This window comes from Eleginops maclovinus, chromosome 13, assembly GCF_036324505.1.
Source record: "Eleginops maclovinus isolate JMC-PN-2008 ecotype Puerto Natales chromosome 13, JC_Emac_rtc_rv5, whole genome shotgun sequence".
Taxonomy (NCBI): Eukaryota; Metazoa; Chordata; class Actinopteri; order Perciformes; family Eleginopidae; genus Eleginops; species Eleginops maclovinus.
This window is the reverse complement of record NC_086361.1, coordinates 10,780,655-10,884,393: the sequence shown is the minus strand read 5'-3', so window position 1 is coordinate 10,884,393 and position 103,739 is coordinate 10,780,655. Positions and strand designations below refer to the sequence as shown.

General features: G+C 41.0%; 9 protein-coding genes and 1 non-coding gene across 17 annotated transcripts; 8 read left to right on the top strand and 2 right to left on the bottom strand.

Annotated features, from left to right (window-relative positions):
* Window positions 1-2,953: 2,953 nt before the first annotated feature.
* mrps21 (mitochondrial ribosomal protein S21) lies at window positions 2,954-4,286 on the bottom strand. The gene is made up of 2 exons (XM_063898466.1): window positions 4,135-4,286; window positions 2,954-3,496 (listed from the first exon to the last, which is right to left on the bottom strand). The coding sequence occupies exons 1-2, from the start codon at window positions 4,215-4,217 to the stop codon at window positions 3,316-3,318; spliced, it is 264 nt and encodes an 87-aa protein (XP_063754536.1). The 5' UTR covers window positions 4,218-4,286; the 3' UTR covers window positions 2,954-3,315.
* Window positions 4,287-6,993: 2,707 nt separating this feature from the next.
* crabp2b (cellular retinoic acid binding protein 2, b) lies at window positions 6,994-11,611 on the top strand. Its single transcript, XM_063898488.1, has 4 exons — window positions 6,994-7,195; window positions 10,329-10,507; window positions 10,798-10,914; window positions 11,257-11,611. The coding sequence occupies exons 1-4, from the start codon at window positions 7,153-7,155 to the stop codon at window positions 11,305-11,307; spliced, it is 390 nt and encodes a 129-aa protein (XP_063754558.1). The 5' UTR covers window positions 6,994-7,152; the 3' UTR covers window positions 11,308-11,611.
* A 3,789-nt stretch (window positions 11,612-15,400) lies between these two features.
* scamp3 (secretory carrier membrane protein 3) lies at window positions 15,401-22,620 on the top strand. Of its 2 annotated transcripts, none has more exons than XM_063899592.1 (9): window positions 15,401-15,780; window positions 16,092-16,172; window positions 17,816-17,929; window positions 18,337-18,457; window positions 18,572-18,700; window positions 20,189-20,348; window positions 20,758-20,859; window positions 20,983-21,100; window positions 21,747-22,620. In XM_063899592.1, exons 1-9 carry the CDS (start codon window positions 15,727-15,729, stop codon window positions 21,894-21,896), a joined length of 1,029 nt encoding a protein of 342 aa, XP_063755662.1. In that variant the 5' UTR covers window positions 15,401-15,726; the 3' UTR covers window positions 21,897-22,620. The 2 variants fall into 2 exon arrangements, with proteins under 2 accessions (XP_063755662.1, XP_063755663.1); XM_063899593.1 differs by lacking the exon at window positions 15,401-15,780 and adding an exon at window positions 15,893-16,000.
* Window positions 22,621-23,193: 573 nt separating this feature from the next.
* On the top strand, window positions 23,194-27,707 carry rnf115b (ring finger protein 115b). 3 transcript variants are annotated; one of them, XM_063898542.1, is made up of 10 exons: window positions 23,194-23,312; window positions 23,427-23,607; window positions 24,490-24,548; window positions 24,726-24,783; window positions 24,876-25,087; window positions 25,590-25,658; window positions 25,776-25,854; window positions 26,069-26,162; window positions 27,153-27,268; window positions 27,445-27,707. In XM_063898542.1, the coding sequence occupies exons 2-10, from the start codon at window positions 23,530-23,532 to the stop codon at window positions 27,565-27,567; spliced, it is 888 nt and encodes a 295-aa protein (XP_063754612.1). In that variant the 5' UTR covers window positions 23,194-23,312; window positions 23,427-23,529; the 3' UTR covers window positions 27,568-27,707. The 3 variants fall into 3 exon arrangements, with proteins under 3 accessions (XP_063754612.1, XP_063754613.1, XP_063754614.1); XM_063898543.1 differs by lacking the exon at window positions 25,590-25,658; XM_063898544.1 differs by lacking the exons at window positions 27,153-27,268; window positions 27,445-27,707 and adding an exon at window positions 26,566-27,146.
* Window positions 27,708-29,548: 1,841 nt separating this feature from the next.
* ash1l (ash1 (absent, small, or homeotic)-like (Drosophila)) lies at window positions 29,549-59,970 on the top strand. 3 transcript variants are annotated; one of them, XM_063899074.1, is made up of 27 exons: window positions 29,549-29,681; window positions 30,691-30,786; window positions 33,607-34,405; window positions 35,576-39,938; window positions 41,962-42,625; window positions 42,756-42,929; window positions 43,037-43,131; window positions 44,181-44,254; window positions 44,392-44,437; window positions 44,630-44,738; window positions 44,864-45,070; window positions 45,174-45,320; window positions 47,942-48,050; window positions 48,157-48,306; window positions 48,810-48,877; window positions 49,299-49,465; window positions 49,655-49,807; window positions 50,213-50,267; window positions 50,703-50,835; window positions 52,689-52,943; window positions 53,372-53,458; window positions 53,564-53,654; window positions 54,426-54,564; window positions 54,712-54,884; window positions 55,578-55,744; window positions 56,283-56,772; window positions 57,544-59,970. In XM_063899074.1, exons 3-27 carry the CDS (start codon window positions 33,797-33,799, stop codon window positions 57,633-57,635), a joined length of 8,817 nt encoding a protein of 2,938 aa, XP_063755144.1. In that variant the 5' UTR covers window positions 29,549-29,681; window positions 30,691-30,786; window positions 33,607-33,796; the 3' UTR covers window positions 57,636-59,970. The 3 variants fall into 3 exon arrangements, with proteins under 3 accessions (XP_063755144.1, XP_063755145.1, XP_063755143.1); XM_063899075.1 differs by having other exon boundaries at window positions 29,557-29,777; window positions 56,283-56,745; XM_063899073.1 differs by having other exon boundaries at window positions 29,557-29,777.
* Window positions 59,971-60,690: 720 nt separating this feature from the next.
* On the top strand, window positions 60,691-69,711 carry lrrc71 (leucine rich repeat containing 71). 3 transcript variants are annotated; one of them, XM_063899262.1, is made up of 17 exons: window positions 60,691-60,866; window positions 61,121-61,159; window positions 61,265-61,399; window positions 64,327-64,434; window positions 64,687-64,762; window positions 64,863-64,937; window positions 65,090-65,158; window positions 65,753-65,912; window positions 65,997-66,080; window positions 66,185-66,259; window positions 66,441-66,545; window positions 66,653-66,716; window positions 66,805-66,878; window positions 66,976-67,002; window positions 67,079-67,190; window positions 68,285-68,376; window positions 68,881-69,711. In XM_063899262.1, the coding sequence occupies exons 1-17, from the start codon at window positions 60,797-60,799 to the stop codon at window positions 68,947-68,949; spliced, it is 1,434 nt and encodes a 477-aa protein (XP_063755332.1). In that variant the 5' UTR covers window positions 60,691-60,796; the 3' UTR covers window positions 68,950-69,711. The 3 variants fall into 3 exon arrangements, with proteins under 3 accessions (XP_063755332.1, XP_063755331.1, XP_063755333.1); XM_063899261.1 differs by having other exon boundaries at window positions 67,076-67,190; XM_063899263.1 differs by having other exon boundaries at window positions 60,695-60,866; window positions 61,333-61,399; window positions 67,076-67,190.
* A 279-nt stretch (window positions 69,712-69,990) lies between these two features.
* On the top strand, window positions 69,991-72,542 carry rps27.1 (ribosomal protein S27, isoform 1). Its single transcript, XM_063899264.1, has 4 exons — window positions 69,991-70,119; window positions 70,743-70,851; window positions 70,964-71,074; window positions 72,313-72,542. The coding sequence occupies exons 1-4, from the start codon at window positions 70,114-70,116 to the stop codon at window positions 72,339-72,341; spliced, it is 255 nt and encodes an 84-aa protein (XP_063755334.1). The 5' UTR covers window positions 69,991-70,113; the 3' UTR covers window positions 72,342-72,542.
* LOC134875583 (small nucleolar RNA SNORA35) lies at window positions 71,713-71,842 on the top strand. The gene has a single exon (XR_010167247.1). It is a non-coding gene; the product is annotated as a small nucleolar RNA SNORA35 (small nucleolar RNA).
* Window positions 72,543-72,929: 387 nt separating the features above from the next.
* On the bottom strand, window positions 72,930-80,999 carry LOC134874956 (small conductance calcium-activated potassium channel protein 1-like). The gene is given in 11 exon segments (XM_063899260.1): window positions 72,930-73,612; window positions 73,759-73,828; window positions 74,767-74,894; window positions 75,350-75,460; window positions 75,539-75,680; window positions 76,833-76,954; window positions 77,547-77,846; window positions 78,781-78,876; window positions 79,335-79,970; window positions 79,972-80,212; window positions 80,479-80,999. Coding segments are annotated over 10 exon segments (2,040 nt in total). The 5' UTR covers window positions 80,179-80,212; window positions 80,479-80,999; the 3' UTR covers window positions 72,930-73,384.
* A 4,928-nt stretch (window positions 81,000-85,927) lies between these two features.
* On the top strand, window positions 85,928-101,020 carry chrna11 (cholinergic receptor, nicotinic, alpha 11). The gene is made up of 10 exons (XM_063899455.1): window positions 85,928-86,111; window positions 88,077-88,216; window positions 88,604-88,648; window positions 89,272-89,381; window positions 89,473-89,552; window positions 91,734-91,901; window positions 91,996-92,190; window positions 94,288-94,374; window positions 95,690-95,799; window positions 97,668-101,020. Exons 1-10 carry the CDS (start codon window positions 86,060-86,062, stop codon window positions 98,394-98,396), a joined length of 1,716 nt encoding a protein of 571 aa, XP_063755525.1. The 5' UTR covers window positions 85,928-86,059; the 3' UTR covers window positions 98,397-101,020.
* Window positions 101,021-103,739: the final 2,719 nt, after the last annotated feature.

The window sequence follows — 103,739 nt, the reverse complement described above, 5'->3', positions numbered from 1 at the left end:
AGGCAGTTAACTTACAGTACTTATATTATAAATAACTGCATGATGACAGGTCTTTGTGCTGCTTTTAAAAAATATTATTATTATTCAAATTGATTGAATTTGTATTAGTACCCTATGTAGCTGTAGTCTTGCTGTTACTCTTTTCACTGTTGGGCTATTTGTCTGGATGTATTTTGAGAGCAACTGCACATTAAAATGTATTATGAGTATGATTGTGTCTACCTTCATGTAGATGGTTGTCTTATATTTCTCTTAAAAAAGACCAACTGATTGTAAGACAAGTTAGATATGTGAACACAGTATATATATATATATATATATATATACACAGTATACAATAATTCATGCTTAAAAAATTAAAGTTGACAAAACGGTTTTAGTCACAGAATGTTTAAATAGTTTAAACGACTGAATTTCCCCACGGGGATTAATAAAGGTACATCTTATCTTAGTCGTCAAAAGTATTACACATAGTATCTGCACAATTCAACAAGACTTCTATGGGAAGCAAGCCCTTTAAAATCCAGCTAGTCCACATTCTCCCAAATGATCATAAAGCCATTCAGAAATTCGAGCAGAAAATCAAGGCATATAGTTGTTTTAAACTAATTTATGAGTGGTGTCATGCACAGCTTCAGCAAATTGATACAAATGGGACGTCAGAGACGTGCAGCTTCTCCTGCACATAAGACACACAAGGTCATGAGACGATGCATCATAAACCTATTAGAGGAAACAAAGCTTGGGATACAGTCTTAAATACTTACATATAACCATTGCAATATGCCAAAGAGTAAACCTTTTTGATGGACGAATAAAATAAGATGCCGTTACCTGCAGATACTTAAACCAAACCAAAAGGCATATGGTCATGAGGATCATAATGAAAAATAATAGTTAGTTTTATTAGATCATGGAACAAGTTACAGGTACTGGCAAGGCAAGGCAGTCAAACAACTGACAAGACTAGAATGAGATACATTTATAGTTTAAACCAGGGGTGTCCAAATTAAGGCCCGGGGGCCAAATGCAACCTGTGGGCCACTGTGAACCCACACTTGCTGGTATTACATTGTAATTGTTAAATATATACAGTAAGTGCAAATATATGACACAGTATCCATGTAAACCCACAAGTTGAAAACATTTTCTAACAAATCTTAGTTGAAAACAATAACTTATGCATAACAAGTTTGAAATATACCATTCCTATTCCCTCTTAATAAAATCAATCTGAGGCTTTTGTTTTAAGGGATGAACTGCCAACAAAATAAATGAAACCCTATGGACAGCTTCGATGTAGGCTGTTTGTTTTCTTGAAGCATTTTCAAGTATCAAGAATATTTTACCTACATTTGATTGATTTTTCTAACTTATAACTTAACTTATGAGGCAATATACCTCACTTCTAGTGTAAACTCCTCATATATATTTCTGTATGTGGTCGAGTTTGGACACCCCTGGTTTGAACGATAGTGTTGAATTGTAACTGCTATAACACAAATGACTTAATAAAGGTTGCCCAGAGCTTCCGAGACCAATCAGTTTCCAAGCATTCTCACCAGGTGACTGATTAAAGTACAGTATACAGATCAGAGATGTGTTCTTTTTTTATCAGGAGAAAAGAAAACTATGAAAACAGGCATGATTCATGTTCCTAAATTTTGCTTTAGGACATTGTGTTCTGAGATTTTTCGATTACCAAACAGATATGATGATGATGGTATAGATATGATCAGAACAAACAGCTATCGGGTGAAAGAGGAAGTACAAACAATAGTGGCAAATACTAACATGTCTTTATGCTGCAAAAAAGTACATGCAAGTTTGGTTTTATGATAAATGATTAAGAATAAGAAAATCATTCTGAATCATTATCAAGCCCCTTTACTTGTTGCATTGGTGGAGATAATAAGGATTTTCATTTATGAGTGGTCATGGATTTTGGCCATCTCTAATAACCGAGTCTCATCTTAATTAGACATTCGTAACTAACTAGACAATATTAAAGTGTCCAACTGATGTGTGATCAGGTGAGTTGAGAGGTGGCTTACAATAAAGGTATTTAAGGCAGGGGTGTGTTTTTCTTCTGCCCACATGTTGGTTGTTCTTTTTCAGTGATAGGGAAGTGTCAGTGTTTTTGAATGTGAATCTTGGGAAAGGGCCAAAAAGTTTCACAATCACAATACTGCCCAACCTATGTTTTTAAAGACAGTAGAGGTAAAACAGACCAAAAACCTTGCGTGCACCCCTTGGCTGATAAAAATGCATGTCCAGATTTATATTTACGGACAGCATGAAACATAAAAATACCTGTTTCTATCTAAAAATGTTCAGTTCAGTGCACTGCTCCCTTCAGTCCTCACAATGACACCCATTGACTAAAGCAACAGGACATCAACATGACCCGGTAACCTCTGAAACAAATGAACATTCTGCAAATGTTTAACTTCCCCTGTGTTAAGAGAACTAGAGCAAACATTACAGCCCCCTGTGGTGAAAGCTCGGGGCCTGACAGATTCGCGTGACCAATATGTCTCACTGAAGTTTATGGGAGGTGGTCGACTTCATCTGTGGGTGTTAACACCATACTGCGCAGTCGTGACCTTGAATTAATTAACAGCTTGCAACACTGCTGAGCAGACTCATACAAAAAATACCACACATTGGTTGAGTGCATCCAACCTTTTGCAAGGTATATATAGAGCTGCATCAACAAGTAAATCAGCTATAAATGATATAGCCAACTATTTTGCTAACATTTGTTAATTATAATTGTTCATGCAGAAATGTCAGAAAAGGCTTCTTTTACATGAGGATTTCCTGCCTTTCTCTTTTTTCACATTAACTAAATATCTTGGGATTTGGGTACTTATAAATAACATTTTAATTAACAAATTAATTAAATTTTTTAAATTGAAGTTTAGCTGAGAAATGATTTTACAACAAAAGGTTTTATGGTAAATGTCCCATGTTTATTAACTTTTTTAATAGCAAGGTTGTGTGGGAAGATTCAAGATACAAAATGTCTTCAAACAAATTGTCATTAATCTGCTCATCGAAACCATGCGATGCAATTTTTAATGCCACATTTTTTGTGGATACAATGAAAAACAAAAATCCAAAGTTGACTTGACAATAAATGCACATATACATGTATTTTTCCTTTTACTGTTAAACAATGAAACACACTGTTCTCTGTATTTTCAAGTCCATTTTGAAGTGAGTGACATGGTGTTGATTGTTTTTTCCACTTTGCTGGCCCCATCTCAACAGGTCCATAGACAATGTCATGTTTTATCATACTCCATTTCACTAGCAACCAAGCCAGGGATCCTCTCTGTTTTTCCTGGATATGAAGGACATTTTCCTGCCCATTTCTGTTGAGTAGATTCGCCTGCAGGTCTCAAAGCTCCTCCGCTGACGTTCTTGGCAGGGCTTCTCACAGTACCGCTTTCGCTTCACTGTTTCAATAATGCCATCCCGAGTCAGGACCCTGGGGTATGTAGAGAAAACAAGTGAAGGGTTGACACTTGGGGTTGCATTCAAGACAATTTCCAACAGGTAAATGGTAATAGCTAATATTAAGGACTCGGGCAGCCCCTGAAATGTAAAAGTAGTGTAAAGAAAACATTCAATGGATTTATAATTTTCTCATAGCTAATGTTTACACATCATTTTTTATAGAACATAATACTCAAAGCTGGGTCAGCATCGAGACTGCTTTTTTTTGTATTTTGACTTATCAGATGGGATTATTTAACAACTCGTGGAGAAATTGGATATTTTAAACTCCCGTTTCAATGTGAGATTGCCGTTATGCTCAGTCGAATTTCTTGGCCATGATGTTACGACAACATGTTATACAATTGCTAGTAATGGTGATTAACATGCTCTAGACGTTAAATACGTTAAATCAGGTGTTAACGTTATCCTCATTACCTCTTTATCTAACTCACAAATTCCCTAAAAACATCTAAACGAGTGTTTAACAAATATGCTCTCCTTGAAACCACTGCGCAGGCGCAGCTCTGTGACATTGAGCGGAAGGTTCACTTAGCTAACATTAGCCTCTCTTCCCATAGATAACAGCAATCTTTAAAAAAAAATTCATATTAACAACTTGTGCCTGACCTGGTTAAAGTCTTGTACGCCTGTTCAACGTTGAGGTCGTGGACCATCACTGTCCGCGAAATGAAACGAAGGTGCCTCGACATGATGAAACCAGTGCTTGCTTAACTCTAAACCGACTGGAAACATGCACGTACAAAGGTTCCGGATCCAAGAAAACCCAAGGTAAACAGTCTTTGCCCTAAATCAACGCTAGGTGACGCTTCACCCATCTTTGTGAATTACTTTTGCCATTTGTTGGAGTTACCACAGGAGTTTACCTTGGTTGTTATCTTTTTGCCGACCACTCCAGATGTATTTGCCCAAATATAAATATACAAAAGAAACTTATAAACGTTGACCCATGAATATATGACAAACGGCAGTTTGGAGTTTACATATGAGTTTACCCTACGTATGTATGTATGTATGTATGTATGTATGTATGTATGTATGTATGTATGTATGTATGTATGTATGTATGTATGTATGTATGTATGTATGTATGTATGTATGTATGTATGTATGTATGTATGTATGTATGTATGTATGTATGTATGTATGTATGTATGTATGTATGTATGTATGTATGTATGTTTATATGTAAGACTGCTGTATATGCACATCAGTTCAATTATTCAGTGTATTTATACTAAACTTCATCATTTCCTAAATGCCATAATATTACACTGTGTTGGTAGTTTCTATACAATGAAATATGATGTCATATTGTTGTTTTAAAGATCGGGGTCAATGCAGTCCCCATGTATGAAGGCTGAGGCCTTTGCAGTGTTCCCTCTCCAAAGCACAGGGAACCACAGCAGCTATCATAGTTTTTATAAAGGGAGTTTGCTTTCAGGGGAATCACAGATTATGAAACTGCATCCATTGTCATAGCAACAGGGACAGCGGTGTCCAGTGTTATCCTCTCACCAGGGCCATTCTCCTCTTCTTCTTCCCATCCCTGAGCTGCTGTTGTCCTCTGTGTGCGGCCATTCTGAGGTCAGCCAGCGGTTAATGCTGTCCTATATGCTGGTATTACTAATTAGCATTCAAAAGTGCTTTTAGATTTCCCCTCAAAATACCTGTTGAAGTTAATCCCATGTTGCTGTAATTGTATATGGGAGAGTTTCTGGATGGTGCCACAGGGAGGAATGTTTGAGACAATTCTGTGCTGATAACATCATGCCTCCTTTTGTTGGATGAATGCCCTGCATCATGTTTCCAGAGGTATCTCTTCTGATCCACACCTGATGAAATATTCTTGGCAGTGTGTGAGCGCATGCGTGAGAGAAAGAAAGATCACAGAGAGAGAGTGAATAACATAAGGAAAATTAGGCTTGCACAGAAAGGCTCTGACAATTAGTCTTGTAAAACTTGGTTTGCTAATTTGTTTCTGTTTTGTCAGTGTGCATTGCCAAGTTATTTATTCCAGGCACCACCTATACTTAACATCTTTGTCCTTGGTTCAGAAACGTTATCAAGTGATGTTCACAACAGCAGCTTTGAAAGGGAATATTATAGGTACATAGAAATGATCAAAAGCATTGATATACTGTGGACTACATGCTTTAGGTAAAATAAAAATAAAAAGCTGGTCTGTTATGCTGGCTTCTGTATCAGTATATACATTATGTGTTTATTACATTTATAATTATGTTCAGGACCTTACTATTTCTCTCTTAGGCCATCCCCCGGCCTTCGTATTACTAACCGTATGTCTATTTTTTCAGATGTTTTTAAATAGGCAACACCTTTGGATTGCCGTTGTTGTACTATTATCTGTGCGACTCCACTTCTTACAGCTCTCCTTGACTGTTTACGGTATTATTTTAAGTCCTAACTAAGCTAGCATTGTAATAGCTGCCTGAAGCTAATGTGTTGCTGGCATAACATTATAACCTATAGGTGACAGTTGCTGTTGGACTAACAGTTATGTATTTGTACTTTTGTGGGTGTACAGTATATTGACTAATTACTGTGCTGTATTTGGAAGAAAAACTTTTTTTGGTTTATCAACATCTAATTTAACAAAATTTCTCTTGTTTTGAAATCATAATGAACTTTTATTTGTTTTTTAAAATAATTTTATCATACATCATCAATGCCTGGATGTCCTGAAAATACCAATTAAGATTTGAATGTGAATTGTAATTTGAGAGCAATAGAGGAAGGATCAGTTTCACCTCAATGAGAATGTAAACAGTGTCTTAAGTCTTTGTTTGTGTACAAACTTAACATTTAGCCCTGAGATGTAATTAAATGCAGGTTAAGACAGCAATGTTGGGTAAAGAGTGTATACTCTACAATTAGCCAATGATGAATAAACTAGACTGATGTGTCTATCTTATTTTTTTAGAAAAGACAAGATATACTTTGATCCCAAATTGGGATTTATTTTTAGAAAGATGCAGATGGCACCTTCCTGGATAGATGACCAGCTATAGTTCTTATCTTTTTGCTCTTTCATTACCAGCTTTGAGACCCCCCCCACAAATAAACCCTGATATCTGATTTCACATTTCAGATATGACAGCTTAACACAAGTCTTTAGATGACAGTGAAAAGTTTCATGCTTTTTTATTTAATTGCTAAGTTATTTAGGTTGTCTATTACCTTTTATTTCTCAAATCACTGGGACAATTAACTTCGCATCAACCTGAGAAAAAAAAATCATTAATACTAAATATCTGAGCCTGGCTGCTCATCAACATCAAAGGACTTACTGGAAGTGCATTTTCCAGCTGGTATCCAAATATTTCACCATGCTGACAGGGGTGGAGGGTAGAGTCAGGACTAGGGGGAAAGTCCCTCCCTGTCCCAGGCATCTGTAATGGCCGGACCAGCGTCAGGTCCAGGAGAGCTGTCAGCCAATCAGAGCAGCGCAGATGCAGGCAGCAGAGACTGCTTTACTACCCGGTTAGCGGAGGGGACTAACAGACAGACAGAGAACCGGAGTGAGTCTGCAGACACTATCGGAGTCCAATCTGCAAACATAATGGAAACGAGAAGAAAACCACAGATTTCTCAGGAAAATGGAAAATGAAGTCTTCCCAACATTTTGAGGAACTTCTGAAAGCTCTGGGTAAGAAATGCATTTAAAGCATGTGATGCAGCCTACACGCAGATTATTTATTTTATTTGCTTAAAAAATGCCCAATAATATTATTTCTCTGTAGAGGTCTAGCCTACACAAGTACTATTTTACTTAAGTAAAAGTGTTAATTCCACGGTGGAAAAATACAATTAAAAGTCTTCCAGTCAACATTGTTTAGTAAAAGTAAAACAAATATTCAAAAATACTATAAAGGCCCGTTTTAGAAATAAATATGTTATTAATGTATTACGATTATTAATGCATTAATGAGTTCATCACTTTAATGTTGCAGCCGGTAAAGCATTGGTATATGTTTGCCTATAAACTGCAGATTAGCTTGTGAATTTCCCAGAGGGATCAAGAAAATGTATCTTAACCTATAACAAAACATAATACTTGAGAATTTGACAATTGATTGAAGGATAGCCCCTTGAGACCTAGCATCTCATTTTCGAGGGGGGGTCCTAAAAAAATGATAATGATACATTATTTGTTCCTTGTATTTTGGATAATTAAACTGAAATTGTCAAACAAAATATGCAGTCAAGTAGAACATACAATGTTGACTCTGATTTGTAGTCAATAAATAAGTGTGAGGTAACCAGATCTTGAAATAATCAATTTGAAAAAAAGTAACTCAACATGTAGGTACAGTATTTGAGTAAATGTACTTCTAGTCACTGTTCACCACAGGGTTGCATCCCCCTTGTTTTCCACCTTTTGTTGAAAGTGCTTTGCAGGCAAAATTCAAATTTGATGCCAGTTTAGAGTCAGGCATCATATTGTTATCCGGTTTATCATCAACCATTCTACTCCATTGTTAAAATGCAAAAGGGAAAGGGAAGAATCTCCTGCACAAAGACCTGTCAAGCTTGTTGTCAGTGGCATTATCTACTGGAAATCCACTTTGCTAACAGGAGGTCAACTGGAGAACCAAAGTGGTCTGAAGTGGCTCTCTGTAGTTAAACTGGTTTGCTCCAGCCCTCCTTACATGTATTGGAATATTGGTCTTATAAAGCTATATGAGACTGTATGGATGGCAGTTATAAGAGAGCACAGGAGAGAGAGGTCAGGCCAGGGCCAACCAGTGGCATCCATTAAAAATTTGAAGACAAATAGCCTGTGGAGGAATGCTAGATTAGACTCATCTGAAGCAGGGTCCTCCTCATGCGGTTGTAATTAGAGCCAGTGTAAACGGAACTAAGCCTCGACATGGGCCCCAGCAGCTAGCCGGATCTGAGACTGACTTTCCTTCTCTGCCCCAGGCCTCGCTGACCCAATCTAGGGCTCTACGTATGTGTTGAGTGTGTGTGTGTGTGTGTGTGTGTGTGTGTGTGTGTGTGTGTGTGTGTGTGTGTGTGTGTGTGTGTGTGTGTGTGTGTGTGTGTGTGTGTGTGTGTGTGTGTGTGTGTGTGTGTGTGTGTATCGCCGCCTTTAGTACCACCCCATGAGCAAATATGGTCTTTACTAAATCAGATTTGTGGGGTAGCCTTGACCTATGTGGCATTCCAGTTCATATGAATACTGTCAAAAACCTAACCATCAACGGACATTTTAATTTTTTTCATTCCTAAAATATCGCATCTCTTCCAACCCAGCACCAACACATGGACAAATTAGAGAATGGCCCCACCAGGCTCAAGATCCCAAGGGGTTAAGGCACCAGGGCCAGAGCAGTTCTTTGAATCGACTGGTAGGGGGGCCCTTGCTGCTCACATTACCAATGCTATGTCCTTACTGCAGCGGCCCATGTTCGAAAATCTTCAGCTATACAATGAATAAGGGCCCCTAGAAAAATAAATCTAAAAAGACATTTCCTATTGCAAAAGGCAACAACTAGAGAGAAAAAATAAAATAAAAATGACGTGTCGGACTACAAAGAGACACAAAATGACTACCAAATATCCCACTACATGAAGATCATTTCACTATAAACAGACACCAAATAAAGAGATATGGGAAACAATACAAATAGACACAAAAAGTACAACAGATACAAAGCAGGACGAAAACACACAAATTAGCTAAAACATTAAAACTATGAAATACACAGAAAACTAAGGGATGCAAAAGCTCCAAAAAAGAGCCACATTTGCATCACTTTCAGTTTGTGATAAGGGTCAACAATCCAGCTTCAGTTGAGTTTTTAATTGAATTGGTGATGGCCAAATGTAATATTGTGTTGAAGTTTTTAACAATGTCACAGTAATAAGTGGTTACAAGACCATACAAGGGATTTTGCATGCTGCAACCGATTAAAAACAACTCATGTATGCTTTCCTGGCAACCATTTTTTAAATACCACAAAAACGTAGCTTAATTTCCTTGGTTTTAGTTCATTTAGTAGAGCAAATAAAAGTCAGCGTGCAGAGACTTGAAGCTAGGAAACATATCACAATCAACATTTCACTGCTGTATTTTCTTTCATCAGAATTATATTATCATTGTGGTGTAATGCATGTGACAGACTGCTGTGAAAACTTTGGGCTGCCAAAAAGCCTTGTTTTCATGACCTTTATTGGGGAAAAGCAAACTGAGAATAATAAGCAAACACAGATGTTATGGGTACAATAAAATGAATTTGGTTATTGCTTGTGTTGAAAAGGCTGTTGTGAGGCTTTCAAATATCAGATGTCCTTGTTTCAAGGTCCGCCAAGTAAGGAAAATGCCCTGCTTGCAGCAGCATTACCTTAGAGAAATAATCTAAAAAGGTGTTGAAAGATTTGTTTTGATCATTTAAGTATTGCTTTCAAATATTCAAAGGCTTTATTGTCATATGCACAGTAGCTCCAGCGTAGATATGGCAATGAAAATCTTAAGTCCAAGGCTCTGCGAACAATGCAACATAAATATATATATAAGACATAAAACAATTAAACAAATAATAAAATAGTGCAAGAAGAAACAGAGTAGAATAAAATAGTACAAGATAATCTTGTGCACCCTTTACCTAAGTTAAGAAATCAGTGTAATAACGTCAAATATTTCCTGGATGCAGTTTTGTTATTTGGGTACCTACAAAACCAATCATATGCACTTTATATTCTTTGCACACAAACATAGGTGATGTTTTTTTTCGCAGGCTAACAGTTAGCTTTCTTTCCATTTGGTGTGTGAGCAGGTGTGAATATGCTTCTGAGGAAGATTGCAGTGACAGCGGCCTCCAGCCCGGCAGTGGAAATCACCCAGCAGGATGACAGTCTGTCCATCAAGACATCCACCAGCGTCCGCACCACCCACGTCTCATTCACCGTGGGTCAGTCCTTCAATGAGACCACAGTGGATGGACGTCCCTGCACGGTACACATTCCTGAATAATATCAATACGTGCATACCACCATTTGGCAAGCTCTGCGCTGAAGAAACACATGGAAATAATTTTGGTGCAACTCTAGAGTCAGCCCTCTTGATAGTACATGGATCTGTTCTTAATCAAACTTTTTCCGAGTGATTGGTGAAGGAAAGATTCCTGACAGGTCAAAAAAAAGTCCAATATGTAGAAATAGGCACGCCTAAGCTCCAGTTATGAAAAAAAGCAACTTTATAGGCACTTGTATTATTGATATTCTGCATTCTTTAAATCCCTGCAGAGTCTTCCTACGTGGGAAACAGACAGCAAAATAAGCTGTGAGCAGACTTTACAGAAAGGCGATGGGCCCAAGACGTCGTGGACTCGAGAGGTGACCAACGATGGAGAACTGATACTGGTAAGTACTTCTGGTAATAATTTGGTGTAAAGCATCAATACATGGAGCTGTATGGAAATACATACATATACCTTATAGATAGAATATAACATTAAAAAAGACATTAAAATTATAATCAATTACCTTTACAAAATAAAAAACGTGTTGAAAACTTTTAAGATCATCTATAAGCCATAAATAAGAACAGCTTTTACGATAATGTTAGCAGATATCTGAACTACTTTAATTATACTGCAAGGGTATTTTCTCCTGCTTTTTTCCATTAGTTTCAACTTATAACCAGTTTATAATGTGTTCCCTCAGAGAAAAGTGAAATTTCCTTTTGTTGCTGTTTTCTTTCAGACAATGACTGCAGGGGATGTTGTCTGCACCAGAGTTTATGAGAGGGAATGAGGAAATATTTTCAAGACCGACATGCAATACTCCAGTTTTGTGCCTCATGCATGGTTTACATTTACTCAACTTGTTTTCTCCTTCATTCCCTTAGCCAGTCATATGTTGATCTCAAACAGTGCACTGTGTAGAAAAGGCTTCAGTTTACATGAATGTATGTTGGCACAGTAGTTGCTTTTATAACCCCTAAAGCTGAACTTTTTCTTTATGTATCTTATATAAACATTGCACATTCCTTTTCTGAAAGCTGTGTCTAAATCCTTTTCAACATGTTAATAAACTGTTTTATAGATTCCTTTTCAAACACTCGCTCTTGTATGTTACTTTCTCCCCTTCCCTTGTCATCCATCTGCATATCAATTTACATCATTGTCTGCCATTCATATTCTCCAGATAATCCCCACCCTTTACCCTCCATCTTTCCATTCCCAGTCCAGTACCTTGTCCTCTGTGTGCTCCTATGTCATAATAGCTCACTACAGTATGTATTCAATTAGACAAAAAACTCCCTTAGACAATTTATATTTCAGAAACTTTGCTTTGAGGGACATTTGGCGAAGACCAGAAGGAAACAGGGAGTGGGAAGGAAAAAGAGAGTTGGAAAGAAAGAGATGTCATGAGAAATTTATTTCAAAGCATCTAGAGGTTATGCTTTATATTTCCCCTCTCCAGCTGTACCTACTTACAGAATGAGCTCAATAAAAAATCCCCCACTCCTTTTGTCTTTGGCTTTGCACTCAGGTACAAAGTGTTAAGTGGTTTTCTCTTACACTGTGCATGAAGATTTCCTGCTGCTCCCTCTCAAAAAACACTTTTTAACAGTATGCAGCCAAGATATTATGCAAACAGGCTTTACATGTTCAATGAATTGTAATATTTAACAGTAGAGTGCTTCAAATCTTTCGTTTACTCAACCAAAACTCAACTGTGTGTTTCAATATGAGGCAGACTTCACCTCGATGTGAGAAATGGACCTACAGGGTTTCTCCGGCATTTCCTGACGAGAGTGCTGTAACCGTTCAATCAGGCAGTGATGGTTTTTCCAGGTGTTTTAAACAGTGTAAACGCAAGCGTATCTGAGAAGTGATTTCCAGTTTATATACAGTGTCGAGCAAGCAGCAGGAGGATTTGGCCTCCTCTTGGATGAATTACCAGCAAAACATGGCTAAAATCACTTGATGTGATATCATTATGAGATTGTCAACACTGCTGCATTATGCAACATTGTAGCAAGTTGAGGTTTAGCTGGTTTGAACTACTTTACACACATTTAGATCAATTTGTCCTGTGGTTCCAAACCTAGGGGTTCAGCCCCTAAAGGATCACAAGGTATACTGTAGCTGAAGACCTATATGTATTAATTGTGCAGGAAAGAAAAATAAAGCCCTCCAACACTAATATATACTTTTTCATACAATATGCAACATGTTTTAATCTCACCAACTTTTTTCAAGGGGGTCCAAACTATTGTTATGCTGACCAACGATGTTATATGATTTCCTTTGTAAAATCTTAAAGAGTAAAATAAGTGGTAACAACAGCTGTCAAACAAATGCAGGGGTGCAACATGTAACAAGTACAGTAAAGTAAAGTACCTCTAAACTATATTTGAGTTGAGTACTTTCCACTAATTAACTGCAGTTTGTTTCTGCGGATAGAAAGAATGCATGGCTTACACAACTTCATTCATCGAGTACGTGCTTTCGTGTCTCCCAGGCAGAAAGTATTTTCAATGGCCTAAGTAAAAACCCATGTTATGGTGTAAGCACTTATCAAAACCGCAACGCTTTAACTGCACTCTCGAGGATGTGGAAACTTCCTTGCTAAATAAGAAAATTGGCATTGCACACACACATCCAAATAGACAAGATGCATACTTCTGTCTGAATGACCCCTTTGACTTATGGTTGTTATAGTTTATAGGAGCGGTCTAAAAACACCCAGTGTCTCCTTGTTAGCCGGGTGACTTTCCACACACAACTGTTAGCCATTTCATTCCTATGGTAGTGACATCATGGAGACTTGCCTTGCTCCATTGGCTGAGGAATGCTGTGGTTTTAGGACAGGGTGGCTCCCGGAGTCCACGATTTGAATCAGATCTATCTGGACCAATAATGAAACGGCAATTAAAGGAAATGATGAGTCACGGTAGTCAGCTGACAGACGCAGGGCATGAGGACAAATGAAATGTGTGAGCAGGTTCAAGCAGACCTCACAAAGGTTCAGCTAAAGATGATTTCATCACGACTTGACTTCTTAAAAGTAACCATCTATATTCTTTGGATTGAAAACTTGTTTCAAGTTGCATGTGTGAGGGCTACGCTTTTTTTAGGGCCCAAAAGATTCAAAAAATGTAAATTCTCCCACAGCTTTGTTTCAAATAGTAATGGATATCCAAAAGTTTCCAGAGATGTCAGGCTGAGTTTTGGAGAAACGCATACAAAATGATGCAGAACATTTCCTTTGATGAAAAAAACATGGCGCCGTAGGCTCGAATACCTGATTTAGTGTAATCATTAAACAGTGTTAATATGAGGTTCAGATAGTATTGAGCAAGATGATTTTTCTAAATTTAAGGTACCTAAATGAGAAATTAAAGAATACTGGATGCAAAACTGTTACCTTGTGACCCCTTAGGCTAAAGCGATCCCGACAACAACTGATACATTACAGTGTTTGTGTAGATCTGTTCATAAATAACAAAAGGGGCCAGAAACCGGTACAGTATGAATAGGACTGTGTGAGAACTGATTATGTGCGTGACAATCTGACCTATGTATAGTATGTATAGAAATCATATGACTGCCCCTACGGAAGGCTGTCACCCATGTGACCCCATTAGACTTGTAGGAGAAGAAAAGGAAAATAGACCAGGCTGGATTTTAAAAGGGAATTAGGCCATGAAAGGAGTATAAACTAAAGGTGTAATCCTTTCTACTACTGCTCAAAAGGTGACTGAAAGGGTCATATATGAGCAGTGCAAAGAAACAACAAAATAACAAAGTCCTCTAGGCACCCTTTATACAAGCCTGGATGAAAACCAACTCACTTCAAATGAATTCCATGAAAATAAGATTTATTGAAGAAACAATGACTCAAGATGAATTTCAATGACATGTTAAAGTGAATGCGTCAAAATAAACGGATTCATGTTTATTTTATTGCACCTGAAAACCTACTTACTCCTCCTGAGAAACAAAATAAACTGAGACAAGAAAAGTAGGGGAAATTATTCCTTCAAGACACAAGACTGACATCTACTGGAAGAGAAGAAAATTATCTTTTAAAACGGCAAAGCATGAATATGAACAAAAAGTTACATAAACACCAGGCAAAACAAAACACTGAGACAACAGACTTAATTTAATTTATTAAATGTATATGTTTATAGCTAAATGATAAAAGAGAAGTTAGGTGCCAAAATTATGATTTACAGATTGGTTGTTTGTTAAAGTTATAAGGCTTAAAAGTCACTGTCTTAAAGGGTAGTTGCCATCTCATCTCTCAAGTAGCAAAAACATAAGTTGGGCCACAAGTTTTTAATATAGGGCTAGATTATATTGCATATCAACCAGTTTTGAACATATCTTTCACATTGTACTTCTTACATTAATTCCTTCACTGATATACTTATAGTTTTCGGGGGTATTTACGTCCATTATATTCAAAGACTCAAGGGTTTTATTGTCATATGCACAGTGTAGTTATGGCAATGAAAATCTTAAGTCCAACAATGCTAATAAATGTATATATAAGACATAAAACAATGAAATAGTGCAAGACAAAACAGAATCGTATTTAAATAGTTCAAGAGAATGTTACAAGTGACCAATGTGCAATCAAATGCGTAAGCAGTAAACTATAAATAAAATAAGATAAGCTAAACAGAATGTAAAATTAAATAATGTACATGAATAAATGTCAGAAAATCTTATTTGAATGTTATTAATAAATAATATTGTGCACCGAGAGATCTGGTGGGGATTTCATTCAATAACATTTTAAATTGATTAAATTCTGAAATGTTTTTGGGCAGCACATGCACGGCCACGCCTCCCCTCACGTGCTTGTCTGCCGCAGCAGCTGTCACATGATCGCCGACTTGTGCTGGTTACTTCCGGTTCCTGGGCTGTTTTTCCTGCGGGAGAAAAGAGCGGATATTTCTTGCTGTGATCCGAATCCTGACACCCGGACTACAGAGGAGAGACACACCGGGGAAAACAACATTCAATCAGTCCGTTACCGTGTTCACCTGTTAGCCAAACTGTGGGGAGATGACCACCGGAGGGGCGGGTAGCTAGTTGACTGGATACACCGACTAACACCGCCCTCCCTCTGGATCAACAAAAGAAACAAGCGCATCTTTTTTATCTGCTGGAAGAGACACAGCTCACCTTTACCCAACACCCAGCCATCGTTATGTCAAAATACACAAGCTTTCCAGAGCCAATGGAGGACCCCAACCCTTTCCAAGTGGGTGAAATGAAATATGAATGTAATGTATTATCCTGTCTCGGTGCAGTGTTTTGTGTGATGTGTGAAGTCCCTGATGTTGGTTGTGTGTAATAGCAGGCGTGTTGTTGCTCATGTGACGTGTGTCCCTTTTTGCCTCGGCCTTTCCGCCTTCCGTTCAAGCTTTGCCCACTTGTAGCTCATATTATTGACAATGAACACACCAATAGAAGCCGCTCGGGTTTGTCCAATGAGATTTAATGTTCCATTAGACCAGGTCAAATTTATTTATGTGCTAATTAACCCATAAACCATTTGTTTTGGTCTTATAGGACCCTGCAGTGACTCAACACAGCAGCAACACGGGCTATGCCACACTGGATCTTTACAACCCGTTTGATAACACCACTGGGGTGAGTAATATGTTTTATTATCTGTGAGATAATGGGGGATCATTGCGATAATTTACTGTATAGGTCATATAAAACACAACCGATTCCTTTCGTGTCATGGCAGGACTTGCCCTGCCTTGTTTTCTTCCGTGAGGGCATAGACTGTATACACAAAGTGTGAAGGGTAAATACGCGCAACAATATTGCTATAGCCTTAGTTTATTTGATTGTTTTCTATCGATTTCATTGTTTTGAGTCTGACAAAATTATATTTATAGTTAAGATTTGATGTTTGTAACAAATGTGCTATATAAACACTACATATGCTGTTGACATTCATCATAAACAACATCTTCATTCAGTTAGTTTCAGATTTGTGACGAACAGATAGAGAAACTGAAACTTGCTCCCCATTTACTGTAAGGAAGTTTGTATGTTGAGTGCAAGATACATTGATTTATGCCACATATAGCAGCAAGATGAAAAAAATCCAATAAGTTAATGCGAATAAACTGCAATTTAGTAAATGTTAAATCCAATACTTTCACCTTTTCTATTCAGATGTCTAAGATGTTTAGTGTGTCTATCAGCATGCTTTCAGTGTTGAAATTGCAATTTTGTTTCACTTCCCACATTCAATCTATCAGTCTCCCTAAAAAAAGTCACAGATGGTGGCAGTTCACTTTTTTGCAGCCAGTCTAGACTAAATTGGGAAGTTATACCACCTTAACACCCTAATTCAATGCCAGCAGACCTTGTTCATTACTGGTGTGCTCTACTGACATGCATTCTTTATTATAATAACCCATACTAGCTGAAACACAGTAAGGCTGGAGAGATTTATACAAGTTATTGTTGAGAGCCGTAGTTTTAGTATAAGTCTTTTCAATGTTTTTTTTCAAACTCAATGAGCCTTTAATGAGGACACTTTATGTTGTAAAACATGAATCATAGATGTATTGCTATAAACAGAGTAGCTGGAATATACATTTGCTTTAAGATATACGTGAATTAAATATATTATCTAGGAAAAAGCTTGGGTTCATGTGTGCTTCCTGACAGCTGTTGCTATTGGCAAATACTGCAGCAACAAGAACTACATTTGGTCTTGAAGCTGAAGTAGTCTTTTTAAATATGTGATTAAAGCTTCTTATTTTGCTGTAGACATGGAGGTCTCAAAATCTGATCAAATAGACATTTCAAACTCTGAATGTCAACTCCTCTGTGGCCACATTGTTGTTGCAGTTAAGTTTTGGTTTTTTGTGTAAAGCTATGAAGATTCTGAAAAAAAAATAGGTTTAAGTGTAGGGCTGGGCATTGTGATAAAAAATAAATATCCCAATATTTGTTTTACCAATTCCTCTGCAATATTGTAGGGTTGACTTTTGTTGTTTTGATTTCATTTTTACACAATGACATTTTTGAAAAAGAATCATCAGAAATGTGATGAAAGAAAAAGTAGAACATCTGATTTAAGCTCAGAAATGTACATCACTCACTATTTTATTCAAAATCCAAGACAATATCCAATCGCATATTGCTATATCAATGTGATATTAAAATATTGCCCATTTTTTAAGTGTTGAAGTTGGTAAAAAAATATTATTTCTGAGCGTGCGTACAGGATGAGGTCACTCTGATGTCTGATGTCTCTCTTTCACCAGCCTCCTCCTCCATATGAAGCCACCTCTCCCTCTGCTCCAGCTGTGCCTGCACAGACTCCACCCAACAGGACAACACCCACTGAGCCTCGCAACTATGGCTCCTACACCTCCCAGGTACACATGCTGCCGTGAAGGGCCAAGGAGAGTTGTTGCCTTTTGATGTTTTCGGAATTTGCTTATGTGTTGTTTTAAATGCTGCTGGCCTTCTTGGTCTGGTTTTCCTTAAAAAAAAAAGATTCTTAATCTAAATGGGACTCCGTGGTAAGAAAAAAGACTTAGTATTTATATATGAATTGCCATGTGAATCTCTTATAATAACATATTGTTAACATATCCTTTTTATTATTTATAATGCATACACCACCTCTGTCTTTGGAACTTGATATGCAGTTCTAATTCATCTTCTACTTTATGCCCATTATGCACAGGCCCACTGCTCCTAACACTAGGATGGGTCAAATGCCGAATATAAATATCCTCTCTGGGACGATTAAGGGTATATTATTTTTTTCCTTCTTTAGACGGCAGTGAACGCAACCACAGCAGAGCTGTTGAGGAAGCAAGAGGAGCTGGAGAAGAAAGCCCGGGAGCTGGAGAGGAGAGAGCGGGAGCTTGAGTCACACGCTCTGGGACCTGGTGCCAGTAAGAGAGGGAGAATATAACGGGAAATCAATACTTAAGATACCTAAATATATAATTGGTTTAGGGATTTCAAAATTGCCTTAATTGATGTTCTCCCACTGTTGTCTTCATCAGCCCGTCAGAATAACTGGCCTCCGCTGCCATCGTTCTGCCCTGTGGGCCCCTGCTTCTACCAGGACATCAATGTGGAGATCACGCAGCACTTCCAGCGCACCGTCACCATCATGTACTACTTTTGGATGTGTGAGTTCCTCGAACCCTTACTATGCACTGTTGTGTTAATTCTCAGCATCAGTGTGATAACGTTACTTACTTAGGGTGCTTATCTGGGGCAGCGTTACTAGATAGGGTAGTGAAACATTGAAATCTTCACCTGCTGACACTTAAGGCAAGAAACTACTCAAATCATTCTTTATTCATGCACTGGTCAATTTTGAGGGTTTAAACTATTTTGCCCCTTCTTCAGACTAGGATGTGGAAACACCCAAAATACCCATTTGGATGTAGTTTTACTAATTTCGTGTTTTTCTCCTTAATTTATCAAAAGTTAACATTAGATAATATCTCGTAAACATATTTAAACATACATTTCAATTGATCAACTAGCAAAATTGGGTGGTGATATATGTGTTACATTTTACCCTATTCACCTGTCATGTCTGGCAAATGTGTAACATTTTAATATATATTTTTTGAATCAGTTTTTTTTCTTATTCTGACCCAGAAATCTCCACTTCAGCAAAACTCCCAGTTTCACTTAATCCTCCATATTCCAAAGTTGTTTTTATGGCTTTTGACAGTATTTTCTGATTTATGGAGTTCATTAAAAAGAGCTATGCCAATTTCCTCTATAAAAACCTCAGAGTTTAATATGTCAAATTCACCTTTAGTTTTAAACCTGGCTTTCAGATTTCAGCTCTAGACATGTATGCACATTTAACATATCAAGCAAGATAATCAACAGGTAAAGTTATCAATTGTGCTTACTGAGATGAGAAGTGTTGATTTTATAGCTGAGAGAATCACTTGAGAAAGAGCTCTAGCCGGCGCATGCCTGTGTGACTCCTCCTGCGCTGTCTGACGTTGGAGCGGGAATGTTTGTTCAAGAACTCTGACACGTTATGGCCAGATTGAGGACTTCGAAAGGAACAAACTAAAAGCTGTCTTCCCCAGGGCATCCAATGTACAAAAGTTAAGGGAGTGTGCGTGATTTAAAAATGAACACATACTATATTTAAAAAGCACGAGTTTATTCAAGAGTGTATTTATTTTCTGGCCTTTACATGTTTCTTCTTCCCACCAACTAGTATTCATCATCTTGATGTGTGTGCTTTTGTAAACAAAAAGAGATTTAAAATGAACTGTAGTTAGGATTTTTAAAATGGAGAACAGAGAGAGGGAGAAAATTGAGGCAGAAAGGGAGTGCTTACTAGAGGAAGTGGACGAGCATAAAACATTATATTGTTTTGGTCTTAAGCCTGGACCAAAACGTAGAGCCAATTCTAAACCCAGCAGCAGGCAAAGAAAAGTAATACATTACGTCATATTGCATCAGCCAATGTCCTGACACGTTGGCTCTTACTTCAAAGTGAGCAGGGGTGTGATGGATTTGTGTTCTTTGTAGTCCACAGCGCTTTAAGAAAGCATAAAAGAGATCACCTTGTTCATTATTGTTCAGCGACTCTTATTTATCCTTCTGTCTGCTTTTCTGATTTTTTATTTACGGTCCAGTTGGCACTTGCACGCTGCTCTTCAACCTGGTCTCCTCCCTGGCCATGTTCTGTGTGGACCCCTCTGGTGGAGTTGGCCTGGGACTAGCCATCCTCTGGGCCCTCCTTTTCACCCCCTGCTCCTTTGTCTGTTGGTACAGACCGATGTACAAAGCATTCAGGTGTGTTCCACCATCTCCATGAAAAAGCCCCCCAAAAAAACAAACAAGCTGACCAGAATTGTCCACCTTTGTCCTTTACTTGCTGATTAAAGCTTCTATGTTTCACCTCTCTTACTGTGGTACCACTTTAGACAGCTTTCTCAAGTCACTCATGAAAGGGTATTCATGATTATCCAAAAATTCCCCTTAATAAACCTATTGTGAACTTTTAATATATGCGAGACTAAAACTGCATTATCTACCAATATTGAATGAACAATTACTTTGAGCAATAATAATTTTTTTGTTGTTTGCAGTTATTTTTTGGTTTATCAACTGATCAAATATTTAACTAAATGTTGCAGCTATATTAAAAACAATAAATGGCTTTGAAATGTTATGGTAACAATATCTATTTTTTCCTGTCTAGGAGTGACAGTTCCTTCAATTTCTTCGTATTCTTCTTCATTTTCTTCGCCCAAGTGGTCACCTACGTCATCATGACCATTGGTATCCCTGGATGGGGATTCAGGTATACTTAAGCATTTCTGTGATGTACATCTCTGTGATGTACATCTCTGTGATGTACAGATGTGATGTACTTTCAGTTTCTTTCCTCTTTTTATTTCTCTGTCTCACTGTCTCTTCTCCTCAGCGGGTGGATCGTGAGCCTGGCTGCTCTGAAGACCAGTGTCCCTGTTGGTGCGATCATGATGATGAACGCCGTCTGCTTCACTGCCCAAACTGCCATGGGGGTCGTCATGCTGCAGAAGGTGAGAACAGAATAATACTAGATTTACATGCATAGAAAATAGACCGGTAGTGACCCACATTTTTTGTAAAGTTGTACTTTTGACACAAAACATCTGTTTGAAAACTCACACAATTTGTTTACTATAATACAAGTTTTATCTATCCTGTGGTATGCTTACTAATCAATTACATGCAAAACCTTACAATTGCAAAAAATTGTATTGGTCACTCATTCTGTATAGTAAATTCAAGGGAAAAAATATGGAAATTGGATTGGATGAGTTTAGCATTTTTGTTCTAGATTTATTAAACTAAAATGCAGCAACATTTTTATTAATGTAAAGTACTAGTCATTAAAAATCCAATCAATAAGCAGAAGGGTAAGTAGGTCCAGGTAAAAAAGATATTGAATAATAAGTGCTTTCAATCAGGCTACAAACTAATGCTAGACAATTTGCACTATCTATCTTGTCTTTGGAAATACTTGCATCCATTGTGCCCAGGTGGTCCACCTGTCATGCATCAGTCAGCAGATAACAAACAGTCCGAAGAATAGCCATCATATCGGGTTCTGCGGATCATTTTCAGCCTCACAATGTGCATGATATGAGGATGAATTGCTTCATATATCGGGTGTCAGCGCGCTTTTTCTCTTCCCCGCTTTAGATCCACAGTCAGTACAGGCAGACTGATGCCAGCTTCCAGAAGGCCCAGGCTGAGTTCGCCACCGGAGTCATGTCCAATCAGGCCGTACGCCAGGCCGCCACCACTGCTGCAACCAGCGCTGCCCAGGGGGCCTTCAACGCACCTCGATAGAGAGGGAAGAGAGGGGCTGGGAGGGTGAGAAGGAGGGCCCTCTCAGCTTGATAGAGGATCTCTTTGCTATTTATTTCCCCACAGGTGATTAGAATTGGTCTGTATAATTACCCCTGAGCATCTGAACTTCAGGGCTCATGCATGAGACAGCGGTGAGGCTGTCTAAGTTCAAAGGGTGTACAGGACAAGTTAGCTACATTGCCAAACCAGGAGTCAACCAATCACGTTGTGTTGATTGTAGGAACGGAAAGATGATGTGAAATGTGAAATGTGAAATAAAATAAAAAAGGCTAAAGCTGTATGAAATGTTACAAAGTCCTACCAATAGTCAGTAAATGCCGGTACCATGCTTTTTTTAAGGAAAGACAAGCTGTGCGCCATGTAGGACAGTGTTAGCCTGGATAGTTGCCATTTTAAATCATCTGGATGTACATTGTGTTTACAAGGAGCCATGTTTGAGTTGGGAGCTGAACACTGATATGATGCCATTCTAACAACTAAGTTCTCTGTCGCTTAAGTGTACACTAACTTGTTTTGTTATTATCCCAAATAAGAATGCCTATTTACCTGTTTGCCAAATCCTGTCATACTGTAAAGATTATGAACTTGTGTTGTTTTGGTTTAAAAAATATCTGTCACTGTTCTGTTGGTGCTGCTTGTGGTTCTTATGATTATTATTACATGTCACTGTCTTGGTTTTAATAAAAATCTATTGTCATGCTTACACAGTACACTACCTTTTATCATTGCCTTATCTATTTTAACAGGATAATATGCTCAGTATTGGGGCCAGACATAAGGGGAATAAACCACATTTATTTTGCATTTCCAGATCAAGGCTGTAGGGACATTTTGAGAATAAATATAAGCTTCACATTAACATTTTATTTAATCCCCAAATGTTGATTTAAAAAAAAAATGTATATAGCAACATCATTTTTTGTATGCATGACACAGACAGTTCGACTGTTCAACAACATTGTAACTTTATTCTTCACATATTGACATTATTCTCAAGTAGCAAAATATGCTTTTCCTACTCCCATTCCCCCCTTATGCTTGAACCTAATACACATACAATACACTGCATATTGTATTTATGTTTTCAATCAGTCAAACATGTCTTTTTAAGCAAGTTTCCTCTTAGCATATTTGTCAGTTAATAGCTTACACCTTAACTGACATGTTATAACTACATTTGTGTTGCTAGGAGACTCCTTCTGTAGTTAAAGGCAGTTAGATTCAAAACGGTTTAACCTATTTTTAGTTTTTAAGAAGAGAGTCAATCAAAATTCACAATTTTTTATTCTCTGGCGACACCCAACAGACTTGAAGGAAACTGCACCCGTGGTCTATCAACTTGTTGCTTTTAAAGCTTTTGGCTTCTTTGGGCAATTTGATCGTTGCAGGACAAAGGTAAACCTGATTTACCTAATCACAGATTAATAGTTTTGTCTTTTGCTAATCTCCCTTTAAAAAAAACGACTGTGTGCGGCCTGCTCGGTAATAATGTTAATGTGCCATATGCAGTCGCGCTTGTGACAGGGACCCTCAGTGACCCATCGGACAACCGTGAGTGTGGGACTTTTATGGGCTTCCACACCGACGTCAGGCACCTCGCGTCACCGTGAAGATGGCGGAGGCTGCGGAGACACCACAACACCGTTTTTTCTGTCACTGCTGTAAAAGTGAAACAAAGCCCAAACTCCCGGTGAGTCCCTTTGAAGAGTGTGTTTATTCCACGGTTTCTGCTGGGGATCATCCATTCGGCCATCGAGGCACGGATTAACATTTTAAGAGCTGTTTCTTTTTTAAACTTCTACAGTTAACTGATAGATTAGGTTAGCATCACACTTCTTATGATTGGAATCACTACATGACAGTATGTTGATGGTTGTTTATGTGCGTAAAGCATGCGCAAGGATCTTACATTAGAGAAAGAGGGAGTGAAATCTGGTGATTCACGATGCCATTTTTAGCAGCACCAATGTTGGCCGCTCTCTGCGTCCAGTTGTCTTCTGTCAACTGCGTGCGAGAGGTAGGAGGGGCTGTCTGGGAGTCACCACATTCACCAGGAGCGCTTTCCCTTAACTGTTACATGCCAGGGAGCTGCAAATAGGTGGTGCCTTTAACTCCTGCAGTCCAATTTGTGTGGTCCCCTTTTGTCTCAGTAAAACCCATCTGAGATACACAACTTAGCTCGAGATGTATTTAAGTTGGAGGAACTCTCTATTGAGTGCTGTTGCGCAGCTGGCCCCTTTGATGGCACAATGACGCACGTGTGTGTTTGTGTGTATATGCCTATATGGCCAAAAGTATGTGGTGACCCTTATGCACATGCATTTGTAATACAGTATAATGATCATTTTTGGCATAGGGGTAAAAAAAAGCATATGTGACATTTACCAAGCCGTGATCAATATGGGGACAATCCAATAAGAATGTGCTTAACCACTATCCACACATTGAGGGATCCTTCATTCTGGCTGTATTTGTGATTTCGGAAGTGACCCATACTACGAATTAGATGGGTAACTCATAATGACTTGCAATGACAGTGATATTTTATGTTGTATACATATTTCTCTTCAAGGATTTTGTATGTCCCAGATGTGATTCTGACTTCATTGAGGAGGTGTCAGAAGGCTCCAGGTACAGCTCAGTCTTGATGTATACATTACTTACTTGGTGTATACTCTGCTTTATGAAAAGGTTTAAAAGCATGTTACCAAGTATTAAAATGCATTATTATTTCAGTTAGTGCCAGTGCCAGCTCCTTTCATTTTACATCATTTATTTTAAAATAGATTTTATTATCTTTCTGTGTAGTCTTCTGCAGAATAGTTCACCGGTGTCCAGTGAAGACTCAAACTCGTTGTTTTCAGAGGTATGTCCTTACATATTTCACTTGCTTAACATGCACACTCCTCTTTCTCTGAGGCTGTGTGTGACACATTTCTTGGCTTGTGTTTCTCCAAGTTATGGCAGCTGCTGTTCATGGAGCGGTCCGCTCTGCTGTCCAATCCACCCTCCTCAGAGTCCGACCCAGATGACACCGAGCAGGTATCTTCAGGTCAGAGCTGTCCTTCCCCAGTGACGCCACTCGCTGCAGAGGCTGCAGAACCAGAGTCGCCCTCCTCGTCTGAAGAGGAGAGGTCATCCAGGCTGGACCAAAGGCCTGCAGTGGAAGGGTGTGTGGACACGGTATACAGAAACAACACCAACGCATGCTCAATTGTTACTCTTTGAAAATCTTCAAGCATGCTTTACATTTGACAGTTATTTCTGTCTTTTGATGTCTTGATTACATAAAAGGTGAGATGTAGAATAACACTATGGTTTTGCACATATATTAATTCATAATTTACTCCATGTCTACTTTATTGTCAATCTTCCTTGTTAACAAATAAATCAGAGCTCCTGAAGGTTTTTAACACATTCCAAACAGCTTTTCATTGTGTACAGATCCTCACATGGGATTGCTTTGCTTCAAAAAGTGATCAAACACTTGAATAGACTCCAATAGTTTATCTATTGTGTATAACATTTGACAGACGAGAACAGCTGCCTGCATCAGTGAATTTACTAACTCCTGGGTAAATCATAAAGGCGTGGTGTGAATTGAAGCTGAATAAAATGTATTTTGAAAGCACACCAAAGCAAACATCTGCTTTCTGTTTGTGCCCTTTCAAGGATTGTGCAACAGTTTTTGACCGGCCTTTTTTCCAACAACGGAAACCCCGGTGCTACACCAGCTGCCCTGTAAACGTTTTTTTAAATTTTCGATTCACATCATTTTCCTTTTGATTTCCTCTAACGTTGTGTGATAACCTCTCATTCTCCCCCTTCTCTCTTTCTCTCCTTCTGCTTGTCTCTTAGATCCAGTATGCTACAGTTGCACTCAAACCCTGGAGATTATGCGTGGGGTCAAGGAGGTCTTGACGCTGTCATCACAGAGGTCAGTCATTTTAGAGGAAGTGATTTCTAAGCTTCTTCTTCTTCTTCTTCTTTTTCTTCTTCTTCTTCTTCTTCTCCTAAAATTCTGTAATCATTAAGAAACAAACTGTTCATTCTTTCTTTTTTATCCTACTCCCTTGTGTTGACTCTGTTTTCCCTCTCTGCCCCTCATGTCTCCTCATATATACTCTTTGTTTCTTCTCCCATGTACCTAGTTGTTGGGACAGTTGGAGAGCACAGGTCCGCCCCCTGCTGAAAAGGAGATGATCTCATCCCTGCCAACAGTTTGCATCTCTCAAGAACAGAAAGGTAGCAATCCTTACATGGCATACTGCACGACTCTCTTTCCTTCTCCTATCTTTCTCCCCTCATTCCTCTCATCTCTGTTTTTGTCTCATTCACTTCCATCTCATTTACTTTACCTTTCTTTCCTTTTCTCATGTATTTATTTTTCCCCCTGATACCTTTTCCTTCACTTGCTTCGTCTCTATCTGTCCTCTCCTTGTCATATCGTGACTTTGCCCCCTCCTCTCTCTCCTTTCTTTCTCTTCTTATTCTAGACCCTTCTATTTGTCCTTCCTTTCTCCTACCTTTCTCCTACCTTTCTTACCTTGACTTCTTTCTTCCCACTTTTGCTTTCCTTATCCCAACTCTTCTTCCTTGTGCCCTTCCTCTCTTTCCTTCCCTTTATCCTACTTTCCCTTTCCTTTAGGCGGTCCTTGCATCCTTCGTTCCTCCTTTACCCTCAACCTTTTGGTTTCCTTAACAATTTTCGTTACCTCTTTTTTCCATCCACTTCCCATGCCTAGTTATGAGTATTAATAAGTTGTTAATAATTGTAAAAAATCATTTATTAAATATGAGGTAAAATAGTCCTTTAAATAAATGTTTAAAATAGACATAAAAAATACAAAAGAATCACCAAAATTAAAGATATACCTACAGTGCTTAAAATATTTAAGTTGACAGTACCAAAACAATTAGAAACTGAAATATAAACAGAATGTAATAGGGTTTTATATAGTCCAGCCCTTCACTAAAGGAAATATTTTCCCATTTCATGTTGTTTTGCTAATTTGTATTATTTTTGTAGAATTGATTGAGCTTCTAAATATGTATTCAAACATAATCAAACTTGGTTACCTAGAAATGACAATTGAAGATTATATCAGAAGTATCATTGTGCTACAGGCCTGTCTTGCACATGTGAGTATGAATCATCAAATAAACATTGACTTGGTTTGTTTTTTCTACGCTCTCTCTCTCTGTGTTTCTGTTTTTCTTGTTTTTCTCTCCAAGACTGCAGACTGGAGTGTCCAGTTTGTAGGGAGGAGTATACATCAGGGGAGCCTGTCAGGAAGCTTCCCTGCCTCCATTTCTTCCACAGTGAATGTATAGTGCCTTGGCTGGAGCTGGTAAGGGCGAGGAGTGGATGTGGTCAATGGGGGTTTGAAGCCCAGTTAGATTTGCCATGAAGAGTGTGTCACACATCCTGAGTGCTATGATGACAACACAGAAGCATTTTTATTACGAAATTATTTCTCTGGTTTCACTGTAGATGTTTTACTGCTCTTTCCTCTCCCTCTCACAGCATGATACATGCCCAGTGTGCAGAAAAAGCCTTGACGGTGTCGACAACAGCCTCCCGCCCACATCAGAACCCCCAGAAGCTCGCTCCATCAGAACGGAGCAACAGGAGAAGCAGGCCATCTGAGAAATAGGCCAAGCTATTATATACCTCATTTGATGTTTTCAAGAGACACACTTTTCAGCTGAGACCTTTCCCACCACACCGACTGCTTTTAAATTAAAAAACAAATGCAACACAGTCATAACTTGCAGCTTCAACTGTCACTTCAATCATCTCTGCTAAGGGACTTGATGTCTTCTACATTTTTTTTGGACTACACACAAAAGATATGTGCAGTGTGCAGGCAAGGTGCGAGATGATGTGTCCTGCTCTTCACATGTTATGGTTTACTAAGTGACTTATACAAAACACTGTTGAGCTGCCAGTTGTCAACATTATGGGAATTCACAGAGTTATGAAGTAACACTTTTGCATTAGGCTCTTTGGATGGGTTATTGCATAAATTAAGCAAATTATTTAACTTTTCCACCCTCTCTGATCCAGTGTTAATCTGCTTTCTATATTAAAACCTAATTCATTGATCCCCACCCCCTGCACCTTCTTTTTATCCCTAATGGTGACATATTCTGAGTCAGATACTGTATGTTTTGCACTCTTGACAGTGCAAAATAAAATAAAAGTATTTTACAATCAAATCACAACTCTTTATACACATTCATTGACTTAAAAGTAGCAGGGAAAATAATTTATCAATTTTTTCCCTACCTTTTTACATAAATAAACAATAGAAATAGATGGTCTGATAATTACAATTACTTCAATAAACTTAAAGTCACACGAGGGAATAAAAAGTAAAACCAAAAGTAATGCATAATAAATCACAATCAACCATGATAAAACTAGTGAAACAGATATCGGCTCCTTCATAAAGTCTATTTTTTCTTTCTTTGTATGTTTTCTGGAACTGAAAAATGTTTGTATAACTCTTTAAATTTAACATAGAAAAATTCCACAATTTGACTCAAACCACTGATATACACAGCTGCCTTAAAAAGGGTCTGTTCATACTTACGCTTGAAATTAAATCTCCTTTTATTGTCTTCATCCTATGAACTAAAACAAAAAACTTTTCTAACTGTCAGCTTTTTGCCCTATAAATAACTATTGTCTGTAACTATATTAAATCTAAGGGTATCAACCCTGACCTAATACACAGCATGATAGTGTGTTCTCTTAAATCAGTTTTATGTATAAGTCACAGCTATTATACAGATATATTATATATATTCGTGCACTGAGCAATTTGGATATTTAATAACGTAATTTTAACAAGCTAAATTATGAATATTTGTTGGTTTCAGCTACTCAAATGTAAGGATTTGGAACATTCTTTGATTTGTAATATACTTTATATTATATATGTAAATACTTAAAAGATGAAGTTGTTCGTCAATTGTGACAGGCATTTTAAATATTATTTTTACTATTTTCTCACATGTTATAATATTGCACCAAAACTTGATCATTTTCATTTAAAGATGTTTTAATTTCGCATGAATTAATCATTGAGGCTTGTGTATAAATAAGCAAAACAATGGAAATGCACATAACTTGATCCCATTATTTTTTGGGTTTACCACATAAATTAAGTGGAAAAATGTTGCCAATATTTATAACATAAATAACCCGATTGATTAGCTGATTGATCATTTCAGCTCTAACAGAACATATTAACTAAGATCCTCGTGGAGCAGAATGATTTATTTATAGACTAAAGTGCTCCCTCCAGTCTATACACTGTTACGTTCTGTTGACACGCCGTCGCCACTTTGACAGTTGACTGTTGCATTCCAGCAAACACACCCTCAACCGGCCCAAAACACAGCGCTCCGAGCAACCTACAATACAGTGGAATAATCATAAAACAGACATTTTTTGTCAATGACCAGGGACCGCAGCAACCGCGAACGACGACCGACATTTGCTCTCCTCTCCTCCCCTCTCCCCTCTCCCCTCTCCCTCCGCCCGTCCTCCTCCTCCTCCTTCTCCTCCCCTCCCTCCCTCCTCTCCGGGACTGAGAATGCCCGTGTTGTACTGACACAGTAGCGATACGGGCTGAGTAGACATGGAGGCCCGATTAACGAGAGAGGCCCGTGCTGACACATCCAGGCCCAGCTAACGGCGTGTCGGACAGGATTTTGGAGCATCTCGGGAGATTATTACGGATAACAGTCGCTGTAAGGAAAAAGGATTTTAACACCGTGGAAGAAGGAATAGAAGAAGATCCATTTCGGGTCTCTGTTGATTCAACGCAAGCCGCCATTTTGTTGACAGTTAGTGTTTTTTTAATAACCCTCACTGCGCTGCATCTGTTATTATCTAACAACTGGAATTTAACTCCCCGCATTATTTACGTGTGTTTTTCTATTGATTTAAGCGTGCGTTTGTGTTTGAATACACGTCCGGAGGTTTTTCTGTTCTAGCTGACATGCTAGTGCATCGTTAGCCGTCGTAGCTGGGATGTAGTAACACGAGTGCCTACGAGAATGTGACGGAGATGTGAGATTATTTGCATCACTTGTCCCGGGCTGTGTCATATTCACTCGCTTTACACTAATTGTTTGAATGCCGTAGGCGTTTGCTGCTGATTTGCAGCCTACACACAGTGTAAATTAAAGCTGTGCTGGGCGGAATATGCGTAAATCGCCTTCAAAAAGGCTACTGATAGATGGCTAGTTAGCCGCTGCCAGTGCACAGACTGTCTATTATTGGACAGATTGTAGCTACTAGCTTGTTACAAAATAAACACAAACCTTGCACAATACATGGGTTATAATTAGTACTGAGTAACCACGATATCCTCAGTGCGTCACCGCACTGTCTGCTATTATCTTTAATATTATGGAAATTAATATTTTGGGGGATGCTTTACATGGTGACACTCAGTTTAACCCATGGCAACTTTGTGTTTTGGAGGTGGCAAGGTTAACAATATCTCTTGTTTGTGGCCAACCGCTTTGTGCATTGAATTCTGATTTGATTTGTGGCTGCGTTCAAGATTTTAAATCTTGTTATAACCTATTTGGCACGTCTAAAAAGACAAAACGTGTTGTGTTGTTCTAGCTTGGATACTTTGGACAAAATACTCCCCTCAGCTAGCTTTAGCTCATGGTGCTTGCATTAGATATATAACATTGATATAGCTCAAATCTGACGTTATTCATCTTTTGGTGTTTGGCAATTCAGCTCTTGGAAAGAAAATATGTGGCCCCCACGTTGATACACGCGAAGGGAGGACACAGAGCCAAATAATGTGAACACCGTTTCCGGACAATTACAAAGGTGAGTGAAAATCATCTGGCATATGAATAGACACTCTGATTTGTTGTTTACTGTTGACATAACGGTGTAATAATCAGATTGCTCACTGTTAGGGTTATCATTCCTTTCATCCGATTTTAGCGTTTACGCACAAATGAATAAATTCTCAACTGCATGCATTGCAGTGTCACTTTAACGTCTTGCAAAGTCTCTGAGGCCGGATTTCCTTTCGATTGACAGCAATTATGCGTATGACTAAACGGGAATGGATGTGCTGAGTGAATATGAGTAAATTAAGGGTGATGCAGTCGCAGATTCAAGAGTTAGTGTTGACTGTACAGGAAACCGAAAGCAGATTCGGATCGTTCAGCCCTCCTCAGGACAGCCACGTTTTTTGCTCAACATGCGGGAAACTCTAATTAATTACAATGTTATGTAGAGTATTCTTAAGCACTAAATAACTGAAGGAACTTCCTCCTGCTGAATATGTTTGCAGGGTGTTGCTCTGACTGACACCTGTCATTCCGGTCCGATTTATTGCGTCCACTTCTGCAATCTTCGAGGTTTACACATCTTTAGCTTAAGGCCACGGTGTGATGGATTTATGATAGAGCACTTTGAAGATACAAACTGGTGTTAGTAGTAAAGATATGTGGCTGCTTTCCCCCCTGTATTCGGTTTAATACAGATGGAGTAAAATCCCTGGATATGACACGGAGTTCTGAGGGCAGACGCCAGCCCTCATGTGGATAATGTGGGGAGTGGGTGGCGTTGGATACTATTGCCATGGCCAAAGGGAAATCAGCAGTTATGAACAACGTGTGCAAAAGTGAGGGAGGGAGTGAAAGGAGGGAGGGAGTAAGGGGAGGAAAGAAATGGGAGGGGGCGCGGGAAGTTGTTTACTACGTTCCTGCCTGCTCTGCTATTTCTTAAGGTTGTGGGCCTGATATTGATTAATGATTCTCCTCTTTTTCCTTTTACTTTCTGACATTTGCTCATGTTTTATATACCAGTCGTTTTACTTAAAGTTCTGGTTATTGCGCTGAAGGTATAAAGCAAACTACAGACAGGCATGACTGATTTCTGTCTTTAAAACCAGTAGTTCTGTCTGTCTCGAGTTTTGCGGTATGACTATAAACTCGATATGCCTGCAGTGTAGTTTTAAGTTGTGCTTAAATACAGTACCTCGATCCCAAACATGAAAATGATATGCTACGGGGTTACGGCTTATCAATCACAAATTAGAAAAACGGTTCAACCCAGTGCCGGATCATTTACAGGAGAACAAGTGCCAGTAAATATATCTGGCTCGGCTTGTTAGAGGTGAGAGGAATGTTTTTACTCCCCAGGGCGGCTATTCTCTAGACTTGTGTCAGTAGCCTCTAAAGGTACTACAGTGGCTTATGTTTGGCATAACTGCTGTCAGCGGAAGCAGCTAGTATCACTGCAAGCGCTTAGTATAAAAGAATGAGGAGAACATTTGTCATTCTGTTAGAGAAGGACACCAGGAACAGAGTTAGGGGGGTTGGTGAGTGAAATGTGTTTTTGATTAAAGAAAGAGCACAGGGACTTTGTTAGTTTGTGCGCTGTTACTACTGCCTTTCAAATTTGCAAAATAAAGAAGGAAGAGGACGGAAAAGCTTAAAGAAAAACTGTGAAAGGACACAGAGATTGATGGAGTGTTAGAGAAAAGAGGGAGGTGTGATCTGAGTGTGGTATGTGTAGTGAGGGGGAGTCTGCACAGTTTTGAGGCGAAATGGAGTGAGTAATTGAAGTAAACACAGAAAAGAGGGCGTGGGGGGAACTACAGGCCAGTCTCCAAAAATCGGGTTGCGTTAACTGTGTGGTTCAACAAGAAACCAACAACTCTACTACTGTTTTCCACTGTCATCATCTAAAACAAACATTGTCTAAGACTCTCACTGTAGGACAGTTTTTTGTCTTTTGCTCTGACACTTTAGTGATGTGTCGACTTCTATGACTTTCCTTTGGCTCCATTAAGTGGCTCCTTTAGTGCTCTCCACTAATGTAGGGCGCAGAGAAACCGCCGGCACATTGACGCTCTATCACTCACTCTCAGTTGCTGCTGGCGAGGGCTTGGAAAGGCGGCCGGATCCTCTGTCTAGTCCCAGAGGGCTCAATGTGCTGAGGTCACAGTTCTGAATTGCCTCCAAATCACTTCACCCAGAGAAAGCACCTGCTTGGGGTCGAATCCGCATTAAATCACTCAGTGGCCGCGGGTAGCTGTAGACAACTTCATTGAATCGGGCTGTCCTCTAAGGAGCACAATTAAGGAACATGCTGCTCTCTGCTGCTGCTGTGCTAACATTGGGTATGAGCACTTTGCCACCATCACAGGCACCCAGCTCACTCCAACTAATGAGGGACTTTTAAGGGATTGCTCAGTTGGCATCTTATCCTGTAACACCTCGTAAGGATGTGGCAGCACTGTGGAATAAACTATTGACTTTGGACATTAAGGGCTTTGTGGACAATTCCGTCCTTGAGCCTAAAGTTAAATATCTCAGGTAGAAGAGCCTCAGCTTTGTAAATAGGTCACAGAATGTTATAGGCTCTGAGGAAGTACACTTCATAAAAAGTCACCCAGACAGGATGAAGGACACCCTCTAACCAAATAGATGATAAAACTGCTTGCACTCTGTCTGCGTTTCCAATATCATTCATTATAAGACATTTTATACTTCTCAGTTGCAGGGCACGCTTTAAAACTGTCAATGTGTCTTTGATGTCCTGTGTTGTTGTGCCGATGACTAATGTGTTTTTTTTTTTCACCCTCCCTTTTCTTCCCTCTCCCTGCTCTACCTGTGTTTACTCTGACAGTTGAAGGACGGAGAAAGAGGGCTGGACAGCCGAGGAAGGGAGAGAAGCCACTTCAGAAAAAGGAGAGCTTCACCTTCAACGTTATCCCCTCCCCCCTTTCCCCCCTCAACCCCCTATCCCAACCCCCAAACTCTACCTGGTATCCACAACATCCCCTCCCTAGTTAACTTGCAGACCCTGTAAAGTTGCGATGGATCCGAAAAATCAGATGGGAACTACAACGCCACCCCCTCTTCTCTCAGGTCTCTCCTCGGGGGAGCGAGAAAAGGAGGGAGGGGGTGGAAAGAAGGAAGAGGAGGATGAGAAGAAAAGAGATCGGGAGAAGGAGGGAGCTGCCGCTGCCTCCCCTGGTCCAGGAGGGGCAGGAGCAAGTGGGCCAGGAGGCGCCGGGGGTGACCAGTCCCATTTCTCCATCAAAGAGAGCAGTCTGTCCGAGGGCAATGTCAAACTTAAGATCGGCCTTCAAGCTAAACGCATGAAGAAGCCCCCTAAGATCCTGGAGAATTATGTGTGCCGACCAGCATTCAAGGCCACTGTAAGGCACACGGGCCGCGGAGGAGGCGGTGCCCGTGGAAACCGTGCAGCCGCTACAGGGGATGGGGCAGGCATTCAGAACCAGAGTCCTTCAAGTGGCAGGGGAAAAGATAAGGAGAAGAGTCCAAGTGTCAACAAACCAGCCTCCTCTTCTTCTTCAACCCCCTCTGCTAAAGCTCCCACGCCACCTCCTCCTGCTCCTCCTCCCACCAGCACTACCACCCTGTCTGCCTCTCAAGTGAATGGGAGCGCTCCGACAAAAAGGGTAAGGCGGGAGAACATTGTCATTATATGTAGGTTTTACGTATGTTATCACCAGAGGCCTCCTGTGTAACTGTAATTACTTTTTCAGTTATGCTCAGTATTGAGGTAACTTGTATTGCAAATTTGAGATGAAAACTTTTCAACAACTCTTTTATCTAAAATGTACATTTTTGAGTCTTCAATTTAATTATTGCTGCAAAATTGGAGTGTCAGGCAGACAAACAGGCCCACATAGTGCTGAAAACACTCATCAATGTTGCATGTACCTGACCGCTGAACTTTTTTGTCTTCAAAGTTAAACATAACTGAATGCAACATTTTTGGACCAATGCTATGCCAAACATGCAACTTGAACCAAAAAGTTTTGCAGCATTTCAGCAACCGTGGAATTGAAAATAAATCACTTTTAAACAAAAATAAAATATATAAAACAAAATAAAAAAAAGGCTCTAGAAAATTAAAATAGAATATTTATTTTTATTTCAGGGAAAAAATGTCAGCACTTTTGCCCAAAGAGATACTTGGGGACTAGCATCAATACAATGTATTATAGTTATTATTTGTACATTTAACTTAATTCCTTAAAATGTTATGAGTCAGTCTTGATTGGGTCAGTGGTCCACAGAAAGGTTACCGTAGTAATCACCATGTTAGTGCACAGATAGAGAGTGGAGCATAAATTGTTCTTTAGTTTTCTTTGTTTTCTCTGTTGGCCTGTCCCTATTTATCACGCCACTGCCCCCACTGTCCCTCCGTCTGTGTCTCTGCACGGCCATACCCACCCCCCCCCCCTCCCCTGCATAAACCCCTCTCTGGCTGTCCCTCTCTGTCCCCAATCTGACCCCGATAAGTGTTATTGAGTTGAGTGTGACTTCCCCCATGGCCATGCCCAGGGAGCTGCAGACTGAAAATCTTATCAATGAATTACAATACTATACAAATCTATTTCTGATTAATAGATTGTACTCCTAGCTATTGGACAGATTTGTGAGTGCAGTAATGGCAGTTCACAATAGCAGCTTTCAAATTATGGCACCTCAAATGTACCAGCATATGACAGTGTTTCGATAAAAAAAACGATATACGTACATCAATGTAAGTTATTGACAGCCTATTTTAAAAAATTGTGAAACTTACTATTTATGTATTTGATATCTTCTTTTTTGTGCAGGGTTCACCAAAGACTGATGGAAAGTCCGACACAAAGCCAGACACAAAAGCAGCCACCACCATATCTGAGAGACCCCTTAACCTTCACCGCCCTCCGTCAGACAGCAAAAGCCATCCCTCTGGGAAGAAAACACCAACTCCCCTACCCAACCCCCGGACATCTTCACCTTCTCCAGCACTACCTGCATCAAAAGAACCCAGCTTTGAAGCTGTCAAACCTCCTCAATACAACTACAGCACTGAAAATCAGAGAGACAAGGAAAAGGGTGTTCTAAATTGGGTAGCGCCCACAGTCACTGAGAAGTTAGCTCAACTCATAGCAACTTGCCCACCATCAAAGACCCCCAAGCCAGCCAAACCCACAAAGATTGACCCTGCTCCTCCTCTCCCAAGCTCAGGCTTTATGGCCCCGACAGCTAAGCAGCGAGACAGGGCTATGGCCAATAGGAACACATATTCAAGAATGGTACACCTTTCCCCACCACCTCCTGTGTCACGGCCACCTGGTCGGCCCTATGGTTCTAGGAACAAAGACAATGTTATGGAAAATTCACCCTCCATGACACCTCTAAGGACAGAGGACACAGAAGGGGCTGGGAAGGGTAGTAGTAGCAGTAGCGGTAACAGCATCAGCAACAGCAGTAGTCGCAGCAACAGCCCAGCACCCGCGTATGGCAATAATCGCCTCTCGGCTATGTCAACGGACAGCAACAACGACAACATCAACAGTAGCATTTCTAAGTCACAGTCACGGCCGAGTCATAGCCAACCCCACAACACATCTTCACCATCTTGTCCCATTTCATCCTCTTCCAGCACCTCGGCTGAGCAAAGGACGTTGAGTGCGGTGAGTCACCTTGGCTCCCCAGCTCCTTCGCAAGGACACCATGCACGAGAGAGTCCTGCCTTGGGAGAGGAAAGCAGTGCAAGTGAGAGAGAACAGGACAGTGACGGCCCCAGAGACTTAACCAGCTGCCCTCCTGTAACAGGAAAGCCAGAAGGGAAAGACAGGGGGCTTAGTAATCAGTCACTGAGAGTTGAGAAGAGCTCTAGTCCAAGTAAGCGCAGTCCCAATCGGGATTGTAGCCGCACCGGTCGGACTATTAGCCCCGCTGAGCCTGTAAGACATAGGGCGTCTTCTTCACCAGAGCCAGATGGTGAAGAAAGCCCACTCACGCCTCTGAGAGATGATTCTCCAGATTCATCCATAGACTCTTCACCAGAGCAGGACAGCAAACCCCTTAAAAAACGCAGGGGAAGGAAACCCCGCTGGGCCCGTTTAATGAGTGGGATGCATGAAGAAACAGCAGGCCACGACAGTCCCTTTGAAGAGAGCCAAACCGACTTGCCTTTATCTTTAAGCTTGGAAATGCCGTTACCGCCGGTAAAGAGACCCGTGGGCAGGCCTCCGAACCCAAATAAGGTCAAACCAAATCCTGTGCCACAAAGTCAAGCGTCACAGCTCTTTGCACCACTGGCAAAGAAAAGAGGAAGGCCGAAATCCAAAATGCCAAGGCTTGACGCTCCGGCCCGTGGTTGCCTTCCTAACAAGCTGGCCCCCTCCAAGGTCTTTTCATCTTTACTGAAGTCCAAAGAGGAGCAGGATCCCCCTGTGCTGCATCCAGAGGTGGACCTTAACCCCCCTAAACCTATGCCTAGAAAACGTGGCCGCCCAAAGCGCCTTCCCCCTACCTTACCCCAGGAGGGTCAGCCTCCAACGTTGGCTCCGGAGGCTGGGGAAATTGGGGAAAAACGGTTCCGGAGCAAAGGAAACGGGCAGCTAATCATGAAAACTATTATAGGCAAGATCAATAAAATGAAAAGTATGAAACGGAAACGTATTCTTAGTCAAATCTTGTTAGGCCCAAGACCAGAAGACTCCCCGAAACCCAGTACGGTTGTTGGTTCTGTGGAAGCTGCAACCCAATCATTGTCCTCCCTTGCTGCTTCTTTTGGGGGGAAACTAGGGCCACAAATTAATGTCAGTAAGAAGGGTACAATATACATGGGTAAGAGGAGAGGCCGTAAGCCAAAATCGGGGTATAATGCCACAGCTTCAACACCACCACCAGAACCCTTCTTATCCCCCAACACCACTTCCCCTCTCCATCACCATCATTCACAGGTCTTCCCCTCCCCCTCCCTCTCCCAGTCTAGTGGGGGCCACAGTCCCATCAGCGATGCCAGCTTTGTGGAGCCCGGCTCCGTGCACTTTGCCGCTCATTCTCACTATTCCAACTCCCATCATAGCCACAACACATTCTCCTTCCCTCCCCCAACCTTTTCGGCCCCTAATCCACGCAACCCTGGGATGGGCTCCACATCATCTATGTCCGCAGTAGCTTCACAGAAAAAGTCATCTTACCGCGGATACCATCACCACCACCACAACCATTACAGGCAGCACTACCATTATCATAAGCTTTCCCCTACCAGGCCCCTCCATCCTACCTCCCCTGCGCCCCTCAGTGAACTAAAAGAAGCCACTCCGTCACCAGTCAGTGAGTCACACAGTGAGGAGACGGTGCCCAGTGACAGTGGAATAGGAACAGACAATAACAGCACCTCTGACCGGGGGGAGAAAGCTGGTGGCTTGGGTGGAATTGGGATTCCACACGGGATGGGCAGTAAGTTATTAATGCCGGGGGTCATCGGTTCAGCTGTGGGTCCAGCAGTGGGCCTAAATTCCAGAGGCAGGCGGCGACACTCAGCTGTGCTTTTGGACCACCCCTCTCCTTCTCCATCACCACACGGGGCAAGGTCATCTCCCGATCCCAGAAGACCTCACCCAGCAGCTCCCGCCTCCTCCTTAATAGGACACAAGGAGAAACATAAGCACAAGTGCAAACGCCGCAGCCATGGGTGCCCCGGCTACGATAAGCTAAAGAGACAGAAAAGGAAACGCAAGAAGAAGTACTTGCAGATGCGCTCCCGGCGGCACGACCCAGACTTTCTTGCTGAGCTGGATGAGATTGTTGTGAGACTTAGTGAAATACGGATAGCACACCGTACCACAGGACACCGGCTCGGCAGTGGGTTAGGCATGGCAGCAGGAACAAGTAGAGGGCCAGGAGTGGGGAGCAGGCCTGGTGGGTTAGGGGGGACAGGCGGACCTCCACCACATCATTATGTCCACAGGGACCTTCTGCCTACAATCTTCAGGGTTAACTTCGGCAGCTTCTACTCCCATCCTGCATACTCTCATTGTGACCCATTGCACTATGTTCGTAAACCAGACATGAAGAAGAAACGTGGACGGCCTCCCAAAATGAGGGAGTCCATGTCTGATGTTCCCTTTGTACCTGGGCTTGGATTCCCACTCTCCAGCGGGGGCTTCTACCACCCCTCCTACAGCGTTCCCTACTCCTCTGGGCCTCTGGGTTTGGGCTATTACAGAGGCTTTCCTCCAGCTAGTGCTCTGTATCCCCACCCACACCACCAGTCACCGCACACAGCCCCCTCCCACCACTCTCACCACTCACCGTCTTTCCCCCCTCCTCCCCCAACATCTTACATGCATCATCACCACCCTTCACATCTCCTACTTAACCCCTCTAAATTTCACAAGAAAAAACACAAGCTGCTTAGGCAGGAGTACCTGGGAGGAGGAAGGTCCCCTGTCCTGTACCCACCCATGTCCTCTGAGCTTTCCTTCAACTGGCACCACAAACACAAACACAGACACAAACACAGAGAGCGCTGTGCGGAGGAGGACAGGGAGGAGGCAGCGAGAGGAGGATCAGGGAGCCGGGCTAGTACAGGGATTTCTGACAGCGCAGCATCAGGGAAAGCGGAGCGAGTTGCCGGTTTAGGAATGGCAGAGTCTTTACAACGATGCCGCTTTGGACGGGACACTGCCAGCACCAGTGCCAGCAAGCAAGCTGCTTCTACTTCCGCCAACTCTCCTTCTTCTTCCTCATCCTCATCAGCAGAAAGGTACAAGCGCAAAGAGAGCTCCATGTCCTGTCTGGGCCCCTCCAGGCTCGCACTGGGTAGCAGCTCGAAAGGTCACCATCCAGTAGAGTCCTGGTTCAGGATGAGCAGCTCTAAGGCTGACTACTCTAAGCTTTCACGAAGTCAAGTGTCACCTGGCCAGGGCTCCTTCTCAGAGGGTCGGGCTGAAGACCCAGCAGGCTGCTCCGACAGTGAGGATGAGGAGCCTCTCAGCCCCGCAGTGGATCTAGAGCCTGGATCCCATGATTCTCCAAACCTTACCAATCTTTTTGCCTCTGCTCTCACCCGCAATACTCTGAAGGGGGGCAAGTGCAGAAAGACTGAGGCAGTCGCAGAGAGCTCCAACTTCTCCCGGGTGGACCGGCCAATAAGGAAGGACCCCTCGACGTCAGCAGAAAGGAGAGACTTGGGTAAGTCAGTGGAAATTGTATCTTTGTTTATGTGCTGCCTCGTGAGGGCATTTCAGGATGAACTGAAATATTATAAGTAACAGCAGCGCAATACAGAAAAGGCTGTATAGGACTCAGTAAGAAAATCAGCAGGGAGCTATCTGCATTCATTTGTTCTTGGATATTCCAGTTAAGTATGGGATGCATAAGATCCTACAGAGTTCATAAACTTTTGATCACAGCAAATTAAATGTGCCATTGTTCAGGGTTATTGTTTCAATTATACACCAAATCAGTTTTCCAAAACTAGTTCTGTGCACGCAGTTTTAGGCAAGAATCCTGTGGCTGAATATGACAGGCTGAAATCTGATGCCTGGGCTCAGTTTTGGTGAAACTGGCACTGTGTAAAATCAATTCTACCTAGCACTAGTTCCAGGACTATGTATTTGGGCAATAGCCGTTTTAGACATCGCCATATGGCACAGCAAGCGGAAATTCAAATCTTGCTTGATCTCGCCTCAGGGAAGCCTGTGTGTCTTCTGAAAATCTGTCATAGTATTGAAAAGTTGCGTTGCGGTTACAATTGCAACCATCCAAACTTCAGCCGTGGTTAGATCAAACAGCACTAGATAATTATCTGCTCTGCATCTACAGCCCTCTCAGCTGTCTCCCATATGTACAAAGCAAATACTAAGTGGATTGGGCCACTTATTACAGTAAGAAAAAAGCCCTCTTGACATCCCCTGTGCACACACTGTCTGACATTTGGTAGCTCTTACTAGTGGTTACAGGGTTGGCAACAAAAAAAGCATGCGTAATGACTTTAACTGGCTCCACTGTGAGTGTGGATGGCCACAGTTGGCCACAATTGATATAGCATTCCAGCCAGAGCAAAAGGGGTGGAGTGTTTTGTTAACATGCTATATTTAGTAGACATTTCCATCAAAAGCCCACAATGTAGGGCCTGCTCCTGTACTTTAGAACACCCTGCACCTGGACTGAGCTAATGTTGCAGATTCAAGACACTGGGCCTCAGCAGTGGTCTTTATCAGTGTGTCCCCCTAGCAAATACTGCTCTGCTTGTCTCTCTTTGCGTGTGTGTGAGCATTTATAGTGTGGGTGTTTGTGTGCATGTTAGAAAGCAAGATCCGTTTAGGGAGGGGTGGGACGATTAAGGATTTTACTGCAGATTACTATAAAGGCACAATTGGTTGATTGTATCGAACTATCAATATTCTTGAAAAAGCTATCTAGCCTGCTATCCTGGTAGGGAAGGGAAAATAGAGCCTCATTACAACATCAGAAATGATCTTGTAAGAAAGACACAGACACATTTTGTATAAGTTTTTATTTATTTGTTTGTTTAATTTATTTATTCTTAATTGTGTAGGGGGACCTTCTGTTTCTGTTTACCTTATTTAAGATTGTTTCACACAAAAAAAATTGTACCATCCTAAAAAAAATAGGTTTTAAACAAAATATAACAGGTTATTTCGCTATGTTTTAGTGCCATTTTAAAAGCATATGTTGATGGTTGTAGGGATAATACAGCAAATTATATTACTTTGCAAAGAAAGCCGTAACATGAACATTTCATATTGTGTCTCGTCTAGCTGTAAGGTCCCCAGTGAGGCAGCATGGTGCAGTTCAAACCACGCCAGGGTAATCCTGGATTAGAGCTCAGGACTTAGGGTCAACCAGCGGTCGCAGACTGGGATAGCAGAGTACGCGTTGGGCAAGTGTTAGAGGAGATGATGGGGGTAGATCGATGCGTGCTGACTGAGGAGTATTAGGTGAGAGTGAGAGTAAGGGGGACAGAAAGGACTGTCAGAGAGGATAAGTTGCAGCATAAAAGAGCAGGTGTGAGGTTTCAATCCAAATGTTATGAAATTTCAAACATAAAATAAATCCTGTTGCTGCTTTCAATATTCATCCTGCAAGATAACCAATCATGATTACACGCCCAGGTATTTTGATGTCTTTCTACTTTAGACATCATTCACTATACGTATGCAGTGATTATTTTCTCTTCTTCTTTGACTAGGGTCATCAGGTATCCAGTCAAGAGGCATTTCCCTCTCGTCCCCTGAAGGGCCCGAAGGATCCATGCACCACCGGCAGCAGCACCATCACCAACCTTCACTTTTTCACTCGCACGGCTCTGCCTCCTGCCTCTCCCCCTCTCAGGATTTTTGTCTGGATGCCTCCCTGCCCCACCACTCCCATCGAGCGCAGCCATCCAAACACAGCCTGCACCACGTCAACAAAATCCTGCGTGCCAAGAAGCTGCAGAGACAAGCTCGTACAGGAAACAACGTGGTGAAGAAGAGGGGCCCCGGACGTCCCAGGAAACACCCCTTACCCTCCCCGCCGCCATCCCCGCCACCGGTCGTTGAGTTGAATCCGATCCGGCACAGGGACAGAGGGGCAGAACGGCCAGTGGGGGGCCGAGCGTGGGAGGAGGACACTGTGACAGAGGCTATTGAGTCAGTAGTCCAGGGCCAGCGCAGGAAAAGTCATAAGAAGAAGCAGTGGGACGGAGGAGAGGATGAGGAAGAGGAAGAGGAAGAAGAAGAGGACGGGGAGGTAGAAGAGCCTGAGGAGCTATTGCCAGATATAGAGGAGAACCTGGGCAACCTGGTGGCGAGGTCTAAAACTGGGACAGGAAGAAGCTGGCTTACTCAGGATGAACTCCAGCAATTTCGTGGGTATGCAGATTTTCAATCCTACTGACACAGATTTACACTGAGTATTAATGTTAAAATGCAAAGCAAATTCGAAAGGCAACATATATTAAATCCAGCCGCCACTTAAAACCCTGTCATGGTTCTATTTTAGCTCAACAGAAAGCAAGCCAGATGGCCACTGCTCCCCAGAACCCCCAGCACCCGTCTCAGGGGAACAAGCTCCACCCGTGCCCATAACCAGCCAACGGGAGAAGAGAGCAGCCAGACCTCCAAAGAAGAAGTTTCAGAAGGCGGGACTTTACTCGGATGTGTACAAGACTGAAGAGTGAGTTTCTAAGAAATCCTAAAGCTTCTGATGTTTATTTTACATGTCAATGCACCGGTTTAACTTAAGTAAAACATTTTTTTACATTTCTGTTCCGAACCCTGCAGCCCCCGGAGCCAGCTTCTGCAGCTAAAGAAAGAGAAGCTGGAGTACATCCCTGGAGAACATGACTATGGATTGTTTCCGGCTCCAATACATGTTGGTGAGTCTTGACTTGTTCTAATATGTGTCTATCCTATATACATGTATTTCTTATACACTACCTAACTTTGTCTATGTCTGGCTGGTTCTGCATTAATCCAGTTTTCTTGTAATGACCTTCCTGCCAGCTGTGAGTAGGATTTTGACCAAGTCATTATCCTACTTCAGCACCACTTTAGTTATATTGCCCATGGAACACAATATATCTCAATGGAACACTTATTGGAGTTTATATACCCTAAAACCTCATTGAATACTGAATTCACTCTTTCCCAGAATGGCTCTATTTTGGGGCTAATCCAAAAGATTAATGCATGATCTGCAGATGTTTGGCCACATTGCCTCCAGAATGTTTGTTAGCTTTTTATGTTAGGAGTAATAAAGAAACAATTTGGATTTTTCCAATTAAATTCTCTCCATTTATTTTGGGAAGTTTGTGGTGCTGCTGTGTATTTATTGAGTTGCCAGAAAACATGCTGTACTGTGATGTAAATCTCCATTGAGATTTAAAACTATCTGGAGAATAGACTTGTTGCCGCAACGCCCAGAACTATCGCCCCAATCTAACTGCTACCACTGGAGGACTTTCTCATCCTGCCTTCTCTTTTCATCAGTTTAGTTTCTATGTGCAGAGAAAAAACATTGGCTCTTGTCATGATGTTTAATGAATCCGTTTGGTTTGACTAAAAGCTCCAACAGCTCTTTCTACTTTAGTCACCCAGGGCTTCTGGGCTTACTCATCAACACTATACAGTTAACTCAGGAAACCTGTTTCTAGGAACAGGACCCTCCTCTTAACGGGCACCACACGCCTGTATTTACAGCTATGAAAGTTGAAAGACACAACATGTTCTCATGTCTCATTCTCAACGCTAGTTATGATTTTAAATGTGATTCGCTTAGCTGTTAGGGGTATAATGGTTTCAGGCAAAGGGGCCAGAAACTCCCTAAGTAAGAGTTGTGACACCAACATCAATCATTGCTCCCTTCTTCTTTTAGATTTCAGTTGTATTTCTTCCTCTCAAATTGGCTGTGCTTTGTTTTTTTCAGGAAAGTACCTGAGACAGAAGCGCATTGATTTCCAGTTGCCTTACGACATCTTATGGCTGTGGAAACACGATCAGGTGATAAATCAAATCATGTCATGTTTGGTGTTTTTAGGGTTTTCCCAGGCTCACAGTCAATTACTGATGAGTAGTTTCAAAATGTACAGGCCCAGTGTGGTTTCTGACTTTGAACCCTCTTTGTTTTTGTGTTTCAGCTTTACAAAAGGCCAGATGTCCCCCTTTATAAAAAGATCAGATCAAGTGAGTATTTAGCATTCTTGCACTTAATTAATTTATTTGCCTACATTTCTTTGATGTATTGAGTGACTGAGTGACTCTTGTAGTCAGTGATATTATTTTTGTATTATTTTCAAAACGGGTGAATAAAATATTAACTCTTCATGAGTGTCAATACCTGTAAATGATAATGATAATCCCCCATTTATGTCACAGATGTCTATGTGGATGTGAAGCCTCTCTCTGGTTATGAAACAACAACATGCAACTGTAAGCCGCGTGAGAACATTAATGAAAAAGCCTGCCTGGATGATTGTCTAAATAGGTAAAGAACATAAATCACAGCATATAGTCAATATTTGTATTTTCTGAAAATGAAACCTTAATGAAAATAAAGCTAGCATGGAATAAGAGTCCTTCATAGCCTCATTTCACTGCCTGTCTCCACAGGATGAGTTTTGCTGAGTGCTCTCCCAGCTCCTGTCCATCCAGTGATCAGTGTGACAACCAGCACATACAGAGACACGACTGGGTCCAGTGTCTGGAGCGATTCCGGGCTGAGGGCAAGGGCTGGGGCATCCGCACCAAGGAGTCACTTCGCTCTGGACAGTTTATCATCGAGTACCTGGGAGAGGTGGTTAGCGAACAAGAGTTTAGGTGAGACAATCTTGTCACGTATCCTACAATAAATTCAGTGTTATTTATCCTGTCATGGAAATAAATGAAAACCTTTTTTTTTTTTTCTCCCACCATATTTTAGGAGCCGTATGATGGAGCAGTACTTCGCCCACAGTGGCCAGTACTGTCTGAACCTGGATAGTGGCATGGTGATCGACAGCTACAGAATGGGCAATGAGGCACGCTTCATAAACCACAGCTGTGAGCCCAACTGTGAGATGCAGAAGTGGTGGGTGTCATGGCAGCTTTAAACCAGTTCCCTCCTGATGTCCTTTTGTTGCTTTTGGGTTCTCACCAAAGCACAGATTTGACTTAACCCTTTAAAGGACCAGCATGTCCAAGTTGTAATTGAGCCCTACATGGCATGAACTGCATGATTTTTCCCCCTCTTGAAGAACACATGTGTTTAACTGGCCCCAGGGAAGACGAGAGAAATGTGCAAATTGTTTACTTATTTCTGACACAATTAAATCCAATAAATTAATAAAGCATACAACGACCGTAGTACAGACCGGTTAGTTGCACGGATAGCTAATGAAAAGTGAATACTGGCTCCTCTTTTCATAAGATATGAGATAGCATTTTCTTTGGACTCTCAGAGCTGCCGCAGTTTGATCAAATTTTACATATTCTTTCCCTGCTGCTGTTATTTAGTAAGCTTTACTGATTGACTGTACATTTAGATTGTATGGAACAAGTAGTGGAGGCTCCTAAAACTCCACAGGGACTCTTTAAGGACTGTGAGGGACATCAACAGTCGCACACAGTATATTCAAGAGAGACTGATAAACAAGTGAAGCTGAGAGTCCTGCTCAGTTGTGAGAGTAGAGAGGGAAAGCTGATTGGAAAACGTTCCAGCTCGATAATTCGGCATTTCGTTTTTCTAAATGCTTCCGTCACTTACGGTTAACGAACTGGAAAATACCAGCCTATTACCTAAATAGTTTCAGTTAATTGCTATTTGTTTGTGTGCCTGGTGATTTGTGTGAGCTGGGTAATTTCTTACTCACTCTGTATGAGGCAAATGGAGTGAAATTACCAGAAGGGGGAGAAGATGTTCATGTGCGTGGAAATAATCATTATGGTACGGTATTATCAAAATGGAGCCAAGCCACAAAAATCTTGCCATGGCTATTTTATTATGAATTCCATGCTCATAATATCAAATAGTGGTTTCAGCATAAGTTACCACATATTGTAATGAATCATTGTGAGGGTTTTTAGTGGTGTTAGATCCCCTCTTTGTGGAAGACATTCTCAGTTATATGTAGACACTGTCTGATGTTGTGTGCATTCATTAAGGTTAGCAATTCAACCACTTTACTTAAGATACAGAGAAGTATCTGCAGTGTATGTTTGCCAGTATTGGGTTGCCCTTGTTTGGGTATCTTATTCAAGCTCTGACAGAGAAGCGTGTAGCAGGTGCGCTTTAAATGACAAAGCTCTGACTTGAAACCCCAACCTTATTACTGTGGTTGCGTGGTGATAATCTGATGAGATCACCTCAGTGAGTCTTTGCCAGTGTTCAGAGACCTAAATGGTTTAAAGACCTTGCACCATGCCAGAACAATTCACTGGTTTCCTGAGGGATTTTTTCTCTCAACATGGCTAAATATCCTGCAATAGGAGACTTGGTTCAGAAGGATTTTCTGTGCCTGACTTTTACAACTGAGACCTACTTGGATTTTCTTTGTGTTTAACCATTGTGTTAAATGTCTGCAACATGTGTTCGCACAGTTAAAATGGTTAGATTGTGACAGCTAACAACCTCCAGGGAGCCAGAATACAACTGTACTCTCTGCCCTACAGCATAGGACTCATAATCTAGGACACAGTGTGTGCCGTAGAGTGGCTGGGCGGAAATAAAAGACTCCATAAGGATGGAGGATTTTCAGCACAAAGCCTGACGAGTCATCCATCTTGTCACAGAAGAGAGATTACATGGAGCCGGGCCTTAGATACAGCTGTAGTGTCTGAAGACAATGCGCTGAACCAGCTTTTTACCCCCTATAGAAGGAATAAATTATCAAGTGGCTGGCGAACAGAATAGCGTGCTTTATTCTTAGAAGAATGGCGAAAAGCTGAAGCACTGCTTTCGTTTGGAGAATGGGAGAAAAAGGGAGGGCAAGGTGTTTAGCAGTTGCCAAATCGAGCAAATAAAAACCTGGCCAATCCTCCTCTCTTTTTGTCCTGATTCTAAAATGCCCCAATTTAATTAATTCTAACTGGGCTAGGTCAACATTGGTTTACGTCAAGACATAAACTTGACTTCAAGCTTGACTAAAAGCTGAGTTTATAATTTACTTGTTTGCTTTCCGTCCTTTTTTAGACTTAATTTTCTTCCCTTGACAAAAAAGGATTGACCTGAAAACGTTTAGATTTCATTGCTTTGTTTTAAAGATTAATTTAAATCTTTCATTCTTTTGTTCAGTCAGGTCTTAACACCAGGGAATATGTTTGAAAGTTATTTCAACTTTATTACCTATCATTATTCAATATATTTACTTGTCCACAATAAAATATTTCTCTTAAGACAGCAAAATATGCAAGTGGCAGCTGGATTTGCTTCCCTAACCAGTCAAAATAACATGGTAATCTACAGAGCAGCTCGGACAATTTTAACATTGAGCCATTTGTAGATGGTTGGAAAAGTTTGAGATGGATCCAGTGAAGGTTAAACCACTCCTGATTCATTGTGCACTATATTATTTTTCCTTATTTACTCTAACTTTCCTGGCATATTTCCAGAAGCAAATTTTATGTCGTAATTGAAAAAAAAAACCCTCGTGCTTTATAGTTAACGCTTAAATCCACGCAGCACCAACTCATTGATTCTTCTCTCTCTGTCAGGTCGGTGAATGGCGTCTACAGAATCGGTCTGTTTGCTCTGAAGGACATCCCCGACGGCACTGAGCTCACCTATGATTACAACTTCCATTCCTTCAATACAGAAGAGCAGGTAAAACACCAGCTGCCATCTTTGACCAGCTAATACTACAACACTTTTGATGTTTCATTGCAGCTGTTCATTACAACTCTTTTTTTTTATGTTGGGCATTCTACAGCAAGTGTGCAATTGTGGCTCCGAGAGCTGTCGGGGCATCATCGGAGGGAAGAGCCAGCGTATCAACGGCCTGCCCCCAAAGACCGGAGGGACGCGGCGGTTTGGCCGACTCAAGGAGAAGAGGAAGTCTAAACACCAGCTGAAAAAACGAGTGAGTGATCAATGTCCATCAAAATACTGACAATGTGTGTTAGCAAAAACGACTTTATTTTTATTTCTAGAGAAAGCATGCTTTTCTTTACCTTCATGATAAAATGCTGTAATGTTGTGCTTAGAATAAACTATATCCTGTTGTTATGAAGCTGAATCTGAAGCTCGATAAAAGGGTTGCAGTGTTTTTAAAAAAAAATCAGGTGCAGTGTCTATGTAGGGCGTGTGTGTGTGTGTGTGTGTGTGTGTGTGTGTGTGTCTCAGAGGTGCTCTTGGTGAGCCAGGTGTCTAAAAAAAGTAACTCGGTAAAGAAACTTTTGAATTAACATTTAAGTTATGAACTAAAATGTACAGTATCATGGTTATGAGGATGAATTATTCAAAGAAGTTGTCAAATTGTTTTGAATTTTGAAATAAAATCCGGAGCTAAACATCATGAGCCTCATGAGCTTAAGGGAGTTCTACATTAAGATCGGTCTTCATAAAACTTTTCGTTATCCTCAGGAGGAAGAGTCGAGTGACAGCAACAAGTTTTACCCTCATCTCATGAAGCCCATGTCCAACAGGGAGCGGTAAGCACACACACACACACACCCACACACACACACACACACACACACACACACACACACACACACACACACACTCACACTCACACTCACACTCACACTCACACTCACACTCACACACACAGAAAACAATACATAAGAAAAGCTTCCTGAATGGAATTTTATTATTTTTGGTTGTGATTTACTGAAAGTAGCCAATACGCTTACTACTACATATTTAATCAACAATGTAATGCAATTTATAACTTGTAATTAGTTTGAGCCTTGAAAAAAACAGAATGAATGCTGTTTATGCTTCTAATCTCAGTTCTTCATTGACAGAATGGTGTATCGGTATTTAAGCTCTAAAGCGTGAGGGGTGAGTTGATGTTTGCACTCAGACACAGTGTTTTCACACTTTTGTCCTCTCTCCCTCACTAATCAGGAACTTTGTGCTGAAGCACCGAGTGTTTCTCCTGAGGAACTGGGAGAAGATGAGGGAGAAACAGGAGCTGCTGAAGAAAGAGGGCGAGAGAGATAGAGACCCCGGCAGCTTGTCTTTGTATACGCGCTGGGGAAGCGTCATCCGGGACGACGGCAACATTAAGTCGGGTGAGTTTAGTTTAGTGGCTCAGTCGCATCCTGATCAACATGTTTGTCTAGGCAACACTTGAATGAACTTTTAAAAAATGTGTGGATTCATTTTTGCTCATTAGCTCTAAACAACTTTCTGAGCATGTAACTGAACTCATGTCAAAATGTGTAAAATCGTGATGAGTAACGTCTGTGCCCTGTTTCTAGACGTGTTCCTGACGCAGTTCTCAGCCCTGCAGACGTCTCGCTCGGTACGAACGCGGAGGCTGGCCGCCGCTGAGGAGAACACAGAGGTTGCACGCACGGCTCGCCTCGCTCAGATCTTCAAGGAGATTTGTGACATGATCACCAGCTACAAGGGTAAGTGATGAAGGAGAAATAAAGAGCATGTGCCCTCACTGGTGCTGGTGTAAGCATTTGCTGAACAACATCTTTGTCCTTTCCTGTTTAATATTCCTATTAGTATGACCTCTAGACGAATCCGAGGCCTCTAAAACCCCCCTGTTAGTGACTCTGATGTATAAATTAAGAAATAATATCCTAAATGCCCATGTTGAAATTGGCAAAGAGAGCATTTGTGTATGGTCTATATTTTCCAGAAAGACTTCATCTTTGTGTTTTTTGTTTGAAACTATGTGTCTTTTATTGATTCTCGGCCAGGTCTTCCTTGAAAAGTGACTCTTAATCTCAAAAGGACTTTACTAGTTAAATAAAGCTAAAATAAAATATATTTGACTGGAATATTATCCTTCTGTCTTCCCTCAGATTCAGCCGGTCAGACACTTGCTGCTCCGCTTGTGAACCTCCCATCAAGGAAGAGGTAAGAGTGTGTGCAGACTTTTTTCATTCACAACTGTTTTCAAGACAGTAGTGTTACTCTGTTATCCACTCTGCCATTTTGTAGCACCCACATAGAGTAACAGTTTTATCTTTTGCCTCCCATTTCAGCCGTGACAGCCTGTGCTTTGATTCTTGTCCGCTACTGATAGTATCTGTGTCAAAACAATAACAGCTCATTATTTCTCTTTGACACTATCAGCGGTTTGTAACGTTACTGTTTATGCCACTGTGTGCACAACTTTAGACCACCATGCAGCATGTGTGTACATTTAGCAGGCTTTTTATTATCTATAAATATAAATACATGACACTGATCTGATGGTCACAACCGGCTGCCTCTCTAGCTCTTACTAATCCTGTTTAAACGTTTTTTTTTTAATGACTACAAACTTATCCCTGTTTTTTGTGCCATCAGGAACAGTCAGTACTATGAGAAGGTATCCGACCCTCTGGACCTGAGCACCATCGAGAAGCAAATCCTCACCGGCTACTACAAGACTGTTGAAGCGTTCGACACAGACATGCTCAAAGTGTTCCGCAATGCTGAGGTAGGCAGGTGTAACGACATGTAGGACCCCTTTAAATGTGTTCTTCATACATTCATATGAGCATAGTTTGATCAGTTAAGCAGCTATTGGGAGAAAAAAAAATAAAATGTTATCAACCGGGAAAGCGTTGCCGCATTTCTACCATTAAAACCGGGGGCACTATTGCGTCATTCTACCATTGAAACCGAGAAAGCGGATATGTCGTTTTCTGGTACAAGTGCTCTGTGGTATTTTTTTGCATTAATTATTAGCCCAACGAAATACATCAGAATATACACGTGGCATTGTTTGGATTTTTTTTGAGCAATCATGGCCGACCTAGACTACTGCGGAGGGAATTCTGAAGTTAGTGAAGGTAGTGATATTGACGATCTGCACAGCGCTGATGACATTATTGCTGACTACTTTGAACCCGTCGACCCAATCGACCGGGATTTATGGTTAAGACATACGTCTGAAGACGGTGACGATGATGACCATGAGTTCGAAGGTTTTGAAACCAAGTGGAGGACGGAGAATTACCACTCTAATCCACAGAGTTTTTTCAACCGCACCCCAGGAGTGAAAGTCCATTTACCTGCAGAGGCCACTCATGAAAGCCACAGCTGTAAGCTCTCAAATACTTTTTGAATTTTGTTTCTATCTGCTACAGAGGCTGAGAAACCAATTATTTAGTAGGCGTTGACACAATTTCCAGAAACACTTCAGGTTTTAGGGGGTTCTTCAAAAATCGCCGATAGGTTTTCCAGGGTTTTCCCCAGGCGTTTTAGGCCTAAATCGGTTAAACTGAACACCCAGAGCTTCCACAGCGCCTTTGCTTGTCCAATCAGCTACTTTAAGCCTTTAAAGCATCAACGCGACCGTCCAAAACTGTTACCACTCGCAACTGTGTTTGTCCCTGGTTTCTCACTTCGAAGCTCAGGTTTAAATCCTGAGTTCTTCAAAAGGATCTCAAGCCTCTATTAAAGTTACAGTAGAAACGCCCTGATGCTGAAGGATAAACCCACTGCCATTTGAAAAGTATCTATCAAAGTAAATGCTTAATCGATGTTGTGGATCTTCTCTGTCTTCAATCTGTCGGATTGATGTCAGCAATCATGAAAAGGATTGGTATGAAGATTGCTTGAAGGCATATCCACTCTTCATCTCTCAATTACTCTTATCACAAAACCATTTGTGACCCGAGTTTGAAACCAGATTTCTTGAGTACAACAGATTTGAAAAAGCCTCATCAACATGATCGTTCAGTCTGTTACTGTGCAGCTGTAACACATTCTTCCTCCCACTCGGTTAATTTCTTTCTTCCTGTCTCGCACACAAACACCTTCCGAATGGGATATAGCTTCATGACTGCTGATGCTCTGCGCACACGCGGCAGGCCTGTTTGATTTACCTCTGTATAGCTGAGCAGTTTAAACAAGTGCCACTTGAAACCTCTCAGAGGAGCTTACTCTTCCAGTCGGAGAAATCTGAAGTGGTTGTCTAAATTAGATTCCCCTTTGGTCCCAAGACCCTGTTTGCCAGATTGAGAAAAGCGTGAGGGGAATGTGGTTTATTGTTAAATTGAAAGCTGTAGCGTGAAGCATTGTGTTTGAAATGTTGGCAGCTGCTAAGACAGTTTTGAATGCATCAGTCTGTGTCAATGACCTTGGTTCTGCAGGAAATTGCTGTAGGCCGGCAGGCAGATCAGCTAGAAGTCTTGTATGAGTGACTAGCCTTTTTATATATGATTTATGTCATCTCTTTATGCTGTTAGTGAATGCTTTATGTGATCATTGTTTCCTGCAAGTGTTGTTTTGCTGTAAAACTAAAAGAACAGCTGCATTTATCCCTTGTCTCTTTTTCCCCATCAGAAATATTACGGAAAGAAGTCATCTGTCGGCCGGGACGTATGTCGGCTGCGGAAAGCCTACTTCAGTGCTCGTCACGAAGCTGCCGTCCAGATTGATGAGATCGTGGGCGAGACTGCCAGCGAGGCAGACAGCTCGGACTCGCTGGAGCGTGACCACGGAGGGTCGGGGTCCCACGACAAGGACGACGACGTCATCCGCTGCATCTGTGGAATGTACAAGGACGAGGGCCTGATGATCCAGTGTGAAAAGTGCATGGTAAGAAGCGCCACCATGTAACGGGAAATCAGTGTTTACACTAGCATTGAAAGGACGATGGATTTCCCATCATGTCTTGTTGTGTCACCGGCTGATAGGTTACACCTGTTCTCAGTGAGCGCTTTCTCTTGAGGCTTCACCTAACTAAGGAGTACTTTGTCAGAGAGATTTTCGAAAGCAGAGTGTACACTCAGTCCTCCTGTGTGTCCTCTCTGCTATTTCTAGAAAACATGGAGGTTGCAAATATTGATTGAAACTACCACAGCTTCAACTCTCCGTGGAGAGTGGACAGTTTTTATCTTTAGTAATACAGAATCAGAACATCACTGTTATTCTTGAGTGAGGCACTTTTAATATCAGCTGGGGAGTTAATTCAACCATCTGTCTCGTGCTTTCCTGTGATCCAACCGTTGTTTCTGTCACTCCAGGTGTGGCAACACTTTGACTGCATGAGGCTGGAGACCGAGGTGGAGCACTACCTGTGTGAGCAGTGTGATCCTCGGCCTGTAGACACGGTACGTCTGTCCCCTCCATACAGCCATGAATGCTGTCCCTCTCTGGGCCTTAATTATAGAACGTCTTTCAACTGACCTCACTCGTATGCGTTATTGTTGTTACAGGAAGTTCCCATGATACCCCAGCCCAGCTACGCCCAGGCCGGTTCTGTCTACTACATCTGCCTCCTTCGAGATGAACTGCTGCTACATCAAGGTAGAGAAACCAGAAGTCGTGAGCTAACAAAGGCTTGTACTTTTAGAGTCCCCGTAAAGGTTTTTTCTGACCTCCAGTCGTTTGTGTGCAAGTGTACTTCAGGACAACCTGACATCAGTGTTTATGTGGCCGATTTACTAATGCTTACCACGAGGATCTGGTATAGTCAGACACATTTCCCTTTGTGGTCATAATCCCAATTTGGTCATTGGCAGGCATTAGGTCATTTTCTCTGTATTGCTAGTTAATGACCCATTTCAGTGTCTCTGTTTTCTGTGAGTAGGCAATACTCACATGAAAGATATGAATAGAAGAAAACGTTGGCCGCTTGTTAGGGCAGATCTCTGTGGCGCATATGCACCACTTGTCAAACATTTTAATTGTTTATAGTTGTAGTGTAGTGTTGCAGCAGCCACTCCACAAATGTCTGATATCCATCCTGTTTCAGGTGCCCTGTGAAGTTTTCCTGTAAACAACCGACGCGATGTTTACATTGAGTGTTACTCACCAAATTGTGTGTATACTTCAGGTCTGACAAACGTGTTTACTGCATTTCATATTTTAAATCCTGCTATGTATATGTTTTCCAGCCTGCAGTCTTTTCTTGCACACTGATGCATTTCTTGTCACATTTAAGCAACCTGTAGATCATTTGATTAGTTTGAAACCAATGGCAGGAGTAAATCTGATGTTTTCTAGGTCAGTTTTTGCTGTTCAAACCCTCAAATGTGGGTAATTTGGTCAAGTAACCTGTCAGTGTCTTGTGTGCAGGTGACTGTGCGTATCTGATGAGAGACAGCAGACGCACCCCTGAGGGACAGCCGGTCAGACAGTCCTACCGTCTCTTGCCTCATGTCAACCGAGACAAACTCGACATATTCCGAATCGAGAAACTCTGGAAGAACGAAAAGTAAGTTAATCATATATAGTATTTTAACGACTATCAAGATATATTGCAGTTAACTCCAGTGAGAACAGTCACATGCTGGTGGATTATTATTGTGCTCATCAAGTTGTTCTACATAATTTATTTTCTGTGTCTACTCACACTCTTAAGGGGTGAGAGGTTTGCCTTTGGCCACCACTACTTCCGACCTCATGAGACGCATCATTCTCCATCACGCCGGTTCTACCAGAACGAGTTATTCCGCATGCCGCTCTACGAGATCGTCCCCCTGGAGTCAGTGGTGGCGACCTGCTGTGTTCTCGATCTCTACACTTACTGCAAAGGTGAGGGGAAACACGTGTGAACTCATGCATGAATGCAGTTCTTTCAACAACTACCTCTTGGGTTTCCTTGTCACCCCAGTGAAGCTCTGTGAACTGTAAAAAATATATATATATATATACGAAGCATGACAGTGCTGGAGGTTAACAATCCCATTACGGCTCACTCAACTCAACCTAACTTTATGTATATAGCGCCTTTCATACAATCATACAGTCAGAAGTGCTTCACAAAGCACACAAAGAAATGGTATTAAAAAAAACAATGATTAGGGTTTAAAAACTGACAGCAATGAAATTGACAAGGCACCTTAGTTTAAAGTCAGGCTATAAAGATATGTCATGAGGCAGGGTTCCTGCAGTTCCTTAAAAAGTCTTTTAGAGTTTTACTGTGTCTTCAATTTTGTTTTTTTTAATGCTGGTCTTAAATTATATTGCAAGCGGCATTCAAAAAAGTCTCTTTTGCCTCCAGCTGTAAGGTTTTCTTCAGAAAAAGGGAAAGGGGGGGTCCCTCAGATCCTTAGGCAGACTGTTCCAGAGACTAAGACCACAGTGGCTTAATGCTGAATCCCCATCTGTGGTACAGCAAGGAGTCCAGCTGCAGAGCGACTTGAGGAGTAACCCTGATAAATGTACAGATATTTTCTACAAACTCCAGCGGTTCCTGGCTAATACAAAGTGTGTTCTTCCCTACAGGACGGCCGAAGAACGTAAAAGAGCAGGATGTGTACATCTGTGATTACCGCTTGGACAAATCGGCTCACCTGTTCTACAAAATCCATCGCAACCGCTACCCAGTGTGCACCAAGCCATATGCCTTCAACCACTTCCCCAAGCGGCTCACGCCCAAGAGGGACTTCTCGGTGAGAGTGGGGTCTGGGCAGGGTGGGCTGCAGCGCTGGGATCTGTTACTGATTCATAAACAGTGAAAGATATTTTAAGAGTGGAGATAACATTACACCCCGGATCACATTTATCTCCGTACTTCCTCCTGCTTAGTGTTTAGGCAGCCCGGAGCAGGCAGAGGTGTAGCTAACCAGAAACACTTAGCCACATCCAAATACATAGGGACTGTTTAGTGTATGAATGTAGATTTTAGTAGCTAATTATTCCAGTTCTGAATGGTAATAATAACAGACTTGAGGAGAGATGATAGCACTACAACTTTAACTCAATACTAACTGCAATTCATTTACACTGCAAAGTTCTGTTTAGTTTTGTTTGTTTTTCCTTCATGGACCACTTGCTCTAGATTAGTTCAGGTTTCTCAGGTAATTGTAACTTAAATTAAGATTTCAAACATGTGTCTGTTTCTTTTGTCCATTTTCTAACCATAGCCATCTGAAACCAGTCATCTCAATTAAGCCATGACTAATATTTCCTGTTCCGACCTTTTTGCAGCCTCACTACGTTCCTGACAACTACAAGAGGAACGGGGGCCGATCTGCCTGGAAAAGTGAACGACCCAAAGGACCCGGAGGCTGTGAGGACGACGGCTCTTCCTGTGACCGAGGAGACGACTTCCCCACTGAGGCTGAGGACGGAAGAGGAGAGGAGGACGACATGGACCTGAATCCAGAGGATGCTGAAGTTCTTTCAGCTAAGCCCAGGGGAGTGGAACAGGAGGGGGAGGGTGACGAAGATGAAGACGATGAGGACGAAGAGGAAGAAGAAGGGCAGGTGTCTGAGGAGCGAAAGGATCTAGAGGACAATTCTGCAGAGAGGATAGGGGAGATGATCGAAATGCCGTCGTCGTCTGCCTCCTCCCCACTGCACCACCCTGTGCTGGGCAGGAGGGAGGCTCAGAGGGATCGGCTCAATAAAATTCTGCTGGATCTGCTGCACAAAACTCCCAACAAGAATGGTGAGGGAGCGGGAACAAAGCAGGGGGGTAGGTTAACCGATCATTTAGGGTTCATGTTTTTCAGGGAGTGGGGGATGAGGACGAAGCAGCGCAGATTTAGCTGTTGTTCATATTTATGTTAAACTCTTTTCAGTAGTCTTCTAACAGATGGCAACCTCCGTTTTCTGATCTGCTGCTTTGTCCAAGTCCCTTACTCCCATGCAGTGTTTCAGTCTGCTGTTTCTTTGCATCAATCTGCTGATGGTCGAAAAGTGTTTAATTATAAACTAACTTTTAACACTCATTCAGGGAGTTCCTGCCAAAACCCAACACACACTGCGCAATGCAGAATCAGCTTGTAAAAGTGTGGCACATTTATTGAAAACGATTTCAACAAGCCCTCCTTTTGATCGGGCTCTGATCATGCAGCAGCGTCACACTAAATCCTTCTAAAGACATCGCCCACCATAAAGCACCTGCAGGAAATGCTTTATCTTTCTGATAAAGCATGACAAACATAACAGGTTTCACTTCCAATTTGTGGTTTAGCAGTAAGACTAACAATAAAAGAACATACCACAAATTTAAATGACTTTGAACACACCTGTCATAAGTGGTTTCAGAGGGTACCAATCCTTTTAGGAGGCCCGCTCTGTCTAACACTTTTTTCGCACTTTGAAGTATCATGCATATTTAATGCATCAGTAATAAAATCGACACCAATTGCCTACTTTTACCCTTACTGTTTAATAAAACCTTGTGTGTCAGCTATTTCTGTCTAAGCTCCTAATCCCCTCCCTCTTTTTGTTCTTCCAACAGCCATAGATGTCAGTTATCTCCTGGAGGAGGGCGCGGGGCGGCGGCTGAGGCGACGGACGCTCGGATTCGGAGATTTTGTGTGCAGAAAATAACATCGCTACGTGCCTGTCAAGCACTCTGCCTTTCACTTTTGTGAGCAAGGGGCAGAACATGGAGAGACAGCAAGAAAGGGAAATGCAGCATTGTTGGTTGTCCGACCATTAAGGACCACAATGCATCCCTGTGGTCGTCCTCCAGTCTACCTCTTCCAAGACTGTCCTCTCAACTCCGAGAGCCTGGAGGGGGTTTGGAGGCGCTGTTGACTCCGTGGCAACTTCAGCTTTTCAAAAGTTCTCAAGGAGCACGAAGAGAGAGCTGACCCAGACTTCTTGCTTATTTAAGTAGTATGATGCAAAACCTGTTTTTTTTTATATAAACATGGGAGAAACAACCCATGCACTTAAATGCATTGAATATTACAGACTTGGGAAGATGAATGCCCCTATCAAGCATCAGAAATGAAATAAGTGGTACTGAATAGGGATGAATGGATGGTTTGAGTCAGTGGGGATGTGAATGCTGGAGAATTGTCCCCCCTAGTGGGACCTAGCTGCAATGACAAATTCTACAGATGAGAGAAGATCAGCACCGTGGGGGAGAATGGCATAGGAGAAATGTAAATTGAGCAGTGTGCTCAGATGCTGCTCATGAGAAAGAGAACGAGGGTGGTGAACTGCACTTTTGGTACCATGGATTTTGCGAAGCTCTGTGTAATGTATCTATAATGAAAACACACTAACACTATCACAGTATTGGATGATGCAGTCTGAAAAAAAAAGCGCGTTCAAAAGTCTATTATCTTTTTCCTGTTATACTGTAGTAACTCATTTAGGAACAGAGGAGAGGTGTGTTTGTTTTTAGAGCAAAGGGAGGGGGGGGAGCATTGAGTGTGCGCTTTTGTCGGTCAAAGTGTCTTGTTGAGGTTTTTAATTTTAATCTTTAATTTTCTCGCGAGGCAGTCAGCTTCACTCTTTTTGAAGTAACATAATTCACCAGCTTAACTAAATCAGGCGTTTCGGGGAGACACCGGCTTCAACTGTAACGCCTTACACAGCCGTGCTCTCCGACTTCTGCCTTGTGTGCGAGTGTGTGCGTGCGTACACACTAACTGTGTGTCTGTAATCTGCCAGATTTCTGAAGATATACCTTTTTAAAAAGAAAATAAAAAAAATAAGGGCTCGATGGCAATTAACAGTTTTAAGAAAACTATGGAAAAACAATACTTAACATAAAATGTATCGTGATGGTCATATTTTCTTATATTCTGTAAGACTGGTGGGGCGGTGTATAATGTATATTGGGAGGGGAAGGGACTTAAGATCTTTTTTGTCTTTAATAGACTATGTTCCTTGTTGCCATGGAGAATGTTTTAAAAAAGAAATTGTGATATTTGATGAGATTTCTTTTTCCCCCCCCAAATGCCTCTGCTAAAAAGGGACAACCTGCAATGTCCCAGTGCGGTTAACTGACAGATGAGAGGACATGAGACACTGACAGAGGGAGAGGGGGGGGACGGGAAGCTGTACAGTGCCAAGTTCTGTAAATATACACACTTTACATTGAAGAGTGTCTCCAAAAGCAATATCTTAAAAAATGGATTTTGTTTATTATTGTAATGTACAGGACACAGCCCTAAATGTATTATGATTATTATATTAATGATAATATTATACTTTCTTCCGTTTGTATTACTATAATGAAGACACTTAAGCTTGGAGGAAAATGATTTTTTTAATGTCCAGAAGATCTCACAGTAACTGTCCTGACGACAAATAAACGTACTTTTCGTTGCCTATAAATGAAATTCATCTATGTACTGCATGAGCGAGAAGAATGTCATGGGACACAGAAGGCATTGGGACGGGACAGTGACTCAGCAACGACACCTTTGTCACTGAATATTGTTAATAATATTACTTTTTGAGGAGAGTGTACTCCTTGTCTTTTGCTGCAAAGTGTTGAACACTAAAAAAACAAACCAACATAAAAAAGTTATGATATTTTTAAAACGGTGACGGAAACAAAAGAAAAGCTGTCAGCCAGATATCATGTTATTATTTCTGTTTTACTTTCAAATAGGAAATGGTTCCGTTTTGTGATAGCGGTCATGTATGATGCTTGTTCTTGTATTTGTGCGTTTCGTGTGATTTGTTTAGTTATTTTTAGACAATCACAAAATAAGATGCAAGCATTGTAAATGGCAGACTGGCGGACATTTTGTGATGTGTACAGTTTGTCAAAAAACTTCTTCCACTCGTTTTAAAGTTTGTAATTATGATTCTTAAGTCATGAAAAATGCTGTTGGTTTTTACTTTTTGTTTTATATTTGTTTTAGTTTTTTTGTTTGTTTGTTTTTTTAATAAAAAGCACTACATTATTGTGAACATACTTTATGTTGTCTTGCTTTATATATTCCTTGGATCTTTCAGAAATCGATCAATCAGTTATACTTTAATATTTTTTAAACACTTTTCAAATGAAATCAAGCAATCAACAAAACGTAGGATGTTAAAATTAGTCAAATACATTCATAAAACTAATAAAATCTAAATAAAATGTTAATGGACCAAATAAGAAACAACGTATAAACTACATACATAAGAAAATTATGAACTATAAATGTATTCTTAGATAAAGGTTTAAAATAATGATTAAATGTATTTTATCTTATTAAAAGGGTGAAGACAAAAAACCTTGCATTGACCAAAGACTGGGAGGTATAGAACTTTATAGATGGTCCAAACTAAAATAGAAACACTTTTTTTAAAATCATAGTCTTGGTTTCTAGTCATCATTTAACACCATTTAAAAATACTAAATCAAATTAGCCATCTCACATACCATACTTTAATCTCTTGGCACATGCAACAGAATTTCACTGTTTTGGCATCTAACCGTCAATTAAACCATCGTGATATTACTATAGTTAGACATTGATGAGTTAAATGGGTGACTACCGTGAACTAATGTGTTCCAAATTAGATTTGTATTCATACAAAGCCGAGATTAGACAGGAAACTGTATTGTTGAGAAGAAGCTTCGAATACTTCGCCACAAATCTCGCGAGAAATCGCACAGGTTGGATTCTGTTGGTTGTTGGTTACCGCGGTAACGCCAATGACGCCCGTGGGTTCAATAGCTAACTGATAGCAGTACAGCGACGTTAGGTCATTTATCTGATGATTTAACGATATTTCGACTTTAAAACACAACAATGTCGAGAAAGAGACACAAAGAGAAACCAGACAAGGCCAATGCTGAGGATGAGGCATCGAAAAATACAGGTTAGAACAGCTTTCATCCACGTTTCAAGCTCCTTCACTGTCAATGACAAGACAACTTTTCATAGTCAAGGCCCACATGAACAAAAGTATGAGCAGCATAATTGACTCATTCAGTATTGAAGATCAAGCTACTATAATGCAACAATTGTTGAATCTTATAAGGCAGCCATAACGCTATTTTATAATAAACAATTAAATAACATGACATGGTTGATAGGTGCTTCATGTAATGATGTACTTTCTGTTGTTTTTAGGTACAACTCCAATTGAAAAACTGCCTGCTCAGACCTTTGGTAAGCAACATTATCAGACTTGTTTTATTTACCAGACACTATCAGACAGTTTTATTTACTGGTAGAGAGTTGTGTAGTCAGTGCTTTAAACCTTTCGACCAATAGATGAATATCAGTGCTCGGGCAATGTGGAGGTTGACTTCCATTGGCTTTGTGCTCTTCTGGACATGAAGGATATCCCAGCTGTCAGCACCAGGCAACCAACCTCCCCCACCACTGAAACTGAAGGAGGGGACACAGGTAAACATGATCTAGACGCCTGGCAAACACATACTAGTACTAACAACTTGTACGTTGTATAAATATCAAGTGTTAATATTTCATTTCAATTGCGGGAATGTTTGAGCACTGCATCTAATGTATTTTACCGATGTACAGTGGGGCAAAAAAGTATTTAGCCAGCCACCAATTGTGCAAGTTCTCCCATTTAAAAAGATGAGAGGCCTGTAATTTTTAACATAGGTATACCTCAACTATGAGAGACAAAATGAGAAAAGAAAATCCAGAAAATCACATTGTCTGATTTTTAAAGAATTTATTTTCAAATGATTGTGGAAAATAAGTATTTGGTCAATAACAAAAGTTCATCTCAATACTTTGTTATATACCCTTTGTTGGCAATGACAGAGGTCAAACGTTTTCTGTAAGTCTTCACAAGGTTTTCACACACTGTTGCTGGTATTTTGGCCCATTCCTCCATGCAGATCTCCTCTAAAGTAGTGATGTTTTGGGGCTGTCGCTGGGCAACAAGGACTTTCAACTCCCTCCAAAGATTTTCTATGGGGTTGAGATCTGGAGACTGGCTAGGCCACTCCAGGACCTTGAAATGCTTCTTACGAAGCCACTCCAGGCTGCGGAAGTTCAACATGGACTCCAGGATACTCTGCAACTTCTACAGGTGCACCATCGAGAGTATCCTGACTGGCTGCATCACCGCCTGGTATGGCAGTTGCACCGCCCTCAACCGTAAGACTCTACAGAGGGTGGTGAAAACTGCTCAGCACATCACCAGGACGGAGCTGCCATCCATGGAGGACCTCTACACCCAGCGGTGTAGGAAGAAGGCCGGTAGGATATTAAAGGACCCCCATCACCCCAGCAACAATCTGTTCTGTCTGCTGCCGTCTGGCAGACGGTACCGCAGCATCCGGACCAAGACTACCAGACTCAGAGACAGTTTTATACCACAGGCTATAAGACTACTGAACTCCTGAGCTGTGTGAATGTCTACTCACATCTGTTTATAGTACACACATACATATATATTATACACATCTGCCATACATATCTGTTTATAGTACACATATCTATATATTGTACATATCTGCCATATACATCTGCTATACATAATATATGCATCTGTCCATACCTCCTCATTCAACAGTGTAAAGTATTTAAATACTTTCAATGTATTCCACATATGTATATATTTCACATCCTCAAATCTTTATTGTTAATATTGTAAATATTCTTCTCTCTTTTTGCACTACTTTATTTATCTTTTGCACCATGCATGTTGAGTTGTTGGAGGAGCACGCAACATAAGATTTTCATTGCCAACATATACGCTGTATCTGCTGTGCATATGACAAATAAAACCTTGAAACCTTGAAACCTCCTTCGTTGCCCTGGCGGTGTGTTTGGGATCATTGTCATGCTGAAAGACCCAGCCACGCTTCATCTTCAGTGCCCTTGCTGATGGAAGGAGGTTTTCACTCAAAATCTCAAGATACATGGCCCCATTCATTCTTTCCTTTACACGGATCAGTCGTCCTGGTCCCTTTGCAGAAAAACAGCCCCAAAGCATGATGTTTCCACCCCCATGCTTCACAGTAGGTATGGTATTCTTTGGATGCAACTCTGCATTCTTTCTCCTCCAAACAGGACGAGTTGAGTTTTTACCAAAAAGTTCTATTTTGGTTTCATCTGACCATATGACATTCTCCCAATCCTCTTCTGGATCATCCAAATGCCCTCTAGCAAACTTCAGACGGGCCTGGACATGTACTGGCTTAAGCAGGGGGACACGTCTGGAACTGCAGGATTTAAGTCCCTGGCGGCGTAGTGTGTTACTGATGGTAGCCTCTGTTACTTTGGTCCCAGCTCTCTGCAGGTCATTCACTAGGTCCCCCCGTGTGGTTCTGGGATTTTTGCTCACCGTTCTTGTGATCATTTTGACCCCACGGGGTGAGATCTTGCGTGGAGCCCCAGATCGAGGGAGATTAGCAGTGGTCTTGTATGTCTTCCATTTTCTAATAATTGCTCCCACAGTTGATTTCTTCACACCAAGCTGCTTACCTATTGCAGATTCAGTTTTCCCAGCCTGGTGCAGGTCTACAATTTTGTCTCTGGTCTCCTTTGACAGCTCTTTGGTCTTGGCCATAGTGGAGTTTGGAGTATGACTGTTTGAGGTTGTGGACAGGTGTCTTTTATACTGATAACGAGTTCAAAAAGGTGCCAATAATACAGGTAACGAGTGGAGGACAGAGGAGCCTCTTAAAGAAGAAGTTACAGGTCTGTGAGAGCCAGAAATCTTGCTTGTTTGTAGGTGACCAAATACTTATTTTACCGAGGAATTGACCAATTACTTCATTAAAAATCCTACAATGTGATTTCCTGGATTGTTTCCCCCATTCTGTCTCTCATAGTTGAAGTGTACCTATGATGAAAATTACAGGCCTCTCTCATCTTTTTAAATGGGAGAACTTGCACAATTGGTGGCTGACTAAATACTTTTTTGCCCCACTGTAAAAGCATGGTAGTTAAATCAAAAAATATTATTCTCTATTAATTCTAGTCTTATAGCTATATTACTGAACAGGCCCAGGCACATGGGCCTCAACATGTTTTGGACCCCTGGCCTTTACCCAAAATATGTCACTAAAACTGAGACTTAAAAGGACCACAAAGGAACATAAAACTGCTGTACAGGGAAACAGACAGACAACAAACACTATTAAAGGGACAACACAACGACAACAGACCTTCGAAATGACTCAAAACTCAGAATAGGTGTAAAAATACAAAAATGTCCAGAAACTGTTGCACGTCTGTAACCCAAGGGAATATTGTTTAAAAGTCTGTCAATGTTTGTCTGTGAATGTCCCCTGAACATGATCTAACTTTTGAACATACCCTTAAATTTATTAAATAAATATTCTCTTCAGAGGAGAGTCAGTTGGAGACAAACGGTGCTCCGTGCTGGTCTAAGCCGTGCCTCCAGGTGGAGCTGGATGATGAAGACCCCCTCAGCGCTAAGTACCTAAAGATTTCTGGTAAGAAGGAGATTACATCTTGAATTTGCATCTTACTTAATTAAAACATTTTGTCCTTTCCTTTTTCTTAAATGTCACCTTCTTTTTCTGAGCTTCCAACCACATTTAACTTATAATAATAATGATTCATTTCATTATATATCAGAGCTTTTGGAATACAATCTGCAAATTACTGCTATACTTATATAATAATCATAATCATAACTTGTTTATTTGATATTATAAACTGCTCAACGTGTTTAACACACACAGGTTGGAAGGTAGATGAGCGTATTGCCAGAGTGCTCCACAAGATGCTTCCCTCCCTGAGCAAGCTGCTGAGCCTTCAGTGAGTAATGAGCACACACACTCTTAATACAGGGAGCAGGGTTACAGCTGTCACTGTTTTGCTCCTGTTTGTTGATGTAATGTTGTCCTCTGTGTGGCAGGTTTTGGCAGGCAGGGCTGACAGATAGAATGGTAATCTCTCTCGTGAACACAATATCACTGTGCTCCAACCTCAGGTGAGCGGATTCAGCTGTCAGTCACACTGTGGGGCTGTTTTGTAGAAAGTAATTTTGTAGAGCTGCAGAGAAATGACACTAAGGTATGTTTAATATTATCAGTCAGACACTTAGGGTTTCTGACGCTTCCCCTCCTCTTCCTTTCATGTTAGGGATGTGACACTGGAGGGAAACCATCTTCCAGGGCAGAGCTACCACCTTCTTCTCTCTGAAGACAGCGTGTGAGTTACCATGCAGAAACATATAAAGGCATGTACTGATCTGACTTTTTCAATCCTGAATCCCATAGCCAGATTTGACAGTATCAGCCAATACGACTAAAGATGAAATCTTAGGCCCAATTCCAGACGTGCAAACATTTACTGATGAACTGCAAAAAAACCGGACATTTAATATCATCATTCAGATGTTAACAACTTCATGGTTATTTTCTTTAAATTGGGATCATATACCCGTGTTTATGCATTGTTATTTATTATTTAAATGATAAATTATGCACCAACAACCTGGTAAAAATATTCTCAAAATTAACAGAAATTCTATTTAAAGTGTAAACCTTTTAAATGCAGCAAAAAAAGATCACAAACTTGTTCGAACAAATCTGATAAACTAACCTCAGCTCCCTCAGCTATACGATCCCGCTGTTTAAGGTAGAGATCAGCATTATAGCCTATTTATGTATCAGTATTTGATCAATGCATCCCTATATCACATTGTAGTTCGGAACATTGCCAAATAAATGTATATCTGCATTTACAAACACAAATAGAAGCACTGGCATGTCTTGTCTCATGTCGTGTGTTTCTTTGGTCAAGCCTCACCCATTTGGCCCTGCGAAATAATGGGATTGGAGATGAGGGCGCTCGTCTGATTGGGTCTGCTCTCTCAACAACCAGATCTGCTAACAAGAACCTTGTGTCACTCAACCTGGCATTCAATGCTATTGGAGATGCTGGTGCTACTTATATTGCACAGGTATAACAAAAAAATGACTATACATTCAACCCTTAAAGTTCCTTAATGATGGCTGAAGTGTTGTCCTACTGTTTTGTCTCTCAGGGACTGCGGTTGAATCGAGCTTTGTTAGTTCTCTCACTGTCCAACAATCAGATTGGAGACTCAGGAGCGGGTCATCTGGCAGCGGTATTGAACCTGGGACATAATGCGATTAATCATTAGTTAAGTTGTTTTTAAATTACTAATGTAATCTAATAAACCTAACACTCCTTAACCACTTCTGTTTTTAGATACTTGGCGAATTCCCTCTCACTCATGAAGAAGTTGTGGAGAGGAGAAAGATGCTTCTGGAAAAAACTCAGACTGTAAGAGAAGAAATGCCTAACTAATCCTGAATATCAAAGTGCTCAGTAAAGTAAGGATTGAAAAACATTACTCTGCAGAAAATGGTCTTGATTCAAAGGTTTTGAACCGGTTCTAACAAGCTTAGAAGATCACTTCCATGTAAACAAACTATAATTACACATTTAAACTATTTTATTGCAGTCATCTGTAAGGGTTGATTGGGACCAGCCTGCAGACCAACTTCCCTTAGTAGCCAGCAGCGGTTCACTGAGCACCGGCAAAGGGGAGAACAAAGGCAAAAAAAAGGTAACATGCCCATAGACTGTGTATAATGGGCTCCAAAATGGAAAATATGACATCATATGTGTATTTTTAAAATATGACTAGTAATCTTGAGATCTTTTAACTTGCAGGAAGCATCCAAAAAAGAGGACAACCCATCTGCCAACAAAGAGAACCCAAAGTCTAACAAGAAATGTAACTGCCTCCGTCTCAGATAGAAAAACACTTGTATTTTCCTGACAGCCTTTATCTTTTCACTGCTGTCTCTTTAAATCTCTCCCAGCTTCTGATTTAAAGGTGTCTCAAGGTAAAGCTGCCAAACAGGGCGGCAAAGAGAAGCAACTCTCTGCACAGGAGGTACCAGAGACATGTTTTCTGAATCTGTGTACATGTATGGATATACACACAAACATTACTTTTGATAATTCAGTGTCCTTATTTTCTTCCCTTGCAGGAGAAATCGAATACTTCCCTGAATGAGGTTTGTTTGACATAATTTTCTGTTGAGCAAACATTGTGTTGTCAAGCACGTGTTAACTTCTGTCGCTCTCCAGCAGCAGGGAGAGTTGGAGGAGGTGGAGAACCCTCTGCTGGATCAGTCGGTGCAGCACAGGGACGGGGAAATAACTCTGCCTGGAAACACGAATCTCTCCTCCCTGAACCTGGCAGGTCAGTCACTGTGTTCGTCTCAGCCTGAGATAATAAATCAGGTGAAACATTAACATTAGAGATACCAGGATAAGTTTCAAATGTGACTTTTACAAAACACTTATATATATATATTATGCATAGTTTTTGTTTAAAGGTCATTATTCAAAAAACGCATCACATTTGGGAATTCACAATATCAGTTTTTCATCCAAAAATGTACAGAGTCAAAATAATTCACTATATAACAACAGTATTATGCAATATACTGTATATATAGCAACAAAGATTATAGAAATGTCATATTTAAATGTTTGCCTTTTGTCTCTTTTTGGAAAATGATTGAGTCTGTAACAATAATTGTCGAAAAGTCAAGTCAAAGTCAAAAGTCGAAGTCCACTTTATTGTCAGAATTTCCACATGTGTTGTATACAAAAAATTGAAATGCCGTTTCTGGCATTCCCACAGTACAAATATAAACAAGAACATATAACATAAAAAGATAAGAGCCTAGAAAAAAAAGGGGGAATAAGAAGGGGTAAAAAGGTATGGAGGCATATAAAGACAACAATAACCTGACATTATTTTACAGGCGCCGGATTTAGACTATTTTCTCACCTCCTAGGCCCTGCTGTGGTGCCCTTGAGCAAGGCACCGGACACCTCCAATCCCCCTCCCCATTGCTCCCCGGGCGCTGCACAATAGCTGCCCACTGCTCCTAGTACTAGGATGGGTTAAATGCAGAGGACTAATTTCAGTGTGTGTGCTCTGCTGTGTGCATGTATGTGACTAATAAAGAGGGTTTCATCCTCCCATTCTATCTATCTATATGTGTAATTTTAATATGATATCAACATTTTATCTTCTAAATATCACCAAGTTTAATATCCGCCTATTATATATAATATGTTGCCTTCTTCATTGTACATTTTAAAAAAAAATGTTTGTAAAGGTACATGCTAGTCGCTAAATGGCAACTACCTCTATGCTGCACTGAGGAAAATAAATTATGAAAAATAACAGACATTTTAACAAAATGGTAACTGTGTGTGTGTGTGTGTGTGTGTGTGTGTGTGTGTGTGTGTGTGTGTGTGTATGTGTTTGTGTGCGTGTAGGAAACAGAATTACAGAGAAATCGCTGCCTCTGTTCCTGAAATCTTTAGAGAAGCAGGGTGAGGGAGGCGGCCTGCTGCGTCTATGTCTGCAGGTGAGAGTCTCAAGCCAATGCCGTGTGTGTGTGTGTGTGTGTGTGTGTGTGTGTGTTATGTGTGCATCTATGCGGTTAAGGCATTTGACTTAGCAGAAGTATTTATAACTACTGTACTTACATTTGTGTACTTTTAATTGGTTTTACATGTTTAGTGTTGTAATGGAAACAATAATTCTTGTTTCTTACAGCTTGGGCCTTTTACTAGTATCATTCCCATTCACAATTCAATAATTTTACCCACAAGGTTCATTGCTGAGATGCAATTGCTGTTTTTATTTAACTAAAGTACTTTTTTAATACTCTAATGAGTGCCTTGTTTTAAGGTCCTTCTATTGAAAAAAAAAGGAAATGTGGTGTTGATTATTTCAATAGACAACATATTAGCTTTTTCTCTCAGTGTGTCATTGACTTACCTTGAATACACAACCACCACCATGCTCTATTGAATCGACAGTGTTATTTGAAGAAGTTTTGTATAATGATTTCCGATCTGTCTTTCAGAGAAACCGCTTCCCAGCAGATTGTGAGTGTTATGTGAAGATAAAGGAACTGATGACATTCAAAGCATAACACAGCTCTAAACAGACAGAAGAGGAGGAGCATCAGGCATATTTCTGAGAAAACTCATCTCAAATACTTTTATGTACACTCTTTATTTGGTAAATAACAATAAATACACTTTGTCTTCTACTGTGAGGTGAACAAATGGATGTAATAACAATCTTGTGGAACATTAAAATCCCGATGCTTTGCACAGTACTCTAATCAACACACTGTTTGCTGTTTTTTGCTCACACTTAAATGTACACCAAGGACAAAAGCTGAGAACAGCAGAATATCAAGTTCTTAAAATAAAAAACTATTGCTTGCATCTCTCACCGTTATCAGCCTCAGTCTGTGTGACAACACTTGCTGATTTATCTACCACAGACTGCACCCATTTAAAAAAAAATGTGGCTGGTGTTTTAAGGGTGTTGATGTCAAAGTTACTGTCTTTTCCATCTGAAATTACACGTAACTTTTTGTGTTTTTAAAGGGTTTCACTGCTGAGCTGCAGTAAAAAAAACTGCAACACACAAAGGGAATTTCATACTAATAAGACGACGAGAAGATAGAGCCATACATTTAATTCAACTGAACAGTGGAGATATTTTTTTTTCACAGAGCTATTGATACCGTCCCCCGTATTTTACATTGGAGTTGATCTATGAAGGGATAGTTAAATGACCTGCAGAACTATATTGAAGCAGAACTCATATAGGCGTGTTGGTATATTGTATATTGTGAAGAGGTGTTGAAACCTTCAGAACCTAGTGGGGTTATTCTGTTACATATCCGATACCTACAAAAAAGTGTGTTTGTTGTACATAATTTCAGCACGTGAAACAACTATTTTTATATATAAATATAAATAAGCCTTGTTCACGTGTTAAAGTTTCCAATTTGCTCGTACATATATGTTATTCTTGTTTCATGTAAAATAATAAAGTGTTATCATTTTCAATGCGACCGACTAAAGTATATATTTATCTGTACAAAGAATATATGAAGAACCGTGAACCATTGATGCATTATGAGAACGGAGGAAACACGGTGGAGTTTGGACCTTACCAATATGGCCGCTATGTGCTGTGAACTTCGTCACATCCGGCTCCTGCTCAAAGTGAACCACCGATATCAACCCGTCGCTTCCGGTAATGCCTCCTTTTCGGCAGCGGCTATTTCCTCGCCAACATGCCAGTGAGTATCCACAGGGAGGTGTAAAATGACATTTGTGCAATTTAATGGAGTGTTCGAGAGCAACCCCACGGCTCAATGTTAACGTAAACAATTAGCGATTCAACTGGTGTCGTTTCCAGAGGCTTTCGTTGAGTTTTGGCCACAAAATTACTGAAATACTTATCCACATTTGAGCGCATTGCGAGCGCATTGTGACACAAGATGGCTGCGCACACATCGCAAACATGGAGCCTGTTCAACGGCGGGTCTGAGCAGGCGTATAACCCAAAACACTAAACATAACCAGCCGTAATGTGTTCCCAATGATTTGTTAGGGTGGGGATTAGATAAGTGTAACAATGATCCCATGCTTTTGAAGAAAGACCCGCGATGTATAAGAATACAGTAAATCTGCAGTAAACCAAGTCACGTAGGCCAGCCGAGAAGCCTAACTAGCTTAGCCCGTGTAGCAGCCCAAAACAACGCTAATGTTAAAGTTATCCGGTGTTATTTGAGGAAAGAAGTATATTTAAATGCCAACTGTTTATCTTCTCAGCTGAGAAGTTATTGTATCTACAATATCAATTTACAGTGACTCATCTTTAACCTTTTTTTTCATGTTCCCCTCTTTCTTATCAATTCAGCTCGCAAAAGACTTGTTGCATCCATCTCCTGAGGAGGAAAAGAGGAGGCACAAGAAGAAGCGGCTTGTACAGAGTCCTAACTCTTACTTCATGGATGTGAAATGTCCAGGTACAGTTTTCTCCGTGCAGATTCACCTCGGTAGACTAGCATCACTTGTGCATTGTCCATATGTATCAACCTGCCTTTAGTTTGAAGTTAAAAATGGTCTGTTTTCTTCCAGGTTGCTACAAGATCACGACTGTGTTCAGCCACGCTCAGACAGTCGTGCTGTGTGTTGGCTGCTCAACAGTCCTGTGTCAGCCAACTGGAGGCAAAGCCCGTCTCACAGAGGGTCAGTACTTGCAATATTAACATCATGCACGATACAAGTTACCTGCTGAATGGAAAACTATTGAATGCAGCCTTTAACAGTTGTGGGATGACATCCAAAATGACAGCATAGACATAATCAAAACCAGCATATGCTCTTGTGGGTTTTTTTCTGCCCTCAAGTCAATGGAGGCAATTTGGCTTCCCTATGTTGTGCGATAATTGCATGTGTTTTTCAAGGAGATGTAGATATTTGTACCGAGCGATATCTCAAACATTGATTTGTTAGTTTGCTGAAGTGCTGTATATCTCAAAAGTCAAAATGTATAATCGCAAACTTCTGCAGTATTAATTTATTGCCGTAATCATGTGGTGAGAATTATTTAATATTTGATGCAGATACTGCGACAGTGTGTATGATGGGAAATCTGCATCTGTTTAGAACAGTTTATTGCTTGGTTCTCATGATGGATATTTGCACCTGTGACAAAGATTTAGAACAGAATATAACTTACTGAATCAATGATTTACTATCTCAGCCGTGTGAGTGATAACATTTCTAACAGTGTCAAGACTGACATTTGGCTGGCTCTTCAGGCCTGAATGGTGGGGTTACTTTATATGAATGGTTTTTATCGGACACATTTTGAAGCTTCTTTGCCGCACTGCCAAGTGATTGGACTTCCCTTACCGTGGTCTTCCAATCTCATTCCAGTGCCAGATCAACCTCGGTTTGCAGAAGGGCTGAGCTAGACCACTGGCTCCTTCCTTTCGAAGGCTGAGAACAAATGGCGACCTATTAGCTACTGCAGTGTTGGGCTAACCTATATATATAAATATATATGTGTGTGTGTGTGTGTGTGCGCTTAATAAAAGCAGGAAATCTCTATTTGAGACTGAAACCTGAATTTGATGCCCTTTTTTGCATTCTTCACAATTATGCTGTTATCAAAATGTCTGAATTATTTTTTCCATCACAGGACTAATAATTGCAGTTCTAAACCAAGGTATAAGTGTGACTCAAACAGATGCGCATCAAAATGTTTGGCGATAAATTTGATCAATGAATCTCCGCTCTAAATGTCGTCAATCCTGCTGTTAGAGCTTCCTCTTTAGGCCGCTGTAGCATTAGCCAGTGTCGCTCCTCAATGGGTAGTGATGTCGCCCTTATCAGTCACATGATGTGAAAACGATGACTCTGCGTTGTTTCTGTACTGTATGGCTTCTCTTTTGTCTCACCCTTTTTGTCTCCTCTCGCAGGTTGCTCATTCAGGAGGAAGCAGCACTAGCTGCTCTCCCAGAGCTGAAGGGGAGAGGAGGGGATGGACCGGTTGGTATCAGCGCCACTCAACGATCTGATCTGAACGAGACCTGGAGAAGGACTGGACAGCAGGGAGATTTCTACTGTTCATGTTGATGGATCGATTGTTGCTGTTACTCCACCCTCCAACCCTGTCTCTCTTAATAAAATATTGTTTTGGCTAGATGAATGGTTTGTGTGTGGTTCATGTATTTATTTATGGAAAGTCAGCAGTTTCTTTATGGAAAATGGTTTCTTTTTAAATACCATCCATGTCGTGTGACAAAGTCAATGCTGAGTTGAGTTAGTACACTGAGAGAGACATCTTTTTTTAGAATTTCACTGTTTTTGTACTTTAAAAGAATAAATTCATGAGCATTCTTTTAAACAAATGACTTCTAAGCACCCAGGGTTGGTGTGTGGCGAGGAGGGTCCTACTTGTAAAGTAATGTTGCATTGATTTAGAGTCATGGGTCACATAACATGGAAGCTATTGGAAAAAATGATTTTTAAATCGACAACTTTAAAAAAAGGTGTGCCAAATACACATGTTTATTATAATATATTTTGCATTTTCAAATGTGAGCAAATTAAGGTGGAAGTATGGGGGCGGTGCAGAAAAGGCCCCTAAATCTGGAAATGAATTGGCATTTTACCACATCTGGTTCCCCTTTTTTTGTCATTCAAACTAATTTATTATTTACCAAGTGAATTCCTTTGATTAATTACGAGGGTGTGAGCAAACCGTCCTCTTGACAGCTGACAACTTTAGTAAAACGCTGCTGGATCTGGAGTGAATGCCTTTTGAAATCCAAACTCAAACTAACTTCTAAGAAGCTACAATGTTTTTACTGCTACAGAAAACGGTGCTACTTATTTAACTACAATTTTACATACTGTACAAACTCAACTTTGTATTCACACATATCTGTCCCAACTCATGTAAAGATGTCCCAACATGATCATTTCAGCTGTAAACCAATAACTAATTTAGGAGCCACTTTCTTTCCTCCTCATCCCCTTCCTGAGCCTCTAGTTGTCGTCGCTCACCCCGGCAGTCTCAGTCTTCACCTCCCTCTCCCTAAGCAGGTGGCGGATGGAGGAGTTCTGCGTGGACAGGGTCCTGGACAGGAGTGGCATCAGGCTCCTGAAGCCCTCCCTCAGCTCCTCCACGTTTTTCTCCAGGCTGTGGATGTGAGTGTCCAGCTCCCCTCTGCAGCCCTGCACCTCTGCCAGCACGTCATACATCATGGTTTGTATCTGCATGAGGGTCGATGTCCGCGGTGGTTTCATGTAGGTTCATGTAGAGAAGAGAAAGAAAAGGCATCAGGCGAATAATAGAGGCTACTTTGTGAAGGTTTGTCCAGGTTGGGAGAGAAGACGATACGTTCACTTGCCTCTCTCACCTTGCACAGATCTACTAGTGTGTTTCCCTGATCTGCAAGGATCCTCTTCTCTATCTTCACTCGCCGCAGCCTGGACAGAAGTACATTTAGATTTAGGTGCTATAAGAGGATAGTACAACAATACTTATTTCATTATCAAAGAAATGTATTGAGAAGAAACCGTTAAAGGGAAAGTTCACCCATTACCTGCTAACACATTATCTACAGTTTTTATAGACTTTGGTATTAAGTATCAGCCATACGAATATATTATTACTGAGAGTTTTATACTAGCATCATATCCAGCTCATCATAACATTAGAAAGAAACAACTGTCTTTTTAAGAATGAATCACTTTTTGAACTATTACTTTCTGAATGAACTGTTTATGGTTTACTAAACTATGTTTTCTAAAGACTTTTCAGAAATACCCTACAATTAAGAAACATGTTTTGAAACAAAAACGTTCCCTTTTTCTCTGATAATGTTATGGCATACTATACTATGACTATTCTATGGAATGTCTATGGCACTCTTCAGTATGACTTTTTAGAAATGTAATGTAATGCCATATTATACTATTACTTTCTTAACATGTTATACTATGGCTTTCTATGACATTATCATTGAACACTTAAACAATTTCTTTTACATATATGACTCATTTTAATGACATTCTAATTGATGTTTTACTACATACTATACTATGACTTTGTTAAATAACCCTTTGTGGCATAATAGAGTGTGACCTACTGTAGCTATCACATTTTTATTGCACTTTGATGCGGCCTCTTCTATGCCTCTTAGAATTTATTTTTTCTGTACTATAAACTAAATATCACATCACATTATGTAATTGAAAAAACATTAGCCAGGACTTTGATAAAGAGAATATTATTCTCAATGTGATGAAATAAAGTAAAGTATATCCATATATTTTTTCAATTTCACATAAAACTTATGGCATTTAATATTAAAACAAATGCATCAATGTCATTTATTGAGTAAAAAAAGCACGGAAAGTCTTACTGGTGGATGGCTAGCAGCAGCTTCCTCTGGTGCATGCGGACTCTGGACTGGTCTCGTTCTCTTGACAGCTTAGTGTGTTTGTAGATAAGCCAAGTCTCTCTCAGCACATTTGCTGCAGCAATTTTTATCTTGAGAAAGGATGTAGAAAATCATTCAGGAGTTATTTTTATGTTAATGCACAGGACCTGAAAGTGCTGTTATATACTGCACATGCTGAGCAACACCAACATAACGCCTTTAAATCAGATACTACATTCAAACCTGTTTATCACCTCAAATAAAAAATCTGCCTGTTGGGGGAGATATTCTTCGGTTTTTCAACAAATACACTCTGGTTTGAGGCTGTAAACAATTTGTATTGATTCATACTGAAGCAAATTAAACTTATTTCACAGCACTCACAGCTTTATACTTGCTCCCGGGATATTTGGATTCAATAAAAGGGGAATAAATAGAATATTGTTAACAGTGCACACAAAGTCATGAATGTTGTAAAATAAGTTTAAATGTGGTATCTGGTGTGCAAAGATAAAACTGCACACTAAACTGTTACAAGAGGATGAAAAGTCATACACATAGCTACCCTCTTGGAGATGTGGGAGTCCATCATGAAGTTGTGAACATGTTTCTCCGCTCTGGTCAACTCCAGCTTCCTGGCGACCACAGCCACCACCAGCACCGTGCAGCCCGCTCCCTGTGAGCATAACACAGTTAATATAAAGACAAGTCAGAATCTGCCTTTCACTTATTACACAAGAAAGTGTCCGCTCACCATGATCCCGGTGAGGAGGCAGATGCTGCGACCGCAGTACGTGTGAGGCACCACGTCTCCGTAACCGATGGACAAGAAGGTGACGGAGACCATCCACAGTGCCTCCATGTAGTTGCTGCTCAGATCTCTGTAGTTGTGGTGTCTGTGGGAATAACAACGATATTATATCATTAATATAATAAAATCTTCCTCGGCTTGATTGAGTAATATTCTGGTCTAAGATGCTGATAATCTGACTGCTGTAGCTGAATAATAAATAACTGCTCCACATTTACATTACTGAGGACTGTTTTCCTGTTCCCACAACAGAAAAAAACATATAATAATATTCATTATAAAAGACATCAGGTCAACATGAGGTGATTATGTTGGAAAGACGCTCAAACTTTTTCCTGCGCTGAAAATGTAAGAGGGAACATACTGTATGATGGAAATTGTCACATCAACAAACATATTTTTAGTTTAGAACCATTCTGAGAAAGCTTAAAGGTCACCTATTATAGGCTTTTTAAACAATATAGTGTATGTCTCAGATATATACAAAACATGTCTCTATAGTGTTTGGCTCAAAATACCAAACAGATCATGCATTGTAGCATCCCATAAACCCCTCTGTTTCAGCCCTGTTCCAAAAGTGCTGATTTTGTGTCTGTAACATACTGTACATGCTAATGAGCTGCTGCTGGCCACGCCCCTCTGCGAGGTGTTTGTACAAAAAAATCCACAATGGTGCTCTAGGAGGAGATTCAGGTGATATGGTGGGCAGGCAATACCTTGGTTGGTGTTTGGCTAATGGTTGTACAACCCACAAAAAAAACCAACACATTACACAACGGGCAAAATCTGATCAGCTCATTTTCAGACAGGTTTTTATATAAATGGTTCGGGACAAAAAGGGAGAGAATATTTTTTCCTGAAACTTTCTGAATCTCTTAACACAGAGGGACAAATATTTATGTATAAATGTTCACAATAGGTGACCTCTAAGAGGGCTTTTATTTTATATTGATTGTTGCCATGTGCTGATGCCCACCACATTATTGTAACGTTTTTTCTGTATTATTGTCAGTACTTTCCCTTTGTTTTTCATTTTTGGTGTGTGATATTCAGAAACACTTTATATTATGAAAAATAACATCAGGAGATATTTGATCTTATCAGAGTCAGACGTGTATTTGTTGCTGCAGTACACACCTTGAAGTAATACTGTGTGTTATATCTGCTTATATTTTGATGACATATTTAGGCCTTGAGCACTACAGTCTCAGCAGTAAATCAATATATCATCACCTACCTCTCACAGACATGTAAGCCCCAGGCTGCCACGATCCACAGAGACACGCTGAATATCATCAGCACTGTCCCGGGGTAAGTTGTCATTAGTGTTTTCCCCACAAACCGGGTGTTGAAGTGTATCTAAAGATCACAAACGGGATGCATTTGCGTCACAATTTTCCAAATAGGTGCCAACTTAGCCAGACTATTTAGGATAGTACCTGTCAGATTATGATTATATAATACAGAGGAGATGAGGGATAAGAAAACTTGTTCTCAATCTGGCTTGATACATGGATGGTAGGTTTGGCAGTGCGGTGAGGAGACAGAGGTCATTTTCATCACTCTTAAATAGCATTCATGAGGAAAGGGATTAGCCGGGTGCGTATAATCAACAGTGGAAAAGAGAGCAGAAAAGCAAAGAAGAGCTTGTGAGGGACATAAACCAGCATGTGGAACCACTGGGATTCATGGGAGCGATTCATGTGATAGTCACACCTCAATTGTCACACCTCTACAGACCCCTCGGCCCACCTGGACATAAGACATAAACAGATTTGCAACAGATGAGATGTTCATAAAGGAAGCCCAGCCTTAATCCAAAATTAAACTTTAACATACCATGTATCAGGTGCCTTAGTTTACAAGTTTGTACAATCATGGAAAAGTTGATTTGAAAGTATTCAAAGTGCAGTACTCAGCCAAATCCAGATTCCGCAGGGTGACCCCTCACCTTATTCAGCGCTCCAATGCTGCGAGATGCGGTGTCAGTGAAGAGGCGGCTGTGCAGCATCATGGCGCGGCCCAGCAGGTAGAGCCTGAGGAACATGGGCAGAGCCAGGATGATCTCCAGCTCCGTCTCTGATAGGGACAGGCGGGCGGGGATTTGCTGGAAAGTCTGCTGGAAGTACGCCATCAGTCCCACAGGATAGGGATGAATGACCACCACCGCCAGCTCCAGGGCTATCAGAGCCACACGGTCAGTCGTCATGGCAATCCACCAATCCTCTGCACCAATGTCGTGAACATAGAGCTACCGAAGAGGTGGGAAGAGTCAATTAGAAAAAGAAGGAACCCTTAATCGTCCCACAGAGGGGAAATGTACATTCTGCATTTGACCCATCCTAGTGTTAGGAGCAGAGGGCTGCTATTATGTACTACGCCCGGGGAGCAGTGTAGGGAACAGTGCCTTGCTCAGGTACGCCTCGGTAGCACAAGATCTTTCAGGGACTTTAACCAGTGACCTTCTGGTTGCCAAACCAAGTCCCTGCGGGCTTCGCCACCACTAATAAAGTGAGCATTTCACCTGGACCCAAGATATAACTGGACAAAAGAGACTGCTGTAGCCAATCTTGATGTGTGCCTTGGTTTTCACCGTGGTCATGTGACCTACATAGTGGGGTCACAGGTGAACAGCTGGAGGATTAAAAGCTGTGGAAGTAGAGTTGTTTTTCAATTGTGCAATCGGTATTTTTAGTGAATACAACATCTTTTTTTTAATCACACAATTAGTGCACAGGCTTAGGTTTTCCATCTGTAAGTGACAGTTACCTTTTTTTTTGCCCCAACAAGTAACAAAACGTTCCTAACTCATAGGGTAATTTTTGCTTTCTCTTTGTAAAATAAAGCATACTTATAGAAATAATTTAGATGGAACAGTGTGAGAATTAGAAATGACTTCAGAATCAGAATCAGAAATACTTTATTCATCCCAAACTGGGACATTTTTGACTTGTTGGTTTGCTGTGATGAGTGGGTCATAAGTGGATTAATATACATTTTAGAAGGCCACCAGACTTAAAGGTTGGGAACCAGTGTTGTAGTATTGTTAGTTCCTTTCAATTGGACCGGTTTTATTAGTTTATGACTTACTGACAATGACCATCTTAAAGAAAAATCTACAGGAGCATTGATAATTTGAAGGGAAAAACAATAACCTGATGCAACATAAAGAATCAACAAGTTACCTGAATCTCACAGCAGTGATACGCTATGATGAGGCCCAGCAGGATGACCGTAGACAAACTGATGACGGACTTAAGTGCGAGCGAGTAGATGGAGCTCTGTGAAAGAACCACACACGCACACACACACACACAAACACAACTCATGACATCATTGTCAAGCTGTCTTTACAAAGCTCAATCTATGAAATGGCCTCAATGATCCTGTGTAACCTTATAATCTATCATACATTTAGATTATCCACTTGCATGACTTAATCAACATGATCTTATAGCACACTGTACATTTTCCTGCAGTTGTTTGGAGATCAATTCTCATTCTGACTTAACCAGTGTGACCCTGCGATGAAAAACAGATGAGAGGGTCTGGTCATTCTTACACAAAAGGGGATTCCTTTTTCACAAAGGCTTTGATTAAACTGATCCATTGGGTTCTTTTCAGGGGAAATAATGACTACACTTGTCCCGTGTGATTTTAGTTTAGTTTTTTACTTTTACATTTACGTAGCTTAAAGGATTTCTCAGGGGTTTAAGTGAAGTTTTCCTATTTTCCTGACCTTGCTGTAGACGCTCCAGGAGAGCTCTGTCTCCATCACCATGAGCAACATCCCGAACAACCCCACTGCCAGGGCGCAGTCGTTCAGCCGCTGCCTCCTCAAAAACAGAGCCCTTCTGTGCACCAGCCGCCAGCCGATGTTGTGGGTCTTCCAGTACGAGTCGTCTTTGCTTTCCTCCTTGTGCTTTGGGCTGGTCTGTGAACTTGTTTCAGGATCTGGATTGGGACACTCTGCTCCTGGTAGCAGGCCTCTGGCCTCAGTTGGCTCCTGGCCATGCTGGAACGTCTCATTTTGTGGCTGAAAGTCATCATCTCTGCTGGTGATGATGATCTCTGGGAGTGTCTGGTGGTCATGCATCTCCAAAGCAACGCTGCCCGAGGTGCAACGCCCTCTGCTCCCATCATCCTGGCTTTGTGGCTTTTTGGGGGATAACCTGCAGGGAGAACATGGGATGTCGGAGAAAGAGGTGACTTTCTCCTGGAGTCTCTGGGCTTCTGTGTTTTTGGCTTTGCACTGATTATTACACTCCTTGCGTGTGGGATTCTGTTTAGTTCCTGTTGACTTTTTCTGACATTTCTTCTCTTTGCCTTTCTGTCCCTTCTTGTTGGCGCAAGGGGAAGAGGTCACATAAAGACAGGCCGTTGTACAACGGTGTTGTGGCCATGGCCTGGGTTCTGTCCAGCCACACGGTGTGATCAGCTGACGGTTGGACTGTGTGGTGTATCCCGCACTGTGGAGAACAGGCCTGAGGTGGAAGAAGCACCATGGGCGGAAGGAGGGGGCGCTGGTCCTCCGTGTCCTGTCCATCCACTACTGACAAGTTCATAGAGGGGGAGTGCTCCATGGTGAGAGGGCCTACAGGTGACGATTCACCAAATCTTTTTAAGAGTTTGAACAAAGAAGGTAGAGAGGTTTACAATTTTACCAGTAGGTGGAAAGAAAACTACAGCTACACACATTTCAAACCTTAGATGGCTCGTGATAATATTAATTCCTAATTGTATTATTTTATATTTGTTTCAATTATATGGTATATAAATGAATTATTTATAAATATTTGTTACAATATGCAGATCAATAAAGATTTAGAGACACACTTTATTGGAGTGTTTGCTTAAATTGTTAAAGTACTTTTTATTCTTACCTTTTTTAGTCAGGTTTCCCAGTCTGTGAGGAAGAAAAAGCCTTAATTCTTACGAAAATGTTTTTTCTGGATGGAATTTGAGCAATAAATCTTCTTACGGTTCTGTAGGTCACATCTGTCTGAGTCACAAACAGATCCTATGTGTAAATTCCTGTTGCAACCTAGACTCAAACACAGCACCTTTGAAGGAGGCCGTTAAAAATGTAAAGTTGAAAAATAGCTGCAAAACCAAGACGCTCCGGCGTCATCAGATATCGGTATTCCAAATGTCCCCGCTCTGCATGTATGAACTTTCCAGCGATCCATTAACAGCTTCAGCATCAAGGAGCCCCTCCCATAGATTCAAGCCGAGGTTACAGATTCCTGCTGCATATGACGACATACTAAGTAAATACCCGAGAATATCCATTACAATTTGAAGCATTTATTCCCTTGTTTCCCTGTGTACGTTTGTCCACCATCAGGGAATCTACCCTAAAGCTGGAGGGGCTTAATGACAGCAAAGACTCTGAGTTGCAGATGTTGCATGGAAGGCAAAGAAGAGTCATCTGTCCGTTTGTTTTAGCCGGGATTGGCAGATTTCCTCCTCACTATATGTGTGTGGGTGGGGAAATCTACTCATGGGGGCACCTGTGTCAAAAACCAGCTCTCAGTCTTAAAGAAAGGCCATTAAATCACTTTTTATTGAGATTTCATTAATTGCCTGAATTGTCATCGTGGGAGGATTGCATGGGGTTGTTATAGATTTTTTTGTGATTTTTATTTGAAATAAATATAATCTTTAAAAAAAAAAATCAATTCAGTAGATTAGTATTGCAGTTTAATCAAGTCTGACAGAGATCTGATACTTATGAGCTTATGAAATATCAAATATGTCACCCCTTAAGCTAACAATATGTACAGAGCAGGGTTGAGTATTAAGCATTAAAGTCGTAACAATGACATTCAGCATCATTTATTTATATAAATCCTTGTGACAGATGGGTCTGCAGATATTAGAGCTCCCTCTGAACAGTAAGACCTAAGGAGCAAAGGGGTGGGCGGAGTGCATCCGGATAGTAGCAGGATAAAGCAAGGCATTATTTAATCTGAAGACAACATGTATTTAAAGATGGATAGAGGTGGAAGGAGGGGGGGAGGGATATGACGTGCTGAGGAGGGAGAGCCAAAAACATGTTTGTAAGCAGACAGTCTGCCTTCCCTGCAGATGTAAAACAGAACATTTATGCTAAAACTTGGTGACACCCAGAGATTTAGCCAGATGCTGCTGTCTGGATTTTTCGATTCCTCGCACAAACAATGTCTGGAGGATCGTTTTCAAATTTGAAGGAATGATAATTATTCTGTTTCTTTTCTCTCCAATGAATCACATTTTTGTGGACTTAAAGTTGCTTCCAAATTAAATTAATCTTGGTAATGAAAGCTGGAAGGTTTATGTATGTTATGCAGAGCAATACCGTAAAGTATACGGCATAAACCAACAGGAAGCTGGATATTTAGAATCTGCTCCTACAGATTTAGTCCAATCAACTTCACGTCTTGTCAGTGCCATGTTCAAACCTTAAGGATGAAAAGTAATCAAAATCGTTCTATTTCATGGAACACCCTGCCATGTTGCCAAGCCATTTTCAGCAATATTGAAAACTATGGATGATCTTATCTATCAATGAAATATATCTATTTGGTGTAGTTTCCAGTAGTGGCTCAGTCAGTGGGGATATGGACTGGGAGCCATAGGGTTAAAGTCCCTGAACAGACCTAAAATATGGAGTGTGGACTGCTTCTTGGAGTGGTCCCAGTTCAACTCCTGGGCCCTGCGGTGGTGCTCTCGAGCAATGCAGCAGACACCCCCCTCCCCATTGCACCCAGGGCCCTTTACAATAGCTGCCCAATGCTCCTAGTACTAGGATGGGTTAAATGCACAGATCCAATTTAATCGTGTGTGCTGTGTGTTTGTATGTGTGACAAATAAAGAGGGTTTCATCCTCTGATTCTAATTTAAACTATCAATGTTGTTTGTTTGTATTAAACTAAGTACTACAGAAATGTATGCAGTGGTTGTATTATTGGCCCATAGGGTCAAATCATTTGATTGACCCATTTCATCAAGTAATTGGAATTGAAGAGCAAAACAAGTCATTTCATTGGCCCATAGATACAAGAAATGTAATTGGTGGATTGAAACAAGTAGATTTTAGACAATGCACTGCAGCACCAACCGTCCTCCCACCTGTACATCCAACGAGCATGGATGTGTAAGGGACGTGCTCATCGCTTCTTTCATCTTCGATTTAGTTTTGATATTCTGCAGGCAGGATGCTCCCAACTGCCGGTGCCTCAGTGCATGACTGTCAACACAAAAACCCTTGCGGATGGTGTTTGGTAAACAGAGACCATATCTCACATCCTGGCAGAGAACTAGATCCTAAAATATGACTATTTAGTCTGCTGAATTCACACTCACTCTGCTGTGGTGATAAAGTCTACGAATATCCTTAAATTAAGTTGTCCTTTTAATAACAACATGCTGAAAGGATATATGCACATCTGCAAGCCTTCAAATTAATTCAAGTCTCCAGCCAAGGGCTTGTAAATCCTGGTCGCTGTAGCTATAGCTAAGTATGTCAATTCCTCTTGCTCTGTGGCCGGTAGCCAGCAGGTTTTCAATTAGTCCCTCCTATTGCAAATCATCCTTTGGCTGTTAAGAACGTGAAATTAAACTGGGATATTTTGAGTCCACTAATTGCGCTGGCTGCTAAATGGCACATGTGATTCATGGCCTGAATCTTTAGAGCGTGCCAGTTTCATCTCCTGGTCAGGATATTAATTGCTTCAGTCTGACCTGTTCTGACACATTGGTCAAAAGATAAGTCCCATTATGTAAACAGCAGTTATAATGTTTGTGTTTTAAAGGTCAAAAGTCACGATTAAGGTTAAAGGGAATAGTATGACATATTGGGAAATATTTGCCAAGAGTTAGGTAAGAGAATTGGTGCTACACTCTTATCTGCCCAGCATGTTCCTATCATTTATATCCTTTTATTCTCATCATTTAGATAAGCGTTGATACAAAATAACAGAAAGTAGCATCAGCATACAAACAATATACAAATAAAATGATTATTATTGGTTAGACATATGTCGTTAGAAGCGTTATAAGAGCTAACGTCTTGAAGCTTAGTCTCTAATAGAATAAATCAGCCTCATTTCAGATTCAACGTCACAGTGAAGTTGCTTTTTTGTTACTGGAATCGGCACTTTTTGACAAAAGGAACATGGATCATGACATGGATTTGCAATTCAAAATGGGGTTAAGGTAAAAGTTTCTTGTTTAACAGCCTCCTTTTGGTTCCAGGGCTTGCATAACAGACTGTAATTGTCCGACTTCATCTACTCAACTCCCTTTAAGACCACAAAAAAGGCCACACAAATCAGATGTCACAGGCCAGTGGATGTATGTGCAGGTTTTGTCGATAACACCCTATTAGGTGGAGGGGACGTGTCAGCGTAGGAGAGGGCCTAATCCAATCAGCAGAGTAATTAAAAACACACAGCACAGCAGCCCTGATGGCTGCATTGTCAGGGACGGCATTCAGCATTTAGCACAGAGAGGGATGAGCTCATGCCAGGTCAGAGAGATGGCTGTCTCTGCTGCCGTGCAATTAGAATCACAATCAGGATCAGCAAAAATGGAAATTAAAAGGAAAGCAAATATGCAGAGAGTGTTCACTCATTGTGTTCACAATCCTCATTCTCTCCCTCCTGAACTTCATTAAAATGGCTTTAATCCACACCTTGCTCAGTGTTTTAATTAATCTGTAATTATACTGAGTATTGTGTCCTAATTGGTGTCTTAACAGCGTTGGCACTCATCTTTTTGTCGTTTTATTCAGCCCTGTCTATTCCTCGTTAATTAACACCATCACCTAACTCCTCCTGCCAGTGTTGCTGAGCTCCATCCAGCATGCAGTTGGAAAACAAACCACCAGATGTCACCCACACCTTAGTGCATCCAATCTGTTTTTTTATGAAGCCTAATGAATTTTGGTTTTGGCACAGTGACACCAGTGGTGCTTGGCGCATAACAGCATTGGGATTTTTTTTCCTTTGCTTTCATGAGATGAACTCAAACTCAATTTTGCACACATTTAGGCAGCAGTATATCCGGGATGCAGCAGCAACAGGATGCTTCCCTTCTCGTGATACATTGTACGTCCTCGCTCCACGCTTGATGCAGCTTCCTCGGCTTCAACCGGCGACTTAACCATCCTTCTTTTTGCCTCACAGGGCCACTCTCCATCCTGTGTGTGCAGCCAAGCATGAATCTGTGGCTTGGGAGCGCTCTGGATGTGTGACAGGCTTCCTTGGAGAGGGGTAATTCCGAAGGGCAGTAGAAGTAATAGGGTAATCTATTATACAGTCAAACTCTTTCTTCCTCCTCTCTTGTGCCCCCCTTCCTCCCGCTCCTCTCCTCACCCTCCCTCCCTCTCTCCCAGTCTTTGGTTTCTCGCTGCCTCTGCCCTTGCATCAGCATTTCGTGAGGACAAATGAGAAGTAGAGTTTAACTATGCACATTCCCGATGCCCTCCTGCAGAGCCCAGCACTTTCACAATTAAACTGGAGTCCATCTCCCCCTATGATTCAAAACTCACCCCCCACTGAATGGGGGCAGCTCACATATGCACGCACTTTGATATACACACTTACAGACACACACTGTTCCAGACTAGCAGTGCGTGACCGTAACCACTGTGGTGGGTTCTCATATAACTAAGCTTCCATATTTACTCAATATATTTTATGGTACACATGTCATCCACCTATAAGGAGATATGAAAAGGGAACGAAACACAGCATACGAGTGAAAAACATTAATCTTGTAAAATGTTCTGTTTACATGGACAAAAGATGAATTACATTACACCCAGAGGTGATTCTTTCCCCAAAACTAAAAATGTGAACCTGTTTTGTGCTCACCTACTAACACAAGAAAGCATAACTTAAGCATTTCTCACTTCTCTGCATTGATTGGCTTCTCATCCTTTTTTTTTTTTTACCCATTCCTCCACTTTCCAGTGTATGGATTCCTTTATTTACCACACTTTATCAATTAATTCTCCATTAGTGTTTTAAATGGTGTGCATCATCTTGTTCTAATGTCTTGAAAAAGGTCAACTCATGGTGAGAGACCAATAAAAAAAAAGAATCTCCCTCCTCCACCCCCTGCTATATATTCAACCCCCTTGAAACCCCCCATCTCTGACATCTTTTCTCTTGTGCGCTCCATTTTAGTCCCATCTCCCAGAGAGACAAGGACACAGGGAGAGAGCCCACAGCCTCCATCTCCTCCTCCTCCTCCTCCTCCTCCTCCTCCTCCTCCTCCTCCTCCTCCTCCTCCCTCTCTCAGCTCCCCGCTCTTCCAGCACACGCTCACACTCCTTCCCTCTGATGCCGACTGGATGCAGACCGGGGGATTTCCAGCAGCTTCCTAAAGCTCGCCTCCCTCCCTTCCTCCTCCTCCTTCAGCATCCGGAGCTTCTCCTCTTCTGCCTCCTCTTTCCTCCTGCTCCTCACCACCAGGATGTGGCACTCGGTGGCTCTGCTCCTCTCTGGATTCTTTGCTTTGATCCATGGTGAGCCCGATTGCCTCTCGCTCTGTCTTCCGTTCAGTTTCCAGGAATCACAACTGCAGCAGCAGCACTTTAGTCCCGACCTGGGATTTTTATAGGGAATGTATGTATGGAGTCAATTCTGTTGATGCTTGATCTATGAATAAGAATTAAAAGTTAAAAAGACTCCAGGGAGAAGAAAAGTGAGAATCTGGCTCACCTGTTTGCTTTCTTGTTTACATCCCTGGGATTTTACGTTACTGTTTTTTTTTCTGGATGTATTTGCTGGGTTGACCTATGGGTTGGATCCTGATGGCACAAACAGTGTGTAGAAAAACCTGAGTAGTGATTACCTTGTATTGCTTTTTTCTTCCCTCATTCCACATGCCTCTTTCCCAAATCTCCATGTATGACAAGGGGTTTTCCCATATGGAAAACAGGTCCCAGATCAATGGAATTGTACGTATAGATTGGTTCTTCCATTTTGCCTCCACTGTTGTGTTGGACGCCTTGTTACAGCCAAGCTGACAGGGCTCGGAGCAGCAGAAGGGAATATAAAAGCTGTCAGTTGATGGCAGAGCTGATAGGGGGAACTTTCCCTATAGGCAGAAGTACCAGCAGAGCTATTCTGTTTGTTTGTGTTTTCAAGAAGAATATTTTGTACCAGAAAGTCCAACAAAAACAGAAAAGAGGACAGATAAGGCACAAGATTCACACTGCACTGTTGCGCACTGAATTTTAACATTTAAGGAAACCTTCAGGGCTTTTCCATGATTTTGCAACGATGAAACCATCTTTCAATACCATTAGTGTGTGAACATTTCTGCCAACGCTCCACTGGGACTTAAACCCGTTATACTCTGAGCACTAAAGCCCCTTAAACTCTGACATTTCCCATAAATAAGAATTCTAGACAGAAACAAAAGACATCTAACACTGTTGGACAATGTCCCACATTCAGTGTGTTCTGCATCTGCTTTGCTGTTTATTGAGGTCATAAAAACCGACTGAATGAAACCCCCATTCTTATAATTGCTCCACTATAGCACCGACTGGAGAAGTCCTAGATGTTTTGACCATAATTTCAAAAATAATTCCCTGTACTTCAGAATTATATAAATGGCAGAAAGCTCTTGATCTCATAAAGGATATTAAATGAAAAAAAGGAGTTTGGATGAAGTCTAAATGTGTTATGACGGCTCACTTAAGATAGAAGAAGATCCTAAGTGATGCGACACCCTGTACATTTTAATTTGGTCTGCACATTTTTGGTTGACAGTACAGTCTGCTTACCCTCCAAGTTCATTCAATTAGTCCATAAATATCTTTATTTAACATGGCGTTTGTATTATGGCTGATCATTTCAAACCAACCTAATTATTTGTGCCAATCACGCGCTGATAAGGCTTCCGACTTTTTCTCACTAGATTATTATTTGCTTGCTGACTGTTGTCCACACTTTCTCGAATCTTTCTTCTGTTTGCCAATTTTGTTCTCTATTATTATTATTTTAAATACTGCTTAATAATTAAATCTAACGAAAAGCTGAACCTCTCCTCCATATTTCATTGGCAAAAACTTTAAAGTGGGGAGACAAATGGAGGAAGATGGTTGCATATCATTTCATCATTAAAACCTTTTTCTCTCTTTTTCCTCTAAGGCTTTTATTTTAAGTCTTGTTCGTGTGTTATTTAAAGATAAGGAGTTTCATTTCCTAAGGGCTAAATGTTCAATTTGATCAGCAACATGTTTTCAGCATTTATAGCCTGAATGTTCTCCCACCCAAAAGTCTGATTTGCTTCCAGAGTGATGAATTTATTGGCGGTTTTCATGAAGATTGGTGTCCTTTTTAATTAACTCACCACACAGGAAATGCTCCCTTACTATGTGTACAAGGATGTGACATATAAGGGACCTAAACATTACCTACAGGGGATTTTTTATGGTGTGGAGTGCGGCTTGTTTTCACATTTTTTTCTGCGTCTCCAGTGTCGGTGCAGGGTCCTCACCAGAGGAACCTGTTAAAGAACCTCCTGAAGGATTACAACCGGATGGAGCGGCCGGTGGGCAACGACTCCCACCCACTCACCGTTATCTTCTCCCTCAGTTTGATACAGATCATGGATGTGGTAGGTTTTGCAGTCGCATGTGTTTTCAACCTCATGAATATCATCCACTAATTGGCTCTAATTTTAAAATATACATTTTCCTCTGCATGATGAAGTTTCTTGGACATTGGGTTGATAATCATTTGCAGCCATTAGATTTATTGTGTTATTCGGTACCGATAAATAGCCCAAAAAAGGAGAATCAAAATCACAATTTGAAGCCAAGTTAGGCAGAGTATTCCATAAACTGTTATATCATAATTTCATTAAGGTTTGCCAAAACAAGGGACTCTGTTTAATTAATTTATGCATGAAACCTTTCTGTTATATTTAAAAGTATACTAGTATTTGCCTCATGATTAATGCAAATAATTTATAAGAAAAGAAAATGTTTTAAATGTTTTGCAGGATGAGAAGAATCAGGTGCTCACCTCTAACATGTGGCTACGGATGGTAAGGACCCCCGAGAAACGAGATAAAGAATTTGCTTGCAACTTGATAGAAAATAAATGACTCGAGACTCGATTTAGATTTGGAATCTAAAATTTGGAAACTTTACCTGAGAAAGAATTATCTAAAAGACTTTAAATATAAAACATTGAAAATGTTCAATGATGTCAATTTAGACACTAGTGTCTGACGTTATCAAAATGCGGGACCAGAGTAGGATTGAATTGTCATAAGTGATTTCTCACTGTTTAAAAGTGATCGAGAGTTATTTTGTTTTTGTTTGATTACATTTATGGAGCTGAATATCAACAATTGTGATACACAATTAATTCAGTGTATTTGCAAAATTGGAAATACTACCTTGTTTTTTTTATCCTTATTAAAACGCACAGATACTGCAGGTGGGATAGATTACAGTATGTTTATTTGACTTGAACAAGACAAATGAACTTCTACCAAATGACTTGAGTCTCATGTCTGGCTTTTGACCCAAAACATACAAAAGTACATTTTAGAGTCCATTATGTATGTCTATGATTTATATGAATTCTGTTACACCTATACTAATGTCAGCCTGTAATGTAGTCCACTGGGATGCAGACTGTATTTGTGTGTGTGTTTTTAAGAGTTGGTTCGACCATTATCTCCAGTGGAACCAGAGCGAACATCCCGGAGTGAAGAACCTACGCTTTACCACGGACCAGGTCTGGACCCCGGACATCCTGCTCTACAACAGGTAAAACACGCATAAACACCTTAACACACCTCGCATACATACACATTATATTCCAACAAGTAGTGTCACTTCCTCCCCTGCCCTTCCTCAGTGCAGATGATGACTTTGACTCCACCTTTAAGACCAATGTTCTGGTGAACTCCAGCGGCTACGCCGAGTATCTGCCTCCAGGTGAATCCCTCTCCTTTATTTATTCATTCATGCTCTCACTATTTTTCATCCCTTCCTTGTCTCCCTGCGATGCAGCGGCAGCATCTCATACTGCAATTTCCACATGTCTCCCCAGTTTGTACATTTCGCATTCATATTTTATTAGTATAAACAGCATCCCTGGTTACTCACTGGTTACATATTCCCAGCATTGTGAGTACCACCTATAAATAAGAGATGCTTGCTTCCTCTGTTTTCCTGTTTTCTCAAAAACGCAAGACCTGTGCAAGTGTGAAAGTAGCAGCTCCCCTGGGTTTCACGGGTGTTCACTTAGTATTTTCTCTGTCTTTTTCTTTATACACCAGATTACAGCAGGCTGAGATTGAATCCAAAGGTTTACAGGGGGTTGAGATGGCCTTCTAATGTAAAAGTGGAGGACTGCGAGTTCAGAAAGACACCCTATCTATTCTATTTAGCGGCCATGTTTATTAATAGGCTGCTGCTGAATGTAAATACAGCTCCTTAATGCTGCGATTTGGATCAGACCCAATTAGGGAATAGATAAAAAGATATTGCTCTGCATTGGTGGAATAAGAGGGTTTTAGTCATGATGGAAATGGAAAGAATAGGCAGCAAACCAGCAATTTCCCAACCCGCACACAAGCCTGGTTGCAATTCCTGATGTATTTTGTGGGCTGGTGTTATCAGGAAATATAAAGGCAACAGGTCTGTGGGTGGCTGGCATGGAACAGGAGCTTGACACACGGTGAATAATTCAAAGGCGAGGGATCTCAGGTGTCTACTGCACACCATCACTTGCAGAGGTTGGGTGTAATAGTATAACAGGAGATAAGGCATAACAGGTTTTAGCTCATATCTTGATTGGGTGACATTTGCAAATGGAAAATCTTGTCTCTGGGTCTTGTAATGCCTAGATGGGAAGCGATTTTCAGAATGACAGAGTTTTATTTTGGGAGCCGTGCTGTGGGAGAGGGAGATTATTCCAAGCTGCAGAAAAACCCAGGTGTCTCATTTGTGAGCATTGCTCCAAGGTTACTGGATATCTGTGAGAGGCAAGGTACATAACTCTGTACAAGCAGTGGACTGCAAAAACCCACAGAACCACCTTTACCACATCAGTGTAATTATGGGTTTAGTGCCTTCAGAGTTCATAACAGTAGTAATTACACAGACATCATCCCCATGAAGCTAAGGCACAAACTTGGTGTCAGTTGCTGGATTTGAGGGTATATAAAAGTTTATAGCAAATACTTAATTTGATGTGATCAACCTCTGCTTTGAACCCCGCCATCTACCTGCTAACCTCTGCTCTCCAAAGTCTGCTTTGATTCCTCTCTGAAGGCTGATTTGCATGTCAGCCTCATAACGAATGTCTTTGATCACTGTAAGGCTTCATTGGCATTTTGGTTCTGCCTGTGTCTGAATGTTTGAACCGGGCTTTATTAATTTATTTCAGTAATTAATTTAAGGGCCGTAGTTTGCCAGCGACCACTGCGATGATCTTCCTTCGGGGGTAGAAACTAGCGTGCAAGCGCAGCTTTGGGATTTTGTGCTTGCATGTGCCTACACATGCATTTGGGGGCATTTATTTTGCATAATAGAATTGGTAATCTGATTAGGAAGCACACAGTCTCATTTTTCAGTGTCACTGCTGATGTTTTCTCCTTCCGCAGAGGCTTTGCTAACAGCTGTGTGTGCAGGCAGAGCGCAGTAACAGTGTTTGTTTGCAGAGCAGAATATCTGAAACCTGCTGGTGAAAACACTGCTTGCATTTTGGGAAGATATTTCTCTGATGAGAGGTTGTTTCTAATCTAGTCATTACTTTAAGTTCTTCAGCCTCCAAACTTTAAAATAGTGTATTCCTTGCAGACATGCACAAAATCCTATTTCAGTGCATCCTTTTGGTTGCGATGCAGCACATCCTTCAGCAGTTCTTTATAAAAATGAATCATGGTTGAGTTCAGTCCTTGAGCTGGCTGGATATGAAAAGGAAGCATGATTTTTTCTGACAATAACACTTGATATTCAGGGCAGGATTTCAGTAAAACACAAGCGGTCCATCGGTTAATAGTCACCTCTGTACAGGAAACTGCAGGGGTAAATGTTGTAATTTAGTAAATTGATTGAAGTGGTTTAACCCTCTGTCTCTTTTTTTTGTCTTCTTCTTGTCTTCTTTCTAAGGAATCTTTATGAGCACATGCAATGTGGACGTTCGCTGGTTTCCTTTTGACATTCAGCAGTGTGAGCTGAAGTTCGGCTCGTGGACGTATGACGGCTGGCTGCTGGACCTCCAGATGACTGATGCTGACATCTCAGGCTACATGCCCAATGGAGAGTGGGACTTAATCGGTGAGTATGGTGAAACATTTGCATTGTATCATCATATAGAACCTCCACTCACAGAGCAGTGCTCAATTTCTCTCTGTTCTTGACTGATCTTCAGGGGTTCCTGGCACCAGAAGCGAGGCCTTCTATGACTGCTGTAAGGAGCCTTATCCTGATGTGACATTTGTTGTGACAATACGGCGGCGGACGCTGTACTACGCCCTGAACCTGCTCATCCCCTGTGTGTTGCTGTCTTCGATGACCCTGCTGATCTTTGTGCTGCCAGCTGACTCTGGGGAAAAGATCTCACTGGGTGAGTGGACAAAAAGCGCATGATGGAGGAAATACATTGACAAAAGTAGAGCAAGAAAGAAACACAAGAAGCTGGAATACAGGAGGGGTTGAGGTTTTACACATCAGCTTTTACCTTTGGGTATACAAGGTGCAGACCAGTTTGACCTTCAATTTGAGTCCATCATATCTTCATATCTAGGGTGATTCAGTGCATAAATCACAGGATTAATTAAGATAAGGATTAGGATGACCTTAATTAATCTCAGAGGGGAAATTCAGTTCTTCAATTGCATAAAAGGAAAATGAAACAATTATTATTCACTTACAGGTTTCGTGAGGTGATTAAAACGAAGCGTTTCAGCAACACAATTTAAATTTTGATAGATTTCTCCTATAAGGTTGCTTCTATGCTCAGAGGTGTGAAAGATACAGTAAATCAAGTATGCCTAAAAAATGAGAGTTCAATATGTCCTTAGAATAAAGTCAGAAAAATGAAGCGTTGGTGCAGAAGACTTTGGGGTGGGATGAAAGGGGAAGTGTGAGAGAGGGTGAAGCTGTGAAAGTAGAGGTATAACAGGATGAAATAGAAAGATGAGAAATGCGAGGAGGAGGAACAGAGACAGATGGGAAGGTAGTGAAGAGGGAGCGCAGACAGGAGAAGAATTTGAAAAGGATGAGACAGGACAGCACAAAAGAGATGGGGACGATTGATGAGGAGGTAAAGGTGTGAGACAACCAATCCTAACTATAATAGGCTGGCAGGGCGAGAGGATGCAGTGGCGCCATTGAAGAGCATCTGCAAATACATTTTAATATCGGATTCAACTTGAAGCACAAGATGGATGATTTTTACATCGTCAAAAAAAAAAGAGACTCCAGATTGAATGACCTTGCATTGAAAGTAGAGGTCGATCAATCGTTTCGGCGATCAACAGAAAAGTGTTTGGTAATTGAATTAATTATTTTAATGTCAAGTCATGAAAAAAGCAGAATTTTTTGGTTCCATTTTTGTCAGATGTGTATTGTGAACTGGATATATTTCGGTTTATTTAATATCAACTTCAGCTTTGTAAAATTGTAATGACACTCCTCAGAATTCTCTGAGAAATGCCATTAAAGTTCACAGAACAGCAAAGAATGTCATATTAAATCCCTCTCTTACCCCATTCACAATATCTCTTCCAAAAGGCCAGAAGAGGGTATTAAATATAGCCTCTATACACCAAATGCACCAACATAATGATATTTATATTATTTATAAGAAGAATTTGATAAATGCTCAAGCTTGTTTGTATTTGACTCACGTCTGAGTCTGAGGGAACACAGAGGGACGCGGGGCAGTATTGTCAAAGCATATCTTTAACCTCAATACAGGATGCATTACGCAGCATTTCTCTGCAGAAAATAATGCCAAGCCTTTCACACACGGCCAATTAACCTATTGGTGTAATTAAGGCTAGTGAATTGATTAGGAGAAGAGAGCTTACACACAGCCTTGCAGGAAAATACTCTGACACTCCGTATGATGGAGGAGACACTGGATCAAGGGACTGGGGTCTTTAGGGTGAGAGGACCATGCTTTTAAAAAGAATAAGTGTCATTTCTGAGAAATTAGGCATTATAAAAAAAACATTTTACATTTTCTCAATATCGCTTAAGGACGTTTATATTTTATCTCTCAGCATGAGCTTAACTGAATGCTTCTGGATGGGGACATTTATGCCAACAAAGCACTCCTTTAATTTAGTCAGTTGGATAAATGAGACGGATAGTGAGGAGAAATTTAGATGGAGAGGAGTTTCAGGGCCGGAGCGTGTGAGTTGTGTGTGTTTGTGCGCACGCAGATGGAGTTTGGACAACTTTAAAAAATGGCTATTTGCTGTGCGGAAGTGCTTTTAGCTGTAGAGGTAGAGCATGTCAAGAAGTAATTCATGTTAAGAGCATTAGGTGGTCATTTAAATAAATTGAATGTGATCTCATCCAAGTTATGACCATTAATCTAAATACTACACACACAATAAATGTAGTTTCTCAAAGGAGAGTACTGCTATGGATGGCTTTTTAAAATGTAGGTAAAGCATAAGGTTCTCATATCTATCCATCTTTCTTTTTGCAGGTATCACCGTTCTGCTGTCGCTTACTGTTTTTATGTTGCTAGTCGCAGAGATCATGCCAGCTACATCGGACTCCGTCCCTCTCATAGGTATGTAAAAGACAGTTTGATGTGTGTCTATATTTTCCAAAGTGGTTCTCATGGTCCTTAATGAGTATGTTGTTTAACTGTAACTATGACACCAAATTAAAACCTGCACTATTGCTGCAATTACATTTAGTGATTGTCAATATGAAATCGAGATGTTTTACTCCTTTGAGATACAGCAAGTTTCATCTGACAGTGGCAATCAATATTTGGCTTGGAGTGTTCATTTGAGTGATTCGATGTGGTGCACAGTAGGAACTAGCTCCTGGTTGAGCTCTGGTGGTTTGTGTACTAGCATGATATCATGCATTATTCAGCCCAAAACAGAGCTAAGGCTTATGGGGATTAGTTAGTGTTGTACACCATAAATATAAATAATAAACCAAATTGCTGGCTGAATTGGGACTTTGACTTGACCTGAAATTTCACTCAAAACCACAAACGTCTACATCGTGGAAGCACGACAAAAAAAGTCAGAGGATCATTAAAGTCATCAATATTTATCTTCTTGGCCCTGAAGACCACCAATGACTGAATTTCATGAAAATCGGACAGCTGTTAGTCTGAACAAACCAACATTGTTATTTCTAGAGCTACACCTGCTAGAATAGCTTAAAATCCTGGTTTTGTCACAGAGGTCTTTACAATCTGTCCTATGTAGTGGTAGAGCTGCAAAGTAAACCCAACAGAATTTATTTTGCCATCTGCTTGCCTTAAAAAGTTATAGTCTAAATTGATTGCAGGCACGCATGCTGGATATTATATTAAGAGAACAGGGTGCAACCAGACACAGATGTGTCTTTGCCTAAAGACACAAATTCTAGTCATTAAAAACTTTAGAAAAAAGAAGTCATTATCATCAGGGTGCTGCTTTCAGCACAGATCTTTTCATAAAAAATAACAACCCTGATGCAGTGCATCTGTTTGTTGATTTTACAAACACAATGTGGCTTCTAGTAGACAAGTAGTGTTGGTATCAGGTCCCAAATTGGCCTGAAGGAATTTATCAAAGGATGTGTCCTTTTGAATGTAATAGGGAATTCATGATTATTTTATTATTACAATTTATTTAGCTAAGGCTTTTATCCAAAGTGACTTATAATAAGTAAGTGAATTAAACATGAAAGGGTGTTTTAAAGATAGCCTTGTGCTTTTGCCTATAGGTTTTCCAACAAAGAGACACAACAAAGAGACCTTCACTGGTCTGTGTGGCTAATCAGAATCTACTATGACCACTGTGGCTGTCAATGAGCCAGTGGGACATGATGTGTATTAAGGATGTAAAATGACGTCAACATACTGTTTCTACTCCGTCCAGGTCAGTATTTTGCCAGTATAATGATCATCGTGGGGATGTCAGTCATCGCCACAGTGGTTGTGCTGCAGTATCATCACCACGATCCAAATGGAGGAAACATGCCAAAATGGGTGAGGCTGAGTTCAAAGTCTTTATCATAACCTCAAGTGCATTATCAGTTACACATCATGCTCTCCAGCTGGTTAAACACTGTAAATGGTTGGTCTCCCATTTCAGATAAGATTTATTCATATTATTCATCTCAATTTCCCATCATGATTCGTATCTGCCATTTTCAGCAACATTTCATCCATCCGTCAGTGCTACCTGTTCACTTCAACCAGTTTTTGCTCTCCACTAATTTTCCGACTTCCTTGGCTGTGACTCATCGCAGTGTCAGTCTGCCTGAGAGTGATCATCAAATGCCTTGGAACAGACTTCAACTAGAGTGCGTTTCAAAGGGCTCTAGATATGCAGGCGGATTTGATTTGAATTTTTCTCTCATGCCTTTTGCTTAATGCATGAAGGGTTTTTAGTTTTACAAAAGTTTTGTTCTAATGCGCACATGAAAATATAAATTGTGGAGAAAACGTCATAAAGACATGGTAGGCTACATAAAAATGATTAGCAATTGGCTGTTCTACCAAAATAATAATAATTCTGTAATACTAATCAAATGAAATATAGGAAGGCATTGATTGGCATTTCAAAGTTGACAGGTCTACAAAAAGCTTTGTTGCATCAGAGTGCAGATGCCGCATATATCGACAGATGGAAGGACATTACGTTGATGAATGGCGTTTTCAGGCAGTCCGTCGGCCAATTAACAAGCTAATTGATGTGGTTCAGATGAGTGCATCGAACCAGCACAGATCATAATTGCAATTGCCGACAAAAACATCAAAGGCAGGAGCAACAGGGACTGTTACCTGGCCAGTAAACACACTCAGTGGAAACTAATTGAGCATTCATCTGGACATTAGCTTCTTATTAGATGCAAAACACCCATCTGGATGCTCTTGGTCCAATATGCCCTTTCAGGGGACATGAAGTCTGTTTGTAAGGGAGTTTTGTTTTAGGATTTGTCAGAGGAGAAAAGAGGAAACAAGTAGCACACAAGCTTTAAATTTGTACCAACTTGTGAGAAGCTTATCTTCGCTTTATATTTATGCTGCATTCTATTGAGACATTATCGGAGGTTCAGTGCACTGTAATCTGACAGTGAATCTCAATAATTCCCCCCTTTAAATTAAATGCTGTCTTTGTAAGTATCCTCTTGCAAGAAATATATTTTAAGCCAAAAATCTTCTTTGCCTCAGGCACTTTAACTAGGCGTCCCCAGCGAGGATTTCATACTTCTACTTCTACAAGCACTACTGCATTATGAAACAAGATGCAAGGTTGGAAATAGCAGTGACATCAATCCAAGACAAATGAGGCTGTTCACCCATCTTAACTCGTGTTATTCGAAGGTCAGATCGTGTAGGTGGTTGCCAATGCTTAGTTACTCTCAACACTCTACAGCTTTTCAATGTTTTCTTTTACTTTCTTTAATGCTTTTGTGCTCTTTCCCTTTGCTATTTCCTGTCCTCCGCTCTAATCTTTAAAAGTTTCTAGCTGTTTTCTAATATGCAGTGGACACCTGGAAAATCGATGTCTGTAGTTTTCCCTTACACACATGCAGAACACAACAGAGGATTGTCTGTGTCACACGTGTTTGCTTCAGGCAAGGGCTGGCACCAAGGTAGAATGTGTAGGAGGCATGCATTGAGTCGGATTACACCGGGGGCACATTGCCAGTTTTGTAATTTGGACTTGAACAATTGCATTGGCCCTTTATGTTCAGATGTTTCCAAATCTCATTCTCTCTTTAGTTTTGGTGAGTGTTTTCCATCCAAACATTTGCATTATGACATAAAGCTCCTACGAGTAATGTCTAATTTCATGGTTGCAGTGCACGTGTGAAAGAGGCTTAGTTTCTCTCCTCTTCTCTCTACAGGTGCAGCTCGTCTTGCTGCAGTGGGTAGCATGGTTCTTGCGTATGAAGCGGCCAGGAGAGAATGATGACCCAGAGCGGCCCCCGTGTGCCCCCCACTTACGGCGCTGTTCCTCGGGCTCGCAAAACGGGAGCATCACAAATCCACAAGACCCCACCCTGCATCCACTGCACCCACAGAACCTGAGTTCTCTGCACACAGGGCCCCTCCACGCGGGGCATCCTCACCTTCATGCCCAGTCCAGCACCAACAACAATGGGAACCTTCTTTATATGGGTTACCAGAGCATGGAGGACCCTTCAATGCTCTCAGAGCCTCTCCAGAGAAATAACATCTCTGCAGGGCCTACTCGTGTAGCAGGAAGCCCGCCTCCTCACCTCCCATCTCAGTTCTGCAGCTCCCCACCACCTCCTACCCCCAACATGGATACTGTAGGCTGCCCCAGCACTGTCTCCAGTGGTGGGGGCTTCGGAGGTGGAACCGGAGGTTGCTCGAATGCTGGTATAGGAGACCCACAGCTACAGGCCATCTTGGAGGAGGTGCGTTACATGGCAGACCGTTTCCGGGAGCAGGACGAAACCGAGAGCGTTGCAGACCAGTGGAAATTTGCAGGCGCTGTGATTGATCGTCTGTGTTTGGTGGCGTTCAGTGTTTTCAACATCATTTGCACCATCTCTATCCTCATGTCTGCTCCGAACTTTGCAACTGCTATTTCAAAAGACTTTGTTTGAAAGCAAAAAGGGAAAAAGAGGAAGAGAAGTGTGAAGGAAAGGATGAGGGAAATTAAATATAGACTGAAGAATGGAGTGGGCCCGGATCCAAGGGAATACAATTTCCAGCGGACTGTAGGCTCTGTGATTTGTGATTGCAAGGAACTTGAAAATAGAAATGAAAAAATGTTGTTCTTTGCAATACAATACTGTTTTGTAACTGAAATATAAGAGGAAAACAGATAAGGAAGCGGATACAGAGTATATGTTGAAGGAGATTAGGGTGAGCGTGGTGCTTTATCAGAACCTGGACAAGGTGAAGTTATTCTTTTTTTAATTCAAATCCTTTCCCACAAAATAAGGGGAACAAATGAGTCCAAAAAAGAAATTAAACAAGCTTATCAGTCCAACCTCAAGCAAGAAAGCTCTTGGAGAGATTGAAAGACTAAGACGGAAAAGTGACAGGCAGATAGATAGAGATGGATAAATAAGACAGACATTGGGCTGTATTTTCTTAAAGAGGGAAGACAGTTCTTCTCTACCACTTTTTGAGAACGGAGTGCATCATTTAAAGTGATGTGAAGAGGAGAGGGTTGGGGGAGGCAAAAAATACAGAAAAGAAAAGAGGATGGAACTAGGATTCCCCCTTGTGACATTGGCAGAGTTAGGCAGAGTAAACAGCTTGATGCTTGGATATACAAGTGATGGAAGATCAGGAAGCAGAGACGAACAGAAGAGGATCTTATCTATTCAATCAAATCCATTTAATGACCGTCAAATTGAAAGACCTTGGATAATCTTTAAGACTAATAAGCTTTTAAAGGATGAAGTCCCCTCTCTGCTTGAAACCACTTTAAATTTCCAAGGCCTTATCTCTTTGAGACGATTGCCAATCTGCAACAATCAGCAGAGATCAAAAGCTCCTCAGCAGCGGGCACAGTGTGCAGTGCTTATTACGACCGGGAAACTGAATTAACCGGTCATCAGCAGCGCAATGCCCAGTAGCTGCACCACGGTGGAGGCTCGAGCCAATAAGAAGTCATGAGGCTGTTACCGAGCTGTATCTGGCAGGTCCTAATAACCAACGGATCTTATTGGATTTCAAATTAAAGGTTTCATAACGGTGATGGGAGGTCAGGTCTTTAAAAGAACACAAGAGGCCCAAGAAAGGGTCAAAATCATTCTTGTGTTACTATATTGACCTTAAGCTACAGTGGAATATGTGAGGCACGTGTTAATAAAAGAGTGAGTTTGGACACAGCCCAATATTAAAAGAGAAGGATGAGTCATTCAAAATGAAGCTAGACGCAAAGGAAATCCAGCTGAAAGTGTACATTTAACAACTCTTCTCCGTGCAATTCAGCACAGGTAATTGCTGAGACTCACATTGCTAACTCTAAGAGAGAGTTGCTCTGTCTTCAATATTAGTATTGTGCAAAGCCACTGAAAATAAATATTGTCAGGAAAACATTTCCAACTGTAGGATCTTTCTGTATTTGTTTACGATGAATAGTGGTATTTTCTTTCATGCACATGAAGGTCCCCAGACTCAAAATCCCCTTTATATAACATAATGTTTTACCATAATTTATGTTTCTCTACATTTGAGTGGCTGACACCTGCCAGATATTAGCAAAGCAAGCTAAGCTTTTTATTTTTTACCCGACTACTAAATTCCCTCAAAAACCAAACAAGCCTCTGAAGAGAAGACCAGACTTACTGTATATTATTTTATATATTCATTAAATCCCATAAAACAACTTAAACCTACAATACCTTCAACCTCTAAAGCTTTCCTACACGGTCGTGGCACAAAGCCTTAAACGTTAAGTGTAAACAATGAAGAAAACCTTAAAAGTGTAGGAAAAAAAAAGTGCCCTGGCACTTTGATTAGCGAACATAAATCAAACTGTTTGTTTGGGACTATTTTCAGCTGGGGATTCATACACATCAGTGACTTAGCAAGTTTTTATGTGTGCAGGATGGTAATTCACTACAGAGGCCATTTTTATTGAAAAAATAAAGTGTATCTTTTTTAATTTTACCCAGTACAGCAATGGCCTTTATGTAAGTGATAAAAACACCGGAAGTCTATGGCTCAAAGGAGAAGCTAGTCAACACTTGTTAAGAGAATAATTGAGATGTAGGTTTTGGTATTTTCATGGGATTTTATGACAATTAGTAAAATGTACAATATCTGCAAATTATTCTATAAGAAATCTCTCAAGGTTTGCCCTAAATAAGTTAACTTCATTTCTGACAACACAGTCTCTACTGTCTGAGTAATGTTTCTGAACTACTACATACGGTGTAGAGAGCGTTGTACAATTCTTTATATCTATACCTTTCTTTGTCTCCTCTCTTGTGTTCTAAAGTCTCCTAGCAGTAGAAAAGTAAACTTCTAGCCTGGAGGTTTGTAGAAGGATGTTGTCCTTCCAGCACATACTGACAACTAAACACTCACATCTGTACAGAACATTTTATCACCCTGAAAATAAAGAATTGTCTCATTTTTATACCACCTTTAGTCTGTTCCCCATCTCTCTGATTTGACAGTGCTGGCCGAACACCCAAAAAGAAGAGAAAAATGACAGAGAGAGGGGATAGAAGGGGGAGAGAAAGTGCTGACGCGCAGGGAGAGCTGGACAGGGCCTTAATTGATCACTCGTTCAGGAAGGAGAGAGGAAGGGGGAGGGATGAGATGGGGAGGCAGAGGAGGGGAGGGTTAATGGAGGAAAGAGGGGGGCATACTAGGTAATTCATCGGATTTATGAGGGACAGAGGCAGCAGAGATGGGAGCTCAGACAAGCGTAACTCAGTCACATGCATCAAATGAAAGGCCACTGCAGTATATCACACCACCAGGGAAAATATATACTGCAGAAATAAACAGAAATTAGAGACATATCTTGATGCAACCAGATGTCAATCAAGTGTGGGGAATGTGTGTGGTCCTCAGTGTGTCTCAGTCAGTGAGCCAGACAGAGTCAGAGGTGTATTTATAGTGAGCTGCCCTTCTTTAGCCCCACCAAGGCTCCCTGTTTGAAGGGCTGACTCTTTTTCCCTCCGAGGTCGAAAAATGTGCAGCGCTAGCAATCTAGCAGCCCTTAGATTTACTGTGTTCACTCAGATGGAATAAAAGAAGAGTGTGTGAAGATTGTGTGTGTTGTATGTGTGTCCATGGGAAAGATGAGCCTGGGGGTCTGCATATGCATAAACTCAATCAGTTGTTTTTCTTTTCTATCCTCACAATTCAGATTTAATAAGAGCAGGCTGCCCCAAAGCTTTCTCCCAGCCCTCAGATATTATACCAAATGGGTAATTGAACTGAATCTCACTCGAGGCACATTTGGGCCTCACACAGATCTTTTACTGTGTAAACAGGGTGGCGATATAAAAGCTAAAAATATGCAATAACTGCCAAGTAAACAAATGAACTTGAAATACGCATAAACACAGACAAAAACAAAGCAATCACATGCATAAAAACACATGGATCAGTATCTTCATTAAAGACAACACATAAACAGCAGGCATGTTGAACATCATATTCATGTGCACCCACGCATGTGCATGCACACCTGTTCTGCCTGAGGGTCCCCACATGATCTGCTGCAAGGAAGCTCCCCGACATCTTGCGGCTGAGACCGATCAATGCCTTTTAATTACCAAGGGCCCAAAGTGTGGGTCGATACAGCTGACGAAAAGCAGAGAGAGAGAGAGAGAGAGAGAGAGGGGGGGGAGAGAGAGAGAGAGAGAGAGAGAGATGGTCCAGACGGTGATTGATGCTCACTCCTCCCAGCGAGCCTACCTACAGATGTGTCGTTTGGCTTGATTAATCCTGCCAAGCCACATTGACTCACTTTACAGACCGCTGTATAACCAGCCCAGGCCGCCGCAGTCACAAGGTTAAGTGGACACGAGGTGTCCGACTTCAGGAACACTGACCTCTTAAATAATATGTCAATGGTGGTTGGTTGCTCCTTATGATACTAAGGGATACAAAACTACTACTCTTAAACTCTGAATACAAACAAAACATACGTTCATTCATGAGGTTCCTTAAAACTAATGTGTACTCAACGACCGGCAAGCATTGGCAAAGGCATATATTCAGTTACTGTGGTTCTTTACTCTCTTTCATAAACTGAGAAAATCAATACAGATTTATCTACGTCGCTTGCACAGTGAATTATGAACTAATGCTCATCGGTTCATTTATTTCTTTAAAGTTATCTTTTATTTTGATTCATTATAAGTGGGTTGACTAAAAGGATGATGGAAAAACTATTAATTGTATGGTAAATAAATATTGTGCACTATTGTGAGTCCCTTTAAATAGTGCCTAACTCAAATGAGGGAAAAAGACTGAGCAAAGTCATGGTTGAGCAGCCATTTTATGCTTTTAATGTGAGGAAAGTCCCAGATAAAATGCAATCACACTGGAGTCACCACGCAGCCTTTAGCCTTTAGATTCTGTTTATTTCCCAATAAATAGAATCAAAAACCTGTGACTTAAAAACTCATAGAAACATTTGTTTGGTGCTCTATGGTGACACATTCCTGCCAGTGGTGTCATTTGATGCCAATCCATGAATTCAAACTCTTGTTTTAAAAGTAATATTCTACATGAATGTTCATACTTTATCAATTTCATGACACACAACTAAAGTTTGTGGGACATATTTATCTTACACAACTAACTCGTCCTTAGTTGCCCTCTCTTGAGAATGTTGTAATTCAGTGCAACAAACAGGGATAATCCAGGACATCCTTCCATAAAGGGCGTTAGGAGTCAAGACTTGAAGCTGTTAAGCCTTTTAATTATTCATGACATAATTATACAAGTTTGTTATATAACGCTATTTGAGATTTCAGATATTCCTATTCTGAGGAACAAACACAAAAAAGGCAACTAGCTTGGATGAGAAACAAACATGCACGTAAAGACAGAGAAAATGTGACTCCAACAGTTGATGGGAGCTGCTTCTGTGTTAACCTGAGAATGGTATGTTGCAGACACTCACCGTTTTCACTAAAACCTCAACACAAATGCACATTTAGTGAATTTCCCCTTTGGTGTTATCACCAGGTAAGCAGCCACTCTAAGGACATGGTAGACAAAAGTAAAGTCGACTATTCAGAAGAGGTCCCACTACACATCAAAATATTCAACCAGTGCCTGATGATGTTTCTTAGGTCTTGATTCTCTGCTCTCACTGTAGACTGCTCACTGACAATAACTAACTAAAACTGCTCAAATGATGCCAGTAAGGATTGATTCAATGTGCATCAGCTGGGTTTATGAAATGTAGACATCTTTAATCAGATGTAGCCCTTTTTAAACCCAGAGATTTATTTCCC

Coding starts and splice junctions, on each gene's coding strand:
- mrps21 (XM_063898466.1), bottom strand. CDS start 4,217: ATGTCGAGGCACCTTCGTTTCATTTCGCGGACAGTGATGGTCCACGAC. Junction 3,497..4,134: donor GCGTACAAGACTTTAACCAG/GTCAGGCACAAG, acceptor TACATACCCCAG/GGTCCTGACTCGGGATGGCA.
- crabp2b (XM_063898488.1), top strand. CDS start 7,153: ATGAAGTCTTCCCAACATTTTGAGGAACTTCTGAAAGCTCTGG. Junction 7,196..10,328: donor GGAACTTCTGAAAGCTCTGG/GTAAGAAATGCA, acceptor GTGTGTGAGCAG/GTGTGAATATGCTTCTGAGG. Junction 10,508..10,797: donor TGGATGGACGTCCCTGCACG/GTACACATTCCT, acceptor AAATCCCTGCAG/AGTCTTCCTACGTGGGAAAC.
- scamp3 (XM_063899592.1), top strand. CDS start 15,727: ATGTCAAAATACACAAGCTTTCCAGAGCCAATGGAGGACCCCAACCCT. Junction 17,930..18,336: donor ATGGCTCCTACACCTCCCAG/GTACACATGCTG, acceptor TTCCTTCTTTAG/ACGGCAGTGAACGCAACCAC. Junction 18,701..20,188: donor CATGTACTACTTTTGGATGT/GTGAGTTCCTCG, acceptor TTTACGGTCCAG/TTGGCACTTGCACGCTGCTC.
- rnf115b (XM_063898542.1), top strand. CDS start 23,530: ATGGCGGAGGCTGCGGAGACACCACAACACCGTTTTTTCTGTCACTGC. Junction 24,784..24,875: donor CAAACTCGTTGTTTTCAGAG/GTATGTCCTTAC, acceptor TGTTTCTCCAAG/TTATGGCAGCTGCTGTTCAT. Junction 25,855..26,068: donor TTGACGCTGTCATCACAGAG/GTCAGTCATTTT, acceptor CCATGTACCTAG/TTGTTGGGACAGTTGGAGAG.
- ash1l (XM_063899074.1), top strand. CDS start 33,797: ATGGATCCGAAAAATCAGATGGGAACTACAACGCCACCCCCTCTTCTC. Junction 44,255..44,391: donor GGCTGTGGAAACACGATCAG/GTGATAAATCAA, acceptor TTTGTGTTTCAG/CTTTACAAAAGGCCAGATGT. Junction 52,944..53,371: donor TCCAGTGTGAAAAGTGCATG/GTAAGAAGCGCC, acceptor CTGTCACTCCAG/GTGTGGCAACACTTTGACTG.
- lrrc71 (XM_063899261.1), top strand. CDS start 60,797: ATGTCGAGAAAGAGACACAAAGAGAAACCAGACAAGGCCAATGCTGAG. Junction 61,400..64,326: donor AACTGAAGGAGGGGACACAG/GTAAACATGATC, acceptor TATTCTCTTCAG/AGGAGAGTCAGTTGGAGACA. Junction 66,717..66,804: donor CCCAAAGTCTAACAAGAAAT/GTAACTGCCTCC, acceptor AATCTCTCCCAG/CTTCTGATTTAAAGGTGTCT.
- rps27.1 (XM_063899264.1), top strand. Junction 70,852..70,963: donor CATGGATGTGAAATGTCCAG/GTACAGTTTTCT, acceptor GTTTTCTTCCAG/GTTGCTACAAGATCACGACT. Junction 71,075..72,312: donor CAAAGCCCGTCTCACAGAGG/GTCAGTACTTGC, acceptor CTCCTCTCGCAG/GTTGCTCATTCAGGAGGAAG.
- chrna11 (XM_063899455.1), top strand. CDS start 86,060: ATGTGGCACTCGGTGGCTCTGCTCCTCTCTGGATTCTTTGCTTTGATC. Junction 89,553..91,733: donor CGCCGAGTATCTGCCTCCAG/GTGAATCCCTCT, acceptor CTTCTTTCTAAG/GAATCTTTATGAGCACATGC. Junction 95,800..97,667: donor GAGGAAACATGCCAAAATGG/GTGAGGCTGAGT, acceptor TTCTCTCTACAG/GTGCAGCTCGTCTTGCTGCA.